Source organism: Orussus abietinus, unplaced genomic scaffold (assembly GCF_000612105.2).
Source record: "Orussus abietinus isolate OABI.00-Male unplaced genomic scaffold, Oabi_2.0 scaffold6, whole genome shotgun sequence".
NCBI lineage: Eukaryota > Metazoa > Arthropoda > Insecta > Hymenoptera > Orussidae > Orussus > Orussus abietinus.
In genome coordinates, this window is record NW_019396002.1 from 1,328,833 (window position 1) to 1,436,310 (window position 107,478).

Genomic DNA, 107,478 nt, shown 5'->3' on the forward strand with positions numbered 1-107,478 from the left:
ATGCTCGTGCATACATGCACACGGGCGCTGGCAGGCTGCCGGAGGTGATCGCGGCGCGCCGTCGCGGCGGACAGAGGAACTAACGCCTTGGCGCGTCGCCGAGCGAGTCGCTTCCGTGTGGAGGGTCTCCGAAAGCGGAGCTCCGCGGCCGAGTCCGACGCTCTTCTCGCCGAAGGCCGAAACGCGCAATTTTTCGATTAATTGCGTGATCCGAAGACCCGCGAATCGCGTCCTCAGGCTTCGACTCCCGAACGTCGTTTTTCTCCGCGGGCCTCGATAACCTAGAATTTTCCAAAGCTTTCGCAACTCGACGCTCCGGCCGACCGATCATAAATATGAAAGCGCGACCGCTAATCGGCGGACATGCGCAACGGTTAATTGTCACACAGGGCGCGTCGGAATACAATGGATGCGCCGCGCCGGCCGAATTTTAATTTCGCCTAGATTATTTAGGACGCACGATTATTTAGAACGGTCCTCTCGTTATTTATTTATTTTTCTTTCTTATTTTTTTCCTAGACGTGCTGGCTCATCTCGGGAGAGATTTAACAGTACGAGTGCATTCTGAGGGGGCGAATCGCGGCGTTATATCGTCTCACCGAATCCGTAATCGAGTCGTCGACACGTGGCGGTTAAACTGCGCATCTAACGTCGCGCTTCGCGGCACGTGAAGGCGCGCATAAACAAAGAACTTGGCGACAGAGCTTCCGGATTTTGAGGCCGACCTCCCGACTTTAAGGGAAATCGGGCACTATCGTAACGGGTATATAGGTAATAAATGAAACGTTTAAGCACGTTAACTCGAGACAAACACCGTTCACAGAGAAGAATCTTAAGGGTGATATCCGAAAGTTCCTTGAAGCTCATAATTAATGTTTTACTATGTTGCAGTGTACTGGTCATTTTAACACGGTACGAGAATGCCAAGAAATCAGGTGAAGGCGCATTCCTTTTCCCTCTGGACCACGTCACCCCATCCAGCTTTTAAGAAGATGTAAACAATGCGAGGGCGAGGATGACCCAGCCCTTGAAAGTTCGAAAGGACAAGGAATTGGGGCATTCGAATAACAGAGTTCTTAGAGACTCGTCGCATCCAACGCTGATCCCTTCACTAAACATCCATATATTTTGTTATAATAATGTTTGAATTTTGCCGATATCAACACTCAAGGGACTCTCCTTTAAAAATTTTCCTACACAGGGAACCCAGATAATAAATAGTAATTGCGATTCATGGGATGGAGCCTGGAAGTAACCTGAAAAAAAATTCAAAGAGTCGCAGTTCTTTCTCTGTAGGTTAGTTGTCGGTGGAAATCAGCCCTGGTAATTCAATCGCCTCCTCGTTACCTTGGGAACTGGTAATTATAATATTTATAATCCGTGGTGTCGAGGCTGCGCGTACCATGGAAGTGGGGGATTGTGTAGGGGGTCCCGTGATTTATCTTATTTATTTTTAGTTCCTGCTTTTATATCGAGGAGTAGGAGAGGATTTCGATGCCTCGCACGTTGATGTTCGCCAAAACACAGAAATCGTCCTTGAAAGAAGTGGGTCTCGCCCGTGCGGCGTCTCCCTATCCAGAATCCAAGATGGCCGCCGAGGGACCGACCGAGTGCGGGAACTGCGTCTCGGGAAAGAGGAGGCATTGCCCCGACGTTTCTACGTCGGTCGAAGGTCCCCGTTGGTCGCGCGCGTGCGAAATGCCCATGCGAGAGGTGCGTGGACAGTGCGAGGTCATCTCTACGCACGACCACGTGCGCTCGTTCTCCCTCTCTCGCTCTTAGTCGCTCCCTCTCTCCGCGTTCATCTTACTCTATGCTAGGTCTGCTCAGTGGAATTGTTCCCTGGATCATCTATATAGCCGCAAGTGAAAAAAGAACGGTACCAAAGTACCTCAATAGTTACCTAAATCATGAATCACCTGTGTAGATTCACCCATTCACCGTCTATACCGTTATACCTGTACACCTGTACCGTTTCTTTCAAGACGAAGGATAGGAAGGTGGAACTTCCAAAATCGATCGAGGATTCCTTCCTAAAAAAGAAAAGAGGAATATTTTCTGGTTAGTGATTAATTTCTAACACTTCCGTTCTCACCTCGCCCTAGGCTTTTCAGGTGATTGTTTCCCTGAGCCTTGGGTGAATGTCGAGGTGAGGGTTGGAGGAAACCACCAAACAATTAATTTTTAATACACTCGGCGTTAGAAATGTTGTGCAGAAAATTATGGGACTTCCATTTGAGGGCTGTCCCATTTGTGTCATGTATGGGTATTTTTATTACCCGATCGGGGCTATTGGAGCGCGATTGGCTGACCCGGGACTTCCTTCGGAATATCCCTATCGTGCTCCATAAGTAACTTCTTTTGTTCCTTATCCTCGAGACCCGAAAGATAAACCTTGCGAGGGAAAACAGCGGGAAGATAATGGTCTCAATTTCCGTAATAATAGAGTACTCGGCTGCTCGTAGTGCGCCGAGCCGACTTCGCGGGAAAACGTCCGAGGAAAGCGATTTCCCCGTAATCCGCGCATAAGTAAAGTAAATATTTAATCTAGGTCTGTAAAGATCCCGGGCGTTGTTCTCGCACCTTAGGCGAGTTTTAGGAGCAGATCCGTGTGAGAGTAAAGGGGCGATTTTGCGAGCGAATGGGCGGATCGACTGCACCTTTCTGCAACGACCGGTGCGTACGGTGCATATGCAGTCGCACGGTCGGTGCAGGATTTGCGCAAGCCACTTAGGCGAGTGCCTGCTAGCGGGAAGGAAAATGGATAAAGAAGTAACAACGCCGAGGGAAAAAAAGGAATATGAAGGAAAAAAGAACAACAACCCGTTCTACATGTGTGCCATTCGAATGTACCGGCGCATAGTGTGCAGTCGATTTATCGAGCGCTGCTCCACTTTTCGGATAAACGCCTTTCGTTTCGCCACTTCGCTCCCGCGCTGTACCTGCGTTTTAAAGCGAATTTCGCAACCGGCCATCAGGCTTTCATTTCAGAAATCACCGGCGTAATGTCAGCCTCCGTGATTGCCCGTTTTCAGGCCCGGGAAATGTGCAGCGCCGCTCCAGTCACGTCGCGGTGGTCTGGTGTAGTCTGGCTGACGTCACGCCGTGATATTTCCGAATTTCTCGAATTTCTTTTCCAATCTCTTATCTCTAATGAGAACGCTTAAGAATTATCCAAGAATTGTCGACTTTAATCGTCCATAAAGAACAATGGTCTCTCTTCAAGTGCGAGATAAAACGAACGAGCTTACAGAAATGGAGAAGAAAAATCCTTGTTTTCAAACCCGTGAAATATGTGGCGTCGCTCGAGTCACGCCGCGTTGGTCTGACGTCACCCCGTGATATTTCCGAATTTCTCGGACTTTTTTCTGATCTCTGTTGGCATTGCAGAGCTCGCGGTTAACGGCCGACATTATCGCGACTTATACGAATTCGCGGCCTCGTTTCACTAGCGGAGTTTATCTCGTTTCCTGAAAGAAACGCCGCGGAAACTAAATAGCGAAATCGTACAAGAAATTCGCAGGAGCGATACGGGGAGATTTCGGAGCAGCGAATGACTATGATTAGGCGCAATTATGTGATACGAGTTTTATTGAATCACTGCTTCCTCTCTCTCTCTCTCTTTCTCTCGAGTCAACAAACGATGACTGACCTCTCCGTTCCTTCGCCGGTTTCCGCCTTTCCTTCGTGCAGATGTGACATGGCGACGTCGGTTACCAAAACCGAGATTATGATACCGATAATAATAACATTAATCATAGTCGTAACTGTAGTAATCATAATAAAATAATACGAACAATGACTGGCGATGCGGCAATAGTAACGGCAATAATATCAATAATAATGTACATTCGTAACGAGATATATATATATATGTATATGTATAGACTAGCTTTAATGATAGCCAGGAGATAACAATTAACGTGTCTATAGATTTATTCACATATATATGCATATATATATACATATATATTAAGCGGCCCGACTCGACCTCGCGCATGCGCGTGCACCTTGCGTACTACTGTTAATGTCCGCATAGTTGACAAACAATTCGACAATTGCTCTCGCCAACGCTATGTACAGATGTGTGGATAAGAGATTACGGCGCTTACTGCGATAACAATCGATATCCGGAGAGTTAACCGAGTTTGCACGATAAATAACCCCGATTTGCATTCGCATGCGCGAACTCGAGGCGCGTTTCTTTTTTTTCACCTTCTCGGGTGACTTGTATACATGTATGTATATATTTATATTTATATACATACATATGTGTACGCGCGAAAATTAATTTGACTCGGTGATATGACTCCCGTGATAAGACGTACGCAACAGTTTAACGTTAACTCTCGCCACGTGAACCTTATACATATGTATACCTTCATATACATACTCTCCTCCTCCCCCCTCCGACCCTGACCTTCTCCACCCGATTCCCCGTTCGAAGAAAAGTTACTTGAATATCAAATCCACCTCCATCGGCCTAACGCGGTGTCCAAGTAATCTTTTTTATAATAGTAATTGCAATATATATATAATATGTTTTCCCGTGTAAATGGATGTGTGCTTGCACGGAGAGAAATGACTTTTGGCACTGGGGAGGGTGCCCAAAATTTTCAGTGAAATTTATTCACGTCGCCTCTCGTAATCCGCCATGTTGGGAAAATCGACGCGAGTTGGGATTTTCATCCCGTAGCGGATTCAGATAAGGAAACTCGGTAGAGTTTCGCGCCAAATACATTTAAAAGCATGTAATAAATATTCCAAATTCCATTTCTCCCCGCGTGGCTACAAAATTGCAGCCCTTACGTTTCCGCCTCGCATATTTATTAAGCCTTCTTCGTCTAGTCACTGTACAGGTGCCTCGACCTCCCTCTCTCTCTCTCTCTCTCTCATTCTCTGTCAAAAATCGCGATCGAAAGTCGTTCTTTCATGCTTTCACTCCTCTCCCTGAAATTAACCCTGTCGTCCTATGCCTACGTAGGTCCGAAATTCTTGGACAGAGGGAAAAGCTGGCCGAACCTCTCGAAGAATACAACTCTTTCGAGACACGTCCATTTTACATATCGTAACGCGCTCGAAGTCGTCGATTCGCCATTTTCCCGAAAAAAAAAAAGAAAAGAAAATCTGACGCTAAAGCACCTCGGAATCGGAACCGACGATTCGCAGTCTTTTTTGCGAGGCAATAAAAGGAAAGGCGAAAAAAGACATAAATTATTAAGGCGAAGTGGTTTACGATGCAGCGATCAGCTGATCAGCTGATCGTTGCTCAATTGTCGCGCTTTCGGCGGTTTATTAACCTGACTTTAGAATGGCGAGAAAAACTATCGATAAAATTCGGTAATCCAGAGATACATCCCGAAGATACCGACCATGGTCATAAAATGACGTTTCACAAGACCTTGTTAATTTTTTTAATAAAAAATTCGACTCGTTCAACGTGCTATCCAAGGCGAGCTAGTTTTATCATTACCTCGTCGTACCTGTCGAGAGACTATTATCAAGTATTTTTAGAGACATGGAGATTTCTTTACTAACCGCGATGATAAGGGGGCCGATGTCGCGAGAAAGGATGCGAATTCGTCGGCGCTGATTCAATTAATTGGTCCATCTTGAGACGATTATGGGAAACATTAATTACAACCTCGCGTCGAATTTTCCCGGATAATCCGAGTAAGCGCGCGAGTGATAAGACGCGTTTTTTAAACGGAGCGCCGATACAGAAACGGCGATAAAAGTCGCGGAGGGAAATTCCCCGCGAGTGTAGGAAAATCTATTCTCTCTCTTTCTCGCGGTATTTCCTCTTTCTCGGTACCCGATTGAAAGGCACAGAAGGCACGTGGTACCGCGAGTTCGTAATTAAGCAATAAATTAGCATAAGGATCCTCTTCGTTCGATTTTCGCCCCTCCTAAACTGCGAGTGTCCCTCTTCCTGACTACTCGGCAAGGATTTTTATTCCCCATCCTTCGATCATTGACTATTTAAGGCGATATGAAAGTGCCGTCGGAGGTCTCATTTATGAAAGTTTTCTCTTAACTGGGTGTACCGAAAAATTTGAAACTTTACAACGATTCGGTACACCCAGCTCGGAGAAGTTTCAGGAACGATTGAAATAACTATCAGGTGCCTTTCGCATAGCCTTAATTTTTTCTTGATAAAAAGGACTTCGTCGTGTGCCTCGACACTTCCCTCGGGCTGAAAGATCCCATCGATCGCCCTCTTGTGTGTACACGAGGACCGACTGCAACAATTGTTGAAAATGTAGCTTAATCTTTATTTACAAGAATCTCCCTTAAGTGGGTAGCTAAATAACGAGAATCCCTTTTTACTCAAAGCAGCGACCCCATGTCGAGTAATAAACGTTATTTACCTTGATATATATTTAATATGTTCAATGGCGAACCCCCTACCGGCCCTGATAGCTAGTGATAAGGTGCACGAGAACGAACGTGCAGTGGACAGTTAAACAATGCTCCAGATAGACTAGAGCTCCAATTCTTTTTTTTTTTTACATGATCTCCCCTAAAGACAAGTCAACATGGACCACCGGAATTTCGAGCCATATTTTCGATACGTGTCCTCAAAAATGTTCATCAATTTCAGGTGTAGCAAACAGTCTCGCACGAATTTTTCGAAAACAAGCATTCGACCGTAGAGTTCGGTGAACAAGATCTAATCCTTCCTCTGTCGACTAGAATATACGTACATGTACACAGAATTAGAAAATGTCGTTCATGGAACGTACTAATTTCAACCGCACGGTCTAGGACCTGTCCCCGAGCCTAATGAGACTGCTTAAAAAGGATCGAAGAGTGATAAAACCCTACTTAATCTTGGTCGTCTATGGGGAAAGATAATGGTCTCTTCGAGTGCTAATAAAAACCATAGAGCTTACAGAAATGGAGAAGAAAAATTGCTATAACCTGTTTATACGTTCCAGTGTCCAGTGGAGAATCAGTGGAGGGATCTTCCGTCTCCACGCGAAGCTTAAACAACATCGTGAACAATTTTGTGAACGAGTCCCCGACACAGTTCACGCTTGCAAGCACGTTAAAAAAAGGAAAAAAAGAAAAACTATACAGAAGATACCTGTCTGCCTTTTTTATGGACACATTTTCACTAGACTGTCTCTATTTCCATAAGCTGTACGGTAAAAAACGCGTCGTGCAGGCTTCGCTCTTTTCGCCATCGCCGACTTGAGGGTTCGCCCAAGAAAGTCTTATTAAAATACACGGTGTAAAAATAGTACGGCAGGTCGGCGCGCTAGCCGACATTTTCCGAGGAGTAGAGACCGGCTGCGCGTGAGTGCGCGTAGGAGGAAAATTCATCGAAGAATAGTCCAAAAGGGAGAAGAGAGGTCGTCTCTCCGGCCATTTCCATTGAGTCGGCGAGGTGCGACAGCGCCTCTTTCCCGGTAAAATCCCTCGACCCCCGAAATCGGGATCGTCGTTCGAAAAATCCTTGAAAGGCCTCGCCCTTCATTTTCGAGCTCGCTCGGCGAATCTTTCTCATCTCGTTCGAGAACGAGCCCAAGTTTCTCAAGTTACGTCCAAAAGTGGACCTCTGGCTCCGATGACGGCTGGCTGCTACGTCAGCAACTTGAAGAACATCAACGCCAGCGATATGTTGATAAATAGCACCAGCATCACTAGCTGCTGCCTTGAGAACCAGTCCTGAAACGGGGCAGAATTATGGAGCGATTGACAATACCAAACATATAAAGCAGACTAACATTTCTATCGTGATAAGATATAGCAGTATTAATTAAAATAAAGCAGTTTGTTAATACCGAATTAGACGAAAGTGCTTCTACGCTCCGTTTCGTGGTCTAACCTCACTTCTTGAGACACTTTTCATTCCTTCAAGGTTATTAAAAAAGGGGATACTTAACCATAGGCATCGCAGGGTGCTTTTACAATTTTTAACTAAAATATTATACTTACAAGCTTAATCAAAGAGAAAGATTCTATTAGCTGAACACGAAAGTGCTCCTGTAGTGCGATTCATGATACGCAGCTCAGCGTGCCGGGTTGCGCGCGGTTACGGCTCGCCGCGACTTAACCTCACTTTTTATTAGGTATCTCTAACAAGGAAGGTATCCCAGGTCGATGTCTCCGATTTCATTTCTTTTATAATATGTTATAGTAGACTAAAAACTAAGCGACACGTATTTCTGTTTTATCTGCCGTTAAACACTTTAAGGGGGTGAAACCACCATCCAAGGTAAGGCATGTCAAGGGGCGATTTGGCAGTTTCACCCACAAGAACATAATATTTTTTAATCAATCCACCTGGAAATGCTATCTCATAACGAGAAATGAAAAATATAATTTTCGCAATTGAAAAAAAAATTAAGGGGTGAACCACCCCTCACAGGCCTTACTTTGGATGGTGGTTTCACCCCCTTAAAGTGTTTAATGGCAGATAAAAAAAAATACGTGTCGCTTGGTTTTTAGTCTTCTATAACATATTATAAAAGAAATGAAATCGGAGAGATCGACCTGGGATACCTTCCTTGTAAGTGTTTTGAGTTTATTAGAAAAGGAAACTCGCAACTACGTGCATCCCAGGCTGTGCAGGGTCGCGGTGCAGATATTAGTCACACACACGATTATTAATAGTACTTATTAGTGCCAACTGTAAAATGCTAACGTTTAGGTAGTTATCGCGGCGCGGTGGTAACGGTTTAATTCAAATGTCGTTTCAGCTAAGGGATGCGGCAGGTGAATCGCACCGAAACTGCACCAGGGACTTACTTTAACCTGAGGACTGACAAGGTATAGCAGAGGGTTCGCCCTAAGCCTCTCGCTTTCGTCGATTTGCCGGCGGATCTCCTCGCGCCTCATGCTGCTCAGGACGCTGACTTCCTCTCTGGACAATGGCGCGGTCGCTGTCAACTGGATTGGCTGAGCCACATCCGGCAGTGACTTCTTCCGTTGCAACGGCATCGCCGCCACCGGCATTGCCTAAAGAGGAAGCATTCAAGGGTTACTCCTGCCCAGGTGAGATCGCCCCTTTCCTACGTTTCGACCCGCCATCTTGTTTTTCCCAGCTTGGATGAAGTCACGACGCCGGAGGACGCGAGACAAGATATAAGGAATTATTTCGCAAGGGAAAAGGATGGAGTGGTCCACGGTATCTTTTTTAGACGTGTATAATGTTACACTTGGGTATTTCCTGGTTTACCTTCCAGTGTAACATTAATTCATCGCGCCAATAATTCCTACACTTTCGCCTCCCAGAGATAACCCGCCATTTTGTTAGTACGAAATTTCAAATGAAGAGGAAGTCGATCATTTCCAAAGCAGACACAACAAAAAGATACATTTTTAATGTTAGGAGATTACATTGCGCCTAATAACGTTAAGACTTAGATTTGCACGTCTCTCGTCACAGGTTGCAAATCGGGAACCAATCTTAGATCCGCGATTGGCAATATTTGGCGAGGGGACTCGTCAGGATTTCCTCATCGGGTAGCGAAACATGGCCGAGCCGGTGGATTTTTGAATCTCGGCCAAAATTCCTGGCCCTCCGCCCCGCTCGACCTAGTCCCACAACCTAGGAACCTTCTTTTTGTCGCCGAGTTGGAAACGCGCGCACACAATCGTTACGTGTTAAGGTCGGGAGCTGAATCCTTTACCAAAATTTGGCCGACCTTGAACGTGGATTTCGGATAAGAACTCTAATTACTCGACGAAGAATTAATTTTATGGAATATCGTTACCGACATTACTCATTAACAATATCCCATCGTACACATTGTACCCAATTTGCCCTTATTCGAAGAATCATTGTACATATAATTTTTTTTTCTTTCAGACGTGGCAGATGGAAAATCGATTTCATGGAATCGTGGGAATTTTTGGGTGATGATCGATCCGATTTGAAATCGATACCTCGACAGGAGGTGCCACGATCCATGACTCCGAAGCCCTTCTCGCCATCAACGCGGGACTGCACAAGAGCGCCTCCTCCTCCTCGTCCGGTTCCGACGACCAAAACATTTTCTTTTTTTTGTTTCTAGATTTAATTCCTCTTGTTAAATACTTAATAAACAGAGCTTATATCTGGAGCGATTTCTGCACGCTGTGGACTTTTCTGCGACCGATTTCTTGGGCGGCGTGGACGACAGTATCGTGATTTCTCGGGGTCTTCGCTCTTTGCCTTAAGTCTTTTTCTAGTCTTTCCTTTTCGTTATACCGATGACTGTCACAGATTTTAATACTGTATAATTCAAGCCCCCTCACGACTCGATCTCACTGTCAAACACGTCACTTAAGTTCTCCGAAGTAGCGACTCGAACTCTTGTACAGGTGAACACCGAACATTTATGCCTCCTCGAAATGATTAACTCGGCTCGATTTACTGTCCCAGTAAATCGTGCAAAATCGCGGAAAGGGGACAATCTACGACATTGAAAGTCCCAGTCAACGAAATTTGGCAGCTGACACGCTCGTTCGACCTAGACACTAAAATCCGCGAAACGAGCCCGGGCACTCGACAAAGCGATCGCCTTGAACATCAAGCATAATATAAAAGAAAATTGGTGAAAATTGTATGAATTGTCAATTAACAACTTTCAAACATACATGCAGACCCGTCATCTGTAGATCCCTCTTGAAGGGTAAAACCGAGCGATGGGGTAAATTTAAACAATTTCTTTATACATTTTTATAGAATTTTGCGAGTCGACCGAGGGGCATGAATTAATTTAATATTCTTTACTTAATGTGATGTTCATGTGTTATTTAATTATTAAGCTCGAGGCCGTTCTTGGGTTCCCTGTACCGAGGTTCTCCGGTTCGCCACTGCGGGATACGGATCTCTCAGGAGGATCCACGAGGATCCTTCCTCGAAGAGGATCTTCGCGAAGCTCCCGAGGAGGAGGCCGCTTGTAAAACTGAAGGAGATCGCAAGTCCGCCTTGAGGTGACCGAAAATAGCGACTCCCCACTATTTTCGTCATCATGCTAGCTAAGGCGGCGTCGCGACGCCTCGGGGTCCACCTGCTCCCCTGCGTTACCATAAGTCGAATTCGAGGACGAAATTCATTCTTTCGAGAAAAAACGAGTTCCCTAGACGAAAGTCTAAATCAGGAGAAATTTATCAACTGCCAGATCTCGATATCTAATTTAGATTCCTATTTTCGAATCCCCTCTAAAAATATCCGTGGCATTCTCGGGAAACCTCTTAAACTTGCACTTCAGGGTCCTGCTGGAAATACCTCAATTCAGAAATGCATAAATGCATTACCATAAGTAGAATTCGGGGAGGAAAATCTTCCTTTCGAGAAAATCGAGTTCTCCACCCTTTCCTAAATCAGGGGAAATTTTTTTTAACTACCATGTCTGGATTTCTAATTTAGATCCCGATTTTTAAATCCCCTATAAAGGTACTCATGGCATTTTCGGAAAGCCTCTTAAACTTGCACCTCAAGGTCCGGCCGGAAATACCTTAATTCCGGAATCGGTTTATTCCTGACTCACTCCAATAATATTTTGGCGATTTTCAAACCCCGGGTCTACTTCGGTGCGTCATTCACGAGACGGTATCTCTATTTTTATCAGAAATCCGTAGACGAGTCAATGAGTCAATGTCAAATTTGTCCGGAAGAAAAGTTCCCTCCGAGAAGAAATCCGTGACCGCGCTTCGGGGAGCAACAATTTATATTTCCCGCCACTTGTACTTACATCTCTTTTTACAACCTATTGCCAATCGAGTACCGGTACATCGTATACATTAATGACATTCAGTACATCGAGTTAAAGACGAGACGTCGTAGGCCGGGTGAGATTGGACTTTTCTCGTCATTTTCTCCATTCTTTTCATTCTAATATCTACGTTTACCTCTCCGCGCCTCCATTTTCGTTCCACCGCACCCTCTATATCTATCGCCCTCAATAGTGTTTATATATAAATAGACGGAACCTTTGTTAAGTGTAAATATTTCCTCGGTATTGTGCGAAGGAGTGAGACGCGAAATAGGCGAAGCAGCGAGCCGTCTGATCGATTTATTCGGGAGAGGCGAGAAAAAAGAATTGCGCTTCCGGCGTTGCAAGTCGCCATTATCGAGACGTGCTCTCGAGATTTTAGTACGTCAAAACCGGGAATGGAGGACTTTCTCGCATCCAGTTAATCCTCGAAAAGGAAACCAGCTCTTTCTCCACGGAGAACTCCGCATTTCGGGCCCGAAATGCTGGGCTCGCGTCGTAAAAAAATATACTTTCTTAGCGAAAGAGCCGCCGCGCTTCGCCATCTTGAAAGACACTTTTATTAAGCTTGGCACTTGACACCCGTCTAATCGGTTAAAGGGACACGTCGGTTAAATCTGGTCAAAAACTCGAAATTGAGCTTTCTAAAAATCTTCATACAAATAAATGCACGTATAGTACCTAACAACGCAACGGAATTGTAAAGAGCTAGTCATAACACATGGCAGACTGAATAATTTCATAATTTTGTCACATCAAATCCTGCGGGGAAATTAACGCACATATATGTACCCACATTCTCTAATTTATAATTGTTATTTACTCGTCGTTCCATTTATCATGACGTTATAATGTTATTACGTTATTCCATTTATTATGACTAGTGTTTCATATTGTGCGTGAACTTGAGGTAATTGATACCGATAATCACGGATCTCGACCAGTTTAATCGACGCGCCTCCTTAATGAAGATCCACCCTCGAAACATCGAGTCGAGAATTCTAATCGATCGAATATAGATCCTTTAGAAGATCGAGTCGACATCGACGACCCACTTCGAGGGGTCGATCACATCGCCCCGTGGGCGCCGCTAATCGATATCCCTATCATCGATCGGAGCTTACGTTAAATTAGAGCTTTTAAGGTGGAAGCATGCGTTAGAAAAATAATGTCTCTGACGAGAGAGAGGAAAGAGCGGCGTGGAGGTGGTAAGGTCGAGGCATGTCGCAAGATCGCGAATAAATAGCTAATAAATAGATAATAAATCGCGGGAAATCGGAGAACCCAGAAAAAGGCCGATGAAGTACCTCAAGATGCCCGAGGAGACATTTAGATTTTCGGAAAAAGCGGTCATTTCCAATGTCTCTCACAAATTGCCATTTATATCTACGCGACTCGTTCGCTCGACAAGGATCCGTCAACATTTTACAGGAGGTTTCTCGAACTTCATGGAATATCTACCGGTGTGGCTAATGGAGGGTAGAGGGGTTGATAAAGGGTTAAAGAGTTTAAAAAACGTAGCAAAAGGGTTGAAAGACGTCAAACTGGTCCCCGCCTCCACACCGCGCGCAACCTTACCTTCTGGTCATTCCAAAAATTGTATACAATCGTTAATTAATTCGTCACACGCGACGATTTACTTAAAATCCGATTCGAACGATCTGCAACGTACCGACACGTATCGGTTCCGACACGTACCGGCACCGACGCGACAAAATTCCGTCCAGTTGCAACGAAACGCAATTTACATGGTTTCGCCGGTCCGAAGCCGGTACGTGCCGGAACCGTCACGTGTCGGTCCGTGTCGGACGGTTCGAATCGACCTTTTCGCGCTCGAACGGTTCGTACACATAAATTTATGCATATATATATACGTCTTTTATAACTACGCACATACACAGAGCTATTTCATTTCCCTCGCACAAGTGCATTCACGTGTGTGTCGCGTGCGTACAGTCTAAGAAAAAGGAAATTACTTAAACGTTTATATATATATATAGATATATCAATGTCTCGTTAAATTCGGATAATTAAATTCTCGGTTAATGAAAAGATTCACCGAAGGTTATAGTTATATCAGGAATAATGTATACTCCACGCGTGTGTCCGTGAATGCAGTGAAAGCTGCGTTTACAGATGCAGTTAAAAATTTTGCCCAAACTGGAAGAAAGTGTCCATCGAACCGGAGAAATATTTCTTTAAATCGTAACAACGAGATGTGATATAAATTCAAATAATTCGATTCCCTAATAAAGTCCAATAAATCAGATGAGACGTTCTTCTCGGAATTCTGACAATTTACTCGAGCCAAATAATTATTCCTTGAGTTCTTATACGTATAGTATGTTCGGTACCGTTCAAAGAAACGTTTCTTTGGTTCAATGGATTGTTTCTTTTTTTTTCTTTTTTTCTCGGTACAGAGATAATTTGCACTTGCCCGGACTTGCAGTTGCGTGGGAATGCGTTTAGGCCGATCAAAGTGCAGCTTTATACGAGGGTCGATGCACCGGGAGTTGCACGGTGCATATATAAACGTGGTACATAAGAGGGATTAAATACGACCGAGTGTACACATATGAATCGATTAGCCGGTAACTCCGATAAGTAGGATGTCGAAACGCAGTGCACATGTCGAATGCGAGTACCTACACGTGTATGCAACTTTGCACACCTCGTAACATATATATCTATGTATAGATATATCAATGCACCAATACGACCGCACATTGTCCCCGTACTCAAATATATGTATACATCTCTGGCGCTCTCTCCCTTACTTTATCTCTCCCTTTCTCTCCCTTTCTCTCCGGACGTCTAAATTTGGCGCGATTGCCGGAGGAAAAAAGAAAACTAATAAACTGGAGGGCATTTATTTCTCTGCAGCGAAGGAACTGTATTGTGGCTTTATTGTTCTCTTAATGGTCTTCGAGATCCACCCTCGATTATCGATGCGACGAGTCGAATGCTTTACAAGTTAAGGTCGATTCGTCAATCCGACAAATATCCGTTGCGATAAAAAATGATAATACACCCTACGTGTATCAATCTTTTTGCACCCTGTACGCAAGTTAAACAATATGTACGGAGCCATCGAGATAAACATCTCAATATTTTTCAGCAAATCGACACCGGGAAAAATGATAACACGCTTTTCAATGACACTTTTCACCCTACACGAAAATTAAACAATACGTGCGGAGCCATCGAAGCGCACGTTAGAATATTTTGTAACAAATCGTTACCGCGAAAAATTAATATAAATTATAGCACGCTTTTTCGTGGCATTTCTCATCGGACACGAAAATTAAACAGTATGGACGGAGCCATTAAAACGCATGTTACGATATTTTGTCGGATCGACACCGATATATGACGGACAGTTTGAATCGACCTTTACAATGGAAATGACCGAACCGAGTTGAAATCTCCGCCTCGTCGCATCTCCACCCTCGATCCTCTAGATCCCCTCAAGATCCTCATCGGAATCTCCCGTGTACTTTTGTACGTACTTTTTATCTTGGAGATTGGCATCGCGCGGGTACCAATATTGTAAAACACAAGTGAAAATAAAATCCCGCCCCCGCGATCGGCGTCCCACCTGGGCCCGACCTCCCGATATTCGCATACAAAAATAGATCTATCGAACTGAGCCGAGTCGCGAATCCGCTCTGTTCCCTCAAATCGCGACTCATCGATCGAGGCACGGAGCAAAATCGGCCCGATCGAATCTCGTTGTGAGGATTTCATGTACGACTTCGTTTTTATTCAGGGCCGAGAGGTGTGCGAGCACTTGTACGTTTCGCGAAAACCGATGGAAGACGATTATATACAGTATTGTAAATAGTAAAGGTGGCCATTTTGTGATCGGCGTGGTTAAATCGACTTATCGCGCGTTAAGTCTAAGTTGAGATCTGTTTGCAGAAATTTATCGCCACCGTGTAACCACCTAGGATACATTTCTTTTCTCTTTTTTTTTTTCCAGGAGCGTTGCAGGTTTTCTTTACCTTCAAGAGAACTTTAGGGCAAGATTTAGGAATCTTCGCAACTCGAGGGCCTACGAAGGCTTCGAAAATTCTAGGAATGTCAATAGTTACCCGTCAAAAACGAAACTCGCACACTTCTTCAGGGTATGTCGGTGAACGTGTGTACATAAACCGTGTGTAGGTGTCGTGTGTATGTGTGTGTGTGTGCTATACTTATACTCAGAGAGTTGCGCGGCCTTTGGCTGTTGCGGCGAAGGCGGGGACCGTCCGGATCACATCCTGGGATAGCATGCACAGAACACAGCACAAAACGCCACACAGTTACAGACAGACAAATCGACAAAAGAGAGAGGTGTAGAAAATAGTCCACGAAGCGTCGTGGAAGATAAGTCGCGTTGGAGGAATTAATGATAAATGCAAACGACGAAGAAATTCACCGGAGGTAAAAAAAACTCACGCCGACCGTTCTCCAAGATGGCCGACGAAATGCTCTCGAGTGGATTCGAGCCTCTCATTTAAGGCTTTGAAACGATTTAATCGGGATCAAATCTCATAATCGGATTTTCTACCGGGTCTTCGAGGTGGCTAATTGAAAATTGACACACGAGGGACCGTGTGGCAATTTAATTGAAAATTTGGAGATCCGAGCGAAACGAAAATCCACGAAACGTTTCTTTGATTGAATGACTTTTTTTTTTTCTTTCTTTCTCGGTATAGGATGAGTCCTAGAAGAGGCGGATGTCGGATGAGGGGACCGGAAGTGGAGGTGGACCCGCGAGGTGGAGGCTCACCTTGACTCCCCCGCCGCCGGTGCCGCCGGAAGGGGCAGGACCGCGAGCGGGCGTTACGTAAAGGCTTTCGGTTCGTTTCGGCTGTCCAGGACTGGGCAGGATGTCCTGGCCGAGGCCGCGGTTCTTCAGGAGTGCGCCCTCGAACTGGGCCCCACTAGGAGGTGGATACGTGGGGGTAGCTGCCCCACTGCCTACCGCGGATCCATTCAAGGGGGTCGCCGCTCTCATGGCGCTAGGACCTCTCGCTGATCTGAAATGTTTTTTATACGTTAAATAATCGAGGGTGGGGAACATTCGAAATTTTGTGCCATAAAATTCCACATTTCTCCTTAAGAGTCAATATTCGAACGTCATGAAAATACCAATCTATTTGTCACGAAATTACATATTTCTCCTCGAGACTCAGAATTTCAGCGTCATGAAAATCCGATTCTTTTTTTTTTTTCTGTCACGTTAGAATAGTAGAAATCGTAGTCTTCTCGGGGCAAGGTAATTAACGGGGAAGGATGATTGAAAAAGTTCTAACGAACGTTTCTCACCTGTCGGTAGGCTCCGGTGGAGGAGGTGACATCGTCTTGTCAACGGACGGTTGTCTCGATCCCATGATTCGAGAATGAGCCCTGGCGTATCGGTCGACCGAGCTGTCCCTGCTCGGAGGTCTTTTATAATGGTCCAGCCTAAAACCAATAGCACGTATACAGACGCCTGACAAAGAATCTACAAATATAAATACAGGAAAAGAAATTTCGGCTGGACGGACTAAGTTAAGGCGACACGAAATCGGCATCCGAATAACCAATCCTCACCACTTTTCCCCTAACCGAGTGTCCGAAATCTTTTGAAATTTCACCACATGTATATTCAGACTCTGAGAAAGATCCCAATGGTAAATGAAAATAAATAAAAGGTTTCTAAACAAATTCGTGAAAATTAGATTCCGCGTCGAGACCTTCCTCGGGGTATCCGTGTTCATGAGATAAAATGTCGAATGACTCGGTTCAGTCGATTGGAAAAGATATTTCATAAACGATCGATCCTTCAGGCGTCACTTTCGTATCACCTTAAGGACCTTTGCAGGACGAGTCACCTGTCGTTGAGGGTCTGGCCAATGTTCCCAACGGATGGCCTGTCTTGCTGACTTAATACTCTGCTATTTCTGCGTATACTAGTTGCACTCGGAGGTTTCTGACTATCTTCAGTCTGATTCGTTTGCGGTGGCTGACCATAGAGTTGCTGAGTGTTGTAGGGGTTCATATCAGGACCATAAGGGGTCGGAACCGTTCCCTGTAACCGAGAACCCCAGTAAACTTCCCATCTCCGCCCGCTCCACATATCCAACAAGGGTCCTCGAATATTCGTTTAAATTAATAAGACTGTAAAAAAGCCACGGTAATAAATTTCAAGACGACATTGGAGGAGCCTTGATGGCGCTTAAAAAAATTCAACGTTATCGGACTGAGCGATTAGGTTGAAAAAAAAAAAAGAAATATATATGTATAAAACGATCTTGACAGCAGAGATAGTCAAGTGCTCAAGGACGGTGCATCAGTGCATCAGTGCAGCACAAAGTGGGATGATTGATTAAAGAGGAGAGACGGAGAGAACTAGAGAAAGAGAGAGAAAACCTTTGCGGGTGGTTCGTTAAACCTACGGGGTAGAAATCAGGATTAATTCGCTTCTCGTTTGGATTATTCTGGTAGATGGGAGGCTTCTAGGGTACAAAACGTTCCCAACTAGATTTCGAGGTTGTCGCCACGTCTGGCCTCGAGGGTGCGATCGGGATTAATAGAAAACGCATCTTGACATTAATTCGAGTAGGGGTAATATCACATCGAAAATTGCCCGGGTAATGTCGGATCGCTTACACCATAAAGCTGGGGCCCGAATTGATTCATTTGCGCCAGAGTCATTGGACCGTACATAACCGGAGATATTGGGAACATGATCTATAAAAACAGAGAATCGCAAAGGCGCCGATCAGCAGTCTATCCATCCATACACGGTTTCATTCATGGTTCATCTACGAGCACAGAGCCGCAAACGAAAGGAAAACCCCATTAATCAACTCTGCCATTAATCGAGACTTTGATTGACGAGCTGTCGATAGGATTTTTTGATATTCAAAGTCCAGCAACCCCGCGGAATATCGAAATATTGGATTTTCGTGGCATATTGAAAAGAAATTTTTCAAATCCTTCCCCGACTTCGCTTCGACTTGAGCACGAGGAATTGGCAACCCCAAAAAATAATCCCCTTTCATTTAATTCCTCATCCACCGCACTTCAATTCTCATCCCGTATTTATGGTAGAGAAAACCACTGTACTAGTTAAAGAATTACCACGAACTTATGTACCGATCCAGTATCTAAAAAGAACTCAGGTGAACCCCCCTCAGGTTATGGAGCCCCTTTATCACCTGTTGATTGGCGTAATGAGACTGATTAGGGTATCCTTGCAGGTTCTGCGGATAGGGTTGCTGCAACGGTTCCACCTGGTTCGGTCCCATAGAATATCCTTGCAGGTTCTGCGGAAATGGGGCGTTCGGTGGGATGTACTGGTTCCCAGGATACGGTTGTCCAGGTTGGTAAGGATTCGGCAAACTGTTTCCAAGCTGGCCCTGGTTCCCCTGGGGGTAGGAATTCGGCTGGTTCTGGGTCGTCGACCCGAGGTTCTGGTCCTGGTTGGTCATCTGGTTGGGTAAAGGCCCGGGTCCTTGGTTATTCAGCTGGTTCTGGTTCGGCGGTTGCCCCAGCTGGTTCTGGACGGGCTTCATGCTAGGTCTCCTCAACATCTGCGACACGTTGGTGGTGGTGGTCGTCGTCGTCGGGGCGGCCGTCGACGTCTCGTTACCTGGCATCTGAGCAGGTGGCTTCGCCTGGTCCTGGCTCTTGTGCAGGATGCTCTTCCCTGGCATCGTGTCCTGGGGCGGGGGGTCGTACTTCGGGATCGACCTTGGCGGTATCCTGTCCAACCCTGGCAGCTGGAAGTCAGGGGCGAACTGCTTGGCCGTCTGCAGGGCGATTTCGCAGTCCTCTTTTGCATGAATCGCAGCGATGTCGGCCAATTCCGCCTTCCCTCTCGCCGTGGCCGTCCTGGAAATCGCGATGTCCTGTTTCTGCAACGCTATCTTGCTGGCTCTTTGTGCAGCGTTAACGGCGGCTTCTATCCTTTCCCGAAATTTCGCGGATCTTATCAGGAACAGGTGCTTCTTCTTCTGGCTGGTTATCAACACGTTGTTCTTGTACTTCCCCTCCTCTTTGTTACCGTCCCGGAAAGTCGTCACTCCGTATCCGTACTTCCGGTTGTTGAACCACTCGCCTTCGTATCTCAACCCGTCACTTCTCTCCGAAATCCCGAAGCCGGTCCTCTTGTCGTTCTTCCACTCCCCCAGGTACGTTTCCGTCACCGAGGCGTCCATCTGCTCGTCCTGGAACCACGACAAAAGAAATTCAAAGTGTCTTTTTTAACCACCACTCGTCACCAAAAAAAAGAAATTAAAACCCTCGACAATAAAATCAACGCGTGGCTAAATTTCCTTTCTCATCTTTTATTTCACTTCAATTGACAATAATTAACGCAACTAATATTTACGGAATTGATCCTGGAAAAGGGACGAAATAAGCGTTTCAATTTTCGTTACGCTCGCGAGTTTACAGGGAGGTCGGATGTTTCGCTGGAAATGGAAATGGAAAAAAAAAAAATCTTTCGGGCGCGGAAGAGTTTGTTCAAGACTTCAAGAGACCCCCCGGGGAGTGGGGGGTTTAATAATAAATTATCCTCGAGGGAAGGCCTATTTCTGTAAGGTCAGACGACCAGGTTGTCTGCCCATTGATCCTGGAACCATGGTTCACGGGACAGGGAGGACAAAAGGTTAAGACGGGGGTCCAGGAGCAGTCTATCCAGAAAAGTTATGTAAACGATCCTGAAGAGCCTCTGGCCATTTTTTAACCCTCGGACTATCTCACCTCGATGACAAAAGACGCGTTACTGTCGGTGTGCACAGAAGCCGATGCCTGACTTTGGGAACTCTCCGTAGACATCCACGAAGTCGAACTCGCGTTGCTCCTGATGCTTCCTCCAGTTCCATGTTTTACAAGGTCGCCTGTGCTCTTCTGCTTCCTCATGAGGCCCTGAAGAAAGGTCCCAAATAAGTCGAAACGATATTTGAAACGTCCCTCGTAAACTAAAATATTCTCTAAATTTAGATACGACATTATTTTTGTCGGAATAATGACAATTTTGTTTCAGTCAAATAATTATTCTTCGAATTATCGAAACATTCCTTCGGTTCATGAATTCTTTTTCTCGGGGTATAAGTACGTTATTAATTAGTTTCGACGAGGAAATTAAATTTTTCTTTTAAATCTTTATTTTGTAACTTAGAATGTTTGGGTATGATAAAGTATTCCTTGTGTAAGGATCATGTACGAGAAGACGAATTCTGACCTCCTTACCCCGAGGATGTCCTTACCGAGAGGATTCCCTTTTTCAGGGACTTCTCCGTCAGACTTTTCCTGCGAGCCGGAGGGTCGTCGCTCCTCGCTTTAAGGACGAATCCTCCTCTGCTGTCGTCCACTCTTCGATCCCTCCTGTCGGTCGGTTCCGGGGTCGGTGCAGCTACAGGACCTCCATCTGCACTTCTGAGGGACGTCATGGACGCTCGCACCTGTTTCGGGGGTTTGTAATGCGAGGCCAGGCCGAAGGGCGCGCTTGCACGCACTCCGTACCCATGACGCATTCCTCGGAGCCATTGTCCTTGATAGGTCCCTGGAAAAATGTGGAGAAAAAAATTACTTCTCGTTCCTTTCCTTCCCCATGATTTTAGGACATTTTTTCGAATTTTTCAAACAGCTACATCCACGGGAAATAATTCCCCAAGAAGGATTCCACCCCACTTTTGGCGACTCTTCGTTAAGGTTCCCCTCCCCCAAAAAACGTATCGAAAATCCCACTGATGCAGAAACTCTCTAACCCTCCCAAGACCGTTAGCGATATCCAGAAAAATTGCCGATTTCAGAACGAGATCATGGAACCTGAAAAATAATTTTCTCCGACTACCAAGATCGGGAATTCTTCGCAGAAGACCTCGATAATGATCGAGGAAAAATTCAGGCGGTCCTGTAGGCGTTTTCGAAAAATGCCGAATAATGTTTCCGACCTTTCTTTCCCTCTTATCAATGTACAAATCAATGTACAATTTTATCGAGTGACCGTGGACGTGAGGAAATAATTCTTTCGGCCGCGCCGCCATTTGCCAAGATGGCGGGCGTTTCGTCGCGATCCTTTAGGAGAAATCGAAGGAAAGAAATCATGCTCACCTTCGGCGGAGTATTAGCCCGGTAATTATGTTACATTGTTACTGCCAGAACGTGACCGTGTTTCAAAATGGCACACGGTGAGTCACGCGTGGCGTCGGTGCGACATTACGAATTCAGGGACGGAATGCGCGAGCGTGGGCATCGACATTGCCGCCATTTTGGCGAACGATCGGACGAGCGCGCCGATCGACGTTAGCCCTAAGGAATCTTTTTTAAAAACGCGATTCCCTCATCCACGAATCTATATCCACGGACACGTCCCCGATGGAATTTCGAAAGATTGGTCTCCATTTCGGAGCGCAGAATCAATGGAGCAAACTTTTGCACCGAGGTGACTCACTCGATGGAAATCCTACACTCGCGGATTCGTAAGAGGATGTTGGCCCGATTTTCACCATCCGGGAATGCAGTCCATTTCGGCTTTATTTTCCCTGCCGAAAACAACTAAAAGTGACTGATCTAAATATCTGCCACCCCAAGAAAGCGTTTAAAATCCTAATGAAAATTGTCAGGATTCTCCAATGGCGAATACGCGATTCGTAACGACGCCCTTAAATCTGGAGCAACATTGTTCTGCATAAAATCCCCATCAAAGGGACATCAAAGAAGCCGGTGGCGCATTTCTTACGCCGTTTTACGAGACGTTGACACTCGAAATCGAGATTTCGATGCGTTCGAGCTGGATTTGAAAATCGAGGCAGCCTTAAAGTTTCCATCGTCGCCCGATTCAGAGTCCTGCACTCGCGTGCGCTATTTAGGTCAGACCTTTGCGCGTCTCTCGGAAACGCTTTTAGACAAAAAGTCCCGACATTTCCATCCGCCGAGGCGAGAAGAGGAGATCGAAAGATATCGGGAAATTTCTGAAAAATATTCCCACACCCCTCCGGGAAGTCGCGGGGAGGGGAAAAGGAGACGCGGACGAGGATCGATCCTCCTTCGCCATTGGCTGTCGGGTGCAATTTATTGCCAATTCATATCACGGGGAGATTCCTGCCACAGGACCTAACCACAATTAACTCCACTTAAAGTTTCGCGAAATATCACGCCTCCCGCAATTCGCGGGGTTGTTAATTAAAAGACCGTGGAATCGCCCTCGATTTTTCCGCCCTCTTTACGGGGCGTCAATTAAAATTTCCTTAAAATTCGCAAGTACCAGAATATCGGGTACAAGAAAGTACAACGTAATTTCCAGGATTTAAGAAAATGAAATTTTGGGTTCCAGGAAAAAAAATGAAGGGAAATTGGCGAAGGTTAATGAAATCAGACTCTTTAATTGCAGCGATGACATAGCAGGGAGATAACGACTCCTCGTAGTTTATAGTTACACTTGTACAATTTAGCAAACGGGTGAATTTTCGAGATCCGAGAAAAATGGTGAAAACCAAAAAGATCGGTCTCTCATTCGGCCGCAGGCTTTGCGAGCTAACGTTAGGGAGAGGGAGCGGCCCCTCTTTGGCGAGAGTTCCACCTCGGTTCAACTCGTTTTATAGAGCACACCTGAAGCTGGAAATTTTTCCGAGGACCCTGAAGGGTTGTTTTACGGTTAAGGAGTGGTCTCGTGTCTTCGGTCTCGGGGGGCGATCGGGTCCGGCGAAATCGAGCGATCGGTACGGCACTGGGCCGCTCCATGGCACTGGCTGGCCCGCCTGAAATAGCGCGGCCACCTCGCGTATCGGTGGTCGTTCGTAAGCCAATCCAAAATGGCCGAGTATTGGTGAGAATTAGCCGTGCTAGTGTATTTCGGGCCGCAGCTTCCACCAGACCGTCGCCGACCGCTCGACGGAGATGTCGCCGGGCCGATCTCCCGGCTCCGGAAATCGAGCCTGGTCTCGAAGGGCGAAGAGAACCTCATATCCCCCATAAGAAACATCATCCCCCCAAAGAAAAAAAAGAATAAATATCCTACATCAAGAATCCCCTATTTTCATTTTTATCTCCATTTTTTTCCAATCGTTTCATTTTTACGCCCATTTTATTTCACTTTTATTTCAACGTTGTCCCAGTTTTAATCCACTTTTTATTTATCCCTTCTATACATCTAGTCCACTATTGTCCTCATAAGAAACATCATCCCCCCAAAGAAAAAAACCAAGAAAAAATATTCTTCATCAAGAATCCCCTATTTTCATTTTTATCTCCATTTTTTTCCAATCGTTTCATTTTTACGCCAATTTTATTTCACTTTTATTTCAACGTTGTCCCAGTTTTAATCCACTTTTTATTTATCCCTTCTATACATTTAGTCCACTATTGTCTGCACGTGTTCGCAAATCCAGCCCAAACGTCGGAAGGGCTTAACAATGATGGGCTTAATAACGAGATTTTTACTCGTCTGTTGAATAGGAAACGATTTAAAAGGGCTATTACATTATTTTACGAATTATATTAATGTGCATTAATTTTCAAAGCAATGATATGAAAAAAAAAAAAAGTATGGCTACGTGGAGAGGTTCAACCGGCTGACCGAGTCATCGATCGCTTCCCCTTGGAATCAGGGTCTCGGCGGTTCTTTCTCTTTTTTTTCTTAGGCGTTGGCCGATTTATTATTAATTAAATATTCATCTGCGTATCCAGAGAGGATTTGTTATCCGAATTAAATTGGATAGAGAGTAGTCTTTGTCGGTGCCCGAAAACATGACGGATGACTCACGCGATATTTCTCCCATCCGAGACTCTAAACTTCGGAAGTTTACCCGATCCTTTTCGTTTACTCATCGAATTCCCCGATTCGCATTTCGGTGAAGTTCCGTTAGCTTCCGGTCGTTCTCGTCAGAAATTAACGACGAGATGTTTCCGTCCTGCTTGAAATGTTTCATTAAAAGCCTCCCGTCCCTCCAAACCCTGAATAAATAATAATAAAAAAACATCGAATGGATTAATAATATCCGCCAAAAGTATTCCCAAATAGAAAAAGTCGACGCGAGGTAAGATGCGTAAACTAAATATCATTGACAAAATATTTCGTTGACCCAATATTTTTTCTCATGAAGGAAGTGTGATTAAATTTGGAATATTTGGCCCACCGAATATTAATAAGAAAGAAATACCGCTGAACCAAAATATCTCGCCGATTAAAAGAATAACTATTTGACTCGAATAAATTGGATGCGACGTTTATTCGAAATTGTCATAATTTCTTGGTGTCGAATAAACTATTCTTGGAATTAACGAATTATTTCCTTGGTACTATTCAAAGAAACATTTCCTTGGTTCGATGGCATTTTTTTATTCGGTGGAAGAACGATAAGATCCCGGGATATTCTTACGACTTAAAAGCTGTTAAAATGTTGCCTACACGGTGTGATTTTTCTTTTTTTTTTTCTGGGTTGTCTTTCGCATGTAATAGCTTGTCAAGCACGGTTATTAATTCCGCTTCAGCTATTCGCATCTATTTGCCCCTCTGGCCAGGAATTCCTGGGGCTAATTCGCGGATATTTCGGACGACTTTTATCACTCGGGGTGACGTCAGATAAATACAAGGCGCGTTCCTCTGACGTCCGATTGTGTGTCTCCTTTTTCACTTGTCCCCAGTTTTTCGCATTTTTTTTTTCGCCGTTCCTTAACGTTCCAGGGGGCTATAAAACTTGTCTCCGGGAGAATATTCCCGAGGGAACGGCCATTAACTCCCTTGTCCTTCCTCGAGAAAACGAGGATTGAGGCCGAGTTGAGGTAATGTCTCCAGTCGGACGTTTTGAGTGATTAAAAAATGGAGAAAAATCCCATTTAACGGAATGTCGGGATAAGCTGCATATCCGGGGAACAGTTTTTTCCTCGTTTAAAAGACTGTGTGTTCAGAGTCAAGGACCGCTCTCAGGAATGACTGAAGTGATATTCTGCGCGAAGCGGCCTACGCTAAAGGCGCGCAAACACTTTCGATTTAATTCGAGGCCTTATCGATTCTCTTCGGAATACTCCCCCCGAGCCCATTTCATGCCTCCTTTATGTCGGCTTCCCGTTTCTCCGCGGCACGTGGCCACGTGAGGCACTTTATTTATAAATATAAAGCTTTGGCAAGTTCCTGATTCGACGAGACACGCGCCGATTAACCTCTATTAATCTCGAGCGCCCGTTCGCCGGGACACTTGTACACGCTAATGGAGAATAGCCGGCATTTCTTCCACGTTAATTGAACCCTACAAAAATCGGGGTTTCGATTTATAAGCACGACTCTTGGAGCGCGCGCTCCGAGGACTCCACATTTTGAATTTACCGCGCTAATCAAATCCCCCCAACCGCTGCGCGGCGACCGCGGGACGCGACTCCACTTTCTCTTATTTTCCCTTCTCTTGACACTTTCACGGTAATGGAGGATAAGTGCCATCCCCCGAAATCTAAAATCCGGTGCCCGAAGTCAAACTCGCAGAAAATGGCACCCGGAGAATCCCACTTTTTAAATTTACCGCCACAATCGAATCCCTCGGCCGCGGCGTCGAGAAAACTCGGCAAGATGGACGGCACGTAAATTCCGTCGCGTGCGATCCATCTTCGAGATTTTTTGTATCCCCCCTCATTTCTCTCCTCCTTGTAAAGTCGGGCATTAAGCAAAGGATTCCCAGAGGGGCACGCGACTTCGGTATGCACCCCGAATTTATGAGGTCCGAGGGGGAAAACAATTCAAGATGGCGGCGGAACGTGTCCCAAATTCGCGCACTTAAACACTAATTAATAGAACACATTGACAAGTTCAGGGCGTAATTCTCGTTTTTTTTTTCTCTTTTAACAGGATCTAGCGTGGGTCAGGTCGACGTTAGGGTGTTTTCATCCCCCTGGAGTTACGGAATGACGAAGTGGAAGGATCGAGGCCCGTCGAAGAGACGGACACCTCGCCCCGATGCGGCCCCGAAAACGCGGGCAGCGGATCGTTCGGTTCTAAATAAAGCGCTCAAGAGCAGCGGGATGAAATGCAATAAAACTTATCCGCGCCTCGGACTAAAGTGAAGTGCGCCGCTATTCCAAGCTGGCCAGTGACGCGCCTTAATATCGCGAGGCGGACGTCCGCCATGAGCCTTCCTCCCCCCTTAAGATAATGGAAGTAACCAGCCGACACGAAATCGCGATGACAATCCGAGACGAACCTACAAAGGAACGATTAAAGTCACCCTAGCGAGCGTTTCAATCTCTTTTACTATTATTTGCTAACTTCAGGGCGTGCCGGGCGACGCTGACAGCGAAGCGTCGTTGATAGTGACGCGACGCTGATGGTGACGCAACACTCACTTGGTACCACAATAAGTTGAAATAATTAATGATTTCGATGCAAATGACCATTACTAATATTTCACATTTTATTTTAGATCGTTCTCGATCTGAGGGAGAATATAAATCTCTGAAGTCAGCAGAGCACGGAGGAGTAATGCGAAGAATCGGCTCGGCCTTTTCTCGACGCCCAGACGGCGTCTAGAAGCCGGGGAAATTAGGTCGCGGGAAAGCGACAAAGGGGAACGAAACGGTAAGGGTGTCTCGGAAAGGCTCGGAGGAATAAACTCGTCCACGCGGTCGAAGGTCGTATCGACCTCGCGTCTTTTGCAACACATCGCCGCCATCTTGGTTTCCGTGTGGAAATTCGTCGATCCTCGCCGTTCCATAATTCGTTCATAAATACCTCACGTAAGGTTATAAACCGTGATCACAATAGCAAGAACTGTCATAAAAATGGCAAATCAGGTTTCCACGTAAAAATTATCCTGCAATTTAACTGGCTAGTTCTTATTTTTATGATTAAGGTCACCGTTACGCGAGGCGGTGTCTTCGCCGCCATCGGGGGTGCGTTCCCAGAACGGGGACGAATTCTTCTTTGGAACTTAGATTTGGAGAGGGAAGAGGTTCTCCGTCACGTGTACAAATTAAGACACGTGCAGTCTCTTCTCCATCGAACAAGTAATCGACGAGGGGCGAACATCCCCCAGCCTTTATCCACGTGGTCCGTGCCCCTGAACACGCCAGTAGCAAGCACCTGGAGCCACGCTTCGCCGAGCTCGGAGACAATTTACGTGGAAAATTTCCGGGCACGGAAACTTCGGGGCACTCACGCGGAAAGTCTGTAGAGAGGACGCGGTCCAATCGAGGGCGTTACATAAATCCTATGAATTTGAGGGATTATATAAATAAGGGACTTTAGACGAGCCCCTTCCTCCCTTTCGCGGAATATTCCATGAAATATTCTGCGAACGAGTAAACCGACGCGGCCAATTGCGGTCGATGGACGTCAACCTAGGTCGAGAAACTTGAACTCACAAAATCCGTAAAATTTCCAACCACGAGTTTCCCGATCTCGAGCTAATCATGTCGAAGCAGAATGTCCCTCCCTCGTTTTCTCCACTCGATCGTGCCAGCGATTTTTTAGCCCAATTTCCCTGTCCCACGTTTTCTTTTTTTTCGCACGATCGAGCTAATAATCTCTCAGCACGATTTCCTTCCCTCATTTTTCCCACGTGATCGAGCTAAGAATTTTCCCGTTTCTTCTTTTTTTTTTGTCTGCATAATTACACGATTGAATTACCCTATCTCGATTTAATCGTCAAGCATCGTTTTTTCCTGCATTAACATAAATTTCGTAATTGACCATTCCGTTTCGATTTCACCTTTGAGCGGAATATTACCCCTGGAAAAAGAGCCGTAAAGAGCGTTTCATATTCCGTTTCTCAGCTCGGCGGGGATGAATGGGCGGGTTCGCGGAAACTCGAGTTCACCCGAGGGGTGACGGCAGTTACTTCTTTCAGAAATAACCCCGATGCATCGTATCAGGGGTTGACAAGGATAAGGCGACTCACCGCTGTCGGCGTAAGTCTCGGAGCCGTAGCCGTCCTGGAGACCACTCGCCCACGTGCCCTCGTACCTCGCAGTCGAGGTAGTCGATTGTCTGACGCCGTATCGACCCTTGAAGCCCTGAGTCCATTCTCCCCGATAAAGCCAGCGACCTCGCATCTCCACTCCGAGGCCATGGCGTTTCCCATTCTGCCATTGTCCCTCGTAAGTCGAACCGCTGTAATCAAATGCCTCTCTTGTATTAAGCCCTGTCGAAGGCGTTACCAGGTCGTCCTTCCATGCCGAACATTCCCAGAAAATTGGCCACTGACGTAAAGTACATGTACACTCCCTTATCAAGAAAAGGAGGAAGAAAATGAACTAAAAAAAATATGTATATCATTGAAATAAAAATTTTTTTTTCATTTGCTTACGGAAATTTTATCGTTATTTTTATCACGATAGTGACATGGCATCATGACAATGGCATTATCAGTGTTGTAATAATTCATGTCGGTACATGGGAACTAGGTCGATAAACACGGGGGAACTTAACATTGAATATTCTGATAACAAGATGGCGCCTAGAAATGTCTTTTGACCTCCGGCGATTTTTCCCCCACTTTCCTCTCTGTGAGCGGATCGCAGTTATTGCAGGCCTTCCTTAAGTTATTTTTAAAACGATCGTCGACCCTCTCGACCGATGAACGGATGAACTCGGTCCTGCGTCTCGAAAAAAGGAGCCGGACGATAAAATAAAAAATAAGAAGTACATTTCCACCCTCACTACAAAAGTATCTCTAATCGCTCTTGTTCTCCAAATAGTAAAACTCAGCAAGTTAAAAAAAAAATAAGGTACCGTTGTCGCGGCCTTAAAAACTGAAATTAAATCATTTTCCTCGACGTCAGGTTGCTTAACGTAAAATATTGCTTGCGATGTAATTCGCGTAATGTCTGTGAAAAAAAGGAAAGAAGAATTATTTCCCAATCTCTTTTATCATGGATAGGTCGCCGCGTCTTTTTGCGACGCGGTTGTCGACCATCCGAAGAGGATGCTCGTCCTGGGAATATCTCGTCCAGGATGCGGAATCCGCGTCCCTCGTTATTCCTGACAAGTCCCTTGACAGTCTGCATCGATCCCATCGACAACTGGAACCTCGACTTGTGCTCGAGTCGAGATTATCCGACGTTAAATCTGCATTGCAGATTCCCCTGCGCCGCCATGTTTTCTACGCATGTTTACTCGAGTAATCCGACTGGGTCCATAAGCGACGCATTGTCGACGGAGGTTGAAACATTAACCTTTTTATGTGACATCCTCTTGGCAAGATGCCTGGCCTACGTCGAATTACTATTTCTTTGCGATCGAGTTTAATTGAACCCTCGCGTGCCGTGCGGCAATGTCCGCCATAAGAGTTCGCCATTTCTCCGCTTTTAATCAGACCGTAAAATAGCCCGACGAGGCATCTCGTATTAGGGCTGATTAAAAGCGAAGCCATCGGTCCTTTCAGCAGGCAGGTTAATGGCGTCCTCGATCGAATTTCGAACAAATGCGATATCGGTTCCAGGCGCGGCCATCGCGGATAATGGGACCGAGGAAGAGGCAAAATATCCACAAAAATTAAAAATCGATACATTGACAGAGAGAGATATATATATTTCATGTATTTAACAGTGCCAAAGAAATACTTTATTAATTCAATGAATGATTATTTCACTGGAATGAGATCGAATTAATTGGATAGGGATTATCTCGATACTGACCCGAAAATATCGATACGAATGGCGATCGATTATAAAATTAAAATAAATTTCTAGGTTAAAGAGAATTATTAACTATCCTTACTTTGTCACGGGATATTTCTACGGGTAAGTAGCAATATTAACACGCATGAATTAATGTGAATTGTAATTAATGATAAGGATTATTGAGTAACGATCCATGAAGGTCCTATTTCTTAATGTGCGAGCGTATACGCTCGCGGTGAGAAGTTTCACGTGAGCGCTCGGCGGCCCCAGGGGAAAGACGGGCGCCGATTGGCCGTTTCCCCTGGAGCCGCGGGGTGCCTTCCCAGCGACGTTGGCCGTCGAATCGACGTCTCGCTCCCTCTCTATTTCGGTTTAAGTTAGGTGTCTCGGGTTTCCTCGTTTATTCAGACGGGATCGAAGGGAATGGAATTTATCAGGGAGCACGCGGACACGCCGAAGGCCTTGCTCCAGTTTTCCGAGTCACGCCGGAAACAAATAGTTTCGGATCCCCCGGCCCAGATTCCCGGATCGTCGCCATCTTTTCCCCCGTAAACTTCCCCGTCTCGAGACTCGTGGAAACCGAAAGGGGAAGGTCGGATTTTGCATCTCTCCCCCACTCGTCCCTTTAGTTTCGCCGCTCGATTCAATCCCGTCTTCGTGGACCTTGACGTTCTTTTCTTTTTCTCTGTCCTTCGAAATTTACCGAGGAAAGAAAAAAAAAGAAGAAGAAAAGTGCCCCCCGAATTCGCTCCCCCGGCGATTGGAAAGCGCTTCCACCGTTTTTCTTATTTTTCTCAAGCCTCTCTCGCAAGTTCGCGAAAAATGACAAGAGAGGAAGTAGTCGAGCTTCGGCCTCGACGTTCCTATGTGCTGACTTCGAGATTCCGGAGGACAAGTGGGACAGAAAATCGGAGAAGGAGGACACCAGTCAATCTGACAGAACGCTGGGTCAATATTGTGTCACGCTATCTGTCAGTTTTCAGACTGGGGTCAACGGTTTCCGAAATTCCCCTCTCCGCCCCCCGGAAAATTCAGGATACCCTGGAAAATTCACGATACATCCGCATGCAGCGTCTCATCGACTCGATTAATCGAATTGCCGCGAAAATCAAATATCCTCAGAGCGGGCGAAAGTTTTCACGTCTATCGGCTCGAAAAACTCGACGAGTTGCGAGTTGTGTGTTCATCGAGACTAGGCGACTCGATCGAATTTGAAAACCGCGTAAAGAGAGGTTAACGAGGAATCGTCCTCCATGCCTATGGAGTCTCTCGCATGTCTCGCGATAATTGCTATTCAGCCTGGTTTAGAAAAATCGCATGTCGACGTCACTTATTCCCATTTATGTGCCGCGATGCCACTGATACGAAAATATGTCGAGCAAAGGGAGCCATTAGCGTCCGCGAATCGAAGCCTCGATCAGCTGATCGGATGTCGCGAGTGACGTCCCGAATGCCGAAAATTCGAAGGAGCGAAAATACGTCGTTCGAAAAAAATCGCGAACATCTAAACTTCATACATTTCGAATATTATCCTTACAGACAGAGTCCCGGCTTGAACAACTTTTAAATTTGGTTTATAAAAAAAAATCTTGAGTATGAAAAAGAAAAAAAAAGATAAGTTGAAAATTCATGATAAAATCGAAAAGCGCCGTGCAAGAATGGCGATCCTCGATTTCCCAGCAGTAATTCAAATGTTCCGAGGGACGTCTCGTCGTGCGATCGACTATCCGGAACAGTTTCCAATTTGTCACCAGACGATTATCCCGGATGTCCGTGAACTGAGTCCGCCGGTTGGAGTCCCGGTAACCCGTTTGCGTTGTCCTTGCACTCGGTGACCCAGTTCCAGGATCCACCCTCTGGCGGGCAGGTTCGCCGATATGCGAGGCTATATGTGCACCAGGATACGTGTCAAGGTCCACTGCTCATCTCCGATAGCCGACCCGCGAAAAACTCTCTCGAATGCGGGAAAATGTGCTACGGCGACACGTGCGAAAAGGCGCGCGGTGTTGCATTAGCCCTGCCATTAAAGAGGCCACTCGCGACGTGGCTCAAGCCTTTCAAACCTTTTCCCAGAGGAAGGGAAGGTACTTCCCTAACCTCAAGGGCTCGACGTAATTACTGATCCCTAACGACAGGAAAGGTCAGATTTTCAGGCCGTCGAGGATCACAAAAAGCCACATATTTTTTTTCCTATTAATTACGCCCTGACGGTTCCCCTAATGTGAACGCTTTCCATTTTTCCATAATTTCCATAATTTAAGGGCCTCACAAGTACAGGGGAAAATACAGATTTTTAGGAAACCGCCTAGATATAATTTCCAGGTTAGATTCTTAATATTTTCAGGTTAGGATTGGCCCGTAAGGACCAACCACCGCCAACCTCCAAAATTGAAATAAATAAATTCTCGTCGAGTTACTGTCGCACAGAAATAAATCTCATCTAACCCAAGGGATATTGCGTTAATTCAACAGATAACGATTTGACTCGGATAAACTGGATGCACCGTTTCTTCGGAGTTATAACAATTTGTTTCCTCGAATCGAATCATTCTTTGAATTGAAGAGATGATTTTTTCGATACCGTTCAAAGAAAGATTCCTTTGGTTGATGTATTTTTTCGTCGCAGGGTAGCGTTAAGGGGATGTGAAAGTGGCATCCGAGGGGTCGATCGTTCATGAAACTTTTCTCCGAACTAAGTGCACCGAATCGTATCAAGCATTACAACATGAACATAGAGGTTGCAAGAAAGGTCCTGAAACCCATAAAATGTCATTTTTAATAAAAATGTTGTGAAAATGCTAATAAATAAATTTTTAAACAATTGAAATTCCATGGGTGTCAGGACCTTCCTTATAACCTCCATATTCACCTCGTAAGTTTTGAAACGATTCGATACACCCAGTTCAGAGAAAAGTTTTATAAACGAGACCTCCGTGTTGCCACTTCCACATCACCTTAAATTGGCTAATGTTTTTAAGGTTATGTGAGAATACCGACCTCGGCCACATGTAGACCCCGGAGACCTCGAAGCCGTAGTGCCAGCTCCCCGAGTACGCCCCTTGTCCCTTGGGCCCGGTGCAGACGCCATGGCCGTGGGCCTTGCCGTCTTCCCAGCCCCCGCAGTAGGTGCCGCCGTCGTCGAAGTCGAACCTGCCGCCGTTGACTTGGGCCCGATTCGCAGGGGTCGTGGTGGTGCCGGTCGCCCCTGGCTGGGCGGGGCTTGCGCCCCCCGCGGCCTGCGGGAGGGGGGCGCCTCCGGCCACGCCATTGGCCTGCTGGCCCGGCTGCTGCGGTTGCATGGCAACGGCCTGGCGTCCTCAGGCCCGTATCTGCCAGTCGGGGCCCCCGTCAGCAACAAGCGACTCGGGCGCGGCCCATCCCTCGAGCCCCCGACTGGCCACCGTGATTCTGCAAGAGAACGCGAGCTATCGATTGGCCGATCGTTGTCATAGATCGAGACCCCAAAAATGACCAAGGTAACGGAAGGGGAACGTGCAAACGAATTAAGGATTCTCCTCAAACTGACAAAATCAGCTGTTCTCCCTCTGTCACGACAGGTGCCTCCCTTCTCCCTTTTCACCCCCTTCTTGTCGCGCGTTAATAAATTCGCGCAAAAATGTATCAGCGCACTTTTAAATGCCTGTTACGAATTTCATATAAATTCTTTCCCCGCCGCATTTTCACGTGGTTTTGAATATTTCAACTCTCCGGTAATCTCGATGGAGTAACGGCGACGATCAATTTCAGCAATGGCTCGCGAAACTCTGGACACACCACTGGCTCGACATTCCGCGAACCGGTGCAGGAAAATGGAACTCACGTATTGGTTCGCGGGCGTGTATCTCCCTCCGAAAAATAAGACTCGACTTCCGATGACGTTATCGCGCATTTTAACCGAAAATAATCCGGGTGCTCTGACAGCCGGAAAACATTTCCAGCGGGGCGAGAGGTGATAGAAAAGCGAGCACCACTTCCGCAGCCCTCGAGGGATTTCCGAAATTTTCCCAGAATCTCCCGCTAAGAAAAATATTACACCAGTTTCGACCCAGCGGATGGGAAAAAGCACCCCTCGCGTGCGAATTTGAAAATCGAGGAGTGCACGTGCGTTTCGAAAAATGAAATAATGAAAAAGAAAAGAAGATAACTCGGTAAATTTTAAACAACGATTTCCGAGCAAACACGAGCTGTCACCAACCGCCTCTTGAGAGCACTCGGTTTCACTTATAGCTCGGAAATCCAGCACTATTAATGGTACCCGGTGTACTCAGCTCGTTTACGAGCGGATCCGCGGCCGTAAATCCCCGGCCACGAGGCGGCCCTCCGTCGGCGTGGACGGAGTGGCTGGGACGACGGCGCGGCTCCGCGAAGGCCCCGTCATCGGCTCCCGGAAGGCGGGAAAGGAGAAATCCGTCATCGGCCAGGAATCGATCGGCCACCTCGTCCAGCTTTTCTCCGTTTCCACCTCGGCTTAATTTATTTATCCGCGCATAAAGACGCCGCCGACAAGATACACACTTCCGAGGTGTGCCTCGGTTCACGTGCCCCAGCGAATCCGAATCACGACCACGATCCGGCCCCCCGTGTACTTGGACGAAGTGGCTGGGACAACGGTGCGACTCCCGAGAGGCGAGGAAGAAGAAATCCGTCATCGGCCAGGAATCGATCGGCCGCATCGGCCTCTTTTCCTCATTTTCTCCCACGGCTTCATTTACGTTTCCCTCCTCCTTTTCACCTTGCTCTCATCTATTTCTGCGTCTACAGAGACGCCGGAAAATACACACTTCCTCCCGGTGGAGTAGCACTGCGTCCAGGTGTCACTCGCGAACCCTGGTACAGATCGTAGCATTAATAGTCGCGATCCCGGGTCTGCGGTTCCCTCGTCTCCCGTCCCGGCACTATTAATGGTACGAGGTGTACTCGGCTCGCGCACCAGCGGATCCGCGGCCGCGAGTCCCCGGCAGGACGCGGCGGTCTTCGTCCACGGCGGCGGAGCTGGTGCTACTGCGGTTACCTCCGCGTCTAACCGCGTTACGCAACGCTTCTATAAGCATCCGTGATCTGCTCGGAATGTGGCCTCTCTCTCCTCGGCCGCCGCGGCGGAAGCTCCGAAAGCTCCCGAGAGGCCCGACGGCGCCCCCGAGGAAGAGCTCCCGGGTTCTAGGTCCCGGTTCTTCAAGGTCGGGAACCGGAACCGAAGACTCGCCTCCGAGCCCTACCCCTGGACGGGAGAGCCCCGGAAACCTGCCATCAAAGTTCCATGACTGAAATCAGCTGACCCCAGACCCCCACATCTATTATTCCTTAATTATTCCCTAAATTCCCGGACAAATTTTCAAACATTGAAATATCCTTTTCTTCGCTTTATTTATTTATTTTTTAATTCAGAGTACACGATGAGTGACTCGTTTCTTTGGGGAAAAAAAAACATTAGTGTCTCGAGGAATACCCGATTTTCATCTCGCTGGAGAACACTTTCATCGTGGCGATTAATCGGGTATTTTCAAATCAATGAATTTCGTCCAAAAAGTCATGGAGGGCCCCAACGAGATCAGCTGACTTGCAGAAATCGAAATCTGTCCACCAGCCCCGAAGATCGGAAATCGTCACTTGGTCGTTCTCGGGAATCCCTCGTAAATCTCTCCCTCCCCCAGATGATGTCCCTCTTGACGAGCCATTATACCCGGAGCACTCTTTCGCGTTCCTCCGGAAATTATGCGAGAGCCGATAAGAGGAGTTTAACGACTCGCCACGCCTCGTTTCGCGGAAACGCACGTGAATTCATTTACATGGTTCCCCACTTCGAGGAGGGGGCTCCGAAATGCTTCCATCTCACCGAGGATGGAAAAAGTGGGCGGTCTAAAAAGGGGGGGATTCTTTTTTAATGCACCGCGACGATGTAGGTTAGGTTGTTTAGCGTAAATATAGCGTTAGCGCCGGCGAAAAGCGGGATCGACGGTGAAAAGGGAGAAATAATGCGTGGGCCCTGTATAGATCTGGGCGGTCGTCTAGTTCCGAGCGAGTCGAAGATCTAGCTGGGTTGCTAGAGAGTCTATTTTTACCATGGGGTAGCGAATTGTTCCCCGTTCCGTCCACGAGGCGCAGCTAGTGCGCGGCCCGTGCGTTCGCCAATGCGACCGGGTTCAACCCATTTATAAATAGTAGATGTTGAACGCCGGTGAAAATCGCCTCTCAGGGCCTCGCGGTACGGCCCTGGACGAGAAATTCGTGGACCCCGCAGGTCTATGTACCCCATGACCGTGGATTTCGCTTTAAAAGCAGATCTAAATAACTCCCTTTCGCTTGCCCATCGACGGCCGCCATATTGCGCCTCATAATTATCGGGCAATATGTCGCGGGAAAGGAGAGAAAATAATCATTTCTTTCTGACTTTTATATCTACCGTTTTCATGGTTAGACTAACATGTAGCCCCATGTCCATGGATTTCGCTTAAAAGCTGACCTAAACAACTCCCTTTCCTTAGCCGATAAACGGCCGCCATATTGCGCCTCATAATTATCGGCCCAATATGTCGCAGGAAAGGAGAGAAAATAATCCCTTCATTCGGTCTTTTATATCTACCGTTTTCATGGTTAGACTAACATGTAGCCCCATGACCATGGATTTCGCTTTAAAAGCAGATCTAAACAACTCCCTTTCGCTTGCCGATAAACGGCCGCCATATTGCGCCTCATAATTCTCGACGCAGTATGTCGCAGGAAAGGAGAGAAAATAATAATTTCTTTCTGTCTTTTATTTCCACCGTCTTCATGCTTCATGCTATCATGTAGCCTCGTGACCATGGACTTCACTTTGAAGGTGCAGATGTAAAAAGGAGACCAAAGGCGCTATCTCCTTCCCCTTTGCTGATAAATAGACGGTCGCCATTTTGCGCCTCATAATTATCGGCGCAATGTCTCGCGTGAAAAGAGAGAAAACAGCCCCTTTTTTTCCTGTCCTTTGTATCGACTGTCTTCGTGATTAGATCAACGTACAGCCCCATGACCGTTCCACTTTGAAGACGCAGATGTAAAAAGGAAATCAAAGGAGCTACCTCCTATCCCCTTGCAAAAAAACGGTCGCCATATTGCGCCCCATAATAATCGGCGCAATATTTTAGCGTAAAATTAGCGATTTTCCTATCTTCTATATCTACCGTCTTCATGATCATGTCAATAGAGCATACACGTGGCCCTAGATTTCTCCATCAATTTTACCAGTTTCGGATTTCTAGCAAAATCCCCAAAAAAACTAACTACATTTTTTTTCCCCGACAACGATTCGCATAGTGCAAACCCTTATCCAAACTAAAGCCGAAAGTCGTTTCTAAATTACGTCGATTCTTGTATAGAAAATATGATAATTTGACGGGTGTTCTGAGAAATAAATGTACAAGAGAACAAAAAAAATAAAAAATCTAGTGTAACACACGCGCGTTCGTTTGGAATCCTTGAAAAATTTCATTTCTTCTCTTCTAGTACCCTGGAAAATCTTTTGTAAACGCGACGAACGATGGGCGATACCTATAGAAGGTCCTTTTACGAACGCTGGACAATAGACCGGGGCATTTTCCGTCACGGCGGATCCGAATGAAAGAATCGCCCGAATTTTGAGGTTAGCGTCCCCCGGGACCGAGCGGCGCTTCGGGGTCCCCTCGAACGCGCAAAACCGGGCTGAATCTTTAAGCGGTCTCTCCGGGATTGCACCTGACGTCGCGACAGTTGCGGACGACTTTGTATAACACGTTGCATCACTTGCATCACTCGTCGCGGTGTCGCGTGCAGCCCGACGCGAGCCAATGCGAGAATCGTTCTCCACCCTTCTTCCATTCCGGCTTCCTCCTCCCATCGTACGGCTCATTTCCCTTATCGCGCCCCCATAGCTAATCCCCTATCGCGAAAATGAACCGCCACCCAAACATGCCACCGTAAACAGTTGACACGTGGGAAGATCATGTAAACCGTGAAACGGAAACTCCGAGAATACGAGAATTTCCATTTCCCCCGAAAAACTGTATCTATATCGTGTAATGTTTTAACCTCATCCTTGCGTGCCCGTAATGCGTTAATTACATTTGAGCACGTAATTGTCCTCGATGTTGAAAAAAGAAAAAAAATGAGATATAATAATAGACACACGTGCTCGTGGAGCCGTATAATAATAATCGACAAGGTCGATGCCTGGTGGTGGATAAAAATTAAACTCTTCCTAAACTAAAGGGAATTTCTCCATATGGGGCGATTTAATGAGGATTGATTGTCGATTAGAGTCCTAAGTTGAGATGCCGATGGTGAAACGACGTCGCTGGTGGGTTGGGATTTTGAGGAGCGTCCAGAGGCCGGGCTTTGATCCCGACGTCGCCGCGACGCTGGTGAGAATTTCTCCGGAACTCCGCAAGGTAAATTCGCCGCTGCAGGTGCCTGCGCCACCTGAGGGGTACCTATTACACCTACTGTACCCTCTCCACCTAGTGGAATCCTCTCCATCTAATAGAACCCCTCCACCTAGGGGAGCCCTTCAGCACCACAGGGTCCGACCTCCACCTGGTTGCGCAAATCACTCTTGGATCACTTTTGGATCGGTACCCCATTCCACCTATGGTACCCTGTCTACCTGGTGAAACCTTCTCCACCTACGATACCCCCTCTACCTAATGGAACCCTTGCATAGGTTCAAACCCCCCACCTGGTTGCGCAGATCACTCTTGGATCACTTTTGGATCACTCCGGGGGGCGCGACCGTCGCGTTCGTCGAGCACCTCGACGTCGCGACGCAGGGCCGATCGATCGGCAGGTGCGAAAACGAAGGTCGGGCACGTGCGTGGCCTCTCGCGCACTCGGACGGTCTACGGTCACACCTGGACCCGACGGTCGCGCCCTCGAGTCGCGGACGGGTCGGTACCGTGGCTCCGTCGTGGAGGCGCCGCGACGCTCCCGCGGAGCCGAGGTCGACTCGGTGGCCCCTTTCACTGGTCAAACGAGCTGCGGAGTCCGCGTCCACTGGCTGCGCCGGGCTCTCCCTCAGGGTGGTGGCATGATTGCGACTACCTCGGCGCGGCCCGAGCGGCGCCGCGACGCCTCGCGTCCCTCCACCGTCCCGAACACATGCGCTGTTCGATACCGCACCGGCGAGGCCCGAGGAACCTCCTCTCGCCGGGGACCCCGCTTCTTCGACTCCTCTTAAGACCTAAAAAAAATATACACGTGTATGAATATAACATAAAATACACATTTTTTACCTAAATATAGATCATGATAATACACCGAAGAAAAAAATTCAGCCGACTCGAAAAACTATGCATTTCGAAAATATCCTGCGATCAAATGTGCCCAAAAAGTTAATTTAATTAATTTAAATGAACGTCAGTTTTTCTTCTTAACGAGATGCTTGTTATAATTATGTATGATTCTGGTAAATATATATACGGTTGTTTAGGACGATGCTAATCGCTGGGTACTTAGTAAAGTGGAGTGGAAATGGTAATTGTCTGGTAGTGTCTGACCATACCGCGTTTAATTACTATTTCTCGGCATTCTGGTCTTGCTAATGCCACCGCACCGAGACGTGCAGTGAAACGAATCGTTGAATGTTCAGGTTCCTGGGCAGAAAAACCACGACCTACCGCAATTGTGGATTTTACGATGCATTCTGAGCCGCTTCGCCTCTCTGCATATTTTTAACAATTTAATTATTTTACCCTGAAGATTCGACGGGCGGAGGAACGACTTGAAACTGATGGGCATGATAAGTAGATACGGAGTAACTGGTCAGCCATAAGTAGAACGATTATGAATATGGTCCTACGTATTGATAACTAAATCCGTAACCACTGAGAAAAATTCAGTGACGAAGAATATTACATTTCCTTCCGAAATTGTTTATCGATGTCGGTGTTCGCTTACTAGATAAAAAAAAAAAGAAAGAAAAAGAATAGTGGGAACCCAGTCTCGTCGGTATGCTCGCACGATAAGGTATCACTTAAGAGTTCCCTCGATATCGACGAGAAATTGGAACGTTTCGTTACCGACAGCTCGTCGAGAGGGTGCTTTACAAACCCTGAAGAATCTACCATACCAACCGTCGATCGTTCTCGAGGGAAAAAAATACTAAAAGAAACTTTACGGCTTAAACACGACTAGAGAGCTGATCGCCTCCCAATATTAAAATTACAATTATGGAGGGGGGATCGCGAGCCCCTAAATCGATATAATCTTTGTCGAAACAAACACTTAATGTTTTCGCAGAGATATCGAGCGCTTAATCGACGTTAATGCTGACTGGTCAAGCATTTTGTTGCCTGCAAGATACTAAAGGCCAAATTGCACGAATCAAAGAGCCTTGTCTCTAAATTCATTTGCTGCTATTGTTAGATAATTTCATTTTAATGATACCGAACGATTAAATATCTTTCGCAAAAGTGTCTCGCACTTTTCTGACGGTTGCCAGATAATGATTGTCCGTCTATGTGAATTTTCTGTCTGCGCACGTTGAGAGGTTATCAATTAAACAACTGAAAAAGAAAAAACGAAATATCTTAAAGCTTTCAAACGTTAATTCTTACTTCCGTGTATGAGTTGGATGAAAAGTCAGCTTTTCAATATTTTAATACCAGGTTCTGGAGTCATTTTAGCCGGCAATTAATGATCTCTTAAGATTTCCATCGCGTTTGCGCAAATCCGCCGAAAAATTGCACGTCCAAGAGTCGCTCGAGCCGGTGTACGTCGGCGATATTTTCGTAGCAGCGATTATCACAAGCCCGTCGAACTTGCAAGTTGCAAAACTCGCAATTTCTCAAGAGAAGAGGTTCTCGTGGTTCTGTCGCAACCTCCGAGGCGCTTACGGCTTTTTTCTGACCAGTCTGGACAGGGACCTCGAGCGGAACAATACGCGCCAATTCTTCGGAATTCCTTCCTCCAGAAATTCTGCAATTCGTGTAAGTAGCTACGAAAATCGGGCCTTTTGTGAAAACCAGATTGTAGGGCCTATCGAAAAATTCGGGGCCTTTATCCTGAACACGTGGATCAGCGCCCAGCTCCCAGAGGCAATCGCATGAGATTGATAATTGATCGGCAAATCTCCTTCCTGCGAAAAAAGTCCGCCTTCATCCTTGCAAAAAATCTCCCAGATTGAGCAAGAGATACGAATAAAAAAAAATTTTTTTAATTGAGAAAATTCAGAAATCATGAACAATCGATCCTTGCAAAAAATCTCTCAGATTTAGCAAAAGATACAAATAAAAAAAATTCTTTTAAATCGAGAAAATTCAGAAATCATGAACAATTAATCCTTGCAAAAAATCTCAGAAATTTCGCGTGAGATAAAGAAATCGGTCCACATGAAATGAGAGAGAGAGAGAGAGAATGGTTGATTATCCTTCCTTTCAGGCCGCACGAAATTTGGACGTTGTGGGAAACGGATATACCCTCAGATCTCGCCCAGGTGAGTCTAACGAAGTAATCCACTCTCCGGTGGTTTCCGACTGATTAAACGCGTTATTCATTAAACCGCGCTTAAATTGAATAACGGAGCAATTTAATGATTGAGTACCTCCTCGCAATTAATACGAGTCGGTGCAGGGACGGCAGGTGCATGCAACTGCAGTTGCGGTTCTAGTGCATCCGGCAGACCTTCGTGTACGCCTGGGGTTTCAACCAGCAATCGGATTACGTTGCTGGTTGTTTTCTAGAGCAACACCTTTCTAGATCCAATCCCAGTGCAGTCTGAACGATGTCCCTCGACCGACAACTCGAGACCACGGTGTCCTCTTCGACCACCTCGTAGGTCTCCTCGAAGTTCTCTCCTCTAAGTACCCTAAATTGAAAAGTGAAATATAAACCATTAATTTGAGGGCGTCAACGATCACATAAACAATTTTCAATTGAGCTCTAAACGACGTTCTAAGTGGAAAAATAAATAATAAACCGTTAATTCGGGGGTGTCAACAGTCGCATACACAATTTTCAATGGAAATCGGAACGACGTCCCTCGACCACCTCGAAATAACCTTCTCTAAATACCCTAAACAAGAAATAAAATCTAAACAATTAATTCGAGGGGGTCAATGATCTCCTAAATAATTAATCTTCAACAGGTGCAACGAGATTCATCGGCTAGCAGCCTTAAAATTCGGAAAATATCCTCAACCTCGCGCCGATAATGACGCGTCGGTCCGCCCAAAAGACAATGCCAAGTTTGTTTGTAATGCACCGTCAGTGTCGAGATGTCGGCGAAATTCTGGTCAGTCTCTACTGTTATCATGGGCCGATAACGCGACTCGAAAGACATCAAAGCTCCCGTCATCGATAACCCGCCGATTACGACAATGCAATTCGCCCTGTCCTCGCGCGTCCTCGTCGGGGATCGATTTTTCCTCCTTTTTTCTTCTCCATAAAATGAATCGTTGGAAAAACAGTGTCTAGCGTAAACAGCAATTATTACTGTTACGCAACCGATTCATTGACCTATAGTGAAGCCAGAAGTGGCGACGAAGTGGTTACATCAGACAGGGTCTAATTACGCAACTGATAATTGGTAAGTCACATAGCAACGAGTTTAATGACGATTGGTCCTGAATTCTTGTAGACGAGAGGCGAGCCCCGACATGGACTTCCTGACCCTCAGGATTCGCAGCCTGGACCTGCCGAAGAAGGTCGACTGCCAAGAGGAAGACGAAGAGGACGTCGAAGACGAGGTCGAGTTCTTCGAGTCCGGCGAGGAGAGTCGAGGAGAGGCCAGGAAAATCCGGGAAGACTCCTTGGATCGTCAGTGGACGAGTCGTGGAACCGAAGAGGAGAATTTTCGGTCCAGTGATGAAGGTCCTTTGGCGATCATCTCCCTTGACGAGGTCGCTTGGCACGATACCCCTGAAGACTGCTGGCTCGTCATCTACGACTACGTCTACGACTGCACGGACTTCCTTAAGAGGCACCCTGGGGGCGAAGATACTCTTCTGGAATACGCTGGAAGGGACGCTACTCTTGCATTTGTCGGGGCTGGTCATTCCAAATGTGCCGTGGAGGTCCTTAAGAGGTACCTCATCGGGGAGCTGCCCAGGGTAGAGAGGATCTTCCGGGTACCCGATGGCGTCAAACTCCATGGACTTTACGATGCCAACAGCTGAATCCATGGAACCATGAAGCCTTGAGGTTTGTTCGCGTTGACTGCACTTTCTACCCTCGAGGGTAACTCTGTGTACTATACTTTTCTTGAAAAGTGCAGAAGGGTAGATACACTTTCATCGACGTCCCGAACGCCTGAAACCTCACGAAAGTCCAAGATGACCGATTAGTAGAGAGGTACGCGATTTTGAGGTTATCTGTATCGGACGATGATGAATACGAAAATGTAATGCATCTTCCAGCCTTCCTTCTCGAGCTGCTTCGTTTTCTTCAAATCCTACAATTCGTTTTATACCTTGTAATTGTAGAAGATGAAAATTCCTCTCACAAATTTCAGGTATTGAGGATCGATAAGGGTAAGAATATTATTGCAGTAGAATGAAAAACAATTTAACTACAACAGTGAAAAATTATAGCTTAGTTCATTCCAACCGCGGCTAGGTTGTAGTACATAATTATTGTAAATTGTTTCAAACATTACGTACAAAACTAAAACGCTAAATCGTTCTATACACGAAGAAGATGCATTAATAATTACTTCTGGTTATATTACGTTGAGATGTTAGCATAAATTTCGTATTTTCCTGTTTGTTGGTCTTTTCAATTTTGAAATTTGCCGCCAAATTCGCGGGCTACCTTTCTTGCCCTCGCTCGGGATCGAGGGTAGAAAGTGTAGAGTAAATGTACACTCGGGGTAGATGCCCTCGCAAAACGAACAGCGGCGTCTGCATCACTTCCGTCAAAACGAACGCCAAAGTGTACGTAAGTGTACGTATGTATAAGTTCGTAAAAGTGCAGAAAGTGTAGGCAAAACGAACAAACCTTTGAAGTCTCACGGCAGTCTCATACCCACCCGAAAGCCATTCGTACTCGTTAAGGCGATCTTAAAGTGGTGTCTGAGAAGTCTCGTTTATGAAACCTTTCTCCTAACAAGGCGCACTTCAATGAAATCTCGCGTGAAATTCTCCCCCATGAATGTAGGGGACTCCGAGGAACCACCGCCCATGAGATTTCATATTTCATATGACTATATTAAGGTGGCATGAAAGGTTAAGGGGTATTTTTTTGTTATTTTTCTGCGAACTGGGTGTGTCGAATCGTTTGAAATTCTACCCCGTGAATGTGGAGGCTTTAAAGTGGTGACATTCCACTTTTTATCTTTTGTTTCAATTTATTCATATATTTTTACTATTTTTTCATAACGAATTCAATTTTAAAGGCCTCCATATTCACGTGACGAAATGTCAAACGGTTCGGTGCATCAATTTCGGAGAAAAGTTGCACAAACGATTGATCCTTCGAGAGTTATTTTCACATCCCCTTAAATATGTAATTGTCACGCTTATCGAGGTATCTAGTTCTCCTAGATGTACTTGTTCGTATCGTATTCGATTAAGTATTGAAGATAGAGCAGATCGTAAAGTGCACTCTCATGGCGCATCGGATATTTTCTCACATTTCGGATAACGCCGGATAAGCCGTTATTTATGTAATTGTCGAAAACGCAAGAACGTGTGAACTGATAAGAGACGATGTCGCGGGCAACACTGACGGACTACTATTAACGTTTGATAACAGAATGACATGTACCGAATCATGTCAGAAGCATTAAAAGCGATAGCATGCTGTATCGCATGGCAATGAAAGGTCGTTGAAGTATTTTTCGCCGTAGAGAAAGTCCGGAAAATTACAAAATCGACTTTGGAACCTCAATTAGACTGTAAAGGATAATTAACCCTAAATATTGTACGCGATAATGCACAAGAACGAATGATTTCATTTCCACAATCTGCCATATAAACATTAAGCACGGTGAAATGATTTAGCTTGTATCGAACGCTTTCCAATGATTTAATAGGAAATTTATTTAAGCCTTAGATACTAGATAGACTGATAATTAGCATAGTACGCGTTTTTGAAGCTGTACCTTCCGTAGTACATTTTCCCTTTAAATACAAATGTTCAATTAGTCGACACGGTAATATATAATTTGTTTGCAAATTTCTTTACCGACGTGGAATGTTCTCAACTCTACAGGAGTGTTTCATAAAAGACGTCAAAGGCTGAGGTTACTGACATGATCATGCGCTGCGATTGAAGTCTGCAACCATGTTTCTTTACCGATGTAGAAGCTCTGAAAATGTTGCATGAACTCTCTGGTTTGGCGGTGAAAGCAATGGAGTCTATCGAGAGACAATGTTTCGTTTACATATCTAAATAATCGACTCAAAAAACCAGGGAACATAAATTACGGAAAAATGTTCTCACCTTTATTTTAATACTTCGCTGTTGTTTAATAATACACTCGTATCTTAATATTTACATTTTCAAAAGTGTGACGGTTTCTTCTAGACAGTAGCACCCACAACCCGTAGGACACGAAGTTTCATTTGTAAACCAGTCTGCCAAGTGTTCCGTGTGTCCACCATGCCCACAGACAATACAAAAATTACTTGGACCTAAAACAGAAAATGAATATTGTTATTAGAATTGAGGATGTCAATTAATGTTCTCATGTGATCGTAGATGCTTCGAACAATGCACTTTTCATCTAAACCCTCGTACTTTACCTCTAACCGAAATGTGACAAATGACACAATTAAATGCCAGCCTCTTGCAATTGTTGCATTGCGGTCCTCTGCTGGCTTTTATGCAGGAATGGCATTCGCTTTGAAATTCCACGCCTTTATGTGCATCAATCGGGGCAATGCTCAGGTGTTTTAAAATCTGAGCACGTGCGTCTAACAATTGCCACCTGTGTAGCACTTCGGCATACGCTTTCTTGTAGCCATCGTACAGGGCTGTGTTCTTTTCATCGATGATCCTGGTTTGCAGAATTGACATTTAGTACCAGTGCTCTGCTCAGTAATTTCGCAATATTCGTGCATTATAGAAGATGTTCACCTGATGCTTCTTCCGAGCTCAGCACTACTTTCGGAGAAAATCTTGAGATCATCCAAAGACTCCGACCACGAATTCGATCGGTGTGGTTTGAGGTTTTGAAAATTCCAACCTTCGAGTGTCGTGTCCGCTGGATGTATCGTGTGGTAAGGCGAACCACCAGGCTGCGAACAGTATATGCAGATATAAACGTTTCGTACAAAGATATTTTATAACAAACTGTTGCTAACGGCACATGTTATCGGATACACATTTCCTAAAAGTGAATGAAAGGGGGGGAAAAAAATGATTAAATCACTGAGGACCTTCGGGAGATACCTGCGAATCTTGAGATGGTGTCACAGAAATAAACATTACTATACACTAGTACTGGTTAGCGATGCACCGATCGATTGGTACGACGGAGAACCCTAGGAACCATCTCACTCAAGTTGAGGACATACTTCACGGTATATTCACGCGAAGAAATGGAAGTGTCTTACCTTCAACCAACGTTTTCCATTCGAAAGCCGCTACAACAGAGATATAGACAAAGTATCAGTTTTGGAGATTATTTTTCTAGGAGGGCTTTTAAGAAAGAACAGTTATTGTTTGCACCGTCTACAGCAATTCTTGAGGTACTCGGATGGTGAAAGAATTCCGGAATCTGCTAAAATAGATCATCTTTCGTGACTAACTGTGAACGAAGTTCCTTCAAGTCCTTTAATTCTTGAAAAATGTAACCAAAGGAAAGGTAACCCCCCTGCCATTTTTAGAGGCAAATAAAATGTTAAAACGCAATATTTCGCGTAGTAGGGGCGAGGCCGAGTTTCATGGGCGATAAACTATTTATTCCCTTGAAGCTTTCTCTTAATCGACTCTATCGTGTATACAAAAATAAGAAAAAAATAGCGATGAATCTAAATTAAGTTTGGCTTGGTTCCTGGGGCTCTCCTCCAAGAAAACTTGGGTTCGTTCTTGATTTCGAAGACTGAAATCTCTGCCTTTTTCGAGCCTGCAATGCAACATCGTGAAATGGAATTGCTCATGAAATGGAACGTTGGAAGCACATAAAAGATAACGAGATCTCGTACTGACTCTGTAATAAGGCAATAATATTGGAAAAATGTATGTCAGATCTCTCGTTCACTTTCATATAGAAATATACAATGTTCCATGATCGGAACTGAATTTGGCCCAGAAATCGGTCTTGTTATCACCCCTACTTACCGTAAAGTGGATAAATGAGAAACGTGACACTACATTTGAGAAGGTATAAATTATCTACTTACGCTAACATTGACTGACTTGCTGATGGATCGACACTGACCAGTATCGGACTTCTCGGATCGATAGCTTATCATACAGCTCAACATGCCAGCCATTTGGACATCCGATTGACCTGCATAGTGTTGTATTCTAAAATAATTAAAAACAATTTCTCATTAACTTTGGCCACAACTGTGTCGAAATGGAACTTACAGTGAGTGCATTAAATTTTGTCCGAAAGGGTGCAACAGCCAGGGAGTGTCGATGTCAGATGATTGACAAGAACCTGGTATCCCATTTATTAAAGGTTGAGATACAACCAGTGCTGCGAGGTACCAAGCTTGAACCAAGTCTGGACGTTCCAAGGAAGCAGCAACGTTCGCATTGTATTGACACATTGCAGGGATATCGGTGACATTAACCCTAAGAACCCAATCAAGTAAAATCGAATCAACCTACATAATACCATCGGTGTACTTCCAGAATAATCTACATATTGTTTATTATTATTATCTATTTTGAATGCAAGATTCAAATTGATTAGTAAATACGAAAAGCACTCACAGATATTGTTCAGCCAGTTCTTTGCTCACAAAGAATAAAGAAGAGACATCATATGTTGTCACTAAGGAACGATAATTTTTGCTGCCCAGTCCTTTGGCTCCATATACTCCCCGTTTTGTGTTCTTCTACTCCGGTGAATTAAAACACAAAATAGTGGAACAATAGCATTCAATATTTTATATTTATAAATAATAAAATAAGTTTTGCATAATTACGCTTTTAATATCAGAAAAACTTACTCGATCTTGAAAGTAATAGGAACTTATGGAAATATTATCACTGGAAGGAACGTAAGAGCTCGAATACATTTGCATAAAATGTCCACCATTGCCGACACCTGCTCCTAAAGCAGACAAAGCTCTTGGCGTAGCCCCGTCAAATTTAATGGAGGATCTTCTGGCATACAGAGCTCGACCGAAACAAACGAGTGTTCCTGAATCAAAGCAATAAGTTTATAAAATGGTAACATTTTTCAGCCCATTTCAATCAGTATCCGAAAAACCTACCTACGCAGCAAAATTTTATTCCTGAAGTTCGAGGAAACGGAATGTAAGCATCCTGATAGTTAGTAAATATATTGTTCGAACTAAGAAAATTTGTATTGTGTTGTATCCGATAGCCCATATTATTGCTTTCAGGTTCGTCGCTTCGAGAAGTCTGGAAAATGATTAAATAAAATTTAACCAAGTGTCTGCTAAACTTTCATGTGACACTCAATCACTTGACATACTTGTTCCAGTGCTGTAATTAATTGTCTTAAACAAGATTCCATGCAAAGGCGATTTTTCCGGACACGTTGTTGAGCAGTTTGCTTCAAAAGTTTAAGGAGCTTCGCCAACGTTACATTGTCCACTGTACTTCCTGGACAAAATTGGAATGTCGGGTAAGCACTAAAAGGATAGTTTTCTGGAAAGTTGATCTTCAACGTCACACTGTACTCTTTACTACCAACAGTTACTGTACACTCTCGCTGTGTTATATCCACCGCATTGACCTATCAAAATTTGACATATTTCAATCTGAAGTGATTCATCATTTTTAAGAACAAGGTTCAAACTATATAGATACCTCCACATTTGGTAGATTTATATTGAGCGACAAAAATTCCTCCTGTAAAGTCTTCGGCTGTGTCGGAGAAGTTTCCTTCTCGGTATCGGACTGTACATTGATTTCCGCATTTCCGTCCGAACTGTTAGCTTTGGCGGTTATGCAGTGGATTTCTCTCTCACTCTGAGATTTCCGAATTCCAAGTTCTTCGACTGATCGTAAACTTCCTAAAAACGAAGAATAAAAACATTTTTGTCCTTGCACCGAAGGCTATTCTTAACCTATACTCACTTAAATTATTATCCTCTGAATATTGTGCATACATGGAAGTAGCATCATCAATGTCATGTCCACATAACTGAAAAAACAGTAGTGACTTATTTCTGTTGTTGATAATATAACTAGCACTTTCATACCTTTTTCAGAAAGGGATCAATTTTAAATATCCTAAGGCACTGATCCTTTGACCATGTGATTAATTCATAATCATTGGAATCTATTGAAGAATAATAGCATATCAACTTATAACTTATATTCAAGATACTTAAATTCAATAATGAAATATGACCAATTAATCTGAATAATGATCTTGCTTGCCTAATTTCTGATGACGCCATTGAAACTCAAGTACAACATCCGTATGACCAACAAATGTGTATATCGGAGCACTGAGATTCGAAGTGTTCCAAAGTAGAAGACTGTTCTCACCACGACGGAGTTGTGGGACGACTATAGTTACTAATCCTTCTCCAAAAGGCTACAAAAAAAAAAAATACTTCCTATGAATGAACCTATACAAGACACTGCAGGAACTTAAAAAAGGTATGTAATAGGCATTGAGTATCCTTACTGTGTATCGAGCTCTCCAAACTGGGGAATTTGTCGTCAATACATTCTCTGCCCGACGTGGGTTACTAACGTCAAATATTTTCACTGTGCAGTCCTGACTAGATGTAGCCAGTTGATTTTGTTGATATGGACACCAATCGAGCCCATGGATCTGCAGTATTATCCGCAAACATTACACTAGCCATATTTATTTTCAATGACACCTAAGTAACGAATATTACCTTTGTAAGGTGAGCCGCTATATATTGTACAGGATTGTTTCCCTTACGCTGATCCCATATCTTGACATCCCCATCATGTGCTGTAGCCAAAGTATATGGTGATAGGCTATTCCACTGCACTTGGGATGCACCAGCTGCGACACATCAGAGTTTATCTACTAATTAACTTTTTATTTGCAATAAAAAACAGAATCAAATGGTACGGCAACTAAAATAATTTTGATATGCTATACTGGTCAATCTCAAACATAAATATTAAAATATAACTAACAAACCGACTGCAGATAATGATAACGATGGCTTCCTTTGATCTCTCAGGTCCCAAATATGTATAAACGTGTCGATACTGCACGAAGCTACTACATGAGGCTCTTTAGGATGCCAATTCAAATCGCTAACAACCCTTGTATGTGCTCGCAAACTGTGTGTGGTTTGAAGTTCGTAGCTCCCTCCACCAGCGAGGCTCAGTATTTCCACTCGTGTGTTGCTCTAGGACGGTACGATGAATTACACTATCGATTACAAAGCTAAATTCCAAAAATAGACATAAATATCTTACAGATATCGCACATAAGTGACAGTTTGCTAACGTTGGATTCCACTCGGCAGAACCAACTTCGTATTTACTCTGACGTTGAAACTTCCTCAATGTATCTGTCTCTTCGTCCAGATGCTTAACTCCAAAGCACCGCCGACTAGAAAGACAAAATATTACCTAGAATTTAATATAATTTCATAACAATTGTAACTTACCCTGCCAAGAGAACGTAACTACCAGTGGCATCGACTGCCATGGTGTTTGCCTGAAAGGACAGTGGAATGGAAGAATAAATTATTTTAAATGTCACCTAACCAACTATAGGTACATATCATGCATAATTTTCAACCTAGTTAAGTAATTTAATTACATATTAACGTATTAACGTTACCTGCAAGTCGCGATGCTCTGTAACAACATAGTCGCTGCCCCAACGCTTTGACATTTTAACAAGCGATAAGTTACCACAATTAGGTTAACATTGATAGTGACTACTTCAGACTTCTCCCTTGTTGAAAAAAATGTGAAGTTCTGTCATGTGCAATTTACATTACTGCCATCGAATGAAAGAGGCTTAAAATTACGTTGACAACCGTTGACAATTCTGCCTCTTTAAGGTTATGAACGGTAAACCGATTCCATGGACGTAAGCCGATTCGATCGCTTTGAAATTCCATCGAACTAGGACAAAGTAAAGTAACTAAGAACTGACAGAGATGAGTTGGGAGATTACTCACGGGCAGGATCGTGCGATCGTGTCCTGTGCTGCCCTCTGGTTTCGTACGTGAGCTTTCACCGTTTTTTGCCCCCAAGGGCGGCGCAACGAATTTCTGATAGGAGCTCGCGCACTCGCGATGGCGGTACCATCTACCAGTCGCCGTTCGCGGCTCACGTACTCGGATGGTGACTTAAAATAAAAAAATAGATCCTATACTGATCCACCCAGATCCACCTAAAGTGATCTCCCCCCAAATCCCCAGGAAGAGACCACCTGGCAACACTGTTCACTCCAGACAAATATCCTACCTCCCAAACTATATCTAAAAATGCAGCAACATTCATCCCAACTCATTCACTCCCCAGTTCTCTAACAATTTCATTTCTATGTAGCCCCGGGAAAAGTAATATAAAATTTCGGCGAGTATTTGAGAGCGCTAAGTGACGTTAAAGCTTAACGTCACCCGTTTAGATATTTTTATTTCTGCATCGCTTTTTACAAAACACCATGAACCGTAAACCCGAAGTCTATCAATGGAATAAAATTCTTTTCTCTTATATAACAACGGGTCTTCTATCGGCAGCTCTTTTGATAAATCAACCGCCGTCTTATAAAAGTCGGTTACAATTGCCGATTTAACAAACGCCATGAATAAGTATTTACAATCAGTACGGTGTACGACAAACCGCAGGGTTAAAAATTTATATGGTCTGTCCCAAGAGAGTGGGCCTATTTTTAGAGCTTACATCGTTAAGGGGGAAATCACCGACGAACATCCTGCGAAATCTACCCTATGAGTACTTCATATTGTTATAATCTCATTTTACAAAGTGTTCGCGCGGTATATGTATTTACAATTCTAATAAATTCGTCGAAAAACCGCGTATTCATCGTATTCATCGCATCTCCCTTGTCCCCGCTTTTCGTTCGAATTTCTATGAAAATTTTCGCAGAAACTTGGGCTACTAAATACTGTTTCTTTTTTTTCCCGCAGAATATTGCTCGGTACAAATCTCGGCATCGTCGCTCAGATACAAGTTGATCCCTTATGAGTTGTGCCACTAAAAAGAGCCATTATAAACGGTATGCTTGTGTATATATGCAAAGTACAGTTTGAATAAAAAAGAAAACATACCCAAACAATTTTATTCAAAATGGCCACCTCGGGTCCAAGGAATTTACTCGGCAATCGGTAAAACCCTAAAAAGATCAATTCTTGCTTTGGAAAGACGTCAACAAACGATCTTGTTAGATAGAAACTACAGAAACGTATATATATATCCTAGTGATCGGTGAAAGATTTACAGTAATTCTATGTACAAACGTGTACACGTCTGACTGAATGAAAAATATTTTTTATCACATCAGTACATGTAGTAAAAAGCTTGCGGTCACTTTTAATCCGAATAAATAAATCTCTTGCTGACAACTTTCAAAAGTGCACTTTGTCCCAAGCTCGATATATTTCCCGTTAGTCAATAAAAAACTGTATTAATTTTCACTGCATTTAAAACGCCCATGGCAGAGGCATCCCTATCGAAGGAAAAAAACACTTCTACTTAACGAGGTAAGTTTTGATTTTAACATTTGCGTTAACGAGAACGAAACGGGAAAATACGCTTTTCTCTCAGGTTTTACTTCTCCACATTTGTCTTTTTAAGAAAATATTTTAACCACAATAAATACACCATTTCCTGGTCCGTACCCATTACCTCTTACTCGAGGTACGTATATAAAAGTCTATTAACTATCGTTTTATCTACCCAATACCAAGACAGGGTATACGCAGTTAATTAAACCTACTCTACAAACCCTAAATTTATCAGCCTTATCCGCATGGTATTGTACTAATATCGAATAGAAACAAAGTGATCTATGTTACTTATTGACAATTTCTCGAATAAATATCTATGTAAGGCCGTTCTCTACTTATTATACAGTCGACTGTTCATCAGTTCAAGAGGCGAATTACCCCGGATAAATCAGTACAGCACTATCGATTGGAAACCATTGAATCTAAAGATTAAGAGGTTCCGAAGTGGCTCCTCCAAATCTAGAGCACTAGATCATCCTACAACTCTTTACATCTGCAGTTTCTCTTCCCAATTTGTCTTCAATACTTACACGAAGACTATTCAGTCGGTTATCCTGTTTACAAGTCGATTCTAAACTTGCTCCGATGACTGGTTACCAATTTACCGATCAAGGAAATAGTTATAACCAGTTGCAGTGCCTGCACCATTTCTGTCCACGATTCACACATGCATCAATTATTTACTATTATTCCATTGATTGACCATCATCCGTCATTGAGATTTCATGGAGACAAGCTTTCGAGACCTAGCTCTGGCCTCGGCACGAATGTTCGTGTACTCGAACCAAAGTACGTTAGGAATGAGTGTTGTGTCCCGTAGGAGGAGATACTCTGATAATCGCCTGTATAACACATAATTCAAATTTTTGTAAAATTTCTCATCATAAAATGTTGTATTTGCATTTCGATACTTACCATGTTACTATTACTGGGAAGAATGGCGTCAAAATTAGATGAACTATGGCAAACCATGTTACTCCAAAAACGCAGCCAATAATAGCGCCACAAAGTACCTGTGCCATCGTATGATATTCCAGGTAAGTTCTGCTGTATGACACGGTAACTGCTAATACGATGCAACTTGCAATGAGCGTGGCTCGCCAGAACCTCTCAGAGACAGAGTTATTATTGTAATGCAACCTGGAAACAAATTATATAACGGTTCATACATAATTATAGTAAAAGTAAATTATAATTGACTGAGCAGGAAAAAAAATTAGTTTTATTTTATATTCACCTAATGCAGACAAAGAGTGTCGTATATGCTGCAAAAAACCATATGAATTGCGAATGCGAGGATGGCATGCCATATTCAATATATATCGTAGCACGTTTCATCGGTCGATCCTCGCATAATGTATGCTTCAAGAAAAAGTTGATGGCCTCATTAATAGTAATCCCTCCAAAGAATGTAATCTGTAAGAAATATTTTTGCATTAGTTTCATAATCATCCCTGACCACTGAAGTCTGACCAAAAAAAATTAATTTCAATAATGCAATACATCTTCAACTTACCGTATGCAAATCTCTCCTGAATAAAACCAATGCCACAAATCCAGCGATAATGGCAAATGGAGTTAGGCTTATTAAAGCTAAAAGTTTGCCCAACAGATCACCTGAAATTATCAATATTAATAACATCCATACAAAATCGTAACTGAACCAGTTCAGAATTCGTCTTCCCTTTTTAAGTACAAATATTTCAATCGAGATAAAATTATCAAAACATGTGGAGCGAACTAAAATTGTAATAAAAACAGTTGTAACAAAGTTTCTTTTCACAGTACAAACTGTTAGAAATAAAAAGACAATATAAATGTTTTGAAATATTCCTGCCGATACAACCCCCTCCACATGTATTCCATCTGGTTAGCAAGTCTGAGACTTCCACTTTGGAGGTTAGTTTTTCCTAACGTCAGATCTTGCTTTCTCAAACGAGCAACGCCCATAAATTAACGTCTGTTAGGTAGCAGCTCCAACAAGGATTAACCGAGGTACACGCGCGAAAAAATGGAAGCTGAAATCGACGCCATACACGTTAACTCGGGGAATTTTCAAGGAAGTTTACCTTGTGGATATTCGACGAGCGTTAAGGAGAAAGGAACCCAGTCCAATTTGTCGATCAAATGGGCAGCGTCCAATTTACGTTCGTTGAACGGCTCTTCCTCGAGATACGCCATAATGGAGACAAGTTACTGACATTCATATGCTCTCTGCGCGCCCGACAATTCACGCAATCGCACGTTCGAATATAAATGGTCGTCGCCCGGCCCGGCTATGCTCTATATACTCTGCCGCCATTTTGTTACATTCGCCCGGCAACGCACATGCGCAATAAAGCAACCTCGGAACACATTCTCTAATCGTTTTTATTCTTCTCGGCATAAGCTTTCTCAGTTGAATCTTCAGATTAGAATTTGTTTCATGATATTTCACGCATTTCCTGCCAAATGAATTGAATTTTATGTAGAAATAGTATGTTTATTTTGAATTTTGTAAATGCGACATTTGAATGCCGCCATATTTGAACTTAACTGCCATTGGTCGAGAGAAAGAGTGTGTCGTCAGATGAAGACCAATCATGTAAGTCTACAGGTGGAGTCAGGTGCAGCAAGGTGCAGTCGCTTGTTGCAGTAAATTAGAAATTGCAAGTAAATGTAAAAATCGGGTTTGAAACCGTTTTAATTATTTTAACATTGTCCATTGCTTTAATTATCAGTTTTCTGTGAATAGTTTTTATGATCATCTCGCATAGACATCGAGAGGTTATGTTATATGATAAATGCATATGACGGATGTCAACATCGGTATATGTAATATAACCTCCTAAAAAAAAAGATGGATCTACTATATACTGTCAACAGGAAAACCTTCTCAAAATCACATGTAAATCATGAAAAGTAAGTTGAAGTAATTTTGTTTATACTAGGGGATTATTTTCTTAAATGTAAATATCTTCGAAATAGATGCAGATATAAGACTTACATTATTGACATTTTAGCTTATACGATGGGCAATCTTTGTGTTCTCTGTCGAGTCGTAACATAGCAGCATTTACGACAACAACTGAACTCGACGACAGCAGTGGAAAGACATGGGGTTCTCACGTCTATGTGTGTGATCTCAATATGCCTTGGCATGTTCACAGGTATGCATATATTTGGTTTCTCTTTTGATTCTTCTTACTAATCGTATAATAATTCACCAGGGTATTATCAAACAAATATATAATTACGGCCTTGGAATGGGATTTACCTGGAGATAAACTAGTTGTAGCAGACGCAGCAGGTACTGTGCTACTATGGATGTTTAAAGATCATGTTCTTAATGATTGGGTATTGATCGGTTCTGCGAGTTTCCCTGGTGAACACATCTTAGGAGCTGCTTGGTTCCACAATGGCAAAAAGGTATCAGTAATCGTTATTAAAATATAGAAGTCATTTTGCTAATAGTCATTTCGCAGTTGGTTTAGAGTTGTAATATGTAACATTATTCTTTTCCAGACTGGACTGGTTACAGAAAAGAAGGATAGCATTCATTACAGTGAAAAATTTAATCACTTGCTGTTCGCCCCGTCGGTCAGACAATTCGGAGGTCGAGCTGCTGAAGGAGTTTTAGTCGTATCGACTACGGGCATGGTTGGAGCAGTGTTGATCAGTAGAGATTTTCACAATCCAGTCTGGTTCGCAACGGAGAGTTTGGGTAGCATGCGACATAGGATCACTGCAGTCGACCTATGTTACGGAAAAAGTAATTTTTAATATTAACATCTCTCGGATAAAACTATTTCCAATATTAACTTTTTAAAACTCTTTCTTTATTGAAATTTAAACGATATCTTCCTTTTTCTTGTAGATGGTCATTTCCTGGTAGCTGTTAGCAGTGGCAATATTTCACTACCGATCAGATGTTATCGAGTGTTGGTCAGGAAAACCGATGAAAAGTGCAGTATAACTTCCCAGGCGCTGCCAAGTTTCTTCTTGCAAGACGGTGCACCTAAAGATGTTTCTTGTTAGCTTTCTTTTCAATTACCGCATTCTTTTTTTGCGGACTACCTTAAAACAATAGAAAATAACCAATGTTTTCCACAGGTACGAGCGTTACTCATTTAAAGTTTGTCGTGCGCGAGGACGCCGATTCATTGGTGGTTGCAGCGAACAGTGAGAGTGGTGGATTTGTCGAAATTTGGGAACTAAGAGAAAAGTGCCAACCAGTGCACAAACTTTTCCAGCCAAAGACTTTGGAATCCTTCAAAACAGTAGTATGTACACAGTTGTCTTGTTTCATAACCTGTCATTATTTTTCATAAACTACAATTCAAATTTTTGTTGAATAGGTTTGGCAGCATCAATCACAGTACCGATGTCAGTCCCCGGTGACTGCAATAGTGACGACAAAACTATCGATTGTGACTACTCTGCCACCGCCAAGCTATGTTGTTGTAGCACTAGCAGATTCTTCTGTACATTGTTTAACTCGCGACTGTCTTAAAGAGGTTGCATACTCATCACTGAATATGTCCTGGCGTCAGGATGAACCTAGTAGCAAGTATTCAAAGTCCTCCATAACGATATCACACATTGACATTTCTTGGTTAGGCTGCGTATTGTTGGCTTGTGATACTCATGGAAGTTTGTACTTATACAGATTGCTGCCAGAAGGTGGTTAGTATTAATTACATCTATGTACCGTAGTCTAAGCTTCAGTGAATAATTTTTTTTTTCTTCTAGGTCCATCGATGACTTTAAGTTACGCTTGTACATTACTCGAGTATTGTTTGGTAACTGGGTTGGATTGGTTAGATCTCCTCCTTTGTCTAAGATCATCAATGATCGAAACCCTCTGTGAACGATTGGATGCATCTTACAACAGACAGTCTCCACCAACTCAGCAATATCACTATATTCAATTTCTCTGCATAAAAACTTCATTGTACAGGTTAGTTTTTGATTGCAAAGCTGGCTCGCATATACATGTTTACTATAATTACCAGAAAAGTAATAGATTTAAATTGTATAGATTGTTAGCAAGTGGCCAAAACAAGGCAGCTGATCTCGCCTCGTTGTTGATGGTGCACTCCGTAGCAACAGCATTCAAATCTTTGCTGAGACCTTCCGATCTCATCTCTCATGATAAGGGACCAGCAGAAAGTTTAGCTGCGGTTATCAACGATGCGATAACGGACGTCGACAAGGTTTGTAATATTGGAAATAAAAATGTTGCAGTCATTTTAATCAGCTGGAATTTTTTACAGGTGCTGCTACATTTGGACCCAAAAGAATTTACAGTCGAGCCCAGCACATTGCAATCGTTGCAACAATTGATCCAATGGGTGGCCGATCTGGCACTGAATCTTTTGGCAAAGTTACCAGAGCAACGGATGCAGATGAAACCTGGTGGTGTAAGTTTCATACTTCTTGTTAATTTATTAATTATTTTAATACGGAATTATTGACAGGCTAGAATAAATATATTTTAATATTTATTTACTTGTCTGTCCCTGATCAAAAAGTACGAACTCCTGAAGGATCACAAGGCATTAAACACAGTGAGAGAACTCCTGGTTATCATTCGTATCTGGGGACTGCTGCGACCTTCTTGTCTGCCAGTTTTTCTACGCAGTGCTGACAACCTTGACGTATTGGCACTGCTGTTCCAGTTACTCTCGAAACTTGTGCAACCGAATGGAGATACTCAGCAACAGCAAGTCGATGACAGCTTAATAGGTAAGAAACATATTAATCTTGATTTAATTATTATTTTAATAAATTCTGAATTCTTTTTCTCTGAAGTAGTAGTTAGAATTGTGAATTTTTAATGAATCGTGTGTGTTTTATCAATTCTATACTAAGCTGCAGGAAATGCGATAAGAAACCGTTTCCTGAAACCTCGAGTGTTTCCTTTGAACGGTAGTTTTTATATAAAAGCAGAAATAAATGGTTTGATATCGTTGCACTCTTCTGAATGAGTTCTCTAAAAAGTGAGACTTTACATTTTTAATCGAAATAATTTTTATATAAACGATAATAACGGTGTTTAATTTGTTCATCTATTCACAATGACAAATAATCTGGCGAGGAAGCACAAGAGTTCTCTAACCTTGGTGAAGAATCCACCGACAACGAATGACTGTGGCAGTTCAAGTGAGGTTGAACAAGATTCAAGAAATTTTCATTTAAGTTTATTTCTGTCAATCTCTTGTTTAATGTTCCTGTTGTATTGGATTGTGCTGTGTCCATTGCTTTGGGCCTGTCTGCAGAATGGTTTAGCTCCCCGGAGTTGGCCAAGATTTTGGCCCTTCGCATTCTGGTTCGTAGCACTATTAGTTTGGTTGTTAATCATGTCATTGTTCGTTGCATTATGGAAATATCTGATAAGGCGTAAACAATCACGTGAACTGGAGATTGATAAAAGAATACCGCAAGATTGGACACCACTGCTCAGTCACAAGTCTATGTCGAAGAAAGAAAATTTGCAGAGCAAAGAGAAACTTACTGGTCAAACTGAATCGACAAATGATGAAGAAATCAGAAAAAAGACATCGATGGAAACAGAATTAAACGAAGGCTGCGAAAAGGATGACTTACAACTTGTGAGGATAGCTACACCTTGTTCCTCTGAGGCTGCTTCGGAAGAATCTGAAAATACGAAAATGCTCTCCGAAGACCCTGAGCAGGAAAGAATGTCTCCGGTAACTCCTTTGTCTCCAAGACAATTATTCTTCATCAATTTTCTAAGGCAGGCTGAAGTGACTGGTAAGAGCAAAAAAGTCAAAGACTTACCGATGAGCTCTAAATCTGTCATCGAGTCCTCAACTGATGAGGTGACAAATACTGCAAAAGAAAGACAATTCAAAGAAGAAGGAGACAAATCTAAAGATACTGTGGAAATTAATGAATCCTGCATCGATAAACCTGTGACCTTCTTTGACGAAGAGATCGGAAGCTTTCAATTGCACAAAGAAGAATTTGTAACTGATAAGGATCCTGATTCGAAGTCTTCAAATAAATCAGAAAATCAGCAAAAAGAAGTCTGCGAAGCCAAGGCACCTAATCTAGAGAGATCAAAAGTCAAATCTCAATACTTTATCGCAGATGTAGAACCTCTTGCGAATAAAAAGACAGAAGTCTTTCTGAGAATCGAACCTGATTCAGGAATTGCAAAATTAGAAGGTGCTTATGTGATAAATGTGTCTAAAGAAGATTCTAACTCTCATGAACACGACCGAGAAAACCAAGAGTCATTCAGTGAATAATTCTCTAATAAAATCTGTAAAGTTAAATCATTAAATTAGTAATTTAAATATAGTGATCCTATGTTTACTTTAATATTCCCATTATCTTCTTAAAGAAGAGACTATTTTCATTTGCGTTACATGCGGGTGAACTATTCTCAATTATTCTTAAATGTAAGCTTTAAGCAAGAATACTTTCTACTACCCGACATTTTTTATCGCACTAAAAAAATCAGATTCAAATTTACAACCGCTCTTTTCAGACGAATGCTGCTTACTTCCCAACCAGATAATGATACCTCAACTGCACCAGGCCAACAGTATTACTTCGATAGCGTCACCTGTACTCTTTTACCAGAGTCTTCCGCTTCAGGTAAAAATATTACTCGCATACATTTTCATCATGAAATACAACCACGTATTACACTGAAATTTTTTCATTACAGTTAGAGTACGGCATCGAACCAGAGCAGTTACTCTTCGTACCAGAATTAAATCCAGTCGAAGGGTGTATGCACACCGGACAGATAGTTGACACCATTCGTCACTTGTATCTGGGCAAACAACCACTTTACGTAAAACAGTGTACAAGGTAATTATTTTAGGTTATACAAGTTCTATGTAGACCAAGAAAATGTCTTGTAGAAAATTTTGATTTCCTTCGAGGGCTTTCGATCCTTCAAAATTAACCAAGTTATTCCTGATGACAAAAGTTACAGTCGACTTTAAAGAAGACATTTCATTAATTCAATGATATTATGCATTGCAGATGTGGAGGTAAAGCACAGGTGCAGAATATGACGCGAACAGCTGCAATTCGAGCCTGGGACCAAAGATGGACGCGTGCTTGCAGATGCGGTGGTATCTGGAGAATCCACAAGAACTCCCATTGATGAACCAATCGCTCCTACTAAACTATTTAAAAAAAATCGACCGATAACGTGCGTCATCACTGCCAAAAATTCGAAGCGAAGCAAACCAGTTCGGGCTTCAAACTCGAGTTGCGCGTGCATCGGTCTAGAGAAAAGAAATCCGAACAACGTGATGAACTCTTCAAATAATCTCTTTCATTGCGTCTGTAAATACACGAGCCGTTGTAAGATAAAAGGAAGAGCCTGTATTTAGCTGAGCCAGCGATTAAACTAATTTGTACCTAATTAGGTATCCACTTTGAATTGGGATAGCCCTAAGCGACGTCACAATTTTTGCCTCAACTCTGAACAAAGCCACAATCTGAGATCTGTTTCAATAATTTATTACCTTTTAATCGCATATTTATAACAGTTGTCGCCTTCGGCCTTCGTCAAATACTTACTTCCAAACGAGAATAAAACTAATAATCGTAATAATATTAATAATAATGTGTGTAAAACGCTGCCATAAAAAAATACCCCTTGACAAACGACGCGCCCCTCTTGTGCCTGGCCGGAAACAAAGATTAGTTTTGCGGTTCGTACGAGCCTTAGAAAATATTCTATATCTCTGGCGAGAAGTTCGAGAGCAAGCCTGGGACTCGGTGAGAGGAGATAAACCGGATAAACTTAAGAAAGCTTAACAAAGCTACAAGAGAGCGCCGAGAATCCGCATTCGCTTTCCAAATATTCGACATTAGTCGAGTCGAACGACTATCTACAGTTATCACGTTGTTAAATTATCGAAAACTATTGCAGACTATCACGCAACTCGGCGACGATCGGCCTCGTCAGAATATTCACTGAGATAAAAAAAAGAACAAAAACCACGTAATTACTCCGAAGAAATATATGTTTTCCACTAAAACAAATGACAATATCCCTTCGAATTTCATTAAAACCATAATGGATTTAATTCCAATTAATAACTTGGTGAAATATCTTATTCAATCCATCGAAGGAAATGGTTTCTTCGGTGTGGGAAAATAATTCCCTGCACCGAGAAGATAAGTGTCATTGAATAAATAAATAAAACTCTATTCCTTCAAGGAAATTATTCCATTGAATGGAGTTAAAGAAATGAAACGTAATTTAGATTTGACTTGATTCTTACAAGATATGAAATATTCCATCGAAGCAATGCATCGGACAGTTGAATATTCGAAATTTATGTTTTGCGAAGACTATATCTCTTTGGTTTCATGCTGAAGTTACTTCAACTTAATTCAAAGGAATAATTTCCTGGAGTGAAACAAAGATTTTGTTTCTCAGCGTTGATACAAGCTACAAATCACCGTTCGCCGAGGAGTCGATTGCACCGCCTTTGATTACCTATCTAAATCGGGGGGAGCTAATCCCTCGGATTGAAAAACACTCTCCATAGTACCTCCACATAAATTCTAACTAACCGTTACAACGAAGGAAATTATTCTAGCGAGAAAAATTGACTATCTAAGGACGAAGTTGAAAAGAAAGGAACGCGAAAGACAAGCAGGCAACGTTTTCTCCTGGCAAGAAAACCGAAATCGCAAGTATCAGCACTCGAATGCGACAAGGGACTAGCAGAGTTAACAATAAGAATCACCTTTCTCAACGTTCGTTTTCAGAGGGATTCCCCTCGACCTCAAGGAAGACGAGACAAGCATTAGAAGTCATCGCGCTAAACTAAAGAATCCAAAGCGCTTTACACTCCCGCCTTAATTCTACTAATTCTTACGCCATACCGCAGCCGCGATTCCTCCTGCTGGATATAAATATTTCCTTTGTACACGAGTTAGTTATTTACAGCGATGATCGAGGCGATCGAGTCGCAGAGTACTCGAAAAACGTTAAAGGATTTTTAATAATTCTTTTTTCCTTACAGGGTGTACCAAATTGTTTCAAACTTTACAACGTGAATAACGTAGACTGTAAGGAAAGTCTCGACACCCGTGGAATTTTAATTTTCACGAAAAATTGTTTAAACGTCTATAAACGAATTAAATATATATATATTATTTTTTTTCTTGGGTGTCAGGACCTTCCTTAAGGCCTTCACATTCACGTTGCAAAGTTTGAAACGATTCGGTACACCCAGTTCGGAGAAGTTTCACAAACAAAACTTCCTTGACGCCACTTTCGCATCGCCTTAATCACACTCTTGTAGATTAATCCAAGAAAATACAAGAAAAAGTATAAATGCAACTGTAGAGGTAGAAAGGATCTACGAGAAAAGCATCTTTAGAGGTACATCGAGTACTCTTCGACTAGGGCGCTCTAAAAAAATTGTCACTTGCAGATCGCAAGCCCCGAATAACATTATTCCATTATGCTCTTAGAGTAATCGATGAGTGATGCCAGAGTGCCCCGAGGATGCAATTATTGCACTACCTGAGAGAGGTGGACGTTGTTTCCCCCGGGTGCACCCGGGGGAAACAACGCCTGGACCAACATTAATACATTTCTATAATGTAACGAGGATTTAGTGGTCCACATATCACGGTCTTTCCTTTAGCTTTCTCCATAACATTCCCTGAACGTAACGTGGACACCTCTCGACATTCTTATTTTTCAGACATCGTAGTTCCCTAGGACTGAAATTGCAACAATTACGGCAAGACTTATACAAAACGGAATCTCCTTAATCTCTGACGCACTGGGACTAAAAGTCTTCTCGTTTTAAGAGTATATCGTAAACTTAGCGCGAACGTCAAGCCTATTTTTCGATAAGAAAAATAAAATGTCCCAAAGACAGCGAATGCATCATCGATGAACACATTGCCTTGCGACTTATAAAACGAATGTATACTTATCCTACAAACTGAGCGCACTTATAAGCGGGCAATGTGTGGACAATTGAAAATGCACATTTTGTACCACTGATCAGAACTCGAAAGTAATTCTGCGCTAGATAAATTGTCTAATCGTCGGCGATCGGGAGGTTCCATTATGCATGACTCGGTACAATGATAATGCTAACGGAGGCTGTTCACCTAACATCACGGTATCGAATTACTTCTTCGTTAACGGCGTTGAAAGATGTATAAATTCGAACATACTTTAATGCCACGATCGACGAACAAGTCATTCGATCGAATGATGTTAAATCGTCCTCCCAATATTAGACGTTGTCTGTACACTGTGCAAAGAATTTTCCGACATCCGGTTACTACGAAATGGAATAAAAATTTCGGACAACGCCTAATACAATGTAATAAAAATATATGAAACATTGTATAACGGAGAATCCCGAGCACCGACGCATGGATGCATCGTCATAATAGTCCTCTTCTAGGAAGAGCATCGTTTCCTCGTTATCTCTTTAGATCAGACTTATACAGTAAGTGGTAGATTATTTACAGGGGAACATTGGTTCAGGATAGTCCAGGCACTCTGCTCGTGAACGACGAAGGAAAGTCTTTGACACCTTCCAGGTTTCTCACATTTTTGGGCTTCGGTCAAAGAAACTTCAGAAGTACATCGGCAGACTTTGCCCACTTCCTCGGTCAGCCAGTCTTTTGGAATCCATCAACGAGGTTCACGGCTCAGTACTGCAACGGTTTGAGAGTTTGAAAGTTATAAATCTCTGTTGTAACGACGAATTATGTGTTAGCTCCAGGTGATGTCGTAGCCATTCCAGTTTGCACTTGGTGCCAGGTGCACTCTGCGACCGTTGTAGAAAAACGTTACAACGCCTCTGTAACCAGTTCTTGGTACGCCACTCTGTAAAGAGGAAAATTTTAAAATACGAAGGAAACGATGAAACTGAAGATATTTATTTTCTTTGATGTACAGTACCCTGAAGTCGTCCATGAGACCCAACATCTTCGCAGTGTTCTTATAAGCCTGACGAGTATAGTATGGTATCCTGACCGGACCAGCCGTAATGATGTTTCCACTCTTTAACTCGGAGTAACTGACCACCTTCGATTGATAGACTTCGTGAACGAAGGCTATGTCATAATAATCCTAAAAGTTATAACATCGAAAATTAATCCTGAAGGGAGACTCTTTTAATCTCATTAGAATTACTATGACTTACTTTTAACAAATACGTTAAATTCATCTTTGTGAAAGGCACAAATTGCTCGTTTAACTTGATAAACTTCAGATGCTTTTCGTAGAACAGTCCACTAGAAAGGAGAATTACGTAAAGTACCTACACTCGATCAAAGAGTACCGAAAGTACTTACTTGCTAACACCGATTTTCCCGAAAGTTCTCGTCCTAGATAGTTCTGGCCTTATGCAGGCTCTATTCTTACGTTGATCTGGCTGTCTGATCCAATCGTCCCAATATCTGTCCAGATTTGCAATTCCGATTTGAGATTAAGAAATGTCATTATATATTCTTTGACAATAAATTGAATGCAAACAATGTATCACAAGTACTCACGATTTGGGCCATTTGGGTGCAAGTTCCAGCCAAAGGTCTCGAGTAAGCATCCAGCCCAGACCAGGGAAGAAATCGGTACGATAAAGAAGATGCGGTGCATGATCGTCAACGAGGCCCAACTTTCCATTGTCATTCCATGCAGACACGCACCAAAGGGAAGGATCGGATACTAACAAAGAATAGGTTCCCAGAAAATATTCGAAGAAATCTGGAGCCACATCCAAATCATCTAAAACCCACCAGAGCGTTTTTTAAGCTTCGCCCATTATACCGACGAGGCTTCTACATCGTTATCATTAAATATACCTTCGACTACTATCGCAGTGTTATATCCAAACTCTAGAAACACTTCATTCAAAGCCCATCCGTAATGTCGAGCTATCTTGAAGTAGCCTTTGAATTTTTTTTCTCTTGGAGGGACTTCAATATCGGATTGATCAGGTTGCTGCAACATTGGTTATAGGTTAATTTAATATTAAATGTCAATCCACATTTAAAATAAACCACGTCTGAATTTTGTTTCTATAAAGGGAACTTACTCGTATGTGTATAATTTCATCACCATAACTGTGGATAACTTCTGCAGTCTGCTCGTGTTCACAGTCCTGGCTAACGATGATAGGAAACTGCTCCGGACTGGGTCTCAACTTGATCAACTGATCAAGGCATCTCTGGACGGTGATTCGGTTACAAGAAAAGACAAGAACTGCGATCACTGGTGCACCATTGTCCAATGTCTTCTTTGCCGTTGGTTTGTATACCTCACTGACAACCTGTTTTTCAATCTTCGACTGAAAAAACGATTTTTAAGTCAAAAACAAATGATTTAATTTTTTAAACTAGGACTTAAAATAAAGAAGATGCTTTTTTCTCTTTGAAATGATTCTAAGTATTAGATTGACATAAGAATGTAAGACAAGTTACAAGCGCTTGAAGGTCTTCCTTAGGTGCTTCTACGTCTTCAACTTTCTTCTGCGATTCCTCCCCTTGATTTTTCTTCGTGTTTTCAAGCTCCTTAATCTCGTTACTTGTGCTCTCTGGCAGCGCGACATTATTTTCAACTGGGGGTAGGGCACGTAGTTCCTCAACTTGTTCTGAAGAGAAAGACTTTAATAACGGAACTATCGACAGTGGGTCACTTGATATCCGATAAGAGAATGATGGAGAGAATCATCTGCTTTTATTTTGACGTCCACTCGATCATATTACTAACATAATTCAACTTTGACGATTCCCTCTACAGATCTCCTGCGATTAGATCATTGCTTACTTCTGTGCTCCCTGCTCCTTCGGATATTCCACAGTAATTCCTTATTAATTGCGATCTGCTGTTTGACATCTTCCTCCAGCTTGTTAATCTGATTCGACAGTTTAATCTACGATTATCAATGCAAGAAAACATTGTCATTATATTATTCTTCAAAGAAAAAGACCAAGTCTGTTTGGAAAGAAACCTATCTACTACTTTGATTAGTTGAGAAGCTAATTCATGAATTAACTGACTATTTCTATTTCTACTATAATTATCATTAAAGAAATACAACTATTAATGATATAAAATTATTCTTCTCATTTGTTTCAATACCTCTTCATTTTCTTTGCCGATTGGTCGATCCAGGAAGAGAAAATATGTAATGACGCCCCATACTAATAGCGAGGCGAATATAAAGCCGACCAACCTGTTCCGCATGGCAGATCTATTGTCACCTCATCTGAAATTAAAATAAAATATTATTAAACAATGAATATTTCATGTACCGTTTAACTACACATCTCATGCACCATTCCAGAATAACGGAAACATTAAGTGCTGAAAAAAAAGTACTAAAATTCAGGAAATCACAAGGCATGCAATTGTTTAAACTTTTCCTCGCTTTTAACATAATTTGACAGTAGACACCTCTATCTGAATCTGTCACCTCATTCAATGACAGCGCGGAGTTACAAAAAAAAAACGATTTCAACAAAACCGGTTTAAACAAAGATATAAATCGGTAAAAATAAAAAGCTCAGTGACCTCACCGTTACGTCATTATAAATCCTGTCAGGGAAAAATGAAACCGCTAGACCCGGAAAATACCCTTGACATTCCAGAATTTTACTCCGATTTCCAGAAGCAAACAGGATCAATTGGCATCGTAGAGTGACACGAAAACGTCGGATAAAAGAATTAGAATTCGGTTTACCATTCCGTCATCAGCAACGGCGATCAGGATCGAATCCAAAATCCGGCGACCTTGGTGATAACGGAGAGAGGACGTGGACTAACATGACACGACGCAGAGCAACGCAGGTGATCGCAGGTGATCACAAGCGAGGGCGAAGACGAGTTCTGCGATAAGAAGAGAATGGGGAAGCGCGAATTAGCTAGAATTGGAAGAAATTGTCAGTAAGTGAAAATTCTGGCCTCGGAAACTCATGCGACGACAGCGACGTCGGAGGTCATGGCGAATGGAAAAAGAATGTAGTGACGTGCAAGGCCTTAAGAAAATAAATATGGCGGACTACATCTACCAGAGATGAGTTGGGAGATTGTTCACGTGCAGGATCGTGCGTTCGTATCCTGTACTGCCCTCTGGTTTCGTACGTTGGCTTTCACCGTTTTTTGCCCCCTAGGGCGGCGCAACGAATTTCTGATAGGATCTCGCGCACTCGCCATGGCGGTACCATCTACCAATCGCCGTTGGCGGCTCACGTATGTACATACTCGTGATTGTAATACCATGCGGCAGTTGACAGTGGTGGCTTACCTACGCTTACCGACACTGCTCGCTTTTGATGGTAAGGGAAGAACACTCGTGACGCTCCATTCGATTTTATCTACTTATCTACTACTATTAAGTACATTGTTGCCTCGAAGCGACGTGATCTACGTACTCGTGATGGTAATACCAACTGCCGCATGGTATTACCATCACGAGTACGTGAGCCGCCAATGGCGACTGGTAGATGGTACCGCCATCGCGAGTGCGCAAGCTCCCATCAGAAATTCGTTGCGCCGCCCTTGGGGGCAAAAAACGGTGAAAGCTAACGTACGAAACCAGAGGGCAGCACAGGATTGATCGCACGATCCTGCCCGTGAGCAATATCCCAACTCATCTCTGCATCTACATAGTTCTGTAAAATTCCGACGGATGGCATGCGCGTCAGTGGCGGGAGAATGAGGTAACGACTAGAACATAATGAGCTGCGGTTGAAATTCGGTGGAAAATATCTTAAGATTTTGCTTAAATCAGAGTGCGGTTAATACTTTGAAATATCGTTTAATATTAGTACAAAGTATCCGTTTAACGCATCGAACTTTGCAAGAATTGGAACGCGCGTAGACTTATGCTACATCTGTCCGGAGCTACGATAATTCGATTATGCGACCATTCTTAATCATTTCCTTCGGCCGAAATTCCCTTTTCCGACTAGACTGACAATCCTGACAATCGTAGTGATACGTGCTTGTGTCCATCAGTGGTTAACCTTCTCATAATGTATTTTGCGTAACGTAGGTGTTTGTTTGTCTTCTTTCATTTCTCAAGCAGATCATAACTCAGTCAGGAATTGTAACTTCGGCCTATAATTTATCATCCCTTTCTCTTTGCTATCTAAATATATGACGTAAGAAAGACCAAGGGCACCAACATAGAAAATACATTAACAATCGATAAGAGAATTAAATGATTGCTGCTATTCCGAGCAGTTAAATCACTTAACCTTTTCATCCCCTGTTTACGATGCTACTTGGACTTCCTTTTATCATGTACACGTGATCACGCGACACAGAACAACCACGCATTTAATAAAAGCTTTGTTCGACTTAGATAAAGTAGCAACCAATTCTGAGAGCAGTGTTGACGAGTCTCCTTTCGTTGAGCTATAACCATATCCTACCGCTATCCCAACGGTCTCGTAGGCTCGTACTCGTGTCTTACTTTTAGTGTTAAAAAACGCCATTTATCATTTAAAAACCAGGTAAAAACAGTTTTCCACCATTAAAAGTGAGACATGAGTACACTTAGACATCCAGCCAACGAATAGAACGGACATCAGTGAATTCAGTCGCCGGTCAGGTGACTATTGAAAAATTGTATTGACTATACAAATCTCTGACATTCCGCTCCGTCATCGGGAATTGACTTCAGCCTACCTATGATTTCAACGGTACTATTGAGAGACCCGTTGACAAGATAACGTACCTAGGGTTAACACTAGAGTTGCAAGTTTTCACCAAAGAGAAACGACACGTTCGCAGACCTAAGATCTACCTAGTTTGCACATAAGGCACGTCGAACCTTATTTGCAAGTCTGGTAGCGACTATTTCCCAAAGGAACAAGTGTCAATTACAAATCCCTCGAAAACTTACGATTCTACGTGAACGCTAGTAAGTACAGGCGCTGGGTACGAATAACCGAATTCCTGCTTGAAGATCCAAGAACTTTGTCAAGTACACACAAGAGCTTTGAGCTTCCCTTTTGATCTTTACTCGATACGTATATCCGAGCGCGTCGAAGAGGCTGCGAGGCGCGAATCAAACACACTGAGAAAAAAAATTCATCTAACCAAAGAAATATCTTGTTAACTCAAAGAATAATTATTTAACTCAAATGAACTGAAATAAATCGTCACAATTCCGAAGAGACGTTGCGTCTAATTTGCTCGAGTTTGAGTCAAATCATTATTTCCTGAATTGTTAAAGTATTTCTTCGGTCCGATGAAATTTTTTTCCCTCGGTGCATGAAACTCGGTATCGGTATTTGAACGTCGAAGCCGCTATAAGAGTAGAATAAGAGTAGAATATCTTTGGCACGACAAGTATTACATTAAGCCGTTGTCTCCTCCAGCATCATTCGGTCCGTGGGCTACAAACTGCGGTTTGTACGGCCGCAATCGCCCGGAGGAAAAAACGGATCACAGTATCCGAGATCGTTCGTGCACTCGAAAAGAACGTGCGGACGCGTCCGCGGTAGATGGATACAAATAGTACATAGTCGCCATCGCCGAAGAAAAAAAAAAAAGAATCCGCGATATTATTCAGCGATATAAGGGGATGTAAAAGAGGCATTCCAGAGATCAATCGTTCATAAAACATTTCTTCAAACAGGATGTACTGAATCGTTTCAAACCTTACAACACGACTACCGTGGCTATTAGGAAGGTTCCGTCACCCATGAAATTTCAATTTTTGTAAACAAATTTTTGTTCAATTCAAATTTCACGGCTGACAGGATCTTCGTTGCATTCTAAATATCCACGTTGTAAAGTTTCAAACGATTCGGTATACCCGATTCTGAAAAAAAGTTTCATAATCGAGGCATCTTTGATGTAGCTTTCATATCGCCTTAACATTTCGCATTTTTTATGCCAAGTCGGAGGCCGCTTACAACTGCGGCGCATGGCCTTCGCGAAAAGGCAATCGCGGATTAACCGGCGATGCCTGACGACTACCTAGGTCTAAGGATGCCCTTTTTCTTAAATTACAAAGTCCTTCGCTATGCCACTACGTGACTCTCTACATTAATAGCCGGTGCGACCGTCGTCGAGGTTGTTGCAGCTGCAGCTGTAGCCGCAGTTCCCTGCTGCAACGGCGACCTGGCCTGATGGAACCTCAACAACTCCGACACCGTGACGGCGACCCTGACGATGCCTCGACCGCCTTCCAGGACGTCACTAGCGCAGCAGACCAATTTCTGCAAAAGAAGAAAAAAACCAAATATCAGATTATTAACGTCTAATCTCCAGTATAAATAAATACACCAAGACTACCAGTCTTGGCCTTACACCCTGGAGTCTTGTTCTTGGTCTTACGTCGATTATTCTGGAACTATAAATAATGTTGAATAAATAATGTATATCTATCGACCAGGATTTTCGAGATATCCTGAATTTAAAAACAAGATATTTCGTTCGCTATCTCCTGCAGTGATAAGTAAAATCGACCTTGGTCTTGATCTTGGCCTAGATTATGGAAAAATGGGCAGGAGTCGGTCTCCTATTTTTCTTTCTTCACCCTTTCGGAAGACCAACCTCGATTTTTCTCACCGTTATCTTTTTTTATACTCAATTCTCTCGTCGACGAGACCCGGTATCGGGCGAGCATACAGGGGGGCTTGTAAAAAGAATATTTTATTACAAATACTGTATTACGGCGATACAATTTGGTAAGACACCCATATTAGCCAGCGTGCACGGCCGATCCGAAGGTAACCCCCTAAGTGGTTTTCATGGGACCTTCCAAAAGCAAGACACAACCCCGGAACAAACAAAACAGCGTGTACAAAATCGTGCAAAAGTCGCATCACAGGTAGTAAAAGCTCTTTCGCTTTCGTCCCCCCTTAAGGCTCGCGCACATCACGCCGAGATGAATCGCGGTTTATCGCGATATATTCCGTTTACAATATGCGACAAGTCCATATAAAATCTATAAAATCGATTGCGAATTTTTCCGATGCGCTGCGATCCGTCCCGCCATAATGTACGCAAGTCTTAAGGCGATACGAAAGTAGTGTCAAAGAGGTCTGCGAAACATTTTCCCAAGCTGGGTGTATCGAATCGCTTGAAACTCTATAACGTGAATATGGAAGCTGTAAGGAAGGTCCTGACATCCATGAAATTTAAATTAAAACAAAAGAAGAAAAATTGTTTATAGACCTTTTGAAATTTATCTTATGAAATTTGAAATTTCACGGCTGTTGGAACCTTCTTTATGGCCTCCACGTTTGCGTGGTAAAGTTTTAAACGATTCGGTCCACCCAGTTCAGGAAAAAGTGTCACGATGCCACTTTCATATCGCCTTAAGGATCCTCGTCCCTCCGCCGATGAAAGGACTGCATATAAATTGAAACGCGAGCGACACACTCGGACACGAAGAAGCGAGTTACCTTTCCGAAAATTGGAAAAACGAAAAGAACCCTGAGTAAACGTCGTCGCTTATGCTAATCTTAAGTCCTAGAGCGGATACAAATGCGCATTGTTAATTACTGAAAGCTTGACAACGTCCGACAACGAGCGTCGACGTCCGCAAGTACGGTAAAAAGAGCAGCCTCGGGTCGAAGAATTGGAAAGCCATCGGAAAACGAGGCTTATTCTTTACTAAATGCAAAGTACGAACACGAATGTAAATCCCGACATGGAGGAATATTCCGCGATTCCAGTACGGCGTGTATCATACGCGTCCCTGCGAAATATAACATATTTTCCTCTTTAAGGCGATGCGAAAGCGACATCTGTCAGTCAATAGTTGAATTAAATGAAGCTTTTCCCCGAGCCGAGTGTGCCGAATCATTCGAAACCTTACTACGTGAATATAAAGGCCCTAAGGAAGGTCTCGACATTCGTGAAACCCCAGGTTGTACAAAAAGTAGAAAAAATAGCTTATAAAAAAAAAAGATATGTTTAAATATGAAATGTTAGGAGTGTCAAGACCTTCCTTAGGGCTTTCAAATTCATGGGGTAAATTTTCAAATGGTTCGATACCCCCAGGTTCGGAAAGAAGGTTCATAAATAAGATTGACCCCTTGGAAGCCGTTTTCACATCCCCTTAAAATTGTCCAAGTACAAAAAAAAAATACAACCAGCGGTGGACGCACCCTGGTGAATGCAGAATGCAGACTCGAGGTCGTCAATCGAACGCCTGTGGTACATATTAGGTCGACAAATGCGACATTAAGCCCCGTTACATCTTAATTCTCAGCTCACCGAACAGGCATTTCTCCTTTTCTACTGGCTAGATTAGATATGTCGAAAAATAAAGGCAGCCTACACGGGAGAAGCCTACGGCGAGAATTCCTCGACATAAGAAGAATAATAAGGAAGACCAAGGAATACCGCCCGAATAATGAATTGTATGCCGTTCTCGTAGAGGCGGCTTGACTAGAAGTATCCTTACACCCCGCCGTCCCTCCTTTCGTAACTCCTGAGGACAAGGCAAAGGAAGATGCCGAAAAGGAAAGGAAAAGAGAGGAAAAAAAAAGAAATAATATCGAAGCATGGACTGACTCGATAGAAGAATCGACAACAGGGACTAATCGCTAACAACGAAGAGGACTAGGCATTTAAATAACGACGAATCGTCGCGTCCTGTTAGGTCGTCAAGGAGATAGAACGGATGCGACGAGATTTAAGTACTATAAGAGACGCCGCCATTGCGGCTGAGAACCCGGAAGAGGGTTTAGATCATTTCAAGAATACATATACACGACGAGCGTACATTTTTTTCTCTCCGTTAACCAAGCCCTCTTCTCGGCGCACTTCCGACAACCTCCCACGCTAACGGCACTTAACAACTAGATCAATTAAAGATTCGATGGAAAGTAAATTCGTTACTGGATAAAAACGTAAATTCATGTGTACAACTCCGCCAGGGGCGAACAGGTATCGATCGGACTCCGTAACCTCTAATTATTAACCGTAAAATAAATAAGCGAATAAACCAGGTATAGTCTCGATTAAATTAAGTAACTAACCGTAGATCCGTCCACATTAATGATAAATAAATGATACAAAAAGTAAGGCTTCGGTCCAACTTAGGAGTTAACAGAACTCGTCTACGTGCACTGACGGACATGAATGCCTTCCTTACGGATACCCTGCTATTGGTATATGATAAGAGAGCATTAATGTCCGCCACTGTACACTACGTACCCAGGATACCCTAAAGTTCCGCCGACCTTCACGTTCCCGAATTTATATAACTACCTATACGCATTATACGTGTACATGTGTGCGTAAATATATATATTTTTTTNGAAAAAAAAATAATAAATAAATTAGAGCGGTAGCACATGTCTACACCGAGTCGACGTGGTCAAGAGTGGGTCTCCTCAAGGCGAGTCTCCTCTTCGAGGCCGTACAGAGATCGGTGCCGATAATTCGCAAACGGCATTACAATCGGCGGAAATTTTCGCGATTCGATTAACGCCAACGGCGTAATCGAGAAGAGCCTCTAGCACCGGGATATAACGAGAGAACGAATCGAGAGACTGGATGGCGTCTCGGACGAGTTCGTCATATTTTTTTTTTCCTCTTTTCTTTTGTTCTTTCACACGGAAGATGTTTTCCATAGGGATAAAAAAATACCCGGTCATAGCCAGGCGATTCACAGCAAATCCAGCGTGCTGTCGAATTCAAGGATGCGCAATTCCCGTCACGTAACAAAATATAATTAGCGTAGCTCGTCGTCCGATAAATAATGCTAACAGCGAATAAGTGTAACACGAGCGACGCCCGGAAAAGCGTAAAAAACATCCCTCGTCTCCTTGAATCACCGGAATATTACGGAGCACATCTGATAGAGATCGAGGAAACAAAAAGCGGCTTCTACAAACGAACAACGATGAAGCGACTCCGCGACAAAAATGAATCTTCGGTTGTCGAGGGATCGAGGAGGCGGTTCTCTTCCCTAGGAAGCGAACATCTCCTGAAGAGCTCCTCTTCTCGTCGAGTGGTCTCCCGCCCTCAGTAATCGGGCAGAGGAAAGAGGTAGAGCAGAGTAAGGATGGAGACGAAGACGACGAGGAGGGTCGTCGAGAGTACGCGGTCCTGAACCGTAAGGATCGCGGGCGAACCCGCGGACGGTTCTTCCTGGCCCTCGTCTTCGCGAAGAAGAACGCCCACGAGACGCGCCAGAGCCGCCAACCCGTGCGCGTCCATGTAACCCACGTCCATGATTGCATCCGCATCCATTAAGACCTCCTGCAACCAACAACGAGTACTACTCAGTCCCTCTTCTACTATTCTTGACCTCGGTCCCCCTCCCGAGGACCTTGGCTGCCCGGCGCCCGAGGTTCAAATTCGACAGTAAACCGACCGACAACGTGAACGAGAGGACGAGGTACATATCTAGAGCCGGTGGGGCTCTTCAGGGTAAAACAGAAAATCTTGACCGAAGGATAGGTTCCCTCAAGGCGGTAGGTTCAAGACTATCGACGGTAGTTGGATGATAAGCCTGGGTTTATGGGTGGACCCAGGATTCGACGCCACGATGGACCGCGAGGTCCGTAGGTCGTGGAGAACGAGAAGCAGGGACTGACTAGTAGTTGCTGGAATCGCCGACGAAAGCAAACAACTTCTCCGATTCGCAATCGCGACGCTACGGCGTGACCTTAGTCCGTGAAATCGCGGACTGCCTCCCCCCCTTCGCGTGACCCTAGCGAGATGCGGCGGGACTTGACCTCGTGGTTCTCAAAATTACGTATCAGCTCTAGACTTCATCGGCGGAAGAGTTCTCCGAGTCGTCTTAAGGAAAGGTCGAGTACAAGGGCGAAGGGGCTTACCTCGTCGACACCGATCTTCCGACAGGCCTCCAGGAAGTTGTCCACGTTGCGTCGGCACCTCGCCATCGTCAGCTTGGGCTTCGATGGAGAACCGGGAAATGTAAGCGATTAGACGGATCAAGTGGGGGGAATATTGGATAACTAACTACCGAGTCATAACTTACAACTGCAGGTGAGGGAACATGGATACTGCCAACGGAGCGCGGCCTGACGTGGTTGGCCAGGTGACAAAGAACGACGCCGTCCGTCAGCGCAGGGGCCAGGTCTTCGGGAAGAGCCATCTTCAACCTTGTCTCTATATTCTGCAAACGGTGTCGATAAAACTCTGTTTAATAATGCATCACTTGCAAGGACACCTCTGATACAGTCCATTACTAACGTTTCTCAGTTGTTCGATCAGATCGGCCTCTTCCTTCGCTCTTTCGAACTCCCTCCTCATGGTGAAGGAGTACTTCTCGGGTAGACTGCTGTGCCAGGTCACTGACCTCCCGGCAGACTTGGGGCTGCCACCGTTTCTGCTGGGACTCTCGTTTCCTGGGAACATAAAACCACGACCTATACATCCCTTCGTCCCAGGAATCCGTCATCGCACATATAGAATCCATTAAAAGAAACCCTCACCTTCGGTGAAACTCGAGCTCGTCCTGGCGATGGCAGACGTCGGGTGAGCCAGACTCGTCGGACTGTGACTCTTGACCGGCGAGCTCGGTTTCTTGTACGGCTGGTCCACCAGCTGTCCATTATGCTCGCCACCGCTTCCATTGACGATCGGTATGCTCCGATAATTCGCCCGAGATGGTGTAACCTTCTGGACCGGTCTTCTATTCGCGCTCTCATCGTTCGCCGAGGACTTTCCGAGTATGCCGACGCAGTCGGTTCGATCACCCGGAGGCTCGTTTCCAGGTGGAGTCATCTGGTCCCGAGACCTATAAACGCTGGGCCCTTCGTTGGCTCGCTGCTGTCTCAGCGCCTCCTTGTATTCCCTGATGTACAATTTGAAAATCAATCACGGCTCTTCCGGAATATTCCTGGATATCCGAAAGAACCATCCGAAGTACCTGTATGTCTGAATATGATTCAACGGCCTCTTATCCTCGCCATTGGCGATCATCGGTGTTGGGTTAGCCACCGTTTGCGGAAACTGCACGGGTAGCGTCGTCGGGTCTTGCTGCACTTGTCGCTGCTGTTGCTGACTCAAGCCGGCGCTCTCCAGTTGCCTGTGAAGAAACGCGAGTCCCGCTTCATAAGTGCCTCAACAAGCAGGAGAGCATACGAAACGGGAGAAGGAACTCGAGAGGAGACTCAAGTAAGCCCGAGTAAGAACAAGAGATTCACCCTGAAGGAACGACGGGAATCGAGCCGCGCATGCAGGAAATGACTGGTCTTCTGGATTCGACTCCGTTTTCCGAGGCGCTCCTCTCCAGCCTCCTCTTCTCAAGCTGATCGTGCAACAGCATCGCCTGCAACGAAATTTCCCCGCCATTAAATATCTAGTCCCAAACATTAATCCTAATTACTGTTAATTATCATTACACAGCTTGTGATCCTCTCGCAGTCGCCTGTGCCCGTTCGTTCTGGGAATGTGACGAGTTGACGAAGAAGAAGGGATCGAGGTCGGGTCAAGGTATTCGAGCCGAGGTATTTGATGTCGAAAACGACGACGACGACCCCCAACGTTGGCGGGACGCCTCGACGTGGGGAACAGGTCGAGGATGAAAAGGGTAACGCCTACCTTGCCCAGTTCGTCCTCGAGAGAGGCGTGTTCTCCGGGTGAGATCGTGCTGGGTGTCGAGGTGCCGCTGTAGGAGCCGTTCATCCCGGACTCATGGGGCAACGCGATGGAGAGCGGTGAACATTCCGGTCGCCACACTCCCCGGAGGTCGTCGTCGTGCGCCTGCATGGACGAGAGAAATGAGAGAGAGAGGTGAAACGTTACCGGCAATCCTGACCATAATGTCGATCGCGTAAGTGAACGGCGAGGCAGGGTTATAATTACTCCTGAAGAAGCGAACAACGAGCCAATTAAAGCAGGGAGAACATTACACGGGATGCTTACGGCAATGGCAGAGATAATGGCAAAGATAATGCAATGATAATTAATAACAACGCAATAACGCGCCCACAGCGACCTTGCTCGAGAAATGGTTATCATTTAGCGGCATACAAATGGCAACGGATACCTCATCTGATGCGCTTCCGATTAGCTCTTGACATCCGCAAGCAATACGTTAAGAGTCCCGAGCAAAGTGGAATATGATGCAGGAGGGACTTGCGGGGAAGAGGGCAAGGCCCTCTGGCACGCGCTACATGAATAGCACAGTCAGCTCTCTGTTAAGTTAAATTACATCTCACCGAGGGACCCGAGAGAGAGCATTCTCTCAAGGGACCGCAAGGCAGTTGCACAATTCATGGGCTGTAGTGCCAAGCTGCGATTTTCTACGTTCACCGATTAATCGTATAATCCGAAGGAACAGGGAGGCCTTGAATGAGGATTCTTCCAAGACGAGACAGCGATCATGTAGGAAGCTCTTGAATGAGGGTCGTCAATTTTTTCCCTTCCTCTTCATCGGGTACTGACATTTCTGCGCCCTTTAATAGGGCCATTTAATTCTCTGGCATTTCTAGGTTTAGGAGGCAGCTCTGAAAATGCCTTCCCAGGTGCATCAGGTGTAGAAGGAGAGGATAGGTCAGAAGCAACGAGGACAGGCAGCGCACAAGCGAACGATCGTGTTCCCAAGCTTTAGAAAAGGGCAAGATCAACGTGACCGCGAACTAACCGCACTGTGTATCTCCTGGGACCATCTTTTCTCGCTGACCCCGTCGCTGGTGCTGTACCCGCTGTCGACGTTGTGGCGTTTATGGGACCTAGTGTCCAGGGTGACGTGACCTCTGCCGTCCAAGGGACCTCTTCTGGCTTGTCTTCCAGCTCTCGCCCGCTCGTGCTTCGCGGCCTGCCTCTCGAGGTACTTGAAGACGTGCGTTCGCCCGCGAACGCACAGCTGAAAAGGGGCGACAATTTATTGCAAGGGTTACTCGTGTACCCAGATGGTCCACGAATGCAAGAAAATCAAGGTCGAGTGGCATCGACGAAGTGGAGAGCTCGAGACGTACCGAGGCAGGAGGTGAGGTCAACGGGTTATCCGAGATTCGAAGGTCGTCGAGGCTCTTCATCTTCCGCAGCTCGTTCGGGAGCACGGATATCCGGTTGCCGCTGATGTCGAGCTTGACAAGTCGCAGGTACGTGAGTTCTGTGGGACGGGGATAAAAATAAGTATCCAGGTACAGTGATAAACAGAGAATATCAGGTTGCATGCCAAAGAAGTGACCCCACGAGTTGAGTACTTTATCGAGTCGTGTTGACCAACTTAATTTAATATTATCACATAAAAATGGGGCATTAAGTGATAATTTTAATATATACGTCTTTAGTTTTCCTAAGCTAGACAAGAGATCCTAACCTATTGGCAGCTGCACCAAAAGGTTGCTCCTCAGGTCGAGGCACCTGAGTCTCGGTAGGTCGCCAATTCTAGGAGGTAACGACGAGATTTCGTTGCAGCCTGCGTCGAGTTCGGCCAATGCCGACATTCTGCCCAACTCGTCGGGAAGCGAAGATAGCCTATTATGAGCAACGAGCAGAGTCTGCAACGGCAACCTGCACACCTCCCTGGGCAACGCCGTCAGCTGATTTCGGCTGTATATAAAAGAGACCCGGTGAGCACCGCTTATCTCTCTTTCCCGTGACATTTCAGCGCAATAAAAGTATACTATTCTCATATCTATCCAAGGGAAATCCTAACCTGAGGTCGAGGTAGCTCAGCGACTGCAGCATCGCTACCGTCTCCGGTATTATCCTGATGGCATTATGGTACAGGTGCAGCTTCTCCAAGAAAGGAAACTCCGTCACCTCGTCCGGCAGCTCGGTAAAGCGGTTCTTCGATAGGTCTGCAAAAAGGAAGAAAAAGAAATCACCCATAGGCGCAATGGTGCCACCGTGCCAGAGGCGCGAAGTGCCGGTTGATTAATTCAGGGCCTTCCAAGAATCGCAGGAAAGACACAAGAAAATCGCCCCCATATACAGATATCTCGCGTTGACATTTCCAAAAAGTCCTTCGATAACAGTAGCGATATAATTCCTGGCTCCAAGAACCCTAAATATCATGTCAACGAGGCTTATCAACGATTCCCAGATGGCGGTTCGCAGCACCGATTTAAACGGAGGTCCTTGCGGTCCCGTGACTCGTATTTTTATCGACTGGTCTCTCATTTACCAGGCATACCTAATTATGCACGCGAGCTGAGACCCTTGGCAGTCCTGGGAAGGGAAGAGGAAGAGAAAAAAAAATTCGTAAAAAACATGGGAAAAAGAAGCTAAAGTCGAACAAAAGGTGGCCTGTTCGCGTCACCTTCCCTTCGCTCGTGGTTGCTACGCGCGCGGGGTGCGCCCTCTTAGCCGGCTCGGATGCACGTGGCCCGGCTCGGCCGTGTTCGGCTACCTTCGGGCCCCCTCGGGCCGGCCGGCCGGCTCTACCCGGCACGGCCGCCTATTCGGACGCGAACCACGTCGCATCGAAGGTAGGCCCACTCCCCGATCAATACCGACCGCCCCCGCCCTGTCGCCGACACGTGAGTGCACGCGACCCCGTAGAATTGGCTAGGGCGTGAGAGGGCTCCAAGGACCAAGGTCGATCGATAAGGACCGTGTGCCCGCGAGCGAGTCGCAAGGTGTTCTCGTCACCGAGTAACGGAAGGGAAAGAAGGAGGCGACCCGTCTTCCCATTTCGTCCTCCCCTCGCTTCAATCGAACGCCACTCGAATCGCATAGCTTTCGATGCGTGACACGCATCGTTAATAAATAAAAAGAAAAAAGAAAAAGGGAGAGAGAGGGGAGGGTGCAGTCGTGAAATCGGATAGATGGCGCTTGTCGGGCGCCGTGCATCGGTGGGCGTCGCTGAGCGCGGTTTCCCGTCTGGCGCGGAGTCACGCAACCCATGACGGAGAGAGCCTCGCGATAAGTCGACCGAAGCCCGGCAGGACACGAAACCATATATATATCCGACAGGGCGCGATAACTCGATGGGAGGAAAACATACGCGCAGGAAACGCGGAAGCGATATCCACGATACCCCCGCGATGCCGGGAATCGCACCCTCGAATCCCCCGTGCGGTGTTTTGGGGTTAGTTTAACCTTGAACTAGGCGAACAGGTAGACGCACCGCCGAGGGGTGGCGCGGACCGACGATCGGGTCAAGGTCCACGCGACCTCGCGATCTCTACGGCGAAAAGCCACTTTTCCATTGCAGCGAACCGTTGCACCATAGACCGTGGAGGTGCGTATATACCCTGACGGGGAAAACCGATGTCCTTGAGCCGCGCGACAGGCGACGGGAATTGGCAGAGCGCGAAACCGCATCCGGTGCCCGTGGATCCGCGCGCGGCCATTGCGTCCCAGGAACGAAACCCCGGCGAGACCAGAATGCGCCGTGCAATTAGCTAGCCTTAATAGCCGGCCCGCTAATTGCCGGGCGCGCGCAAATGTCCCAATCGAAAACGAGGATGCAAGGACGCCGGGTTTCTAGAGCGACCTCGCCTCGCGAAGGGATTACTTCCATCGCTTCCCTTCCTTCGATTACTTCCTCGGTCGTACTTAATTGTTAGTCACGACCTCAAGTGCTATCCCCTAACGATCGAACGCCCCATGGAGGCAATTGGCTCTTTATTGTTCGCTAATTAGCTTCGCGTAGCTTCAGGAAAGGCACCGGCGAGTCATCGGCCGTCCGGCGGACGGGAAGCGCGTGCCCGTCGACGGGCCAAGACAAAGGGGACACCTCGGCGGAAACGGCCGACGGCCGGAAAGGTCGGTACGGAGGAAGCGGCGAAAGGTACGCCATTTTGGAATCGCGCCTCCCCCCGGCAAGTACGGTAACTTCGAGCCGAGCCATTCTCCTCATTCCTCCGTAATCACGTAAATACGCTTTTTTTTTTCTCTCTTCTTTTTTCATCTTCTTTCTTTCAGCTAAGTAATTCATAAACCTTGCAGATAATCGCCAACTCGAAATCCCGGAAAAAGGCGACAGGAAGTGATCGACGGTACGGTAACGTCCTACTAATAATACTTTCGTTAAATTTCGTCCATCCAATTTTGGTGATGGTATTTTCACGTTTTAACGTGCATCGAATGAGACTCTTTCGTATCACCTTAACGACGCGCGTCCCTCGTGGGAATTGTTACGCGCGGTTTTCGAGGTTATAATTAACGATCGTTAAAGCCGCGTAGAGAGGAGGCGAATGCGTTTGATCTTCCGGCTTTCTTGCACGGTGGTTTGCGAACTCGTACCGAACGTTCCGAGAGCTGTTTTGTATCCTCTTTTGCCCTTCGGCGTGACTGTCGGTCAAGTATGCCGTCTCGGGGCCGACCTCTCGACTGAGACTCGCCGGGGAGTCCACCTGGTAATACGGGAATCCCCGGCAGGAATGCACCTCCACCCAGAGAGACGGATCTCTAGGCCTAGATCGGAACTCTCTCCGCGATCATTCCCCACATCGCAGGTGCACTTTATCGGATTCAACGGGTGGAAAAAAAAAAAAGAAGAAAAAGTACGCCCCTCGTGCGAATCACCCGAGGTAACATAATCCAGCAAGCCCATCGCCAAAACAGCGTTAAACACGAAACGCGTTACATATTAATTTACGTCAACACTGGTTAAAAAAAAAATAATAATAATAAAATCATCATAATTTTATTATATTAAACACGGAAGAAATTAACGCGATACGCTGATTTTATACCGTATTTTCGATGCGTTAGAAAATTATCATCAGCGCATTAAGGAGAAAACAAGATAATACGTATAGAAAATGTGTACAAGAGAGGTTAAGATAAGAATTACTAACGCGCCGTTATGCGAGTATAAATCCACTTCGATATATATGAAAGATCCGTATGGTACAAGATTTAGAATTTTACAGCGTCGCGTTAATCGGCGGGTTAATATATATATATTTTTTTTAACGTATACAGCCCGTAAATAAATATGCGTTCAAACGCGTGTACTCGCATGAATTTAAATTTCAACATATCTAAGCATCTTAGACCTATGTATGGAGAGTATGTAATCCTCTTAACCCGATTTCCCTCTTTTTTCAGGGAATTAACCGAAGCGTTGACCCACCCCGAGTGTGAATTACACGGTTAACAAGACGTCCCTCTCTCTCGTAGGACAGGTCACCGGCATTACCGGCCGCGTTACTGGGCTTACGGCACGACCCGCAGAGTATCGACCTGTTGACACCCCCGAGTGACCCCGGTGCAGCTGCGGGGGTCTATCTTTAGCCTATCGACTGTCGTGGGACTCCCCGAGGGCCGTCGTTCGCTCCGGTTCCTTCGCCTCGAGCAGCCACGCCCGTGCGTGTCGCCGCAGGGGAGAGAGAGAGAGAAACAGAGAGAGGGTAGGAACGTCGACCGAGGGTCGAGGAGGTTAGAAACGGCGACGGACCGAAAATCCAGATACGGCGAAGACTCCAAAATGACTTTCCTGCGGCCAATGCCTTGGTGAGCGCCCTTAATTAATGGAAATGCGCCACACATCCTTAATGCGATACGAAAGTGCCGTCAAGAGGTCTCGTTTATCACACTTATTCTCCGAAGTGGCTGTACAGAATCGTTTCACACTTTCCCATGTGAACGTGGAGGAGATAAGGCAGGTTCCGACACCCGTGAACCTTCAATTTATTTATTTTTTTTTTTTAATTTGTCTATAGGCGTTTTTATAATTTTTTATAAAATTTATGTTTCGTGGGTCTCCGGACCTTCCTTATCGTCTTGACGTTCACGTTGCAATGTTTGACATTATTCGGTACACCCTGCAAGGAGGAAAGTTTCACTGGATGGATTGACCTCTTGGAGGCCACTTTCGTATCACCTTAATGAGCGGAGGTGAGCCCTTGGTAACCAGGCACCATGAATTGGCCGAGTATCGTGGAGATGTGTATGTACGTATGTACGTGATATAGCGGCAATTTTAAGACGCGGTGCACCTGCTCGAGAGTTTCCTTCGGGTCGTCGCGGCTGACCCCTTTACCAGAGTCGTTGAATCAAGGAACGGCCGAGGGTGTCGCGAGTCTCTCGAGTTTCCCGGCAACCTTTTCCACACCTTAACCCTTGGCCGAGAAGAATTTGCTCGTAGTTCGCACGTAGCAATCAGCGGAGTGGAGGCGGGAAAGTGGAACTTATTGGAACTGAGCATGGAAAAATCAATGAAAGCAAGGAAACTCTAGGTAATACAGGTAATTTGGAACTAGATACATAGAATGACCCTTTACCTTGTATTTCAAGTTAGAGAATATTCAACAAAGTCAGACTACCAGGCGAGTTTATCAACCCCTTAATCCTTATTTTTTAAAGGCCTTGCAGATGGGTGGAGGAGAGTATAGATCCCCGGGTTCACGGGTAGAGCCTCGCGCCAAGTACACTGCGCGCATTTATCAGATGTTGCTCCAAACCATTCAGGTGAATCACCTGTTCCGTTATCTCGAGTACACATGCGTCAGGGGAGGAAATAAACAAATGGGTAAGATAATCCTGAGGTCTTCTCTAAGCGGCGTGCAGTGGAATAGGAGGTTCAAGGCGGTAAATAAAAAACAAACCGAAGTCTTCGCAGGCTAACAATTTGCATTCCTGAGGAATCTTACCGGCGATTACGGTGTCCTGGAGGTTGAACTTGGCGTTGCCTTTCCCCACCTTCGGGAAGTCCTTCAGCTTCCGGTTGCTCAGCTTCAGCTCGCCGCTCAGGTGCGCTTCCTCGAGTATTCTTTCGAGACTTCTGGTCAGCTGTTTCTGGATGTGGTCGCTCATGTTGGACGCGACCATCGCCATGTTACGTTGGACACGAGCGTACGAGACCGAGGGTTACGCGAGCGTGGGGAACGGACGGGCCTGAGGTCGCCCTCTGCATCTATTCGACGCTCTTCGCGGTCATGGCGCACGCGACGCCCGCCCGACGCCGAGCGAGGGCACTCGACCGGCACCAACGCAGTCTGAGAACAGACGCCAGGGTACGATGCTTTCCTAATCTCCTTACAAGCGCGACGAGCCGGCACGCGCCAGCGATCGCTCGCGACTGCGCGACGGTGCGACGCTGCGGCAGCGGCCCCTCCCGAAGATCTCAACGGGTCGAGGAGTGGGGGGTTTCGGGTACATTTGCACTCCCCGGCGCCAACCAATGCCACCATATAGCGCAGTCCGCCTCAACTATGTACACTACTGAAACGCCATCTGTACTGTCTGACTCCATCAGTATTGTGAGTAAGATAAAGAAAGAATACAATTCGCTATATATCGCCATAAGATTAAGAGAGATGGAGAGATAATTACAGCGCCACCATCCGTTGGCTAAGATACTATTTCTCGAGCATCGAACATCCGTATTCTTCTGGGTTTCTATGAAGACTTCTGAACTCTTTGGTATATACAGACCAAAACTGGTCGGGGTGAAAAATTTCGTAAGAAATACGTTGACAAAAGTTTGTTTATCGTTTATAATGTACTTGTGTTTTGCTGTTATCTGTTAGGAGCTTCGTGACAAACTCCGGTGTAGTCGAATTCGCAATCTTTCTTTAAACGACATTTCGGCTCCTACCAATTTTTTTGAGGTTATATAAACAAATTTTGGTCAAACTTTGTTTAAAACGGCTAGTACAATGTTAATTGGCCCGCTAAAAAGTAGCATGAGCTCGAGTCATCTGTCACGCTGGTCACGATCGTCCAGATTGATTCAATTTAACCACAAGGTAAGTAATTCGCATTTGAGGTTAGGTTAGTTTGCCGGATTAAATGGCAGTATTTAGTTAATCTGCTATTTGTCACTCAATGCTGCCGGTGTTAGAACCATTGTTTTCCATTTCAGATGCGAGAGATTGCACGACTTTTCTCTTCACATGCCAAATATGCAGAATGCCAGCCATTGGATAAAGTACGGAATATCGGTATATCTGCTCATATCGATTCTGGAAAAACAACTCTGACGGAACGTATCCTTTTTTATACTGGACGTATTAGTGAAATGCACGAGGTTAGAGGAAAGGACAACGTAGGGGCAACTATGGACAGTATGGAACTGGAGCGACAACGAGGAATTACTATTCAGTCAGCGGCTACTTATACTCTTTGGAAAGGCCACAATATCAACATCATTGATACTCCAGGCCATGTTGATTTTACAGTCGAAGTAGAAAGAGCATTGCGTGTTTTGGATAGTGCGATTCTTGTTTTATGTGCTGTCGGTGGGGTACAGTCGCAGACGTTAACGGTAGATCGCCAAATGAAGAGGTATGGAGTACCATGTCTGGCCTTCATCAACAAGCTTGACAGAATGGGAGCGAATCCCAAAAAGGTGTTGTCTCATGTGAGGTCTAAAATGAAGCATAATGCGTCATTTATTCAATTGCCAATTGGGCTAGAAGGTAATACAAAGGGATTGGTTGACTTAGTCACCCAACGTGCTCTTTACTTCGAAGGGAATTTTGGAGAGGTAGTGCGGGAAGATGAAATTCCTAAGGATATGAGGACAGGTGAGAAAATGCCTTTAAAAAGATGTTTGATGTGACAAAGATTTATTTATAGCTTTTAATTATCAAAACCTGCAGAAGTTGATGAAAAAAGGCAAGAACTCATTGAGAGCTTAAGCAATGTTGATGAAATCCTTGGTGATGCATTTTTAAATGACAAGGAGATTACCGTGGACAATCTAAAGGCTGCTATTAGAAGAAGTTGTTTGAAGAGAACATTTACGCCAGTGTTGTTGGGCACAGCTCTTAAGAATAAGGGTGTTCAACCCTTGCTGGATGCTGTACTGGATTACTTACCAAATCCAGCTGAAGTTACAAATTATGCAATTAAAGAGACAAGTAGGTAAGTGTTTGTATAAAATCTAATCTAATTTAGAACAAATTTTACCTACATCTTAAAATTTATTGCTGCTCTTTTTTTAATACTTTGTTTATGCCTGAATATATTAATGCTCTGGTAACACAGTGAGAAGACTGAAAAAATTACGTTGAATTCTGCTCGAGATGGTAAAGATCCATTTGTGGGATTGGCTTTTAAATTGGAGGCTGGCAAGTTTGGTCAACTAACATACTTTCGATGCTACCAAGGAATCTTAGAAAAAACAGACAGCATATACAATACACGTACAGGGAAAAAGGTAATTGAACAATCGGATGGTTACTATTACATTTCTTTAAAATAACAATTAAAGTTATCACGCAACAAATGATAGGTAAGAGTGGCGAGGCTGGTTCGTCTTCATGCCGATCAAATGGAGGACGTGAGTCGCGTTTATTCGGGTGATATCTTCGCTGTCTTCGGCGTTGACTGTGCCTCAGGAGATACCTTTGTCACCGACCCTAAACTGGAGATCTCGATGGAGAGTATCTATGTACCTGATCCTGTTATTTCGATGTCTATCCAACCAAAGAATTCCAAGGACCGTGACAATTTCGCTAAAGCTATTGCCAGGTTTACAAAGGAAGACCCCACCTATCGTTACTTCTATGACACCGATAATAAGGTAATCGCATCAACTTAAAGTTACATGGTAATTGTTTTAACCGATCAGAAAATCCTTTTTAACTCACTTGGAATAATCCCGTGCTTCATTGTAGAATTAAGAAAATTTAAAGAACCAAGCACGTAACTATTTAGTCACGATTTTCTATTTTCCATCTTTCTTATCAATGTTCAGGAAACGGTCGTTTGCGGAATGGGAGAGCTGCATCTGGAGATCTATGCGCAGCGCATGGAACGCGAGTACAACTGCCCAGTGGTCCTAGGAAAACCTAAAGTTGCGTTCAGAGAGACCGTAACGGCTCCTGTTAAATTCGACTACTTACATAAGAAGCAATCTGGTGGCCGGGGCGAGTACGCTCGCGTTACTGGCGTCGTCGAGGTATCAAATATAAATATAATAGAAGAACCTCGAACATCTAACGCCGATTACTTGTTGTTTCCTCTCAGTACCCTTTCTTTGCTTCAATTTGAGAAGTTATACCACCTGTGATTAAAGTTTGTCTTTTTCTTGGTAGCCTTTACCACCTAACGAGAATACGAAGATCGAGTTTGTGGACAACACAGTGGGCACCAACATACCGAAACAATTTATCCCGGGTATTCAAAAGGGCTTCAAGATCATGTGCGAGAAAGGCATGCTGTCCGGTCATAAAATCGCCGGTATCAGATTCAGGCTGATAGACGGAGCTCATCATTCGGTCGACTCATCGGAATACGCGTTCCAGTTCGCAGCCCAGGGTGCCATGAAGGACGTTTTTAGTGACGGGACGTGGCAATTGCTGGAGCCGATAATGTTGGTTGAAGTGACAGCTCCGATAGAGTTCCAGGTATCTTACCAGAGAAATTAATTATCATTAGTAATAACTCGTTTTTCATTGCGTTAAATGTTACTCGGTACTTTTTCAACCTTTCATTATAAGGAGTTATTATTTAACATTGTACAAGTATTAAAGTAGTTAAGTTTAGTTACCTCATTCGTTTTCTATTTAAAATTAAATTTTGATCGACGTTAAGTTGAGAAACATCAAATTAGACGTGGAACTAAACGAAAATAATTGGAAGTTTTTCTTTTTTCTCTTCAAAGAAAGGAGAACAATTTAAGAACCAATGGGAAACATATTGTTATGCACGATGTTGGAACTTTTGTATGAATAAAATCATCACGCGTAGAGTTATGGTAATGCATGTCCTTTTTAATAAAGGGCAAATTGTGATGATGTACACAATTATATTTCTTCCTTTAGGGTATCGTCGTAACACAAATCACCAAGAGAAGAGGACTGATCACGGGCACCGATGGGTACGAGGGTTGGTTTACCATCTTCGCGGAAGTTCCCCTGAACGACATGTTCGGATACGTCGGCGAATTGAGGTCGTCTACACAGGGCAAAGGAGAATTCACGATGGAGTATTCCCGCTACAGTCCGTGCGTTCCGGAGTTGCAGGAACAACTCATTAGGCAGTATGAGGAGTCCCTAGGGATCACGCGAGAACAAAAGAAGAGTCAATAGAAGGCGAGAATTTAGTTAAAATTATCCCCGGGGTGAAGCACCTTGAGGAACTCGTCAAACCGTACTGCAATCAGTTCGCCAGGAAGACGTGGTCTCACCAAATGCGATTCTATTGGAGTCCGTTTGTTGCCGCAAATAAGTTATTATTACATTAAGAGCGAGAATGGACATTTGTTATAAGGAACTGGTATCTAGTTGCAAAGGCTTCTCAGTCTGTTAAATTAGTTACAATTTATGCGGGGCTGTACATTGTAGCGCTGCATCAAGTGCACAGAATGGTCGCGAGAAAACTGCAATGTCTCGATTTTGAAATTTAAAATTTTGCAATTATCGTATAGAGCAGAGTATTCCGAAATCATTGTATATTTTTTTAAATGTAAAGGCACATTAACGATACAATTTCGTTGTAATTACAGAGTCGACGTAACGTTATCAAAGTTTATTCGATTGGCTTCTGCTGATGACGCTTCGTCGTTAGGGGCTTTGGGCTCCTCCAGTTCAAATGTTGGATTGTCATACTCGAAGCGATTATTATTGACTACCTGGTGATCTATCGGTAGATCATTTCGTTGCGTTAAGGTGGACATCTCGTCGGTGTTACCGTAGGGACGGTCAAACTCTCGTTCTTGTATTTGCAGTCTTCTCTTTTCTGCAATCACTGTAGATCTCTGCTCCTGAAATGCTCTGACAGCTCTACTTGACATTCTGGTGGATATCAGACGTGATATTCCTGAAAAAACAGTGAATACAAACGTATTGATTAAAAAATTGACATGAACTAGGTTACATGAATAATTTTAAAATTGATAATGCGGCGCGCTTGGCGTGAAATTACATAAGTCTTGAGGCACGTACCACGATTATTGAGATCGTTAACATTCTTGAGAAAGACTCTCTCGAAATCGTTGGCCGTTGTTCTTCTTCGTTGGCCTTGCTGCAGTTTGTGCACGGTTTTTCGTCTACCAGGTGTAATATCGTCTGGATGTGTGCCGTAAACTTCCGACTCGTTGTCTCTTTGAAGCACCCTAACGATATCCACCATATGTTTCTCAAGTAATGCATCCTTGGTAAGATCAGTTGGCTGCAAACATTTATTTATCTTAATCCAAACGTTCAAGCGAAGAAGTCCCAAGAGCTTAAGAGTCGTTCCAAAATGAAGTAATATATTCTTTTTATACCAACCTCTTTACAACAATACCAGTCCAATTTTGTATTAGCCAATATGTGAGAAAAGGTGTCGAAACGATGGAAAAGCATCGCAATAAATTGGATTACTAGAACTGTGGCGAAGGTCAGGATAAATAAGCAGCCGATGGGCTCAAGACGAAGATACTCTTTCTCTATATGGACCTACGACAAGAAAAACACAATTCTATTAATATTAAAAATTTGTTCTTTATTACAAACGCGCAGTCCTTTTCATTATATATTTGTCACCCACTTCATATTCTTCGTCATCGACAGTAAAAGAAATGTTATATTTAACGTCCAGTGGCCACTGGAAGTGTAAAATGTCCTTATTGAGCTGCATTAGGAAGACGATGAGCAGGAAAAGAGCATTTACCATGAAGAATCGGAAAAGGTACTCGTCCCGCAAGTTCTTCAAGTCTTGAGCTGTCTTTTCCTGAAAAAGAATATATCTTATGTATTCTTTTCCAGAAATCTTGTTTGTAAAATATGATAAAAAAAAACCTGAAATCGCTACCGTTTCTGTATCATAGAAGAGAATTATTAAAAATATAGTCAATTTGACGTAATGAAAAAGGAATGAGATTAGAAGGCGGAATTTCTGTCTTTACCTGTTCTTTCTTATTTTCTTCGATAGGGGAAAGATAAGTGCTGATCAGTTCCTTCCAAAATGTTTCTTCAACGTCGGTAAGGAAGTCGACCCGTCCATCTCCAAGACTTTTATCTCGCAGCCAATAAGGACTTACGAGAAAAGACGGTTCTTCGTTAGCAGTTTCGATCTTCTCGATAACGCCGTTGTCAGTTATCGTATTCCTTTTCTCGGTAGTTTCCTCCGGACATTCCAACAATGGAGTATTTTCCGTTTCCTCGTAGCTAGGCGATTCTTCATCGTAAATCTCGATCGGCGAAGCTGGTCCATTTGGCAGTAAATTTTCGGCACCATGTAAAGTGGAGGTAGTACTCACCACGGAATGTTTTTTACTTGGAGTGGGTTGCCGAGCCTGTCGTTCGATAATTCTGTAAAACAATGAAAAAATGCTTAAATCCATTCTTACGGGAAAAGCTTCACTTTCCATCGTTATCGAACCAACCTCTCTAATGCATCGAGTTGGGTGTCGATATCTTTCAGTGAATTAGAAATGGCTTCCAATCGAATCATTTCTTTAGTTGGTTCATTCTCATTTAAGCAGCAGATGCACTTGAAGAGCCCGGCAAGTGAAAATACAACGGAGCCTCGTCCATTACTTGAGTTACCTCGAAGAGAGTCAAACGGCCATTTTTTCTTACATTTATCATCGTTGCCTTCTATATTTGTAGATGCAAATTCCTGCAATAGCGATTGTTAATTACAGCCGAGAGAAAAAGATGACATTCGTTAATCTGGGCGGAGTACAAGTCTTAGGGATACGTAAGGTATTCACCGTTGTTGCTGGTTTGCTTTCTCTCGTTCCCCAAGTGACATTGTTGATATTAAAAAGTGAGAATATTATGAGCAACATGTACATGGATGGTACGGTCACATAATAAATCACTCCACAAGGCAGACAAAGCAATTCTTGGGGGTGCAGAAACCCAGCAATAGTCAATTGAGCAGCAATCACGAAGAAAAGAAGTGAGCTCGGCGCCAACCAACCGTCCTGCGCGATTTGTAGCATAATCCCAACCAGAACAGCTATCATGATGAGACCGTAAACCGCGCTGATTATTGCCGCCATTAGAAGCTGAAATTCATATTAAATTAATGCACACGTGTATCCCATGTTTCTGTGATCACGTTGGATCGTTTATTACCTGTATTTTGGGTTTGCATAGAAAACAAACCAATATAAAAATTGTGAGAGGAATGAGATTGTATCCGAAGCTGGTCCAGTTGTCGATGTTAAATGCTGCGACAAAGGCCCCTACCAGCATTAAGAAGATTGTTCCTGGTCCCAAAATGGTGCTGCCTGAACATGAAAATTTTTTTTATCTCCTGGGAAGCAATTTTTATGAAAATGATATCGAACTAACCCATTATGATCCACTGGTAGACAATGTAAAGCCAAGAGATGTTGTCGTTCTTCTCTCTTGTACGTTTTGAAGTACTGAGCAGGTCATAAATGTTCGCCAAGGTTGATGGTATCCATCTGCGTCGTTGATTGTAAAATTCATTAAAGGACTCCGGTGCATGAGTATAGGCATCACTAGCTGCCGAATACTCAACCTGTTAATTAAATTCCATTAATTTTTATTAATATACAAACGAACCCTAGTAGCGCAGAATAATTTCTGAATATTTATTTCTAATCTTCTCTAAATATCTCAAAGCTTACTCGATAGCCTATTTGTAGGATCAAAGTGCAGAGCCATCGGTCTTCGCCTTGATCATATTGTACATAGTGTCTCGCTTCCGTTGACTTTGTTGCATATTTCTTCATAACATTGTCTTCCATTAAAGCTTTCGCCCTAAATAACGAAAAACAACCTGGACTGCAGAGTACGCAGCCAATTAAGTGTTCCGTAGACTTTTGCAGCCAATGTCCAATTGCATACTCAAATTTTTGGAACCACACCAGGGGCCCTAAGAAAGAAAACAATTGTCTATTAATAAATTATGGATGAATTCTACGTCATGTTAAGAAACATAGAGATTGTACATGTGGAAAATGGACTAAGGCGAAGTCTTTGAAAAAAATTGACAGAACGTATTGAGACTTTTACCAGATCCAATGGGATGAATCCGACCGCAAGCTGCTCCAAGATCCCGATTTTTCTCCATAAGATCCACCAAAACCTTGACTGCCATCGGTTGAAAATCAATGTCTCCATCTAAAGTGAGGATATATGTGTTTTCTGCAAGGACCTCTTTACGGCTCACATCTATTGGCTGCTCCATTATTCGATGACCAAGAAGATAGTACATATACATCACCTAAATGGTTGATTAATCGATCATTTGTACAGGGCGAAAAGTCTTCATTGGAGCAAAGTCACTTTAAACGTGACTAAAAAGAAGTCGATTATTTTTAAAATAAGTTGAATCAGGATTAATTGTACACTTAGATCATTTATGTCATACCTGGCTCCAACGTTTCCTATGTCGTATTTTATTCTTATCCTTTAAATGAGCGATCATTTTATTTTTTCCTGGAAGAACCCACAATAATCTTCCTCCATAGGGAGCTGGATACTTTAAGGGAGGCAATGCTCGCATGTGGAGTTTTGTTATGTTTTCTTCAACTGCCACAACAAGATCCTTCACATAACTATTAACCATAGTTTCGTTCTCGTCATGTCCACACACCGACGTGCAGCCATGCATGCAACAAAATGCATCGTCGAAAAATATATGAACTGTAAAGACCTTTTTCAGCTTATTTCAAAATCAGTAGATATACATTTCAATGTATATTTCACGTAATGTCAAAGAAAGGTTTATTTTTAATTAAAATCACACGAAATAATTCGGGTGCGTGTGTAGAGGTTTTTACATTTACGTAAAATATAAGGATAAAATCAACTTACTCTCCAGTTTATAATAATCTCGAACAGGTCGTTTGAGATACTTCTGGGCAATTCGCATGGCACATTGATTTTCATCCAGTCTCAAAATGCTGTTAACAAATTGGTCCATCTCTTCCTTTGTTTCGTGCCACATTGTAGCACAGGCATATATCTTTGTGATATAATCCTTGTCTCTGATAGCACTTCTTCCCAAATCTCGATGACCTGAAGGACTTCGAGATCTCTGATAGATGACATATTCCTCTTCCTCATCGCTATCTTCATCATCCTAGTGAAAAGAACGGAATCTTCAATAAATATCCTATGAATTTCTTATTAATTGCAGGTTTCATATATGAATGCAATTTCTTGTGCGACATGTTGAGGTTAAATCTCTTACATCTTGCGTATCATTTCCTTGGGTATCATTTTTCCTTCGATTGAGCATCATCGATTGGTCCACGAAAAGTGAATCGTAACTTGAAATGGCAAAAAGGGAGGACGTGGAAGCCAATCTTTCGCCTTTAGGAGTCCACACGTGAGACGTAATCCACATTTGGGACAGAAACCAAGAAAACCAGATCCATGAGGTTTGGTGTTGAAGAAAATCGCCGAGAGATTGAAACAGCGGGGTAGAACAGTCGAAAAATAAATGGTCAGGTATTATGGAATTAAAAATGCAGACATTATGATGACGCAAAGCACATAACGCCGTAACAACTGATAAAGTTACAGGAGTGGCTAAACTTGCAGGAAAGGCGAAACCGAAGCCCTGCATTTGCGTTCTGCAGGCGAATTTTCCTGGAAACAAAAAAAGAGACAATAATTAATATGTGCGAATAACATGAAAGTCAGTTACACCTTTGAGAATGTGGCACTAATAATGTGTGAAATAAAAATCGCAGCTACTGTATACGAATTATCGCGGGTCAAGTACGCATTAATGAAGGAAAGATCATTTTAGTATTCATTATGGATTTGTGTAATTTTAGTGAAATATTATGTTAAGGAGTTACGTTACCAAATTCATATGCCAATTTCGCCCCAGTTGCGTGAATCAGTAATGAGTAAAGAGGTACGTAGCCATTTGTAGACACTGTGAATGATTTTGCTTCGATTACAGATTCGAGAATATCCGATGGCTTGATATCCGGAGTGACCTGCACGATCGTGACATTGTATGTAGAAAATACATCATTGGATAGAAGAGTACTTAGTTTAATTTCCTTCCAGAGAGCAATTGAAATAGAGCAAGTTGTGAAGATGAGTGTTCTCCAAACAGCGGTAAGACCTCGAATTAAATGCCGGCTTGGTCTCAATCTCTCTCTTGTTTTCGCCCACAACCTGATTAAACCTGTTCGGCAATTGTTTAAGAAATTTCTTAAATTAGTTGCAGTCTAATAATGTCAACATCATTTTAAAACGTACCGAAGACACTGTTCGAAGAGACATAATTGCTCCACCATCGACAGGATGACAATATAAGTGCGCAAGGAAGAATCCAAACAATTGACTGGAAATATTTATAAGTCTTTCCATCGTTTTTTAGTACCCATGTTATGAATCCTGAAGACTGTAGAATTAACGCTAAGAAGTCTACGACGATAACAAGGAAAAATATTCCGGCAGAAGAGAACTGGCTTCTGTTCCTTGAAAGCATTGCTGAAAGAATATATCACATTTTATTATATCATCTTGCAGTAAAACTCTAAAGTCTCAATTATTATTTAATGTGACATTATAGATTAAAGAATTCTTACAGAGGACACCAGGTACGAAGCAGATGCAACTGGTTAGCATGGTGCCTTGCAAGGAACCCATTTCCGGCAATACTACAAGAAAGAGCAACGCAATACCGATTACGTGCAAGGCTTCAATGAGAAATACTGAAAGAAGTAGAGGTGCAGCTGGTATCTTCGACTTCTTGAACATGCATATTCGAATGCTGCGAATCAAGGCAAAGATTTCCGGGATGATGAATGCAAAAGTGATGCACCAGAGCCAACCAGCTTGTCCTTTTATGGGAAGTTTCGCAATAAAGTGTTCGTCCACTCCTGAAATCAGTATTTCTTTTAATAAGAAGATCTTGAAACACTGATATCAAATAATCATGGTCAAGCAGAGGATCTTTGCATGATTCTGCAAAATAATAAATAGACATGAGCATCGAAATCCTTCTGAGAATCATTCGATAAAAATTTCTGTTAATTCATTTACAAATAATTGGGAAAGAAACGAACCTGCCGCGCGGTTACAATATGGAATTAATTTGTCTTCCTTTAAGTGAGAAGCAGCAAATAGTATACTACTTTTCGCAAAAACGCTCCCAGCTAGGACGACGAAAAATATTATTCCGTAAGCGAGTATTTTAATTATTTGGAGTATCACGTTGAAGCATCGTTGGTCGGTCATGGAACCGCTTTCGGGTTTTGGGGTGAAATTCCTGAATACATCCCACGATTTGGGTGGTTTCTGCTTTCTGGAATTACGATGACCCGATTAATATTTCAGGAAATATTAGATAATACGATATTGTCTTTGGAAAACATTCCGTCGCTTTTCTTTCTTCGCAGATTTTTGACATCTTTTGGGACAGTTGAATTTGATTTAATACAAAATCATTATTTCTTGTAGTAATATACTATTTCTTAAAGACTTACTCTTCTTCTTCCTCTTCATCTTCTTTTAATGACGCACTATCGTAATAATCCGAAGACTCATCATCCCACCGCATACACGTAATACTGGTTCTGTTAATACGCAATGTAGGTCTTGACATATTGACACTATTGATTCCAATGTTGAAGAAAATATTGTCGCTAAAGGTTACTTAATATATGTTGGCAAAGATATTTTACTCAACAAATCTTAAAAGACCTGCAATATGAACAAAGAGCCAGACCCAAAAACAGGATCTATCATAAAAAGTACTATTGGACTTGACATTGTTTTAACACGTTTCCAAGATTGAGTTTCTCTTAACACCACCCAATTATTATTCAGCAATGAAGTAACAAATGTCTGTTGATGTATTTTCAGCGTACATGTACTGTCTATCACTAATTTGACACGACTGAATACATATGACAGCATGAAGGACCTGCAAGTTTGGGAGTGACTTATCATTGATTAAGCAAACGATAATACATATTCGTTCATTCCTTCGATATTCGGTCATCGATAGCCACTGGTGATAAACCATATCAGGATTATTAGCTTTCGGACAGTATCTGAACATCGGAAGAGGGGATGGTCAGCAGGGCAGGAATTAATTGGTTCTGCGAAAGATATAATGAAAAATACGAGTACACATTACCCATCGACAGACGGATTTACTGGATAAAGAATAACAAACAATCCCGAACGAGGATTAATTATATATATATATTACAAAGAGCCACCTTGAGGCCGATTTGATCGTCGATGTTCAAGCAAAGGAAACCACGGATCTGCTGCAACGATTTTGTTTAACGTCAGGTGATAACTTTGCCAGTTTCACCTGAGTTATCCGTTCTTATTAGACCCAAGGAGTACAGACAAGCTAATGCGGCGCTTTGCTCTGCCCTCTTCTTGTTCTTTTCCCTAGAAAATGAGATACATTTAATTAAATTGCTTACAATTTACACTTAAATGTTTGAAAAAGTACATTTTACAATTATTTTGTGTCTTCATTTTTTCCGTTAAGTAGTTATTTTAATCGGTGAATTTGACTAAATTACCACAGTGAAGAGCCATATTTTCTGCCATCAACACAGACGACAGACCGGAAGAGTTTCTCTTCCTTCCAGGTTTTATAACTTGGTACTTCTTTCTTATGCCGCCAAGCCCACGCGGAGAGTCTCGTTTTCGGTAATTCCGCGTCGCTGGAATAACTGTTTTTGAGAAAAGCGCAGTTGATCGAGGTCACGTCCTCGTCCTCGTATTTCCTCTTCGTGCTTTTGCCACCCTCAGTCTCGTCCGCAGTTATTAATAAGTTATAGCGTCCCAGAAGACCTCCATTGGCTTGATATTCCTTTTCCTTCATCCTGCAATAATCGCCCATGTCCCATACATCGCTAAAAATATAAACAGATGGATGAAGTTCCACTTTCAATTTTTACACGCTACACAATGCTGAAATTAGATACCAAATCTGCTGTAAAGTCAATGCGTCCAGGAATCGCCTTCCTTTAGGAGTCTCCTGAAGATCCCGAAGAATATTTTGTACGCAATACTTTGTGTTCGAAGGTGGATTGTCGTAATCCACTGCACACTTGAGGTAATCCTTTATCACCTGTTCCATAGGTAAGACTCCGTCTTTCTTAAAAATCGAGCAATTCCACTCGGCAGCTCTGGCAATCATGACGCTACTGCATCCGGATTCTTCCTTAAATTTGAGGATGTCCTTATGAGTTTCGATATCCCTTGATCCGCCATTAGCAATGACAGGAATTCTTAATTTCTCAGCTATTTTCCGGAGGGTTTCAATTCTATTGGGGTGTTGTGGTCTCTCTTCAGTCGTTCTGCCATGTACAGCTATCGCTGAGATTCCAGCACTGATCAGGATCTCGCAAAGAGCTAATGTTTCTTCCACAGTAGGTAAAACCCGAATCTTACAACTAATAGGAACCTTTGACCCTTCCACCAAAGTTTTAAGAATTCCCTTTGCCTTTTCAGGCTGCTTTAAAAGCGCAGCTCCCATGCCTCCCGTCAATGAGAATCTCTTGGGACAACCCATGTTAACGTCGATACCAGCCACATCGTTGTGCACCATCTTGGCAACCTGAAGTGCCCTTCCTGCGTCACTAGTCCCAATTTGCAGGACTACATGGTTCTTTTCGCGAGCACACGTACGAAAAACAACAGTGCCATCGGTTCTGTCGACGTAGTCAATGGTCTGAAGTTTTTCTGAAATAATAAAACACTACAAAATACACCTAAATAATATTTACAGTTCTTTCTTCTTTTTCATCCTATATGATGATTTAAAAATGCTGTACAATTTATATTCAAACAAATGGAGTAATATTTCTCGAAGCTGTAATTTTATTTAAATAACCCCTATCGATGTTCTTAAGTCGGGTCTAAAACTCAGGATAATTGAGAGCCATTTACACATACAATAAAAAAATTACCATTTTCCCTACGAATTGAACGCAGGAGTTTCCAGTCAATAAGTTCCTCTGTGTACACGATATCAGCTCCATAATCCAAAGCAAGAAGACGCATCGGTAGTGTTCCAATGCGCACCATAGGAGCCATAATTATTTTATCCCTATAGGACAATTCCGTAGAACATTTCTCTTCGTTCGACATCTTTTCAACTTGTTGAACCTCACCTAGGAAAAAGGTTTCTATGCATAAACTAAAATCAAATCACGTCCAGTTTTTCCTTAATTCACTGACAGATTACCTTATGAGTAGTAATAAGTAATAACTCTGTGAGGAGTCACCAAAATAGTTGCATGGTTCTTTCGTAAGATGGCGAAAGCGTCGCGCGGCAGACCCACGAGTGACAGCAGAGATGACAGAGATGAGTTGGGAGATTGCTCACGTGCAGGATCGTGCGTTCGTGTCCTGTACTGCCCTTTGGTTAGCTTTCACCGTTTTTTGCCCCCAAGGGCGGCGCAACGAATTTCTGATAGGAGCTCGCGCACTCGCGATCGCGGTACCATTTACCAATCGCCGTTGGCGGCTCACGTATTCGTGATGGTAATACCATGCGGCAGTTGACAGTGGTGACTTACCTACGCTTACCGACACTGCTCGCTTTTGATGGTAAGGGAAGAACACTCGTGACGCTCCATTTAACTTTATCTACTTATCTACTGCTATTAAGTACATTGTTGCCTTGAAATCGACGTGATGCGGAGCTTTGGGGCACGCGTCGGTGTAGCGTACGGAACTCTCATGCAGCGAATCTGTGTGAGTGCGATCGCTCCTAGAAATCTTCGCGCGCTCAACCAGCCAAGCGCCAAGCTACGGGTCGAGACGTTGAGTATGTGTGCGTTCGGCGCTACACTCGACGAGTATGCGCGAGAGTCGAATACTGCGAAAAATCCTCCCGAGGTAAGCCTCGGGATAACTGCGGATATACACGAAGTCATTTCGCGTATGACTTTTACATTTCCCTATTAGCGTTATCGAGCGTTTTCAAGCATTTCTAGAGCGTTTTCGAGCGTTTTCACGCATTTTCAGAGCATTTTCGAGCGTCATCAAGCGTTTTCGCGAGTGTTTTCACGCGTTTTTAGAGCTTTTTTGAGAAATGTAAAAATCATGCGCGAAATGACTCGGCCTATATCCGCAGTTAGGTGAACCTCGAGAGGATTTTTCGCAGTTTTCGAGTCTCATGCATACTTGTCGAGTGTAGCGCAAAATGCACACATACTCAACGTCTCGACTCGTAGCTTGGCGCTTGACTGGTTGGGACGCGCGAAGATTTCTCGGAGCTATCGCACTCACATAGATTCGCTGCACGAGAGTTCCGTACGTGACACCGACGCGTGTCCCAAAGCTCCGCATCACGTCGACTTCGCGGCAACAATTTACTTAATAGTAGTAGATTAGTAGATAATGTCAAATGGAGCGTCACGAGTATTCTTCCCTTACCATCAAAAGCGAGAAGTATCGGTAAGCGTAGGTAAGCCACCACCGTCAACTGCCGCATGGTATTACCATCACGAGTACGTGAGCCGCCAATGGCGACTGGTAGATGGTACCGCCATCGCGAGTGCGCGAGCTCCTATCAGAAATTCGTTGCGCCGCCCTTGGGGGCAAAAAACGGTGAAAGCTAACGTACGAAACCAGAGAGCAGCTAGGATGCGATCTCCCGATCCTGCCCGTAAACTATCTCACAACTCTTTTCTGGTGTCCGTTTTAATATTATAACCTACAAAATGGTTCCAAGAATACTGGTAATTTTCAACGTTCTGTCAATTTATTTAATTTCTTGTATAGGTTGTAGTGAGGTAGAATATTGTGCGCAACCCGATGAATATATGGAAAATGGTAGCAAATGCACAATACAACGGCATTTTTCAAAAAAAAGGTAAACTCAATAAGGTAAAACAGTATTCTTGCATTTCTGATTACTGTTGTGCTGTGTTAAAGTTAAATCATGTTTGGTAGATATATCTTATACGATGTAAATCCTCCAGAGGGATTTAATCTAAGAAGAGATGTTTATATCAGAGCCGCAGTGTTTGTGAAAGATTTAGCGGAACAAGACAACGAGTTCGATTGGCAATTAGTGTTACCACCATGGGGTAAGCAATACATTTAGGTTGTTAGATTGATATATACTATTTGAGTCATTATTTCAGAGAAGCTATATCATTGGAAAAGTCGGGACTTGGGATCACAGTTGCAAATACCATGGGGAACATTCTTCGATATCGAAAGTCTTAGGAAGTTTGCTCCTGTTATTGAGATGTACGACTTCTTGAAAGGTATAAGTCTTCCAAGGTTGCCTTAAGTAGAAAACGGAAGGTGAATCGTTCCATTTTAGAATACCCATCAGAGCATGGTACAACCATTGTTGATAAGTTATACATTTTACAAAATGATGAGGAGATGTTTAAAACGGGCAAGTTTGAGGACAAAAATGAAGTTGTTAAATGCTTGTCTGATAGTCAGCAAAGAATTGTTACATGGGGATATTCCAACATTTCAATGAAGGAAGTAAGTTGTTTAACGTTTCATGCAACAGTTTCTGGTTTGCGGAAGAACCTTCAGCCAAAGATTTATAGGTGAATATCCTGTAAGAAATAATTATATTTAGAAGTTAAGGTTTACTTTAATAATTTTCTACTTTCTGGTTTAAGTTCTGTGGCGTTTGATCACATGGAGGTGGCGTTGCACGATAGTTATGGTTCTCAAAATTACTGGCGAGCTCGTCGTAGTATGCGGTATAATTCAGAATTATACGAAATCGCGAAGAAATTTAGAGAACAATTTCTCCATTCCAATGACGTAAAAGACCAAACTATTCGATCTTCGGATTGGACTAAAGAAAAAGTAATTTAGAAAAAAAAAATTAAATCCCAATGTTACCTAAGTGCAATTAAAAACTGAAAATTTCCAAATGTTATTACTCAAGTTAAATATCTTTAGGGGGAACGAAATGCACTCGGTGGGCCGTATTTAGCGGTTCACTTAAGAAGACGAGACTTTCTTATTGGTCGATCTAAATTTATCCCTACAATTCCGCATGCTGCTGTGCAGTTGAAAGAAATAATGGTTCGATTAGGATTAAATGTTACTTTTGTCGCCACTGATGCAGAAGAGCATGGTGAGCCAATATGTTACTGTCAAAATGAATGTAGATTCTGATTTTTGTTTAGGAAAGCCAGTTCTAACTTATTTACAGTTTCACCTTCAATAATGTATTTAATTCCAGAGTATAGTGAACTTCAGAAGCATCTACCAGATTACAAGATTTTGAAGTTCCAGCCATCATGGTCTATTAGAAAAAAATTTAAGGACGGTGGAATTGCTATTATCGATCAAATCATCTGCTCACATGCTAGGTAAATGTTTAAACCGATACGAATTTGAGCGTATAAAATACGTTTCTGTTACTTTACTACTTATTTCCGCTTACATCTTGTCTAATAGTAATATATTCAAAGTACAATAAATTGTATATTCTCATAGGTACTTTATTGGGACATACGAATCGACTTTTACATTTCGAATACAAGAAGATAGAGAAATCCTAGGTTTTCCTACCGAGACTACTTTCAATGTATTGTGTGGGAAAGAAAAGAAATGTTTATTAGGAGGACATTGGAAGATAGTGTGGTGACAATTAGTGTATAAAATAAAAACTTGCCATATTTTACACAACTATAGCTTGTACTAATAAATCTTTTTTTATTATTTCATGTATCAAGTACAATTAATGTCAGTAATTGACATAAACCCTATTATTTTTATAGTGTATACAATCTTTATCAATATGTATAAATGGTGATAAGATCCTTACAACAATGATTGTTTGTTCTATTACAATGACATTCTTATATGTATATACTTATATAGGTTTTCCGGGTGCTGAGTGGGATAGCGTCGCTTTGCCGATGAGTTCTTGTTCTCTACGAATTTCTTGCTCCCGATGTTGTTCTCGACTTAATGCTTCTTTTTGTTTTATGTGTTGTAATCGTAATGCACGTTTCTGGAAACAATACTCTGACATGCACTGCATCAAAGAGAAAGTTATCTTGGCCCAAATAACATACTTTTAATCTGAATGTCCTTTCATGAATTGCAGTCATCTCTTTCTTTATTGCTGTAAGCTTCACTTGGTAGATTTTGATCATTGAGAACTGCAATGTTATAATGATGTAACAAAGAATACAAAACATGTACAGGGTAGAATTTCAAAAGGTCTTACTAGCTCGTTCAATTGCACATTGTCTAACGTGTCTTGCAGCTTCTTGTTTTCGATTCTCATCTGACTAAGCAGTGTCTCTTGCTTCTCTCTACGAAAGAATAATTTCATATAAATCAGTTTTACTAAAGAAGAGGTAACAAATCCTTACGTTAATTCGTGCAACTCTTTCTTAATCTGTTCTAAAGGTGGAGAATAGACCGCCAGTAAACCTTCGGCTAGATCCTGCGCTGCCTTTGAAAAATCTATATCGATTTCCCTGAAAATTCATAATATTTTTAATTATATAGACGCTTTATTCTATTTTTATGATATTAAGAGCCTCGTTGTAAAGTTAATAGGACTTTCTTCAATTCCAAAAAAAATTCCAGCCAAAAGAGGTTACCTTTCCAGCGAATCGGGTTGTATGCCGACTTCGGCTGCTACCGTCTCGCCCACTTCTGTCATCATATTTTACTTTCTGTCAGTTACTCTCCCGAAATGAAAAGAAAAATGTGTGCGAACTCTGATTATTAGGCGAACACTGATTTTCATTCAAACCATGGAGGAACATTTGACGTTTACTCTGTAAATCAAATCAGCTGATTGCGACCACGTGCGAATGACGTCATCCTTCAATATCTTTGAAACTCGGAATTGTAAAGTTATTGTTCTTAATATTTCAATGTGCGTAATGTGTATTTATTTCTGCTTTACAAAAGATTTAGTTACAAAGTGTAATTAATACCTTGCATATTATCTTGGATCATTTAATGTATTTTTATCCTAGGGTGGAAAGTGACCAAAAGAAAAGATATAATGAAAAATATATGTTTATTTTTTGTTTGATACATTGAATACTGGTTTTACTGACTAATTACGAACTTATGGAGTCTTGGCTATACTCTTTGGCAGAACGCTTCGCCATTTCATCCTCCATGGCATATATTTGTAGTGTAATTATTTCTGTGTTAACAGTTTTCAAAGGTAACAGACTTCGCTTTCCCATTTCAGATCTATTTTCATTTATTATCCATGGGAAGTTTTCACATTTTGGATTTTCAGAGAGCGTTATGTGAGCACTTTCATTAGTTGACACTTCTATGGTAAAGGTACAGTCCTCAGGTAGTGGTTTTAAATACGATTCACATATTAATAGTTTTAAACAAATCGTTCGTAAAGCATCTTCGGTCTTTAGGAAGTATGGATCCTGTCTAAATGATGAATATCCATATTTAAATGTTCTTAGCAATCAGTATCACTTTTATTATATTTAAACAAATAACTCTCCTCTGTGTTGGAACATTGAATAACTTACTCGGAAGAATTAGCTTGCAGTAGAAGAAGATCAAAGACAAATTTTTCCAATGGAACGCGACGCTTATCATAGAATACCAGATTTACTGCTTTTACATTGTTCTCATCCTCTGTTATCAATTCTCTTATCGCAATGAGTACGTTCTGTATGTATTCATTTAACTCAGGATGCTGGGAGACATGTACCGCAGTCGAGTATACCTTCCTTCTGACAAAAATTTCCTCAGGATATAATTTCCGAACGTAAAGGATATTGTGGATAGCTACTTCAAGGAATTCCAAAAGAATATCTGCTCCAACTGTTGACAGAGTTAAAAAATGACTTGAATGTTCAAATTTAATGTTACGGTGTAAAGTCTCAGGAATCATTGTGTAACTAAATTATCTGTAATTTCCGCCGAAATTTAAAGTACCTATCTTATCTTGTGACATTATTAGAATAATTTAACAATTTAAAAACCCCATCTATACTAATTTTTTCTAACTTATTCTCCACAGAGAAGATAAGAGTAGCTACTGTAATCAGAGATGAGTTGGGAGATTGCTCACGGGCAGGGTCGTGCAATCGCATCCTGAGCTGCCCTCTGGTTTCGTACGTCAGCTTTCACCGTTTTTTGCCCCCAAGGGCGGCGCAACGAATTTCTGGTAGCGGCTCGCACACTCGCGATGACCGTGCCATCTACCAGTAGCCGTTGACGGCTCACGTACTCGTGATGGTAATACCTTGCGGCTGTTGACGGTGGTGGCTTGCCAACGCTTACCAACACTGCTCGCTTTTGATGGTAAGGGAAGAACATTCGTGGCACCCACTTCGACTTTATCCTTCACTTACCTTACTTATTTTATGACAAAGTGAAATTTTACCTTAATTAAATTCTACTTCACAGCTAGTTCGCGGATCGGTGTCATCCCATAAGGATGGTACCGATCCCCCAGGTCCCGCCACGAGGAGGCCGCTGCGATTAGGACCCGCCTAAGCATAGGCACCTAGTTCCGCTGAGTTCCCGGCGTCCCAGGAACTCACAGAACCAGGATTTCATAACCCATACAGCACACCACTCGCATACCATACGCATCCGTCCACACAACACACTACTCGCATACCATACTCATCCGTCCATACAACGCTGGCCGCAGAATACAGGGTAAGTCGCCGAGTACATTGCCAGTTGGCATAGAATTACGGATATAATTTGCCGGAAGGGCATACTACTTCTAACGCGAACAATCCAGCAGCTTCCACCGTCACCGACGACTAACCCGGCTCGGCTGTCGGCCCGCGAATACGAGTTTCAGTCGACGGGCTTGTCCCGGCTTACAGCAGGCAGAGCCCCCGCGGGATGCCGCAGAGCGAAACAACGCATCGCGCAACCGACAACCTGAGCCAGGTAGCCTTGCACGTCGTAGCTTAGCTACGACGTACTAAGTGCCGACGGAAGCTGCCGGATACACTAAAGGTACGGCAATGCCGTACCTGCAAAAATCTACTTCGGTTAGCACGCAAATCCGAAATTACTACCTGCATGGAAAGGTACCCGACAACGTCCTGTCCGCAATTAACAATCTCGCACGCACGCAATGAGTGCTTCCACTTTTAATTACGTTAAGCTACTGTCATACAAAAAAAAAAACACGCTAAGTGGAACCACTCGCGCAGCTATTTGCGAACCGGTGGTTTCGAACAATAGTTGGAAACCACCGATCCCCCAGGCTCACCACGCGGAGGTTGCTGCGCACCGAAGCCCTTTACAAACGTATTAAATTAAGTTAAATATATGAAGAAATGGAACGGAAGGGAAGGGAGGTGTCTCCCATAAGGCCCGGTTTCACAACCCAAGTTAACCGAAGTTTGATTTTTAACCGTTAGGTTTAACCGTAGGTTAAAACTGGGGTTAACCGTAGGTTAAATCTGGGGTTAACCGTTAGGTTTAACCGTAGATTAAAACTGGGGTTAATCGTTAGGTTTAACCTTAGGTTAAAACTGGGGTTAAACCAGTTACTGTAGAAGCAGGTAACTCGATGTTTACCCTTCGGAAGACCAAAGGGTAATGACGCTCCGATCGCGCGCTCGGCCTTATATAGGGTCCCCGACTCCGGCATGCGCATGCGCAGTTCCTTATCACACTTTTCTATATTCCAATTTTCGAATTTCTTTATAATAACGGAATTTCATGGCTACGGAACCCTTTTTTAGGGTCTTTATACTCACGTTATAAAATTCTAATAATTAATTTTGAAATATATTAATCAACTATGTATTAGACATTTTTGACGTATGATCGTCAACCTAACTGATTATTACGTGTTAGTACCATCCTTATGGGATGGCACCGATTCTCGAACTAGCTGTGAGTAGTATGTAATACAGATAAAATTTCACCTTCCCATACAATAAATAAGATAAGTTAAGTTTAAAGTCGAAGAGGGTGCCACGAGTGTTTGTCCCTTATCATCAGAAGCGAGCAGTGTCGGTAAGCGTAATTAAGCCACCACCGTCAACACTCGCATGGTATTACCATCACGAGTATGTGAGCCGTCCGTAATCCACGATCTTTAATTTAGATCAGAGTACTCCCATCTGCCGAGTAAACTACGAAGTCCATCTATAAGTATTGAGATCTGGCAATTAAGTTTTCTAGCTTATCGACTGAGAAATTATTTACGTCATGTACATACCTGAAGTAGCTAAATCGTGGTCGGCTAAATCTCATTTTTATCGCGTTAAACACAGTTTTCTATAGATGGCAGATCACTCGTTCACATTAATTAAATGTCGCACATTCATTCAATTAGCCCTTGGAAGTACTAATGCATTTTCAGTTTTTTTTTTCTTTCGGGCTAGTTGGTATCGCAGTTCCCTACTTCCGTTTTCTCGTGGAACTCGTTCGATTTCTTTTGGAAGATGTCCTCGTAGTCGTCGAACGCGAGTGGTGTTTATGCGGCCGCCACTCAGGGTAGGAAAGCCGCAATGCGCACGTTTCAAAGCACAAAACACTTAGCTGAATTGTTGGCTCGATTTGCCGTTGCGGCTTGCACTTAGCCCGGCACCATTGAAGCCAATCGAGTAAGGGGAAGCCCAAAAATACACTCTTTGGCCGTGTATCCCCTTAAAACCATCCGAGAACTCGGATTCGCAGTAAACCAGCCGAGTCCCACTACCGCGAAAGTTGGCAAATGCGGATTTCCCTTT

General features: G+C 43.6%; 15 protein-coding genes and 1 long non-coding RNA gene across 43 annotated transcripts; 6 read left to right on the forward strand and 10 right to left on the reverse strand.

The window, feature by feature from the left end:
• Nucleotides 1–3,573: 3,573 nt before the first annotated feature.
• LOC111674329 lies at nucleotides 3,574–10,909 on the reverse strand. 5 transcript variants are annotated; one of them, XM_023434231.1, is made up of 4 exons: nucleotides 10,727–10,909; nucleotides 9,898–10,260; nucleotides 8,758–8,967; nucleotides 3,574–7,674 (listed from the first exon to the last, which is right to left on the reverse strand). In XM_023434231.1, the coding sequence occupies exons 2-4, from the start codon at nucleotides 10,003–10,005 to the stop codon at nucleotides 7,588–7,590; spliced, it is 405 nt and encodes a 134-aa protein (XP_023289999.1). In that variant the 5' UTR covers nucleotides 10,006–10,260; nucleotides 10,727–10,909; the 3' UTR covers nucleotides 3,574–7,587. The 5 variants fall into 5 exon arrangements, with proteins under 5 accessions (XP_023289999.1, XP_023289997.1, XP_023289996.1 ...); XM_023434229.1 differs by having other exon boundaries at nucleotides 10,591–10,909; XM_023434228.1 differs by having other exon boundaries at nucleotides 9,898–10,407; nucleotides 10,591–10,909.
• On the forward strand, nucleotides 8,893–10,081 carry LOC111674330. Its single transcript, XR_002762368.1, has 2 exons — nucleotides 8,893–9,003; nucleotides 9,821–10,081. It is a non-coding gene; the product is annotated as an uncharacterized LOC111674330 (long non-coding RNA).
• A 5,004-nt stretch (nucleotides 10,910–15,913) lies between the features above and the next one.
• LOC105704476 (junctophilin-1) lies at nucleotides 15,914–35,273 on the reverse strand. The gene is made up of 11 exons (XM_023434227.1): nucleotides 34,812–35,273; nucleotides 33,294–33,704; nucleotides 28,574–28,785; nucleotides 20,957–21,252; nucleotides 20,451–20,615; nucleotides 18,902–19,912; nucleotides 18,351–18,431; nucleotides 17,573–17,769; nucleotides 17,025–17,162; nucleotides 16,486–16,735; nucleotides 15,914–15,973 (listed from the first exon to the last, which is right to left on the reverse strand). The coding sequence occupies exons 2-11, from the start codon at nucleotides 33,593–33,595 to the stop codon at nucleotides 15,914–15,916; spliced, it is 2,712 nt and encodes a 903-aa protein (XP_023289995.1). The 5' UTR covers nucleotides 33,596–33,704; nucleotides 34,812–35,273.
• Nucleotides 35,274–41,996: 6,723 nt separating this feature from the next.
• On the forward strand, nucleotides 41,997–43,419 carry LOC105704440 (uncharacterized heme-binding protein C330.03c). Its single transcript, XM_012433655.2, has 2 exons — nucleotides 41,997–42,071; nucleotides 42,877–43,419. The coding sequence occupies exons 1-2, from the start codon at nucleotides 42,022–42,024 to the stop codon at nucleotides 43,412–43,414; spliced, it is 588 nt and encodes a 195-aa protein (XP_012289078.1). The 5' UTR covers nucleotides 41,997–42,021; the 3' UTR covers nucleotides 43,415–43,419.
• A 682-nt stretch (nucleotides 43,420–44,101) lies between these two features.
• On the reverse strand, nucleotides 44,102–51,494 carry LOC105694281 (GATOR complex protein WDR59). 5 transcript variants are annotated; one of them, XR_001103515.2, is made up of 21 exons: nucleotides 51,172–51,494; nucleotides 50,996–51,045; nucleotides 50,802–50,937; nucleotides 50,518–50,731; nucleotides 50,243–50,376; nucleotides 50,023–50,172; nucleotides 49,770–49,929; nucleotides 49,589–49,668; nucleotides 49,464–49,530; nucleotides 49,194–49,399; nucleotides 48,856–49,119; nucleotides 48,632–48,782; nucleotides 48,365–48,558; nucleotides 48,126–48,250; nucleotides 47,775–47,984; nucleotides 47,585–47,711; nucleotides 46,796–46,825; nucleotides 46,317–46,477; nucleotides 45,983–46,236; nucleotides 45,681–45,871; nucleotides 44,102–45,595 (listed from the first exon to the last, which is right to left on the reverse strand). XR_001103515.2 is itself a non-coding variant. In XM_012414798.2 (20 exons), exons 1-20 carry the CDS (start codon nucleotides 51,223–51,225, stop codon nucleotides 45,732–45,734), a joined length of 2,907 nt encoding a protein of 968 aa, XP_012270221.1. In that variant the 5' UTR covers nucleotides 51,226–51,494; the 3' UTR covers nucleotides 44,102–45,731. The 5 variants fall into 5 exon arrangements, 1 of the variants encoding a protein (XP_012270221.1); XR_001103517.2 differs by lacking the exon at nucleotides 46,796–46,825; XM_012414798.2 differs by having other exon boundaries at nucleotides 44,102–45,871.
• Nucleotides 51,495–51,924: 430 nt separating this feature from the next.
• LOC105694296 (dolichyldiphosphatase 1) lies at nucleotides 51,925–55,459 on the reverse strand. Of its 2 annotated transcripts, XR_001103521.2 has the most exons (6): nucleotides 55,162–55,459; nucleotides 54,609–54,709; nucleotides 54,330–54,508; nucleotides 54,008–54,232; nucleotides 52,634–53,934; nucleotides 51,925–52,559 (listed from the first exon to the last, which is right to left on the reverse strand). XR_001103521.2 is itself a non-coding variant. In XM_012414821.2 (5 exons), the coding sequence occupies exons 1-5, from the start codon at nucleotides 55,271–55,273 to the stop codon at nucleotides 53,805–53,807; spliced, it is 747 nt and encodes a 248-aa protein (XP_012270244.1). In that variant the 5' UTR covers nucleotides 55,274–55,459; the 3' UTR covers nucleotides 51,925–53,804. The 2 variants fall into 2 exon arrangements, 1 of the variants encoding a protein (XP_012270244.1); XM_012414821.2 differs by having other exon boundaries at nucleotides 51,925–53,934.
• A 243-nt stretch (nucleotides 55,460–55,702) lies between these two features.
• On the forward strand, nucleotides 55,703–61,491 carry LOC105704513 (mediator of RNA polymerase II transcription subunit 16). Of its 4 annotated transcripts, XM_012433799.2 has the most exons (15): nucleotides 55,712–55,750; nucleotides 55,827–55,993; nucleotides 56,095–56,241; nucleotides 56,302–56,500; nucleotides 56,597–56,843; nucleotides 56,949–57,104; nucleotides 57,185–57,354; nucleotides 57,430–57,757; nucleotides 57,824–58,031; nucleotides 58,113–58,287; nucleotides 58,348–58,494; nucleotides 58,606–58,819; nucleotides 60,591–60,700; nucleotides 60,774–60,919; nucleotides 61,097–61,491. In XM_012433799.2, exons 2-15 carry the CDS (start codon nucleotides 55,932–55,934, stop codon nucleotides 61,218–61,220), a joined length of 2,433 nt encoding a protein of 810 aa, XP_012289222.1. In that variant the 5' UTR covers nucleotides 55,712–55,750; nucleotides 55,827–55,931; the 3' UTR covers nucleotides 61,221–61,491. The 4 variants fall into 4 exon arrangements, with proteins under 4 accessions (XP_012289220.1, XP_012289223.1, XP_023290036.1 ...); XM_012433797.1 differs by having other exon boundaries at nucleotides 55,703–55,993; XM_012433800.1 differs by having other exon boundaries at nucleotides 55,703–55,993; nucleotides 57,430–57,754.
• LOC111674334 lies at nucleotides 59,020–60,495 on the forward strand. Its single transcript, XM_023434269.1, has one exon. It carries the CDS (start codon nucleotides 59,152–59,154, stop codon nucleotides 60,346–60,348), a length of 1,197 nt encoding a protein of 398 aa, XP_023290037.1. The 5' UTR covers nucleotides 59,020–59,151; the 3' UTR covers nucleotides 60,349–60,495.
• A 1,758-nt stretch (nucleotides 61,492–63,249) lies between the features above and the next one.
• Nucleotides 63,250–68,101, reverse strand: LOC105704515 (alpha-1,3-mannosyl-glycoprotein 2-beta-N-acetylglucosaminyltransferase). 3 transcript variants are annotated; one of them, XM_012433806.1, is made up of 11 exons: nucleotides 67,798–68,101; nucleotides 67,197–67,323; nucleotides 66,882–66,969; nucleotides 66,536–66,705; nucleotides 66,151–66,402; nucleotides 65,918–66,056; nucleotides 65,612–65,840; nucleotides 65,411–65,515; nucleotides 65,260–65,350; nucleotides 65,016–65,186; nucleotides 63,250–64,940 (listed from the first exon to the last, which is right to left on the reverse strand). In XM_012433806.1, the coding sequence occupies exons 2-11, from the start codon at nucleotides 67,299–67,301 to the stop codon at nucleotides 64,827–64,829; spliced, it is 1,464 nt and encodes a 487-aa protein (XP_012289229.1). In that variant the 5' UTR covers nucleotides 67,302–67,323; nucleotides 67,798–68,101; the 3' UTR covers nucleotides 63,250–64,826. The 3 variants fall into 3 exon arrangements, with proteins under 3 accessions (XP_012289229.1, XP_012289227.1, XP_012289228.1); XM_012433804.1 differs by having other exon boundaries at nucleotides 66,882–66,987; XM_012433805.1 differs by lacking the exon at nucleotides 67,798–68,101 and adding an exon at nucleotides 67,634–67,789 and having other exon boundaries at nucleotides 66,882–66,987.
• A 757-nt stretch (nucleotides 68,102–68,858) lies between these two features.
• Nucleotides 68,859–84,973, reverse strand: LOC105704514 (leucine-rich repeat and calponin homology domain-containing protein 1). Of its 3 annotated transcripts, none has more exons than XM_012433802.2 (13): nucleotides 84,563–84,973; nucleotides 79,672–79,816; nucleotides 79,333–79,565; nucleotides 78,986–79,122; nucleotides 78,652–78,873; nucleotides 77,607–77,768; nucleotides 77,210–77,334; nucleotides 76,933–77,091; nucleotides 76,496–76,857; nucleotides 76,254–76,408; nucleotides 76,039–76,176; nucleotides 75,875–75,952; nucleotides 68,859–71,290 (listed from the first exon to the last, which is right to left on the reverse strand). In XM_012433802.2, exons 1-13 carry the CDS (start codon nucleotides 84,744–84,746, stop codon nucleotides 71,093–71,095), a joined length of 2,298 nt encoding a protein of 765 aa, XP_012289225.1. In that variant the 5' UTR covers nucleotides 84,747–84,973; the 3' UTR covers nucleotides 68,859–71,092. The 3 variants fall into 3 exon arrangements, with proteins under 3 accessions (XP_012289225.1, XP_012289224.1, XP_012289226.1); XM_012433801.2 differs by lacking the exon at nucleotides 68,859–71,290 and adding an exon at nucleotides 74,356–75,293; XM_012433803.2 differs by lacking the exons at nucleotides 68,859–71,290; nucleotides 77,607–77,768 and adding an exon at nucleotides 74,356–75,293.
• Nucleotides 84,974–85,296: 323 nt separating this feature from the next.
• LOC105704523 (elongation factor G, mitochondrial) lies at nucleotides 85,297–89,347 on the forward strand. The gene is made up of 8 exons (XM_012433819.2): nucleotides 85,297–85,660; nucleotides 85,777–86,440; nucleotides 86,516–86,780; nucleotides 86,904–87,075; nucleotides 87,151–87,441; nucleotides 87,616–87,819; nucleotides 87,956–88,267; nucleotides 88,685–89,347. Exons 1-8 carry the CDS (start codon nucleotides 85,571–85,573, stop codon nucleotides 88,949–88,951), a joined length of 2,265 nt encoding a protein of 754 aa, XP_012289242.1. The 5' UTR covers nucleotides 85,297–85,570; the 3' UTR covers nucleotides 88,952–89,347.
• LOC105704522 lies at nucleotides 89,332–96,517 on the reverse strand. The gene is made up of 19 exons (XM_012433818.1): nucleotides 96,283–96,517; nucleotides 95,863–96,101; nucleotides 95,383–95,676; nucleotides 95,051–95,284; nucleotides 94,644–94,976; nucleotides 94,023–94,423; nucleotides 93,644–93,911; nucleotides 93,198–93,472; nucleotides 92,840–93,050; nucleotides 92,452–92,699; nucleotides 92,150–92,342; nucleotides 91,931–92,085; nucleotides 91,561–91,860; nucleotides 91,231–91,466; nucleotides 90,751–91,156; nucleotides 90,393–90,575; nucleotides 90,134–90,301; nucleotides 89,807–90,032; nucleotides 89,332–89,681 (listed from the first exon to the last, which is right to left on the reverse strand). Exons 1-19 carry the CDS (start codon nucleotides 96,399–96,401, stop codon nucleotides 89,362–89,364), a joined length of 4,809 nt encoding a protein of 1,602 aa, XP_012289241.1. The 5' UTR covers nucleotides 96,402–96,517; the 3' UTR covers nucleotides 89,332–89,361.
• Nucleotides 96,518–96,790: 273 nt separating this feature from the next.
• LOC105704524 (tRNA-dihydrouridine(20) synthase [NAD(P)+]-like) lies at nucleotides 96,791–99,390 on the reverse strand. Of its 5 annotated transcripts, XR_001104465.2 has the most exons (7): nucleotides 99,349–99,390; nucleotides 99,015–99,178; nucleotides 98,737–98,940; nucleotides 97,750–98,509; nucleotides 97,342–97,677; nucleotides 97,024–97,204; nucleotides 96,791–96,900 (listed from the first exon to the last, which is right to left on the reverse strand). XR_001104465.2 is itself a non-coding variant. In XM_012433824.1 (6 exons), the coding sequence occupies exons 3-6, from the start codon at nucleotides 98,861–98,863 to the stop codon at nucleotides 97,096–97,098; spliced, it is 1,332 nt and encodes a 443-aa protein (XP_012289247.1). In that variant the 5' UTR covers nucleotides 98,864–98,876; nucleotides 99,015–99,178; nucleotides 99,349–99,390; the 3' UTR covers nucleotides 96,929–97,095. The 5 variants fall into 5 exon arrangements, 4 of the variants coding, with proteins under 4 accessions (XP_012289247.1, XP_012289246.1, XP_012289244.1 ...); XM_012433824.1 differs by lacking the exon at nucleotides 96,791–96,900 and having other exon boundaries at nucleotides 96,929–97,204; nucleotides 98,737–98,876; XM_012433823.1 differs by lacking the exon at nucleotides 96,791–96,900 and having other exon boundaries at nucleotides 96,929–97,204; nucleotides 97,342–97,647.
• Nucleotides 98,890–102,488, forward strand: LOC105704525 (GDP-fucose protein O-fucosyltransferase 2). 8 transcript variants are annotated; one of them, XM_023434266.1, is made up of 9 exons: nucleotides 98,890–98,951; nucleotides 100,559–100,663; nucleotides 100,730–100,866; nucleotides 100,924–101,049; nucleotides 101,109–101,349; nucleotides 101,425–101,617; nucleotides 101,714–101,891; nucleotides 102,000–102,129; nucleotides 102,257–102,488. In XM_023434266.1, exons 2-9 carry the CDS (start codon nucleotides 100,617–100,619, stop codon nucleotides 102,405–102,407), a joined length of 1,203 nt encoding a protein of 400 aa, XP_023290034.1. In that variant the 5' UTR covers nucleotides 98,890–98,951; nucleotides 100,559–100,616; the 3' UTR covers nucleotides 102,408–102,488. The 8 variants fall into 8 exon arrangements, with proteins under 8 accessions (XP_023290034.1, XP_012289251.1, XP_012289249.1 ...); XM_012433828.2 differs by having other exon boundaries at nucleotides 98,933–98,951; nucleotides 100,559–100,649; XM_012433826.1 differs by lacking the exon at nucleotides 98,890–98,951 and adding an exon at nucleotides 100,160–100,241 and having other exon boundaries at nucleotides 100,559–100,649.
• Nucleotides 102,452–103,573, reverse strand: LOC105704527 (biogenesis of lysosome-related organelles complex 1 subunit 6-like). The gene is made up of 5 exons (XM_012433833.2): nucleotides 103,378–103,573; nucleotides 103,144–103,251; nucleotides 102,996–103,083; nucleotides 102,841–102,927; nucleotides 102,452–102,776 (listed from the first exon to the last, which is right to left on the reverse strand). Exons 1-5 carry the CDS (start codon nucleotides 103,440–103,442, stop codon nucleotides 102,636–102,638), a joined length of 489 nt encoding a protein of 162 aa, XP_012289256.1. The 5' UTR covers nucleotides 103,443–103,573; the 3' UTR covers nucleotides 102,452–102,635.
• A 200-nt stretch (nucleotides 103,574–103,773) lies between these two features.
• On the reverse strand, nucleotides 103,774–104,852 carry LOC105704467 (mitotic spindle assembly checkpoint protein MAD2B). Its single transcript, XM_012433691.2, has 3 exons — nucleotides 104,702–104,852; nucleotides 104,290–104,587; nucleotides 103,774–104,185 (listed from the first exon to the last, which is right to left on the reverse strand). Exons 1-3 carry the CDS (start codon nucleotides 104,718–104,720, stop codon nucleotides 103,849–103,851), a joined length of 654 nt encoding a protein of 217 aa, XP_012289114.1. The 5' UTR covers nucleotides 104,721–104,852; the 3' UTR covers nucleotides 103,774–103,848.
• Between the last annotated feature and the right edge of the window lie 2,626 nt (nucleotides 104,853–107,478).

What these genes read in the sequence shown, in the direction of transcription:
- LOC111674329 (XM_023434231.1), bottom strand. Translation starts at nt 10,005, where the DNA reads ATGTTTTGGTCGTCGGAACCGGACGAGGAGGAGGAGGCGCTCTTGTGC. An exon ending in TCGTGGCACCTCCTGTCGAG is followed by an intron (nt 8,968 to 9,897) that starts GTATCGATTTCA and finishes CTTCCTCTTTAG; the next exon opens with GCAATGCCGGTGGCGGCGAT. An exon ending in TTGTCAGTCCTCAGGTTAAA is followed by an intron (nt 7,675 to 8,757) that starts GTAAGTCCCTGG and finishes GCCCCGTTTCAG; the next exon opens with GACTGGTTCTCAAGGCAGCA.
- LOC105704476 (XM_023434227.1), bottom strand. Translation starts at nt 33,595, where the DNA reads ATGCAACCGCAGCAGCCGGGCCAGCAGGCCAATGGCGTGGCCGGAGGC. An exon ending in ACGCGTCTTTTGTCATCGAG is followed by an intron (nt 19,913 to 20,450) that starts GTGAGATAGTCC and finishes TCGTGGTTCCAG; the next exon opens with GACGAGCAGATGGACGCCTC. An exon ending in GGCCAGACCCTCAACGACAG is followed by an intron (nt 17,163 to 17,572) that starts GTGACTCGTCCT and finishes TATTGGTTTTAG; the next exon opens with GCTGGACCATTATAAAAGAC.
- LOC105704440 (XM_012433655.2), top strand. Translation starts at nt 42,022, where the DNA reads ATGTCCCTCGACCGACAACTCGAGACCACGGTGTCCTCTTCGACCACC. An exon ending in GTGTCCTCTTCGACCACCTC is followed by an intron (nt 42,072 to 42,876) that starts GTAGGTCTCCTC and finishes GAATTCTTGTAG; the next exon opens with ACGAGAGGCGAGCCCCGACA.
- LOC105694281 (XM_012414798.2), bottom strand. Translation starts at nt 51,225, where the DNA reads ATGTCAAAGCGTTGGGGCAGCGACTATGTTGTTACAGAGCATCGCGAC. An exon ending in TTGATCCCTTTCTGAAAAAG is followed by an intron (nt 49,531 to 49,588) that starts GTATGAAAGTGC and finishes CTGTTTTTTCAG; the next exon opens with TTATGTGGACATGACATTGA. An exon ending in GAACTGGCTGAACAATATCT is followed by an intron (nt 47,985 to 48,125) that starts GTGAGTGCTTTT and finishes TTGGGTTCTTAG; the next exon opens with GGTTAATGTCACCGATATCC.
- LOC105694296 (XM_012414821.2), bottom strand. Translation starts at nt 55,273, where the DNA reads ATGGCGTATCTCGAGGAAGAGCCGTTCAACGAACGTAAATTGGACGCT. An exon ending in ACACTCTTTGTCTGCATTAG is followed by an intron (nt 54,233 to 54,329) that starts GTGAATATAAAA and finishes ATTTGTTTCCAG; the next exon opens with GTTGCATTACAATAATAACT. An exon ending in TTCCCAGTAATAGTAACATG is followed by an intron (nt 53,935 to 54,007) that starts GTAAGTATCGAA and finishes TGTGTTATACAG; the next exon opens with GCGATTATCAGAGTATCTCC.
- LOC105704513 (XM_012433797.1), top strand. Translation starts at nt 55,932, where the DNA reads ATGGATCTACTATATACTGTCAACAGGAAAACCTTCTCAAAATCACAT. An exon ending in CGATAACGGACGTCGACAAG is followed by an intron (nt 58,288 to 58,347) that starts GTTTGTAATATT and finishes AATTTTTTACAG; the next exon opens with GTGCTGCTACATTTGGACCC. An exon ending in TACGTAAAACAGTGTACAAG is followed by an intron (nt 60,920 to 61,096) that starts GTAATTATTTTA and finishes TATGCATTGCAG; the next exon opens with ATGTGGAGGTAAAGCACAGG.
- LOC111674334 (XM_023434269.1), top strand. Translation starts at nt 59,152, where the DNA reads ATGACAAATAATCTGGCGAGGAAGCACAAGAGTTCTCTAACCTTGGTG.
- LOC105704515 (XM_012433804.1), bottom strand. Translation starts at nt 67,301, where the DNA reads ATGCGGAACAGGTTGGTCGGCTTTATATTCGCCTCGCTATTAGTATGG. An exon ending in TCGGCAAAGAAAATGAAGAG is followed by an intron (nt 66,988 to 67,196) that starts GTATTGAAACAA and finishes TGATAATCGTAG; the next exon opens with ATTAAACTGTCGAATCAGAT. An exon ending in GGGAAAATCGGTGTTAGCAA is followed by an intron (nt 65,351 to 65,410) that starts GTAAGTACTTTC and finishes TCTCCTTTCTAG; the next exon opens with TGGACTGTTCTACGAAAAGC.
- LOC105704514 (XM_012433801.2), bottom strand. Translation starts at nt 84,746, where the DNA reads ATGGCGATGGTCGCGTCCAACATGAGCGACCACATCCAGAAACAGCTG. An exon ending in TCGAGGACGAACTGGGCAAG is followed by an intron (nt 77,335 to 77,606) that starts GTAGGCGTTACC and finishes ATTTCGTTGCAG; the next exon opens with GCGATGCTGTTGCACGATCA. An exon ending in ATTCCCGTCGTTCCTTCAGG is followed by an intron (nt 77,092 to 77,209) that starts GTGAATCTCTTG and finishes GTTTCTTCACAG; the next exon opens with GCAACTGGAGAGCGCCGGCT.
- LOC105704523 (XM_012433819.2), top strand. Translation starts at nt 85,571, where the DNA reads ATGTTAATTGGCCCGCTAAAAAGTAGCATGAGCTCGAGTCATCTGTCA. An exon ending in TCCTAAGGATATGAGGACAG is followed by an intron (nt 86,441 to 86,515) that starts GTGAGAAAATGC and finishes CAAAACCTGCAG; the next exon opens with AAGTTGATGAAAAAAGGCAA. An exon ending in TCTATGACACCGATAATAAG is followed by an intron (nt 87,442 to 87,615) that starts GTAATCGCATCA and finishes ATCAATGTTCAG; the next exon opens with GAAACGGTCGTTTGCGGAAT.
- LOC105704522 (XM_012433818.1), bottom strand. Translation starts at nt 96,401, where the DNA reads ATGTCAAGACCTACATTGCGTATTAACAGAACCAGTATTACGTGTATG. An exon ending in AAGAAAATAAGAAAGAACAG is followed by an intron (nt 90,576 to 90,750) that starts GTAAAGACAGAA and finishes ATTCTTTTTCAG; the next exon opens with GAAAAGACAGCTCAAGACTT. An exon ending in TAACGATCTCAATAATCGTG is followed by an intron (nt 89,682 to 89,806) that starts GTACGTGCCTCA and finishes CTGTTTTTTCAG; the next exon opens with GAATATCACGTCTGATATCC.
- LOC105704524 (XM_012433821.1), bottom strand. Translation starts at nt 98,917, where the DNA reads ATGTCGAACGAAGAGAAATGTTCTACGGAATTGTCCTATAGGGATAAA. An exon ending in TTGACTTTACAGCAGATTTG is followed by an intron (nt 97,678 to 97,749) that starts GTATCTAATTTC and finishes TTATATTTTTAG; the next exon opens with CGATGTATGGGACATGGGCG. An exon ending in AAATATGGCTCTTCACTGTG is followed by an intron (nt 97,205 to 97,341) that starts GTAATTTAGTCA and finishes CTCATTTTCTAG; the next exon opens with GGAAAAGAACAAGAAGAGGG.
- LOC105704525 (XM_012433826.1), top strand. Translation starts at nt 100,175, where the DNA reads ATGTCAAATGGAGCGTCACGAGTATTCTTCCCTTACCATCAAAAGCGA. An exon ending in CTTCAGCCAAAGATTTATAG is followed by an intron (nt 101,350 to 101,424) that starts GTGAATATCCTG and finishes TTCTGGTTTAAG; the next exon opens with TTCTGTGGCGTTTGATCACA. An exon ending in ATCATCTGCTCACATGCTAG is followed by an intron (nt 102,130 to 102,256) that starts GTAAATGTTTAA and finishes ATATTCTCATAG; the next exon opens with GTACTTTATTGGGACATACG.
- LOC105704527 (XM_012433833.2), bottom strand. Translation starts at nt 103,442, where the DNA reads ATGATGACAGAAGTGGGCGAGACGGTAGCAGCCGAAGTCGGCATACAA. An exon ending in CAACCCGATTCGCTGGAAAG is followed by an intron (nt 103,252 to 103,377) that starts GTAACCTCTTTT and finishes ATGAATTTTCAG; the next exon opens with GGAAATCGATATAGATTTTT. An exon ending in ATGTGCAATTGAACGAGCTA is followed by an intron (nt 102,928 to 102,995) that starts GTAAGACCTTTT and finishes ATAACATTGCAG; the next exon opens with TTCTCAATGATCAAAATCTA.
- LOC105704467 (XM_012433691.2), bottom strand. An exon ending in CTGCAAGCTAATTCTTCCGA is followed by an intron (nt 104,186 to 104,289) that starts GTAAGTTATTCA and finishes TTCATCATTTAG; the next exon opens with ACAGGATCCATACTTCCTAA.